The sequence below is a fragment of the Adiantum capillus-veneris genome, chromosome 21 (genome assembly GCF_014529385.1).
Source record: "Adiantum capillus-veneris isolate H3 chromosome 21, ASM1452938v2, whole genome shotgun sequence".
NCBI classification, from domain to species: Eukaryota; Viridiplantae; Streptophyta; class Polypodiopsida; order Polypodiales; family Pteridaceae; genus Adiantum; species Adiantum capillus-veneris.
Genome location: NC_140951.1, coordinates 74,059,310 through 74,203,488, shown reverse-complemented (window position 1 = coordinate 74,203,488; position 144,179 = coordinate 74,059,310). Strand labels below are relative to the sequence as shown.

Sequence of the window (144,179 nt, the reverse complement as noted above, 5' to 3'; positions counted from 1 at the left end):
CACATGGGTGTATAGGTGACATATAAGAACACAATTTTTGTTTAGGCACCTAGATTTGATCATTCCCTATAGTAGCCTTGTGCTTCCGATAGTCATTTAGGAATCCAACGCAACATTTTCTTACATTTCTTGGAGCGAGTAGGGCGTCTCTTACAAGAATCCTGTTTTTTAGCATAAAAATGGTCGCTAAAGAAGCTTTAGGGACCCATTTGTATGTTTTCTTTGTTATATCACAATGGTTCTTGTGTGTCTCAAGCTTTGTTTCAGCTACAAAAGTTGAAGCTTTGGAGGGTTGGGCTATAGTTACAGATGGTTCAACCTCTTGGACATGCAGTGTTTTGGGTTTTATTTCCTCAAGAGGTGCTATCTCAGGAACTATCACTTGAGTGGCAAGAGTTAGTTTCTATGTTGTGACAGTCCCAGTCCCCCAATCAATAATGCATTTGGTCACTATCATCCACGTGCGTCCTAGGTTTATATTGCCTTCCATAGTCCCAACAGGCATGACCAAAAAGTCTTGAGCTGCAATCCCATTGTCATAACTGACAGAAGTGTGCCAGGTCCCAGAAATCGTAGTTTTTTTCTTGTTGATACCCTTGACTTAGATAGTACTCCCAGCTAGAGATGCCTTTCCTAATTGACACCACACTCCATATGATAGCATATTATATCTAGCACCTGTGTCCAATAAGGTGTTATATAGCACTTTCACATAGGTGTTATTTAGCTCAATAGGGTATCGTAGAGGTGTTTCAGAGTCCAACCAATCATCCTCTATTTCAATGGGAAATGCATGTGTAACTCCAAGGTTGGCCTCTTGTTGTCGTCTTATATGTTGTTGTCGCTCCTTAGCCTAAGCTTGAGCTTGTATCTTTTTCAATTCTGCTTATGCCTTGCCTGCTTTTTTTTTTATGGATGGCATGTAGCTCCTCTTGGCTTAAAAGGATCATAGTATCTTTAAAATTTACTTCCATTGAGGAATCCAATGGTTTCAACTCCATCAAGAGTTTCACACAAATGGTACCTTGTGAAGTAATTTCGCATACTCTATATGGTCCTTTTCCGGCATATTTCAACGTTTTCTTATTGCTACACACTCTACACATAAGGACTTCATGCCCAGCCTTGATATCTTTGTTCTTTAGATGGTGGTCAAGCCATTTCTTTCTCCTATCTTTCTCCACAAGTGTATTTTGCACAGCCAATTGTCTTTCTTCATCTAACCTCTCAAGGATATATAAACGCTCAACTAAAGGGTTACTATCCCAACCTTCTTGTGAAGCTACGTGCAAACGCTCAACTAAAGGATATATAAACCTCTCAAGGATATATAAACGCTCAACTAAAGGGTTACTATCCCAACCTTCTTGTGAAGCTACCTGCAAACTAGGAATTACAAACTCCCATGGCATAACTGCTTCTTGGTCATATACCATTTTTGAATGGTGTACAATTAATAGCCACTTTGTAAGCAGTACGATAAACGGATAGAGTTGATGTCGGCTTCAAATCCCAATCTGTGTGATGAGCTTCCACTATTTTGGTCAAGATAGAAATTAAGGTCTTGTTAGTGCTCTTAGCTTGGCCATTTGCTTGTGAATAATAAGGTGTAGACTTATGGTGGGCTATCATGAAGTTTGTCGTGAGTTCCTTTATCACCCTATTTATAAAATGAGTACCATTGTCACTCACAATCTCAAAGGGACAACCAAATTGCGTAATAATTTTCTCAAAGAGACACTTGGCAGTTGACCTTGCATCAACCTTGCATGTCGCCTTGGCTTCTGCCCACTTTGTCACATAGTCAGTGACAACAATAATATATCGAGATTGAGTTTACGAGCTGCCGAACTAATGGGACCTATAAAGTCTAAACCCCATTTTTCAAACGGTTGAGTCACAAAGGTCATTCACAAAGGTCATCTAAGAAAGCTTCGCAATATTCTCTAAAAGCAGTGTTTATTAATCTTTGGAAGATAGCAGAGGCATTGGTTAAGCCAAAATCCATAACACAAAATGCGAACACTCCAAATTTTATTATAAAAGCAATTTCAACCTAGTCCTCTAATGCAATTGTGATTTGATTGTGGCCAGAGTACCCATCTAAAAAGCTATAAGCAAATGTAAGGTGTGCAAATGTAACAAAGCTTTGTATGGGTTGAAGCAATCTCGTCGTGCTTTGTATGAGAAGGCTGACACTCATTTGGTCAAACAAAGCTTTCATAACAGTCCAACAGAAAGCACATTGTATGTAAAGCGTGAGGGTGATGTACTTCTCATTGTGGTTCTATACGTAGATGACTTGCTGATCACTGGACCAAATGAGAGGCATATTGCTGAATTTAAGGCTGATTTGAATGCTACTTTCAAGATGAAAGATTTGGGGATTTTGCATCATTACTTGGGTATACAGTTTAAGCATTGTGATGGTGGTATTGCCTTGTATCAAAAACTTTACATAGAGACATTACTATGTAAGTTTGGACTTGAGGATTGCAAACCTATTGCCACTCCCATGGAAACAGGTTTAAAATTGAGTCTTCATGATGCTGGTGATCCTGAAGATGTCACTCTTTACCAAAATTCTATTGGATGCCTCATTTATGTATGCAACACAAGGTTGGATATTCAGTTTGCAGTTTCATAGGTCAAAGCATATTTATGCATAGCCCAGGGTCTAAGCATTGGCAGGCTGTCAAGAGGATTTTTCGCTACTTGAGTGGCACTCTACACACTGGCTTGTTTTATCCCAAGGGGGGATCATTGCCGCTAGACTTACATGCTTTTTTGGACTCAGATTGGATTGGTTGTTTTGACAGCAAGTGTCCACAAGTGGTTTTTGTTTCATGCTTGGTAGTTCATGTATATCATGGCTCAGCAAGAAGCAACCTACTGTGGCCACTTTGAGTTGTGAGACTGAGTACAGGGCAGTCTTCACAGCTACGATTGAGTGTGTATGGCTCAGACGCCTTATGGATGATTTGGGGGTTGGACAAGACATTGCCAACACCATCTACACTGACAGTCAAAGCGCATTGGCAGTTGCGAGGAACCTAGTTTTTCATGCCCGCACAAAGCACATTGTATGCATTACCACTTTGTCAGGGAGAGATCAGCTTGGCTTATGTGCCAACACAGGACAACCTTGCATATCTTTTCACAAGGGCATTGTCTCATGAGAAGTTTGAAGCTTTCTGTAAAGCTTTGGGCTTACTCCCCTTTGTGGATTGATCATGTCCTCAGAGCATGGCACTTCCCTTTACTCATGTGCCAGCTCTCGCTCACCGCATCACTTCAGGGGGTTGTGTTACCATATACATGTGGTAGTGATGTGTGTGAACACACTTAGGATCACTGGGGCATTTTTTTCCCTCCTTTTTCTCCCGTGCATTGTATATACACCCATTCATTCTAGGGCTATCTATCTTTCCATTGCACACTAAGTAATACACTCTCTATTGTGTGCCTTGAGCTTCCTTTGTCTTCTCCAAGCTATGTGTGTTTTTCTATAACCCTAATTCCAATTGGAATAGCTATGAAGAGTCAGGGGGTGTAGTGAATGGACTATTAGAAGCACACTCTCCAGGAGCATGGGATCTACGTTGGTCATGAATGGTGAATGTACTTCCCCACCCCCTTCATTTACATTGTTAGCTCCATGTTCGAAGCGAGTGGCTCTACTCAAAGTCTTTTTCAAGCGACATGCATGTCTTGGCTTGAACTATCGGGGTTAGGCATCGGGTAACCATACATGACGTCGTAGTCAGAAGAAGAGTCACTAGATGCAATATGTGGATTCTGAGTGGTACTACCTTGGGTTCCCGCTAAGGGCCTAGAGTCTAATGTGGAGGAATAATGAGTGCCCGTGTAAACGGAGGCACTCTCTATCTGATCGTCCTCTAGCACATGATCAGAGTGTAGGTGCATGTGACCTCAACACTTTAGAAGCATTGGTGAGTTCCCATGAAGATCGTTCACCTAGTTTTTTGGACGTTTGCAACCCAAATCTACTCTCAAATGTTTTTATTTTTTAGGTCCTTTTTCTAACCAAGCCACAAAATATGGCATGTGATAGCTCAAAACGAGGGTCTTGGTTAGAGGGATATTCCGTGCTTTACAACCCCCGATTTGGTTACTAAAAGCCCTCAAAATCCTAAAAATAGTATTTTCTTAGTCGGGAAGAAGGCTAAAATTAGTAAGTTCAAGGGGTAAGTGTGAAGGGAATGGTGGAGGACTTGAGGAACTTGTCCCACATGCCCTCCCCTCACTTGAGGTTCTAGTGTTTATATATATAGTAGTGTCTATACTATGTCATAAGACTAAGGAATGGGCCTGGGCCTGAGCTCGAGGAATGATCCCGATCCCGATCCCGTTCCTTTCTTTTAAAAGTAAGATTTTTTAAATTTTGTTTACGTTTTTGAATTTTCTTTTTGATCCTCAAAATTTTGAGCGGTTTTTTTCATTATTATTTTTATTTTTGAGAAAAAACTTTTCATAAAAAAACTTTGCTATGGATAATGCTGCGTGTGGGCACCGAGCTCACACATGCACACATCTGTCTCTAGCAGCTTTGTCTAATCTACCTACAGCTAATAGACCTAATTAACACTAATTATATATACTCACACACTGCCTAACACAATAAACTACACACTGACATAACATACAACCTTCACACTATCTACTGCTCACTGTCTATTGCACATTACAACACAGCAACACTAACTAACAGACTTGCTAACACCTGCACCTTACAGAACTTAGCAGATCTAATAAAAACCTATATATTTCAACACTAACAGATTCTAACAAATCCTGCTAAACATGCATATTACAACCACTAACAGATCTACACAAACTTAGACAAAAAGCTGAAAACAGATAAAAGAAAGGGTTCCAAAGGCAAGGCAATCCCTGGCAGTGGCACCAAAAATGTGCGCTTTGCAGCACGTGTCGGAGGCTGGTAACTTGCCAAAACACAGTGCGTGAGCCACAAATGGCTGCAAGCACACAACTAGACAGTCCTAGCAAGCTCAAAAGGGGCAATGGTGTGTCACTCACCACCCAATGCTTCCGTCATGAAGGATCATGTGCCGCAAAGAAGGAGCCACCGCTGCCGCCGCCGCCGCACTCAACCGCCTTGCTACCGCAAATTGCTCTCTCTCTCTCTCTCTCTCTCTCTCTCTCTCTCTCTCTCTCTCTCTCTCTCTCTCTCTCTCTCTCTCACTCACTCACTCACACACACACACACACACACACACACACCTGTGAGTACACGAAGGAGAAGAAGATAGATGTAGAGCAAGAGAACTTCTTAGCCTCCACCTCAAAGAATGAGGATTTTAGGTCAAAATAGACCTTTTATAAGAATCTAACCCATTCATACACGGGCGCCCACAGTGGCCAGTCATAGTAAAAATCATGTAAAAATGGGATAAGTGGTGCGTCTCTCATCGGCGATCACCTACACACCTATTGGACTGACAAGCCCGGTCCATGACTCAAATAAATGATAAGGCATTCGTCGAAGGTGATAGGATGTCCGTGAGGGTTAACAGCTTCTAATAATTACTTTTTTTTGCTTATATGCCTAAGGTAGAAAATTGGGCTTTTTGGCTAGAAAGGGATAGTTATTTCAAAAATGTGATGGGCTTTGGCATCTAGCCTCTTCATTAAGTACATAATGGTTTGGAAATAATCAAACTCTTTTGAGTTCAGGATTTACAACACCGGCTTAGGCAGGAAATACATGAGTAAGAAAAAAAAGGTTTTGCAAGCCCATTCAGATTAGCGTGATTGGGCTCCTCCCTTCAACACTGCCCCTTCCTAGCTTCTAGTCGTCCCTGACAAGACTTCAATCTTTTAGCAGGGGCTTTCTTTGCTTTTGTTCATCGACATACTGCTAGAATGCGAGCATCATCTGTTGCACTTGGTCTTCTTGTCGTGGCTTGTAGATTTTGATTAAGGGGTTTTCTCGTTCGTATAGGGTGTATGCCACAAACCTTAATCTGAGATATTTGTAGATGGTCATGAACATGGTGGGATCAATCTCATAGTATCCCATGTAGAACCTCCTCAAAGGTCCATAAATTGCCTTCATCTTGGGGGTGTCATTCAGATTGAATATCAAGCCTTTGTAGCCCTCCAAGAATGAAGTTTATTGTGAGTGGTCCGCATGGAATATCTATCTTTATGCTGTCCTTGTGGACTTGGTTCGCCTTCTCTGACTGAAGGCCTACATTAGTGGGTGGGGACTCCATGTGAATAAGATATGTAGGCACAGGGCTTAGTATCTTGGTTCCTTCTTGTTGCTGAGTTTCCTGTTGCAGCCCTTGCCTTGTCTGCTCTTCCTGCTTGTAGATACCATCCATCATTTCTATGACATTGTCACGATCAAAAGTTTCTTCTTTTGTAGTGGCCTCAGCAGTTTGTTGGCAGTCTAATCTTCTTTTTGTCCTTAGTTCTCTAGCCAAGGCACTTTCTTCAAATTATGAGTCTTCATTACTTTTGGCTCCTCCCCTTATATTCCTTCTTCTGATGGTCTCTTTGATGATTGGCCCGTTTGTTCTTTGATTTTGCCCCTCATCACGTCTGATAGGCTTTGGGCCTGCTCTTCTTTTCTGATCTTTTCTGTATCTCTTCTTCTCCTTCAATTTTCTGCTTCCTCTCATGTTCATCCTTAACTTTTTTCTCTCTTTGCTCCATCCTCCTGGCGGAATCCGATATTGGCTTCCTTTCTTGAGTAGTGGGGTCTAACTCCTAGAGCTCTATCTTTTTCTCGTCAGTCTCTGACCCAAATGTCTTAGAGCTGGTGGCCCCTTCATCTCTTACATATTCTAGTAGTGTCATTTTCTTGGCTCTCATGGTCCTTGTAGATTCAGATGGTGTTGCCACCTTCTTTGCTTTGGGTTGTCATACCCTTTCTTCCCATTCATTTGAATTTGGGGCATCCTCCAGTGAGTCCCATTCTCCAACTAAACATGCTACAATCTTTGTCAAAAAATTGGCTCCCCTAAGGTATGGGATGCCAGACGGTTTGGCCCGTTGCTTTTTCTCGGCTGTCACTACGAGCCGATCGAAGCCCCATTTGGCTACATGAACAGGCACATACATGTGTTGCGGTACTAACTTGTGTAAGGTTGAAGCTAAATTTTTGTCGGGCCTCGTGTATCTGATTTTCTTGTCAAAATGGAGGTGCTGGTGCAAAACCCTCATCAAGTGTTTTGTCCTTCTTTCCTTGATGTTGCTAAACGTGGGCAACTTCATGGTACTGAAGTCCTCGTCAACATAGCCCCATGATTTTTGCTATGGCATCTGGGGTGATTTTTACGATTACCTTCTCTCCATCTACTTTTGTAAGAGTTGCCCTCATCTTTTTTTCTCCACCTTCTGGAGAGTGGTGATTAGCTCATGAGCTTGTCTATAATCCACTCGTACTATTGTCTTGGATAGAAAATCTTTGACTCCTAGCCTTGAGATGGCTATTTCAACATTTTGCGGTGTGTATGCAATTGTGTTGAAATCTTTGGACATCTTTGGTGCCTCCCATCTCTTTCCTTGCTTGTCTTTCCATACACAGTTGAAAACCAAGAGGCTGTGCTACATTTGGATGGCCTCGTTGACAAAACAAGTCCTAGACCCTATGATGTGGTCCATGTCAACCTCATAGCTTTCCTTTTTTTGAGCTTATAGATGCTTCTGTGTTGCATTTTTTCTTGTGGCAAACAAATGACAAAAATCCAATTTTTAGCTGGATAATCGTCAAATGTTAGTCATTTGTGCAATTAGTACTCTGAAAGTTAGCTTGGTCAATATCTTAAGCTCAAAGTGTCCAATTTTTTCATATGAGATGTGTCATTAGGATCCCATTTAGATGTACTTCATCATGGCATGCTCCAGTCCCAAAAAATCTAACAAGAGACAGCAACCGCGGTAGGTGTCATATGAGCACATCTTTTGTATATTCACCTCTCCCTAATCCCATCCATGCTATGCATGATCAATTTGGACACCTGAATCTTCAAATTAGGCCTAAAAAGTGTCTGGGCCCCTTCCAACTTGGTCTTTCCAGAGTCAGGTTGGATTCTTTGACGTTTGACCTGCCTTGTGACTTCATTTTTGCATTCTACTCTTCAAATGGGTACTTTGGGTTGGCACCATGCTATAGCTTGTCAATTTCCCTGGCTCAAGTGCACTTTCAAGTCATGTGGCAGTAATTGTGGTACCTGTCAATTGTGCCCATTTTTAGCATGACTGGTACATTGTGATTCCTCTTGATGTGTAGAGTCTACTGCCACCTTGCGTGGTCAATTTGGATTACTAGTTTGGTCACCACTTAGTTTTTCCTCTTGTTGGGAGTCCTGTTTGTTACGCAAGCCCTAATTATGGTTTTCAATTGGCTTCAAACCTTCCTTGTAGCTTCTTATGGTCATGTATTTGCTTCTAGAGGGTTGAGGTGTAAACTATGTCTCCTGGGCTAATCGCTTTGCATGTTTTTAAAAAAACGCATTGAAACCGCACTTTCAATGATAAGTTGAACTTCGGCCAATCTTTTGCACTACTCCTTATTCAAATTGGTTCCTTATGGCTAGGTGAAGCTTATGGTCCAAAAATGTGAGGCTTTTGCACAAGTTTGGCCTAGTTTTGCAAATTTTTTTGGCTGTTAGACTCTAAAACCTGTAAATCTTTGAGTGGAAATTCCTTGCTAGTCCAATTTGTGCAAGAAAGGTGTCTATGGACTCCCTTGACCTGAGAAATTTCTGGTCCCAAAATTTGCCTGGTTTGAGCCCTATTGCAGCTATCGCGGTACCTATTATCTGAGGCCAATTTGCAGAAAAATCATATGGTTAGGTTCCTTATGCCAAGGAGATCCTGTTGTGGCCATGAACCTGTAGTTTGGTAACCTGGACTGTGTGTGAGGACAATATATGGGTTCTTGGGAATTTTTGTTGTTCCTACGAGATTTTAGGTATCCATTTGAGGTGGACATGGCCTTATTAGGATCCTCTGGAGATGGACAACCGGTTGGCATGCTCTGTTCCTATGTTGGTGCCAGGTGGCAACTATCGTGGTAGCTGTCACTATGACCTGCTGTTGACCTAGGTCATACCTTTGAAATCCCCATGCTTTGGGGTTATTTTGATACCCTGATCCTATCATTTGGACTTTTCTACCTTGTGCAATGCTCAACTTTCTACGTGAGGTGCCTAGACCCTGTTTTTGTGTTTTTGGTGACTCGTGGGTTAGTTTTTTGCATGCATGCACATGTTCTATAAGCATATAGAACTCATGGCTAGCTCCGCTCACCATGGGAATTCCTAATTTGTGTGTATGGGCTCTCTCAAGGATGCCTGTGCTCCCTCGCTCGCTCTCTCCCTCAAGGTCACTGTGCAGAAATGACTAGAAAATCCCCCTAAGTTAGTATATGTGTCTAGTGCTTCTGAGAACCCGTTTTCCTTTTTGATCCCATCATTCCCTATGCATACCTTAGATTTATGTCATACCTTCCATTTCCGCGTTTGGACTTTGTATGTCACAGATATGACATGTTTACCTTTCGAACCACCGTCGTATTTAGATCAAAATTTGACGTTTTCTATTTGCTTTCAAACTTTCTCTGCGAGTTCCTTCTGTTATGGCATTTTGTCGTTTGTGTTCAGATTCTCCAGTGCTTATTTGGAATCTTTTATTGAATTTTTAGAAAGAACTTCCAAAAAGGTACTTTAAAAACTACAATAGTTCACATAGCTTAGCAAAATCAAGCCAAATATTACCCAAAATTAGGTAAATTATTATCGGCTTAAGAAAAATAGCTTTTTGCTATGTACAAAGTGTTCAAGACATTATTGGTCTATTTTTGTGTTTTTTCTCAATTTTTGACCAAGATTGATTGTTTTATTAGAAACAAAATACGAAAAGCTTTTATGTATGAAGTATATACAAGAGTATGGGGTTATTTTGGCCCTGTCATGACCTTATCCCCCTTTACTTACTTTTCAGGCATTACTCAACATTTTTAGAAAAATCAAATCGCAATAAAGTACAACAAGGTTTAAACCATTGTAAAACAATGCCTGGTAATATATATAAAACCTTTTGCCTAAGTTTTGCCATGTTCTTTTTCATGTCTCCCCCTCTCATGTATGAGTCCTCCTGGACGAATTGAAAATTATGGGTTCAAGGTTGGTGGAGCCATATTTTTGGGTCCATGTAGCTTCTGTTGAAGTAGTGTAACACGTGCTTTCATAGGCATCTGGAAAAATTCGACAAGATCGATTGTGTTGATGACTTTCGTGGGCTGTTTTCGCCACCATACTTGGTGTTTCTGCAGTTGATTTTCATGCCTATGGATTTGATGTTTGCTTTGTGTTTTTGCCATTAGAATCTAGATCCAAAGCTGATTTTTTTGTGTGTGGCATAATTCTTTAGATATCTAGACTTGGTTGGTTTATTTGGTCTCGTAAAGAATTTCAATTTGCTACGCTGTGGAATCCAAATAAACTCTTGTGATTTTTGAGCTTGAACAAGCTTCTTTAGTACCCATATTTTTGTGATTGTCACAAGGGTGTTCCGTATGGGTATGTGAGATGATACCAAAGTCTTTGTCAGCTTTTGGGTATTGAGTGATTCTTTGGCATGTATTTTATCTTTCTTGATCGAGACTTGCTTTGTTTTGAAATTTGTTGCTTTGGTAACCATCTCTCTCTTTTGTTTGCCTTTTGGTTTGCCGGATTTTTGGTCGGTGATGGTGTGGATTGGGTTGATGCCATCCTGACTTGGTATGTTGGCTTTTGTGAAGATTCTTTGGGAATCCATTGCATGCTTCCTGTAGGCATGGAATTTTTGCCCTTGTCAGTAGTCTTTTCCATTGTTGGCCTTGGTTCTATGACTTTGGCCAATGGAACCGTTTGCCTTTCTGATTCATTTTGAATTTGTACCAGATTAGACTTTCAATCTATCTGAACAATGTACATCCTTTGCCATGGCTATCCTAGCAATAGCTTGTGTTGTTTTTGATGGTCTTCTACCACATAAAATCTATGTGGATAGACATATTGATTGATTTCGAACATACAAGGTCACCAACCCTATTGCTTTTAGCTGGTTTTCAGTATAGCTTTGCATCTCCTATGATATTGTTTGAAGCTCTACATCTTGACCAATCTGTTTATACAAGCTAAGGAAAATGATTATGGATAGATCCACCCCCTTGAGGTCTTTATATGACCATGAAAAACATCTCTATACTCCTTGAGGAGTTGGATGAGCAGCTCCACTTCCTCTGTGCTCAATAGTGGGAAGGGAAATCCATATTTTCCATCTCACTGCTCTTTCCTTCCTTAGTTTCTATCTCCATTGTCCATACTTCCTTCATGGTTCTTTTGAGTTCATTTCTTTTTACACTCAACCTTGGTCCATTTTGGTTCTCCGAACTCATCCATCCTTGGCTCTATTGGCTTCTTTTGTTTTTTTTTTTTCAGTCTTTTGAGCTTGCTTCCTCAACCCCCTAATACTCTCTTTTGTTTTTGTGTCTTGTGTTTTTGTGAACTGACCCGAGATTTTGTCTTTCACAAAATCTTCACTCTTCACAAGCATAAAGAATTGTGTTTTACCTTTTACTTTTGGCACCGGATTTCCTCCGGCCATGTTCAAGGTTCCTTTCTTTGTGTAATGTTGTTGCCACCTAGGTTTTTGATTTGGAAAATCATAAAACCTAACATCTGATATCGTTTCTTCTTGGTCGCTTAGGTTGTTAGAACATTTGTCATTTGCATCATTCTCATACTTGAAGTGCTGCGGAGAGTCGTAAAACAACTCTTCCTCTCCATCCTCATTCTGTTTTCCTATTTTGGGTTTATTTGAGGATCGATCCTTGGCCTGTTCCTCAACTACATTGACCATGTAATATGGGATCACATCATAGCCATCCTTGTCACAAAACTTTGTTGTGGGTCCGTCGGCACTACGCACACATCCAAAGTTGCCAAAATGTGTTTCGATCCTAAAGGTTCTAGGTCTTCTTCTAGAAAGGGCTTTAGGAGGTAGCCTTGTCTTTAGCTTCCACAATCTGAAGCTCCGCACTTCCATAGCTATTTGGATTTACCTAACCATGCTAGGAGTTCAGATCTCGCTAATGTGGCTGAATCAAACTCCTCAACTGGTGTTCTTGTTATGTCCTTGTAACTATGGTCTTCAAGAATTATCTTGATTGTTGTTTCCAGGTTTTTGAGATATATATGGTCATAGCCCAATCCTGGACCATTTTTAATTGTCTCGTGAATGGTCTCCAAGTATGTTGTCGTAGTTGTTCTCTTGCCAAAATCGACTATGGCAAATGTATGCTCATATTCAATTCTGCAAGAGGTGATAATTACTTTCTCTAGAAGCCCTAGGGGTTTCTCCATATACCCATCTGCAAGTTGCAATTTCATTTGTGTTGCTCTTAAAGCCAGTTTTCCCCATTTTTTCCATGTTTCTTTTGTAGCAATGGCTACCCTAGCTCCTCTGTAAAGAATTGCCATGGTGGTGACACCTTGAAATTCCATAGGAAGAGTCATGTTGCCATCTTCTCCTTCACAAGATTCTCCAACTTTGTTCAACGGTACTGACCTAGTAGTAAGATGAGGTTTTTTGAGTTCTCGAATTCCCTCTTGAATTTGTGATGAAGGATCCTTTACACCAAACTTTTCCAAACAACTCCCTACCATCATCCACATATTTGGTCATATTTGTAGTAGCTCAGCTAAAGTTATTGTGCATGTCATAGGTGTTGACAAAATGTCTATCAACCCTTTAGAGTCAATGGCTTTCTTGGAAGAGAGTCTCTGGAATGGGACTACCAGAAAATCTGATTCAGCCTCGTGCTCTCCCATATAGGATAGTAGTGTTTTTAGCGAATGGGGTTGGTTGTCTATAGATTAAATAGATCCCCCCAATACAATTGCACTTCTAGATTCATTTGAGATCCAACCTCAAAGTCCTCTATTGGTGGAAGAAACACTCCTCTCCCATCATTGGTCTGATTTACATGTTTGCTTAGCTCATTAACTTCGTTGGCCTCTCTAACTTGTTTCCACAGTTCGTCAAGACCATCTATTTCTTTGCACTCTTCTAGTATAGCTAGGTGAAATCCCTCGGAGGAGTTATCCATGGTATTCATCACTATCCTTGGTTCTTTCGTTGGGTCCTTGAGCTCTGGTTCGTGCTTGTGACTAGGATCAAGCTCTATTCGCTCCTGGTTTGGTGGGACTATTGGTGTTGGTGGGACAAGGATCACATCCTCAATTAAAGCTTGGACGGTTTGAATCGTTTGTTGGCACGTTCCAAGCCTGTGCTTTTCTAGTTTCACATATGGATATGTCATCCACCTTTGCCTTGAGTTTGGTTGTTGTTCAGCCGAGCTTAGTAGGCTTTAAGGAGGGAATCTAATGATTTGTTGACCTTTTCTACCAATATGGATCCTCCAGAACTAGCAATCTTGGGTTTTTCAACTATGCCTGGATCTGGTGTTACCTCCGAGGTCCCCTTTTCCTCGTTTGTTTCTCCTTCTAGTTTTCTCAGTTTTTCCTTTTTTGGTTTCAGCTCGTCGATAAAGGAAGTTTGTTCGCATTCCTTCCTAGCTTTCCTAGCTTTCCTTGCTTTCCATGTGTTTCACTTACTTTTTTATTCAATGCTAGGTACATTAGTTTTTGGTTCTTCAATGATGGGTTCATATACTATGTTTTGGGCTTCGGCTCTCGTGATCACTTGGATTGGTATCACAATTTTGTTTTTTGACCCACTACTAGATGGTATTGCCTCTACTATATTTAATGTTACTTTTGCTCCTTTTTTCGGGTTCTTAGGACAACCGGGGATCAAATGAGTGATTCCACACTCTAGGAAATATGCATTCACCCTAATGATTTCCTCGTGAAGACAATCTCTCATCAGGTGGTCTCCGCCACACTTATAACACGGTCCTTTGGGTTGTTGAGGTGCTCCTTGAGCAGTTCTCTGTTGATAAGCAGGCCTTGATCCTGCGTATCCTCCATTTGCTATGAATAGCAATGCGTGTTCGTCTAAGCTATATCTACCTTCTTCTTCAGCATGGACAATAGCTGATGGTCCAATTGATCAATCATGCTCCATGGTTCAGGCGCTTTTGGTTCTTCAGGTGGATAGTATCATGTTTTGATCATATATCCACTGAGCTCTTTGTAATATGCTGGGATTGGCACTAAGGCTTGTTCCTCAGGTTCTTATGTTGTTGACTCCTACAGGTCTTGTTCCCAGTAGCAGGGGTTGTTTTCCTAAGTCTGGTTGTGGTCTTTCAACTCCAACTGGCCTTGTAAGAATTCTTGTGGTGTATCTTGGTACTAGTGGGCTTTTGCTTGTGCTACTTGGGCTTGCAGGGCATATAGGCATTCTTTTACGTATCCCTTGTTGTAATATCACTCTTCAATCATGTGATTTGTCCACTTCTACTCTATTGCACACCATTTAGGTTGCTTAACCTACGGCTTAGCAAACGGATTGATCCTTTTGAACACCTCTTCAACGAGCTACTCTTGATTTATCAGGGATTCGGATTTTTTTACTGACTTGGTCGACTTGGATACACTACGCTGTGACAAGGAATTGTCGTCTAAATCCTTGTATTATCTTCCTTGTAAACAACACACAGGATTATCTACCAAGTAGAGAGCCTCTTTTGTCAACTCATTCAATGTAGGGCTCTTTTTCATGTGAAGGTCCTTTTGGAGATCTGCATTTCTCAATCCTTGGATAAAGATGAGCATTAGCCTTGACTGGGTTGGCAGTTCTTCTAATGGACAGAACTTCACCTATCTTTTTAGCCTTAAGGCTACTTTTCATATAGATTTTCCTTCTTTCTACTTGACTTTGTGTTGTGAGACGGTGTTGTGAGCTATCCCTCTTTGAATAAATTCCTCGATAAATTCGTCAAACACCTCTTCTATTGACTCAAAATCTCTACATTCTACAAAATCAAACGAGGTGGCGGCATCCTCTTCTAGGGCTAGTCCAAATCCTGCGAATTGCATTGGAAAGTCTAAGACTTCCTCAGCTCTAATGATGCACACAAATGTTTCCACCTGATCCCTAGGATCTCTATTCTCGAAATATTTCTTGTTAACCCATTTCTGGACTTGTGATGGCGTGATCCTAAGGTGATCCATCAATCTAAGCACTAGACATTAAAGAAGATGATCCTAAAGAACAAGAAAATGGATGACTATTACCCTATTGAACAAGGAATGTTAGCACTATGACCCCTATCATCAATAGGGACTTCAAGAATGGATCACTTAGACACCATTTCAACTACCCCATTAACGTGTCAACGTCAATGATGGTAGACTTTGAACATCAATATTAGTTATAAAATAAAGAAAAATGATACACAAAAAGACAAGAATGAAAACTCTTTTGTTTTAAAACTCTTTTGTTTTAAAACACATTCAAAGTTACAAGAGGCTTTAAAACATTGACAATAACTTCAAGGAGTGGAGGCCAATTTGCTTCCACAAAATAAAAAGTAGGGGAGTGTATGTTTGAACACCATTTCTTTCGTTCTCGTCTTGGCCATTTGTCATCATTGCATTCTTCTCCTCTCGTCCCATGGTTGCAACTTCCTTAGTTTAGCATTCTCTCCCAGACGCAAATACTCTTACATGGAAGCAATGACGACATTTCATTCATTAGGTTCAAATAGTGCTACCATCATTAGAAACGAAAAATTAAAAAGCAAGGAAATCACTTGCTTGCTTCCTCCTTTATTCCTTATGAATCATCCCCATTGCCTGCAAGAGAGAGGAGCTTGATTCTTGAGCTTCTCCACTACTAAAGCCTCCTGTTGTGGAGGAAATTCCTCTACTAAAGTCTCCTCTTATGGAGGAGCATCTTTCTTTGCCACACTACCTATCTCAACCTCTCACATCATCCACTTATGTATCCTTCTCAGTGGCTATCACATCCTTCATTTTTCTTCCTTGGCATGGCTAGGTTGTACAGATTTTTTGTGTTTTGCGCTAGTTGTGCCACGTGGCAAGCTGTACGAAATTTTGCGATTTGCACTAGCTTTTGGGAGCATATGCTTTTGGGGTTTAGTGCTTTTGAATCTGATGTTTTTAGGGCTCTTCTATTTGGCATCCCTTGATTAGTTTATAAGATCCCTTGGGGACTCACTTTGCAAAGCATCTAGATGCAGATAACCGCCCTATATGCAGTAGAGGGCGGTACTATTTCAATTACCTATCAACTTTACACAAAGCACTGTAAAGGAAAGAGAACACAGATGCATCCAGTGACTAGAATTTCATTGCGCACACAAGACCAACACCCTATAGGCCCCAAAAACTGGTGCCCCTTTTGGTATTTCTTTATTCAATTGAAAGTAGACAATCCGAACACTTAGATCAAACTCTCACAAAGCTGTCCAAACCTGGCGAAGGCTGAAAACGCAGGTTTCCAACCTAATTTCAGCAGCATAACGATGCCAGAACCCCTGTAGGTCAAAAGTACCTATTTAGAATGGATTCCCTCGCAATTTAGAAGCTTTCTGGTGAGCTGTTTAGTGTGCGCCCAAAACCCTGTACACACATCCCAAGGCTTTCTTCGGGCTACCCTTGTGTTTCCTGGGGCTACCCTCTTGTTTCCTTACACTTTAGGTGCAAAACTCTAAACCTGAAAAAAAAACACAGCAGGTTGTAATTCTTTGTTTTGGATCATTTTTGGTAGAATGAACAAGTCTACATGTGTCCCAAGGGCTCTTGCATGTAATGGGACAATTACCCTGAAAATTGGACAAGTTTTCACACAAGAAAACTCTCCAAATCCACAATCTTTTGCAATGGAAATGTGCGTACCTGTGGGAATAGAATTAGCTAATTTGATTCTTCCTTAGAAGGCTCTTGCCTTGGCAAACACGCATAAAGCCCCCAGGACCGTACATAGTCAACTGAGTAGCCCAACTAGAGGGGCATTACCATATGTGCAAAGTGGAGAGAGAGTGTGCAGGGGAGAGAGGGATGCACAAGATCAAATCATCATTCTACATGAGACAAAGGAGAAGACAAGCTTTCCATTAAAGTTGTGAACATGCACCCACTACTCACACACCCATACACCCACACACACACGGTCACTTATGAAGTTCAAATTAGCTTCCTCTCTCATTTTGGTGCCCCCTCTTGCTAAGGTGTCCTACAGGTGGCTCTACTACTGCCAAGTGTCCAGAATCTAGGGCAATGGGTGTCGACTCCATTCTACTCGGGGCACTCCTAGCACTTGTCATGTCTCATGATGTTGTCGGTGTTCCCATTGTCATGATGTTTCCTATGCTAATCTTGTCATTAATCCACTAACCTGCTAACTCTAGAGATTTCCATGCACCTTATGATAGCCCGCATTCCATCGTGTACGCCTTGCATTACAAGCTCTCTCTCTCTCTCTCTCTCTCTCTCTCTCTCTCTCTCTCTCTCTCTCTCTCTCTCTCTCTCTCTCTCTCTCTCTCTCGTTGTTGGTTTCATCTCAAAGATACCATTGTAAGTATCATTAAAAAATGAGTTCGATCTTCTCATGATTTTGTGTTGATTCTCTCTTTCTAGCTCTCCATATTGGGGATATGCTTGCTAGTATTTTTGCATGTCATGATGTTTGGTGATGCATGGTTTTTAGGACCCCTTCTGAAGATGCAATAAAGGCACAGTCAGTTGTTGGGGACATGAGGATACTCTAGTCCAAGGGATCTCGAAAGAGAAGAAAAATCTACTTCACAAGCACCAAAGAGTAAAAAGTGCCATGGACAGAAGATACGTGGGAACGAGCTCTTATGCATGCCTACAACCTATATCTTACAGAATAGCCCATTCTAGGTGTGAATTTCTAGTGATGAGGATGTTCGTGTGGACTCACAGCACAGCATACTCCGTTTTCACTTTTTTACCGATAGTAAATATTTTTTACCTACAGTAAATATTTTTCACTGACATGGTAAATACAAATCACTTTTTACCTACAGTAACTTTTTTTACCCATGGTAAATATTTTTGACTGCACCATAAGTATTTGGTAGGTAACAGTTCACTGTTACTAGAAGCAGTGATTGGGCATCAACAATGCAGTTACAGGAGGAGAAAAGGGGAAAATCTTATGGTAAAGGTGAGTCAACAGGGATAAAGACTTTTGAGTTGAAAAGAGACATGCTGATTTTTTCAAAGAACACATGTCAAAAGAAGCCATGGTTGAGGATTTTTTGAGAATTTGATATTCAGGAGGACCCAGCAGGTCCCCCCCTGACATGTGCACAACCTCCAGTTTCAACAGCCACCTCACCTGCTCTTAAATGCTGGTCAAGGCCTTATCCCCATGTGTCACAATCAGAAAAATCAGCATTTACCCTCCCCTCTCACATCACTCTAGAGAATATCTTGATGGTGACATATCAGGTGACCTCAATCTATTGACCACCCTAAGCAAAAAGTAACCCCAATCAGCGGATTTAAGCATGTTTATCCCTAATCCTAAACCCTCTCAGAAACCTATATAAGGAGGCCTTCTCTCACTGAAAACCAACACTTCACCCACTTCACCAAGCAACGAAGCTATGACGACATTGCTCACAACGAGGAGCTATGGATGGAGCTCTACTCTCTCTCCCTCTCTCTCTCTCCCTCTAGTATGCTACATTACTAGCCCTAAAACCTAAATAAGGAGTCTTCTCTCATGCTCCATGGCCACCATCCTCGCCATCATTCTCTAAGGTATTGATGTGTTGCTAGTAGGATCATACCTACTTGCTGGGTTGATTGTTTTTGACAAGGGATTATGCCATCCTTGGCTTGCTTCTCTATATCCTTGTTATGTATGATCAGATGCCGTTGTATTGTTAAGTTGATGTCTTGTGTATATATATGCTACATAAGGTCCCTAAGCTTCGTTTCTATGTGTTTTGCCATATGTTTTGATGCCATCATGATGCCAGAAGTCTCACTTGCCTATGTGCACTATGTGTGAGGTCCCTAAACCTCTTAATTTAGGGTGGTGCCCCCTTTGTTTTGTTCTTTGCTTGTTTGCATGAGGCGTGGTTTGTGGAGTGTGCACGAGTACAGAGGCCACCCGATTGCACTGCTCTTTTTCCCTCTATCATTTGGGTTTTGTCAAGTGACATAGACCACTCACATGTGCATGCATATCACCATGTTGAGTGTGCTTCTCCTACTTCATGTATCATAAATTGTTTTCACATTGGTTTAGCTAGATGATGTTTCATTTCTATCATATTGGCCATCTGTATATGCATCCTAGCCGCGTTCCAAGCTAGGTGGTCCACCTATTTTGTATCTCCCGTGATGAGGCCATTGTGCATAGTCTTGGTGTAGAGGCCATTGGGTTTGTTTTGCACTTTCGCCGCTCACTTGTATTGATGTACTCGATAAAATTCCACTCTTTCATCCATCAATTCCTCTTACAAAGTAGGATTTGGACTAGCTTCAGGATGAAGGCCCTTACATATTGATGTAAAAACATATTTTTTTTGGTGCAATTTTGCCTTTCAGTAGTACCATATTAGAGATCACAAATTTCTCAAAATTTCTAATTTTTTTCTCTTGTTGAAAATCTTCTTTGCCAACAAAGTCCACAAACGTTATGGGAGATGATACTAAATCTTTAGAGATTAGAGACTCCATCTCGTGTAATTCATCAACATAAGCAACAAGAAGGCTTTGTTAGTCTATGTACAAGAGATAGTGTCAGGGGATAAATTATTTGGGAGGTGAGGCGGGACAACATCGAGCTGCTAGTTGTGAGAGATGCAGGAGAGGAGAAGAGAGAGAGAGAGATGAATGGCAACAACAACCAAAATAAACACTAAGATCATTGAAACTGAGAAAAACTATACAACGTATGGTCAAATTGACCTCTAACAATCACCAAAGATTATAAAAAGCATTGGGTAAAGTTCTTAACATACGCTCTAGCATTGACAATCATTCGAAAACCAATGCTTGGCTTCTTATCAATCATAATCTTGGCTTCTAATCAACCATAATCTTGGAGTCTTCTCAATGCATGCTCAAGCCCTCATAGTTGCATACAGTCAAGCTCCTCAATGAACATAAAATGTCCTTGACTTTAAACATAGACAACCACCCTCTTGTTGTCAATCTTCCCTTCCTTTTCCAAATTCATTCCATAAAATTGTAACATAAACCCTTCAAGAGAGATTTCCCTTCCCCAAAAAATTTCCATTATGCAATGAATCCCCTAAAACTCACCAATGTAAATGAAATAACCCTTCTTCTTCACACTCAAGAGCAAGAAAAACTAGACTTTCTTCCCTCTCCTACTCCTGATTCCCTTCCTTTCCTTGCTCCTCCTTCTCCTTCTTTGCCACACAAGAGATAGCTAAAGAGTGAGAGCGAGATGGAGTGTTCCTCCTCTCCTTCTTGCTTTCAGTTCATCCACTTAAGAGATTAAGAGCGTGAGAGCGCTACTACTTGGAGCTTCCTCCCCTCTTCTTGGCCAACATACCCTAAAAAAGGATAGAAAACAAGAGAGATATTGCTCTCTTTTATCCCCATACAAAGCCCTTAAAAATAGCAGCTTAAACTTCTTCTATAAGGCAAGGTAGGGAGAGGGGCAAGGATGTCGCCATCGTTACACTCCTCATGAATTATTTTCACAAAAAAATGTTTAGGCCTAAGTGGGCGCAATCCCGTCCTCAAGGGGCCACCATGGGGCCTTTCAAGTGTGAATGCTCCCATCATGGGCTCCAACAAGGTGGAGTTGATGGAATCAAACGGACATCACTACCATCATGAGCGGCCAACACTCCCAGAGTGCACAACCTAGGGGACATACCTAAGGTGCTCCTCAAGCCTTGTGTTGCTAATGGGAGAGCACCATTACCTTATAATTACTCCACTTTCCTGAGTCCCACAATGGTATATGGGATTAGTTATTGCCACATGGCATTCTATGGTTGATCCACCAAAGAAATCCCCCAAAGGTCTCCAAAGGACATTTAAAAGAAGAACGATTTTGGCCTTAATTTGTCCTATTTGCAACCAAATTGAGCCCAGTAAAGCATATTGGGTTCCCAAACTCATTCCCACAACATTCACTTCTAGGAAGCAATCCTCAACTCTCTCCATCTTTGTGCTACATTTTTTCCATCCAATGATTCTAAAAACTGCAAAATCCATTCACTATTTGACTAAAATGCACATAACTAGATCAAATTGAGATGGATTTGAACACCCTAAAGCACATCTCCAAGCTTGTATTAGTGTCTATCAACTAAAATCCTGGCAAACTGAAATTTGACCACTCGGGCCGGCACCTCAAAGTCGGCCTAGAAAATGCAAACATGAGCCTTGAGAAATATTTAAATGCTCATAACTTCCCCGTCCAAATTCTAATCAATGAGCCATAAAAGGCGCACTTGGAGAGTGCATCAAGCACTACATATTCAACCCATAAACCTACACTTTGGCAACCTCCAAATACCCCAGATCATAGTTATAAAAAACAAACCCTATGGCCCAAAATTCACATTTAGCATGCATACACATCTACTCTTGCATGCATGCCCCATCACTACATAAATAAAGTATACCCTTAAGTAAGCATAAACTACATCCACGTGCTCTTTTTCCTAAAGTGGAAGTAGAGTGACAAAACATCCACCCCCTCCAAACCTGCACATCCTCCGACATATGTCAACCATCATCAGAAACTACAAGCATAAAATTTGTTTTCATCCAGCCATTGCCCCACTGTAAACGTGCTATCAACAATCTCCCAATTTGTAAGCTTCATGAAAGCATAAACCCCTCTAGGTTCATATAAAAATTTCAAAACTTCGTAGCCACGAGCATAAACACCCTACACCCAATGAATGCCCATGCATCATGGCATGTAGACATACCCTGCCCCGAGCCATAGATAGTAGAATAAACTCCTAGATCAAATGGCATATAAATTAACTGCCCAAGCACATGATCACCATAAAATCCATATGAACATACATCACCTGTCCAACAACAAACCCTCGTACAAGCTTGTTATTCCTAGATCAAACAATAAGCAACCATATTGTGCATCCAAAAGCATCCATGCATATTGAACCTGCTTTTTAAGATCCTTAGAATCTCATAGATAAAATGCCATTGAGATCACATAGCATTGATGAGGCCCACAACAAACTGCATCAAAACTTGCTAAGAAAACATCACAGTGGCATCCTCTTCTTCCAACCTCCATAAAGAAACGTCAATAATAGAATCTTTGTCTTTCCATGTGACATCAGCACCTGCAAGCATGCCGTCAACAAACATAGATTCATGTATCATTATGTGTCCATGGTACCCTGCATTTCATCAGTCATTGCAAATGTAAAAGACATACAAATGGTTTTATCTCTGATATCCTCTTCAATGAACTTGTCCCTTCTTTATGGCTTCACATGCTTCCATGGTACTTAAAGATCCATTATTACATTGTAAAGGCTTTTCTTGCACCCCTCATAAAATATAAACACTTACAAAATCATAATCAACCTCTAGAATGGATTTACAATCATTGGAGCCACAATCATCAAAAGCATCCTCATTAGTATACATGTTCTCCTCGATCATTGATACATCAATCATTGACTCATGAAAGACCTCTGAATCAAAAGCCACGCCTCCAATAGGCTGCATAGAATTACAAGATACTTGAGAACAATCCATGTAGAGGACACTAGCCTGCAAATCGACTACAACACAACCCTTACCTTCATCTACATTCTCATTGGAACCATTGATGGAGGAAACTACAATCTCTAAACATCACCATCAACTTCAGTTTGAACTTTAGATTCATTATCTACCTATATTAAATTGCCCAAAACATGATCTTCTAGGATAATGTCTACTACTGCTTTTTTCCCTCCTTTCCTTCTCCTAATTACCTTCCTTTCCCTCCTCCTCCCTCTCCTACTCCAAAATCTCAAGAGAGCACTAAATTCCCTTTCTTGCTTGAACAAGAGAGAGAATGAAGAGACACAAGAAAGCGAGAGAAAGCTCCTGACTTCATTGTCAAAAGAGAGGTTGACTTTTCCCAATTATGGGCTTTCCTCTTCTCCTTCTTTGCGACACAAGGGATAACTAGAGATTGAGATGGAGTGCTCCTCCTCTCCTTTGTGCTTTCACTTCGTCCACCCAAGAGATTGAGAGCAAGAGAGAAAGTTGCTACTTCGAGTTTCCTCCTCTCTTCTTTACCAACACACCCTAAAAAAAGAGATAGAAAGAGAGAGAGAGAGAGAGAGAGAGAGAGAGAGAGATGTATCTCTCTTTTATGCCCATGCAAAGCCCCCAAAAATAGTGGCTTAAACTTATTCTTCGAGGCAAGGTAGAGGGAGGGGTAACCATGTCACTGTCATTGCCCTCCTCCTGAATTATTTTCACAAAAAGAAACTTGAATCCATTTCCTACCCGGTTGGAGTGGGAACCATCCCCTCCTTCTCAAGCTCAAAGGGTGGCCCATGGGGCCTTTCAAGTGGTGTGAATGCTCCATCAAGGTGGAGTTGACAGCATCAAGTGGCTAGCAATGTCGTTGTAAGCGATCAAAACTACTACAGTGCATGACCTGGATGATGAACTTGCCCACCATGACCAAGGGAGCTCCAAGGTGATCCTCACACCTTGTGTTGCTAATGGGTGAGCACCATTGCTTTATATATACCCCACTTTCCAAGCTCTCACAATTGTATATGGGATTACTTCTTGAAACGTGGCATCCTGTGGTTAACCCACCAAAGAAATCCTCCAAAGTTTGCAAAGAACATTCAAATGATGAACTATTTAGCCTTAATTTGTCCTATCTACAACCAAATTGAGCCCAGTAAAGCATATCCAGTTCTCAAACTCATTCTCCACACCATAAAGTCACTTCCAAGCCATAAATCCTCAACTCTCCCCATCTTTGCTCTACATTTTCCCTTTCTATGATTTTTGGAAACCACAGAAGCCATTCAATAATCATCCTATCTACAACCAAATTGAGCCCAATAAAGCATATTGGGTTCTCGAACTCATTCTCCACACCATATAGTCACTTTTGAGCCACAAATACTCAACTCTCCCCATCTTTGCTCTTCCCATCCAGGAAACCACAAAAGCCATTCAATAATTGACTACTATGCACATAATTGGATAAAATTAAACTCGATTTGGACACCATAAAGCACATCTCAAATCATATTTAATGGATATCAACCAAAACCCTGACAAGCTGAAATCCAACCACCCAGGTTGGCATTCCAAAGTTAGTCTAGAAACTACAGACCCGGCCCCAAAAATCTTTTAAACGTTCATAACTTTCCCATTCTAAATTTGATAAGCAAACCATAAAGACAGGCATGGAGAGCACATCAAGCACTACATATTCAACCCATAAATTAGCACTTTAGCAACTTCAAAACATCTTGACTCACAGGCATAATGTGCACGTCTGTTGCACGTGTCAATGCGTGTAGGTGTGGATCAATGTTTTGACTTTTATTGTGCACACTCGTTTGCTAATTGCTCTTGCTCTTTACTATTTTTGTTTTTTGTGAGTATAAGGGTTTATATATATACATTCCCTAAGATTAGGAGATTGAGAGGTCAGGGAGGAAGGTTGAGAGGGAAGCAAGTGAATGATGGATGTCAGCAAACACTCCCCCCTTTCTTGGGTAGATCATACCTTTTGGAATGATGTCGTCACCTTTCAAAACCAATTGTTCCAAGTTGTTATGGGTGGAGGCTTTAAACAATAGTTTTTGACTACCCTATGCGTTTCATCTAGTTGCGAGGGTGGTAAGGTACTCTCCCATGATTTTATTCTCAATGTTGTTGTGGGTGGTGAACTTACAACAGGAGGTGCAAACTCTTCCTTGTTTGTATGGATATGTACAATGGTAGGTGGAGGTTGTGTCGAAGCTTCTATTTTTGTATAGGAACTACATGAAGAGCAAGAAGCTTCATTTGACTTCCCTATTCCTGAGCTAGGTGGAACAAATCATTCTTTCTTTGGTACCCAAACTAACTCTGGATCGGGTGTGTAGCATTCCGTGATTTTTTCCTTTCCACAATCTTCAATTCATTTTGGAGCCACAGGATTGGGCTCACATGGGTCAGGTGACAGGTAAGAAGCACAATTTATGTTTTGGCACCCAGATTTGATCATTTCCTTCATAGTAGCCTTGGGCTTCCAATAGTTTTTTAGGAATCCACCGCCACGTTTTCTTACATTTCTTGGAGCGAGTAGGACTTTTCTTACAAGGCTTCTGTTTTTTAGCACTAGCTATGGTCGCTAAAGAAGCTTTAGGGACCCACTTGTATGTTTTCTTCGTTATATTAGGATGAGTCTTGTCAGAAGCTAGCATTGCTTGTAACATATTTAAGGGTACGAGTGGTGGCATTTCATCCCCCTCAGGTGTTACCCAGGTCGTCCCCCTGTTTCTCCAAGTGTCTATGGTTACTACTAGGTGGACGCAATCCACATTGTCTGACTTAGTCATCCCAGGTAGTACGTCCATATAAGGAGAATCTTCCCCAACATCAGTGTCCGCTTTACGCGTGCAACAATACTGCAATGGGGCCGAGTGAACTGTGGTGTCAGACCTATGATCAATTATAAACCTGTTTCCTAGAGGATGTGCTCGACCAGTCACAAGATCCACTCGAATGACAGAATCTTGGAACTGTAAGTAGACATGGTTTTTAGACCAATCATGCACCATTTTTGCTTCCCTCATGAAAGGACGTCCTAAGATCATCTCAGATGCCATAGTGTACTTGGAGAGATCCATAACAATGAAGGTAATTCTTAGTTTATGTCCAAAGACCTTGATCTTGAGATCTTCTAGCATCCCAATAGGTTTAACAATAGACCCATTGGCCATCTTACTACTATGGTTGTGGTCCCAAGGTGAGGTCTTCCCATAGTTTCTCGGCAATTTTTAGTCACAATGCTAACCCCAGCGCCACCATCAAGGATTCCCTTCACAACTTATCCCTTGGTAGTGATTGGTATGGTTGCATTGGATTCATCGCTCTCAAAGTATTGTCCCAACTTGTTAACAAGTATTTCTACATGAAGGTTCTCATCTAGGTTGGGTTGTGGATCTAAGTGTTCCTCCTGTATTGGCATCTCCCTAGCTCCATCCATCTATGCAAATTGTGGTAGCCCGACCTTCAATTCTCTATCGAGGAAAGCTCGAAGAGCTGAGACTAGCTTAGGGTCTTTATATAGTTTGGACATGATAGTGGTTCTAACTTCTGAAGACATGAAATCCATCAATTTGGCAATGTTTAACGGCACCTTTTGGGCTTCAGCCCCTTGACATGGGGAAGATGGGATCTCCATTTCTTCAATAGGGTCAGGTAATCCCTCTATAAACATTCTTTCCATCAAGAAGTGAGTATGCCCACTTTCCATGACTTTAAGTCACTTTCTTATTGGATGACACTAGGTATGGCTAAGGGTCTATGGACTTGGTGAGGTTGTTGTTGCATAGGGAATGTTGTGTCTGTAATCTATATCTGCCTAGGTGCTGGTTCTAGATCCCTTTGGGTATCTTCTACCAAACTCCTTATTGCTTGACTCGCTCAATCTCCTCTATAGGGTTTGGATAAGTTCCTATCTTCTTCTTGGATCCTGGCCATTGTGGCTCATGAAGATCTCCCTTGTTGGTTTCTATCTTAGTGGTCGTTTTAATCTCCATGGTTTCACCTAAATCAGAATCCTCTTCAGCATTGTTCATATATACGGGGTCGTCACCAATCCCTATGTTGGTCTTTGAACTGGGGTCTGACTTCGCTGCTTTTTGTGATCTCTTCCTTCGTGTTTTCTTCTATTTATGAGATTGGGCAATTGATGCCGTGTCTCTTTCCTTAAGAATATAATTTTGTTTTTGGAGCATTGATCGTGTGAGTACGTTTACTGGTACCACATGTGTACTTTGTGATGGCTCTTTGGTAACCTCAATCAAGTTTAATGGCGTGATCTTCGGTGCATTTGGATTATTCGGACATTGGACAATCAAATGATCTATGCCACATTGATTACACATGAGTATTGGCATTGTAGACTTGCTCTCTTGATTGGTTTGCATTAGTGTGGCGTTCTTTTGTAGCCTAATAGGACACTCGGCCACACAATGTGGACCTCCACACTCATAGCATTGAAGAGGTGGTCTCTTGGTAGTGTAATTGATATTCTGGCATCTTGCAGCAAGAGCAGCTACTTGATGGACAGGTTTGACTTGTCCCCAATAGTCCTCCATGTAGTATTGTGGGCTTTCTTCAAGCACATCAATCCCATATGCAATATTAGGGTCTATATCTTCCTCACAGCCTTCCAAACAAGCAATAGATGATTCACAACCCACTTGATTCACAGAAGTGATTCTCGGATGTGGTGGTTGCGGTCCTAGCACTGAAGGTGGTAAGGGTGTTGTTTGAACAACATTTTGGGCCCTAGGGACCATGTGTTGTGACGTTTGTTCAAGGGGTGGGACCGGCATCAATGCAGGCACTCGAGGTGTGTCTGTCCATGATAAGGTTGGTCTATTGGCCATCACGTGCTTAAAAACTATGCAATCCTTATCTTGATGACCATACCTCCCACATGCATTGCAATTCCCATTGAATTTTACTATAAAAGTAGGGCACTCACTGGTACTATGCGGACCATAGCATACCGAGCACCATTGTTGCTCCCTTCTTGGATACATATGATTGTTTTGCGGAGCACGATTGTCTTTAAGACTCTCTTGAATGGCCTTGGTGAGATCTAATAAAGTCATCTCACATATCTTTGGCTCCTTAGCAATAGGCTTTAGGGTCATTGGATGATGCCACGATGCTTGTGAGCTAATAGATTTAGGCTCAACAGACACTTTTTCTCCTTGAATCATTAAATTATCCTCCAATTGGATCACATTGGTGGTGACCCCTTCCCAAGTGGTGATACCTCTAATGACTAGGCCATTGTAGATATCCTTATGTCGTAATCCCCTAATGAATCTATCAAGCAATTGATTATTATTGAAGTGCTCATTTGGATTACAAGGAGAATTCAAATGCTTCAAGCGACTAATAAAGTCTCTCACCCACTCTCCTTTCTCTCGTTGGGCTTTCTGGAGCTGAGAGGCTACACCCCAAAGCACTCCCTCTCGTATGTATTCTTTCAAGAATAGTCTCCTAAGAGTAGGGTAAATTGTTTTTTCTTCCACCCTTAGGGTTCTATACCAATCCCCTACCTTCCCACTCAAGGTTAGGCTTAAAGCATTACTCTTATGCATGTCATTGTGTTCTCCTAGAGAATCGCATATTTGTTCAAACACTTCGATATGCTTTCTCACATCCCTATCTCCACTAAATTTTTGTGTGAGCTTGGCTATTTGTACTGCTTTACTTCTAGGTTCTCTATGAGGCGTGTTACACATATTCTCAGCAATAGATCGACCGATAGCTTGAGCAAATGTTGCCAAGTCTACATGTGGAGTAGGTATTGGCATTGGTCTTGGCACGTAGGAAGCCCTTGGGTTCCACGTTTGGTACGGTGTTGTGCCATGTGGCGGCCCAAAGTTCATATGTGTGGCCCTAAGCATAGTAGACATCGGATGTGACATGCTAATGCTAGCCGGTATGGTCCCATGGAAATAAGAACTTGGGTGTTGTGGTTGTGGAGCATAGTTTGTTGAAACAATGGGAGGGCTAGGGACTACATGAGTACGAGGACCCATAGGTGTATACGATTGGTACACACTTGTAGGTACTGTTGCAGGCATTGAGCTACCATGTAGTGGTGCTTTACTAACAAATGAGGTCCATGGCGTGTTTCTTGGCATGCCCATCATTGGGGTAGCCATGGTGTCATCAAGGGAAAGATGAGCTAGACTTGGAAAAGTAAAGCTATCACTTGTGGGCTCAGATTGCACTAAGACCCCTGGCGAAACAACATATGGAGGATCCATCAGACTTACTGAGGGAGTCTCCATTTTTGATAAGGTTGGTTGTTTAGCCTTCCCTGTATCCAAGAATCTCATGAGACCCGTTGAAGGCATGTGGATCCCCTTGTTCTGTCTCTCTAGCTCAATAACCCTATGGATGACCTCACAAACTCTTTGTTGTTGATCCTCCACACTAGTAGCACCCATCGTGGATTGTAGGACACCCACGTGATAGGTGTGACACGTGTATAGGTCGGTTAGAGTTTCCATTTGTAGTTCATACTCCCAATTCTCATTTAAGAACGCTCCATCTAGGATTGAGGTGCTAGGGGTGTCTTTTGAACTAGATGCAATGTGGCTCTCTATGGGTTGACCCTTAATGGTCGCTAATTCACGAGCACTCAATTGTTCTCCTAGCAAAGATATTGACATAGGGGCTTTCGCTTTTAACTCTCTTCATTGCTCCACCTTGGTAAGCTCTCGATTTCCTTTTCCCTAACCGCAATGATATATCGCTCAACCTCTTGCACTTCGGCAAGGCTTCTACCATCAGGTAATATAACCTCGGAGGGAAATAACTCTGAAGAGTCAGGGGGTGTAGTGAATGGAGTATTCATGTGCACACTCTTTAAGAGCATAGGGTCTACGTTGGTCATGAATGGCAAATTTACTTCCCCACCCCCCTCATTTACATCGTTAGCTCCATGTTCGGAGCGAGTGGCTCTACTAAAGGTTTCCTTCAAGCGGCTAAGCACGCTCGTCCCAGACCGTGGGCCATGGCATGCATGTCTTGGCTTGAGCTGACAGGATTAGACATTGGGTAACCCTCCATGACATTGTAGTCAGAGGAAGAGTCATTAGACGCTATATGCGGGTCCTGAGTGGTACTACCTTGGGTTCCCGTCGAGGGCCGAGAGCCTAAGGTAGAGGAATAATGAGAACTCATGTAAGTCAAAATGCTCGCTAGTTGCTCGACCTCTAGCACACAACTAGAGCACAGATGCATGTGCCTTTGGCACCCTACAAGTGTCGATGAATACCCTCGAAGGTTAACCGCGTTATTTTTTGGGCGTTTTGCATCCCATTTTCACTCATTTTTTAATGTTTTTTTAAAATTTTAATATGTTTTAATGATCGGTTTTTGGATTGGAGCGTGTGATAGCTCAAAATGAGCATATCGCTCAAGGGGGTCATGGTGTGCTTTACAGCACAGCGTTTGGTTACTCGAAATCCGTTGGTCCTCAAAACGGTCGATTTTTACTTACGCGTGAGGCTAAATTAAATAATTTTAAAGGGTGACTAAGGCCCGAGCCTGAGCGTGGGCTTGGGCATGGGTCTGGGGAATGTTCTCGACCCTGGTCCTACCTTTAAATTTTTTTATTTTTTATTTCTTTTGGGGATAAGGTCGTCGCGGCCGTGCTGCGCGCACGACCACACACACACCTAACCTACCTATTTACAACTAATAGAGCTATTGTTACACACTAACACAGTACTATAGCAACTCATTAGCTAACATATCTACTTACTGTACTTTACACAGAACTAACATTATGGATCTACTACCTTAATTCTAACACCTTATCATCACAGAGAAAACACAGTACCTTTCAACACCTTATTAACAAAACAATACACTGCAGCAAAACAAACTCCTTCTCAACACACACACCTTCCTTCTCTACCTTTCCTACATTTCAAAATGCACCACAAAGCAGCATAGAGTGCTACTCGAGCTTAATGCAGGGCATTTCCTCAGTAGCGGTGCCAAAAATGTGCGCGTCTATCGCACGTGTCAATGTAAGGAACTTGCCGTACACTGTGTGCGAGCCACAAATGGTTGCAAGCACACAACCAGACTAATTTAGCAAGCTCAAGAGAGCAAGGGTGTGTCACTCACCGCCCTATGCTCGCCTTCGTGGAGGATTCTCGCCGCAAAAAAGAAGGAGCTACCGTCATGCCGTGCTCAACAGCTTTGCCGCCGCCGCCATGCCGTCGTCGCAATGCTCGATCGCACTCTCTCTCTCTCTCTCTCACACACACACACACACACACACACACACATACACACACAAGGAGATGAAGAAGAAGAAGATGGAGATGGAGCCAAAGCACTCTTCTATTACACAAATGAGAGAATGAGTGATTTTTAGGTTTAGGTGACTTTTATATGAGCTTGCCCCATTCACACTTGGGCGCCCATACTTAGCCAACTAACCCTTGAATGTTCCTGTTAGAGTGCACCTCTCATCGGCGATCAGTCTTACCCTTTTCCTATTGGACAGACAAGCCCGGTCCCTGACTCTACCAAATTTAAATAATACGGTGTCTGTCGTAGGTGATAGGGTGTCCATGAGCCGCGAGGGTTAACACATAAAAAGCACACATTGTTGTCCCAAAATTGACATTTGGCATACATACATATCTACTTGCATGCATTCGTGTCCCATTACTACATAAATAAAAAATACCCTTCAGTAAGCATAAATTGCATTCCTTTTCTCTTTTTCCCATCTTGGAAATAGAGTGATGTGACAAGGGTAGATGAGCAAGGCAAAGATTTGCGTGCACTTGCTAAGGCAAATGGAGCTCTACAAGTTCTTCTAGCAGATCATGAGAATCTCAAAGAGACACTAGAGATGAAAAATGTGCCCTTTATGTAGCTTGAGGATGCACTCTTATAAATATGAATTCTCTTAGATAATGAATGAGCAAAGTTGAGCATTACCATGTGGCAAAAGAGGAAAGCATCGACACAATGAAATGTGATGAATATGCCATAAATAATGTATGTACAACCAAGTCATGGGTTGAAATATGTAACGTGAATGTGGTCTCAACTTGCCTATGATGCAAGCTATGACTAAAACAAAAGATGAAATGTGATGTAAATAATGTATGTACGACCAAGTCATGGGTTGAAATATGCAATGTGAATGTGGTCTCAACTTGCCTATGATGCAAGCTATGACTAAAACAAGATGTAGTTAATGTAGACAGGGAAGAGTTGAATGAGAGTGAAACACGTTTCAAGAATATTTTCATTCATGAAAATAGTGTAGACATGGAAAAATTGAAGGAGCGTAGAACAAGTTTCAAGAATATTTTCATTCATGAAGTCCAAAACACCTCTATCTTTGCAATATCTCTTAAGGACTCCTTCAAAACTATGTTAGAATTATTGTCTATAGTACACATAGAGTGGGCATGTCAAGAAGTCCATGCCTCGAAGGAAAGACACATTGTATGCATTACAACTAATGAAACCAAATGTATTGATAATAGTTGGATATATATCAAAGGCACATGATGTTTTGTGTATGAAGATCGCACTCTCATGCAAAAAAAATGCTTCTTACAAAGCATATGAGGCTTGGAACAAGAGACTTATGGGGACATTCCTTGATATAAAATACCCATGCAATGTAGTGGTTGCAATTGATGCCAAAGGATCAATGGATTAAGAAAGTATAATGTACACTCTTTGATGTGGACACACAAATCAACAAAGATGTCAAGGAGGAGTAGCATGTATGATCGAAAAAATATGGGAACAATATATATACATTGTCGAATGACTAGTAGAAACGATACATGTGGCTAAAAATAACTACACCAAATGGCATGTCTACTTTTTGAGGCCGGTTGTTACATCACTCTCATCTTGAATCTAGCCTTAATGATTGCACAAAGAAAGACTAGCATTTTGTAATTTGGAGCAAGATATTACGCATTTCAAGGATGAAGGTGAGTTCATTACTAGGGTTGACATGAATGCATGCATGAGAACTTTGAAACTTGATACACAATATGTAGATATGTCGTATTGTTCAAGAAGAATGGAAGATGTAGCCATGTATTTACCAAGCTTTCCTACGAGGCTCGCCAAGTCAGTAGCTTTGTCCATGGAGGATGACGATGAAGCTCCCCTGATTGTGATACCACTATTATCGATCAAAATAGAGAGAGTTATGTTGATGTATGCCGAAGTTGGCTAGAGGCAATACAAGTGAAAGAGACTCTTCGTAAAAAAAACCTCTACATATACAGCTTTTGCATGAAAGAGTGGTTGTATGTTGACCACCAAATTAAACGAAAGGGTGCCTTTTTACCCATAATAACAAAATGGAGCTATCAATCCTAACAATATCGTACTATCAAAATTGCATCAAACAAGTAATACCTTGACAAAATTTTGCTTGCATCAAACTAGCTTATATACTCTCGTAAGCTAGTTGGAATCTTTGCTATCTTGAAAGCACGATCTTGTTTAAGCGCTTCCAAGTCTTGCCCTCACGTTCTAAGGTGGTCTTTATTGGACGAAAAGCACCATGGTAGCTTGTAGCTAATGCACATCGGTCCACTTATGGACAAGGGTGTCGATTGCATCCTTGTTGTATTCATGATCCCTAATAGAAAAACCAGCAGTTTGAAATCTTTTAGCGAGAAAATTATCCTCAAAGAACACAATGCAATTCACAAGAATATTAAGGTCCTAGAAAAATCCCTCACATTCCCTACGCTTTTGTGTTCTGGTCACCATAGCCAATCTCTATTTGTGCATGGATGTTTATCCCGGCTACAGCCATACTCTATGATGCACCCTTACGCTCCACTCGGACTCCGACAAATCCTTGTCAGTCACCCCCATTTATATCCTCAATTGCTCTTGCCTGAGCAAGAATGGAATTGGAAGTGAAGAGACGCATGCGTAGGTGAAGATATAGATGTAGGGGCGAAGACACACATGGTAGGCAAAGAAACGGGTTGTCGTCAAAGACTATGCTTAGATACTTCCATCAAAGGGCCATCTAAGGAGTTCCCTATATTGCTTGCCCCCCCCCCCCACAACAAAACACCATGCCTCGTTCCTCAAAGAGCCCTTGCCTTGCAATCTCCTCATGGATTATCTCAATCATCGCAATGTTGTGTGCATTAACTTACTTATCTTAAGCATAAACCCACACACACACACACACACACACACACACACACAGAGAGAGAGAGAGAGAGAGAGAGAGAGAGAGAGAGAGAGAGAGAGAGAGAGAGAGAGAGAGAGAGAGAGAGAGAGAGAGAGAGAGAGAGAGAGAGAGAGAGAGAGAGCAAATGTGCACCTTGTCATGCAAACATAGAGAGAACTTGTAGTTTAACAACTTTGACAAAGAGTGAAAGAATTAGTGCCTTAATTGTATCTTTCAAAGAGAGAGAGAGAGAGAGAGAGAGAGAGAGAGAAAGAAAGAGAGCAACACAAATGTGCACCTTGTCATGCAGACATAGAGAGAACTTGTAGTTTAACAACTTTGACAAAGATTGAAAGAATTAGTGCCTTAACTGTGTCTTTCAAAGAGAGAGAGAGAGAGAATGTGCATGGATTCTTCTGTCTTTTGTTTTTGAACATTGTGTCCAACATACTCACAGGAATGCACACAATGGCAAGGTGTCTATGTATGAGGGGACAAGGCTCTACTATGATGGAGCTTTTGTGTGCCTTTCCATCTCCTGTGAGGATTCAAAGGTCGTGGGTAGTGATTGAAGTTCTCTCAATGGTATCACAACCAATTTTGATCTTCCACTCCAAGAAGGGCACGATGGCTCCTTTGAGCACTTGATGCTACCTTTTAGCACCTTCGCTCGCATGAGAGATGCCCCTTGAGGGGGAGGCATGCTAGGCTTTTGCATGTATTGAATGGGGCTAGGGTGGCATCAAAAGTGGTCATCGTGGTGGCCTTGTCAGCTTTCATTTCTATAGCATCAACGAATTTGAGCTCTACAGACGGCAATGAGCTCTTTTCTCTCTTGTTCTAGACTTTGAAGTTTTGGTTCATATTATTAGGGGCCCTCGTGACCCTCGATACAAAGTGCTTATTCCAATAGCATCCCCGATGCTATTAAGTTTAAGAATAAATATATTTCATGATTTTGTGTGTTCTAATTGTTGATAACTTCAATGTTTGTGTTGTTTGCTAATAGGAAAAATCAAAATTTCCTTTAGTGAGTAATTAACAACATAAAGTTTGAGAGTTTACTTGACTCAAAGCAAGACTCATACACTCTAAAAAGACGATCACCATACTTGAAATCATAGACTACGGTAAAGGAGCCATAAAAAGACAGGTCCCTATTTAAGGACACATCAATCCCAAATGTTAAGGCAACTTTGCACCAATTTAGAGGCATCATCATGTGAGAGTTCATGTGGGTAGCGGGGTTGGGATGCGGGTCATGGCCATTTGATCTAGCGTTCAATCATTGTTGACCACGCCACCTCTAAATACACCCTTGGTGGTTTTTGGCACCCTTTTTTATTACACACAATTTTGAAATTTGCATTGTCCTTTGCCTACAGAGCTTCATTCGCATTGTTATCTTTACCATAGACTCCTACTGCACAACTCTTGCATTTATGCCCCTCCACACTTCAAATGGTTAAGTAGAGAGCTTGCAATTCCACGTCCACTTTTGACACCTCTAAATTGGCTCCTAGAAGCTACATGCAAATTGGAGCCTAGAAACAATTAAGTAGAGATAAGCGAGGCTTATTTTTGCTTATTTAAATAAATCCCAATGGCTTTTGATCGAGTTTTGATGAAACTCTTGCATCAAATCATGTTAGGGTTCAGGCCAACCGAGAGCTCCACCAACACTTTGTGTCTGCTCTTCTTCTCCCTCTCACTCCGCACGCACTGTGCACTCTTCAAGTGGTATCAAAGCCGAAGGTTGCAATGCTACTTCTTTCTCCACATTTTCCTCTTCCCCGCGAGCTTCACATCGGCAATGGATCAAAGCTTGGAGCTTCATGGCTATGGAGGCATTGTGAGCTTGGTATATAGAGTTCATGCACCTAGGTGGCAAGGGGTTGAACTCCACAAGCAACAAAGGGTGAGAGATTGAGCTTTATGTGAGCTCAGAGAGAGAGAGAGAGAGAGAGAGAGAGAGAGAGAGAGAGAGAGAGAGAGAGAGAAGCAGGTTGCTCAGTTTAGGACAGATTGATAGCCAGTCACTATTTTGCTTATAACTTGAGCTATAAAACTCCTATTAAAGAACTTTTGTCATCAAAACTGGGATTGCTTTGAGCTCTATGACTTTGTAGAAGAACTCGTCAGCTGGTTCGGAGTGCAGGTATGTCTAAAATCAAAAACACAAAAAGAGAAAGAGAGTGTGTAGAGAGAGAGAGAGAGAGAGAGAGAGAGAGAGAGAGAGAGAGAGAGAGAGAGAGAGAGAGAGAGAGAGAGATTCATCTTAACTTTAGCATTGAAGGCCTCGAATACATACAATCTCAAAGAAGAAGAGAAAGAAGATTTGATAGAAAGAAAGAGAGATTGTGTGCATAGTACCACATACACACACACACACACTCCGATTCTCATCATCGACAACCCATTTTTTTGGGTTGCGACATCAATGGCTTCTCCTCCGACATTGACATGCATGGGTGAGGGTGCCACTTCCATAGAGGAGTGACACCCGGCATTGGCATCGACTTCGGTGACATCGACTATAGGTTTTTACATGCTCTTTGGCACTACAGAGAACGAGATAGTGAGACAGTTTGTTGGCAATGAGAGGAAGGTTACAAATTACTATTAGTAGCATTTCTATACATTTTTTGAGAGTGGATATATGCGTTATGGGCATTGATATATGTTATTTGTGTTTTCAGAGATTGTTTTTCTCTGATCGCTCGTGCATCGGCATTGACAGCTTCTCACAGACAGCTCTCAGATACAATTTTACACACATATGGACAATCACAGGTTCTCTAGACACAACAAATATGCAAGGATCTTTGGCAATGACAGACATTACAGTTCCAGTGGGGTTTGGATGCATATAGTTTATGCGTGACTAACTCTTGAAAGTGTGTTTTACTCCCCACAGGGAGTTGATTCTGTGCTTTAGCTTGCATACTCATTGGTGCATGTTTCAGCGTGTGACCTACGGTTTTGAAGTGATAATTTTATATTTTGGATGTACGTCATGATGCAAATTCTACCATTGTATGTCGTTGTTGGAGATGATTTGGCATGTTTTGATAGTCTCGGCTGTTTCTAAAAGTTGATCCAAAAGAGCCCTTTATGAGACTGTGGTTAGTCGTGTCTGCATAGCTTTTTGTGAGGGTCATTGCATGAGGTTTTTTGAACCAAGCGCTGGGTGTCGGGTTACCCAGTGTGAGGTGGATTAGGTTGCTAGAGATCCCCATTTGTGGCCTCCCCATAGGACATGTATAGATGGTATAGGTGCTTTGACTCCAGGATCGCAGTCATTTGACAGTTTCTTTGAGTAATATCTGCTAGTTTATGTCCATTCAATATTCTTTGTTGGTTTACGCACTATTCTGGCTAGTTTTGCTTTAGATTTTGATATTTGTACTCAAAGGAGACTCTGTCAGATTTTTCTTGCATGTCTTCTAGTTTGCTTACCGCACTCTTTTGCATAATTGACACTGCAGTGATTTTGTTGAGTTTTTGGTTGAGATTTTTCTCTCTGAATAGCGGAGACTTGGCCAAAATTTTCACAAAATATTTTCCATACATTTATAGTCTCACTCTCTTGCATTTGCTCTTGTAATTCATGGCTATAAATTCTGAGACATAAGAGTATTATATCAAAAACAAAAAGTTCCATGGCATAAACTTCCCAATATGGAAGCAACGTATGCTTGATGTCTTGGTCAATAAGAGCCTTGCAATGCCATTGAAAGAGCTTAAAGAGGGTGTTTACATTGATGATGAGTGGGAGAAGCTTGATGCTCGTGCTATGGCAACCATTTACCTACACCTTGGCGAGTCCATTTTCTTCACAATTATCGACAAGACTTCTATAAAGGAATCATGGGATCATTATACTCAGCTTGGGATGGTAAGAGTGCATCAAACAAACAAAGTGTTTTTCATGAAGAAGTTTATACGCTTGAATATGAAAGAGGGTAGTACTGTCAATTCACATTTAAACGAGTACAGTAGTGTTTTCACGCAGTTGACTTCTAAAGGGCTAAATTTCGATGATGAAATGAAAGCCATTTTCTTGCTATGCTCTTTGCTTGCATCATGGGATACGTTTAACACTATCATTAGTAACTCAACCCCTCAAGGCAAGCTTGTTTTTTGTGATATTACTAGTGATTTTCTTACGAAAGAAATTCGACATCAATCTCTTGACACTGTTAGGCATGGTGATGTATATATGGCTAGTGGAAGTAGGCAGAAAAACCATCAACCGCAAAGAGGTTGTAGTCGTAGTCACGGTTGTTCTCATAATCGCAAGAATGCACGTAGCAAGAGCCGTGGACATGATACAAGAAACATCAAATGCTACCATTGTCATAAGAAGGGACACATGAAGAAGGATTGTTGTTTATTGCAAAAAGAGAAGTAAAGAGCTATTGTTGCAAGTCATGCACCTCCTAAGAGCAATGTTAAGATAGAGGAGCTCAATGTTGTTGAGTCTCCACATGTTGATGTTGTTCCTAACGTGCCGCAACCATTAGATGTACTAGCGTTCTCTTCTGATTTGTGTCCAGAGGTGTTGTTAGCTCTTTATGAATGCAATACATAGAATTGGAAATAAGACTCATGTGCCACTTTTCATGTTACTCCTCGCAAGGAGTGGTTCTCCAGTTATGCTTCTACACATGGTTTAGTTAAGCTAGGTGATTCTCATCAGCTTGAGATACGCGGCAGTGGAGATGTGAAGTTGTGTATGTGTAATGGTAATGAGTTCATGCTTCGAGGTGTTAGACACGTGCCAAAGCTAACTAAGAGCTTGGTTTCAACAGGACAACTTGATGATCTTGGATATATTGCAATGTTTGGCAATGGTTCCTTGATTATTAAAAAAGATAACTTGGTCATGCTCAAAGGCCAATTTAGCTTATTATTTTACTCATATGCCTCTTCTGTGAAAGAGAATTCTATCTATGTAGTCAAGTTGCCTTCTATTGAGTTGTGGCATAGCCAACTTGGCCATCTAAGTCAAAAGGGAATGAAGCAATTGTAGCGTTTCTGTGATATACTTGTGTTAAACTACTCTGGTTTTAGTTTTGTGAACATTGCATATATGGGAAACAAACTAGGCTTACCACTTTGCCATCGAATAGGAAGATAGGAAATCCTCTAGATTTGGTTCATAGTGATCTATGTGGACCTATGCCACTTAAATCTCGAAGGGAGAAGGGGGCGGGGGGGCATTATATTTCTTGACTTTCATAGATGACTCTACTTAAAAGGTGTGGGTCTACCTCTTGAAGAGGAAAAGCAAAGTCTTTAGTGTCTTCCAAAAGTTCCTAACTATGGTCGAGAACTAGTTAGGCAAGAAGTTGAAGGCTTTGCACACTGACAATGGGGGAGAGTACGTCTCCATTGAGTTTAAGGACTTCTCTAACAAATGAGGCAATAGAAGATAGTTTATTACATCATACACACCTACTCAGAATGGAGTTACTGAGCACATGAATATGACTATTCAAGAGAGAGTCACTTCCATGCTATCTATGGAAATTTACCTCAAGAGCTTTGGGGAGAGGCTTATGACAGCGGTGCATACAACCAACAGGTCGCCTAGTACACCGTTAAATTATCAAATATCGTTAGAGATGTGGATAGGCAAGAAGCCTAATTATGACAGATTATGTGTGTTTGGGTGTGAATTATTCTCACATGTTCCTACACGGCTTAGAAGAACTTGGATCCCAAGTCACACAAATGCATCTTCATTTACTATTTTGTATATGGAGAGATGGGTTATCTTCTCTAGCACTCCGAATCTCGAGGAGTTATTTGCAACTCACAAGTGATCTTTAATGAATAAAGGATGCACAGATAGCCTATGAAAGAGGTTAAGTATCCCAAAGTCAGATTTGAGGATGTAGCCTCAAGTCAAGTTAGGCAAACAACTTAGTCTACTAGCGATGTGCCTACCACTAGTAGTGCTTCAGAGAGAGCTAGTGATACTCTTGAGAGAGCAAAATCAAGCAGTTAGGTAGTGATCTCTCATGTCCTTGAGACCTTTCAACCACGACTAGACTATTTGTTGATCGCTCATTGCCGAAAGCCTACCTGCTATCAAGAAGCTATTAAGATGGAAGATAGCGTGAAGTGGGAGCAACCATTACAATCTGAGTATAGCTTGATTATGGCAAATAAAACTTGGAAATTGACAGAGCTATTAGAGATCAAACACGCTTTTCCTTGCAAATGGGTATTTAAGAAAAAGTACACAACAAAAGATCCCAAGCCTAAGTAGAAGGTTAGATTGGTTGCTAAGGGTTTCAACAAAAGAAAGGTGTGGACTTTGATGATATTTTCTCTAGAGTAGTCAAGATGACTACATTGTATCTTGTGCTTCAACTAGTAACCACTGAGGACATGGAACTTGTTCAAATGGACATGAAGATGGCTTTCCTTCATCGGGATCTTGATGAGGGTGTATACATGAAGCAGACATAAGGTTTCAAAGTCAAACCTCAAAAGCCTACAAGGGCAGAATTGGTGTGTAGATTGTGTAAGGTATTGTATGGACTAAAGCATGACACCGTGATGTAGTACATGAATTTTGATTGTAGGTATGCAGTCCCAAGGTTATGTAAGGAGAGAAAAATCATTGCTTGTACACCAACAGGCTGAACGATGGTTCCCTCCTAATCCTTATACTCTATGTTGATGACATGTTCATTGCTGAGAAGTCTAAAATGAGATTGTCATCTTGAAGAAGTCACATCATGCAATTTGCAATGAAGGATTTGGGAGATGCAAGTCACTTTCCTGGTATGCCAAAGGGATAGAAAACATGGAATATTGGAGTTGTCTCAAGAAAAGTATATCCACAAGGTCTTGCAATGTTTCAATATGCAGGGGAAAAAGCTACACCGAGTACCCCAATGTAGGCATATGAAAAAAATTAGCAAGAAGATGCTCCCAAATTTGATGCTGAGAAAGCAAAAATGGCCAAGGTGTCATATTCTCAGCAGTTGGCAACCTTATGTATGCCATGGTAGTCACAAGATCGGACATTGCTTTTGTTGTGGGAGTGGTTACTAGATTTATGGAAAATCCTGGCAGGAACCACTAGGAAGCAATGAAGCACATCTTGAGATATTTGAAGGTATGATAGATAAGTGCTTATGCTTTGGGAACAATGATGCATCCATTGTGGGTTACATGGATGTGGATTATGCAGGTTGTGGATAGTCAAAGATCTACGTTTGGCTATGATATTTGTTAGAGCAACCGTGTCATGGGGATCATGGCTCCAAAATGTACGCCATCTTCCATAATAGAGGCAGTGTGGCAATTTCTAATGTTAGCAAGGAAGATATATGGTTAGCTTACTTAGTGGGAGATATAGACATTACTCAAACTCTAGTGTTGCATTGTGATAGTCAAAGTGCGATTGCACTAGCGAAGAACCTTGGGTTTCTGTAATGGAAATGGACTATGAACATTGAGAATAAAGGAATTAAGAAAACTCTAGTGAGCATTTTTCTAAGACTACTTTGAGAAAATAGAGGGTGAACTTGATTACAGGTAGCAAAATAACCATTATACTTAATTAACTTGGCATGAACAATACTTTGAAATAGAGATAATTAGGGAGCTTGACAACAGCTGAGGACCGGATTTATCTGGAGCCGCGATCCCCCCTCCAAAAGGCTTTTGTATTATAATTTCTATGCAATACAAGCTTTGTGTTCCTTGAAACCTTGATGTTGCAATGAAGATAGAGAGCTTCATGCACCACAATTATGCCCGTAAATTAGCTAAATAAAAGCATTAACTTGTCCTCGGCCTCAGTCCCAAGACCTCAAACACCTTTGAAGGTGGAGAGAGCTAGCAGGGAATGAGGGTAGGGAAGATGAAGAAGAAGCATTTTTACAAGAAAGAAATAGTTCCTCACTTATCATTACTCTTGTTGCTTAGCATAGCATAATAGCATAGTAATGATGATAAAGAAGATGACAAGCTTAAGCATTGAAGCATGGCTCTTGGTTGGATTTGCATTCCATAGCCAAGAGTGTTGGTGTAGGCTCTCAACTTCTCAAGCTTGGATAAGGAGATGGAGTTCTTGCACTTTCACAAAGTGAGAATGAGAGCATGTTAGTGTTTGTGAGAGAGAGTATACCCCCCAAGCCACCCCCAACTTGCTTTGGTCGACCGCTCCTTGTAGCTATTGGTTTCAAGCCTAGCCAATCACATGAATAGTGTATATCAAGCAACCATGGTAGCATTTGGACAAGTCTCCTCCTTTCCCCTTTGAGAGAGAGGGCTTGAAAAATGCTTTAAATAATTAATTAAATAACTATATTCTCATTGGACCCCTTTAGAGGTCAACCAATAGGCTTTAGGCGCTTTACGAGGGCAATATAGGGAGGAACTTGACATGTGCCCTTGTTGCCTCTTTACACTTGGCTTGCCTTGAGTGTGTGTGTGTGTGTGTGTGTGTGTTCTCTCTCATGCCTCTACTTGGAGGACACCCCCCCCCCCCCCCCCCCTTGTGTAGGGATATGATTGACTTTTTGGAACACCTTAAGCCCCTCAAGCACCTTATTCATGAGACACCTTAAGCACCTTTGTCACGAAGCACCTCAAGCACCTTAGTCATCAAGCACGGCAAGCACTTTAATCATCAAGCATGACAAGCACCTCAAGCATCTTCGTCAGCGAGCACGACAAGTACCTCAAGCTTGGGCTGGGTTCGCACCTCAAGCATCTTAGTCAACGAGCACGACAAGTACCTCAAACTTGGGCTGGGTTCGCACCTCAAGCACAACCCTAGCTTGCCTAAGGTCCTAGGTCTAAGGACTTTTAACACCAACCTCTGGAGGTCTTCAATGAAGCTAACCCTAAGGTCTTTCAAGCTCCATTAGCTAGCATTGCTCTTTGACAGACCATCTCTCATTTGGACCCATTGACTTTGGTCTCATGCTGAGATAGATCCATAAGCACATGTCTATATTCTAACTCTTGTTCCTGTTTATTCTCCCACATTAACTGATCAATTTAATATGAGAAAATCATTTGGGTTAGTAAAATATTAGATTTTATGACATTACCTCTCTCTTGAATCATGGTTGTTCTCGACTATGAGGTAGAGGAGATAAAGCCTTAGTCATTAGTCTATGTTTCTTAGCGGGTAGAGGATCCCTTTTTACCCTACCACATCATTCCGAGATGGATGACTAATCCATTTGGGGCTTGGGAGACTTAGCTGCCGCAAGCATGTCTGCTCTTGAGTCCATTTCATTATCCCAAAGTAGAGTGACAAATTCTACTTGGTGTTTGAGAGACGTCGTCATCACAAACATGATTCTAAGCATGCCTACTACTTAAATTTGTGCAGAATAAAAAGAGAACTAGTCTTATAAGACAAAAACATTGATCACTTAAAAGAAACATTTACATTTGCTTACTCTAATGTAGCATTGTAAGCATAGAAAAGGTTCATACTATCCTTAAGTTGTGTTCCTTGCATCCACCTAGCATCTTCAAAAGGTTTTAAACTTAATAAGATATCGTCGGATAATCTTACCATGTCTTAGTACCTTGTCTTCATGTCAAAGAATTGATTCGGGTTGAAGCACCTCTTCTTGATCTTCGATCTCGGGCAGGTCCTCTCAATGATTTGTTCTTGTGGTGGCTCTCCTTTGTAAGGCTTAAGTAGGCTCACATAAAAAGCATTGTGAATGAGCCAATGGTTGGGCAACTCGAGTTGATAGTCCATCTCATTGATTGGCTTTAGGATTTGAAAAGGACCATAGTATCTTTTTGCTAATTTAGCATACTGCTTTTGGTGGCCCGTAGGATTTTTGCAGGTAGTCTGCCTCAATCGAGCCTTGGGAAATTTGAGTAGGACCCAATTATTTTCCTTGAAAGCTAAGGCTCTCCTGTGCTTGTTAGAAGCAGCCTTTTGCCTTTGTTGTGAGATGGATATAGCCTCCTTAATCTTTCGGAAAGATTCTTGTAGATCTCGGCTATACTCATTGGCAGTGAAGGTACCTTAAGTAGCAAGGGACTTTTTCAATAATTTCAAAAGGTGCCTTCCCTGTAGTAGTATGGGCAGTGTTATTGTACACATACTCTACAAGTGGTAGATAATTCTCCCATTGTGAGTGTTGATCTACTTCTGTAACATAAGTCTTTAGTAGATCGAGAATTGTAAGGTTAGCTATCTTACTTTGGCCATCCGTTTGTGGGTGACAGGCCGAAGGGAAATTCAACCTTGTATCTAGATTTTCAAAGAGACCTTTCCAAAAATTACTGGTCATTCTAGGATCTCTATCTGACATGATGGAATTGGCAATCCATTGTGTTTGAAAATTTGAGATATGAAGAGGGTTGCCATTTGGTGTGCCTTAATAGTCTTTTTGACAGGAATAAAGTATGCTTGCTTGCTAACCTGTCGGCTATTGTCCATGTTCTTGTTTCCCCATGGACAGACTTGGGTAATCCAAAGATAAAATCCTTGGATATACTCTCCCATGGCCAATTAGGGATTGACAATGACTAGAGTAATCCAAGTTACTTCCCTCTATCATACTTTGTCTTTTGGCATATCACACATTTGGATACATACTCTTGTAAGTCCAATATCACGGTAGATCAATAGAAGTACATTTGTACTCCTCGAAGAGTAGGTTGAATCCTTCAATGCTCCACATAGTGAGGAGCATGGGATTCATACATGACTTTCTCACGAAGGAAGTGCCTAACACATCGCCTGTTGCCATGGAGAAGATAACCATCCTATAAGGTGAATGCTTCCTCTTTCTTCCCTAAGGCAAGGGCTAACATTATGTCTTTAAAATCAGGGTCAATAGTGTACTCATCTATCATGGAAGATAGATCGTTGTGAGTTATTATAGAAATCGCATTTACCCTCAGTCGTCCTGATAGTGCATCAGTCACTTGATTATGCTTACCAGCAACGTGAGCAATATGAAAATTAAATTGTGAAAGAAAATTTGCCCACCTCATTTGCTTGTTGGAAAGCTTCGTTTGTGTCGTGAAGTAATTGAGACTTTGGTGGTCCATTCGCAAAATAAATGGAGTCCTTAATAGATAGTGCTTCCATGTGTCTAGGGTATGTAGAACATCTAAAAGTTCTTTTTCATACATGCCCAAGACCCGTTCATCAACATTGAGCCTTTGGCTCTCATATGCTATGGCATGCCCTTCTTGAAGCAAGACTGCTCCAAGGCAGTTACCACAAGCATCACATTGGACCTCAAATGGCTTTGAGGGATCCAAAAGCATAAGCACTTGTTGTGAGGTAAGCGTCTCTTTGAGCTTGTCAAAAGAATTTCACTCTTTAGCAGTCCATGAGTACTTAACATTCTTCTTTGTTAAGTCATGTAATGGTCATGCTATTTGAGATAATTTTGATATGAAGCGTCTATAGTGTTAGGAAATAAGACGTAGCTAAATAGATAATTGAGTAGATTACTTAATGGAGAGAGACAGATTTACATACACGAGATTATAGAGTAGAGAGAGAGAGAGAGAGAGAGAGAGAGAGAGAGAGAGAGTACACACGATATACGTGGTTCACCCAATGTGGGCTACGTCCACGAGAAAGCAGCCACTCAATGGCTTTAGTACTTCAAAACAAGAAGTAATTTACAAAGGGAGTATACCCTTAATGGAGCTCCCGCCTTGCTTCACTCTCACCACCTCACACTCACCTTGTTGCATCAACTTCACACTATGAAATGTGTGTAGAAATGGCCTCCTTTTATAGGCCAAAAGGGCTGCCCTCTCTTATGAGAGACAGCCATGTGTAGCCGCCCTTGTGCGAATAAGTCCAAATCGGACCCTCCAATCCGCCCATGTGTGGCCGCCCTTGAGAAGACAAGTCCGCTTTTGAATTCGGCCACCGGCCACCGGCCATTGACTTCCGACCACCGGCCATCGGCCATTGACTACCGGCCACCGGCCAACCGACCGGTTGTTTTCCGACCACTTTTCGGCCGCCGTCCGGCCATAATATTCCGACGAAAAAAAAAAGTCTCGGGGGCCTCCGCCCTCGAGGCCTCTAAAGTTGCCCCTGATTCTTGTCCGTGAAAATTTTGGTTTCCGGTGAGTGATTTTCCTTCACGCACGATGGCTTCTCCTCATAATGGGGGCCTTACAAATGTGCGCTTTTACCACAGAAAATTACAAGGGTAAATCAGGCTCCATACTTAACATATAGTATGCACACATACCAATAAAGCTTTGTAGCTCATGCAAATTCCTTGGATTAGGCCATGCTTTTATTACCTCCAACTTTGATGGATCCGTATCGATACCATCTCTAGAGATAAGATGACCTAAGTATTGAATCTCTTGAAGGAAAATTTCACTCTTCTTTTGATTGATAAAAAGCTTAGTCTCCCTCAAAGCTTGAAAAATTACATGAAGATGTTCCTTGTGCTCCTCCGAGGGCTTGGAGTAGATGATGATATCATCAAAGAACACTCCACTAAATTTGCAATGGGCTCTAAAACTTTCATCCATTAAATGATTGAATGTTGCTGGAGCATTTGTCAAACCAAAGGGTATGACAAGATATTCATAAAGATCAAAGTTGTATGAAATACGGTCTTTACGATATTTTTATTCACTATCCTTATTTGATGATAGCCACTTTTAAGGTCAATCCTACTGAGGTAGGTTGAACGTTGTAGCTTATAAACAAATCTTCTACCCGTGGTACGAGAAATCTGTTTTTGATAGTGATACGATTTAGTGCTTGATAGTCCACACACATGCGGTATGTGCCATCTTTCTTTTGCAAAGGATTGGAGAACAAAAGGGAGAGGAGCTAGGCCTCACCATCCCCTTGTCTACCAGCTCATTGCCTCATAATCTCCTCTTGTTGAGCTTGAGAAACTCTATAAGGAGGTTTATTAGGCGGTGAGCTCTTGGGTAGAAGCTCTATCATATGGTTATCATCCCCTCATTTTGGAGGTAACTCCATAGGGATGTCATCGATAAATACATCTTGGAATCCATATAAAAAATTAGACAAGTCTAATTCTTCTTGATTCCTACCACTTCATTGTGTTAAAACATTAGCATCATTTAAAGACTCTTTGACAAAAATCATGTACGAGGAAACTGAGCTTTTCATTGACTTATCAAAAGTAGGTGAATTTACAAGTGGTATAGTATGGCCGGACTCATTAGCATCTATATACATACTCTTTTCCCTGTAGTAGGTGAAGTAGATTCTCCTTTCGGGGAACTTCATGTTGGTTGCCATGCGGTTGAACCATGGTGCCCCTAGGATAATATCTTCATTTTGGAGAGGAGAGATGAAAAAGTCTTCTTTGTTGACGTAGCTTTGGACATGAAGCCTCAACTTCCCAATCAAGGCAGTAAGGGAGGCTTGTTGTCCCTTGAAAGCCCCATTGGCAGTTACAATATCTCCCATCTTGAAAGCTTGTATGTCCAGCTTTGTGGCCAACTTCGTTGATGTGAAGTTGTGAGTAGAGCCAGGATCAAATAGGATGAAGGCATCATGTTCCCTCACCTTCCCCCAAGCATATGAAAGGGATGATCCTTTGCAATGAGCATTCTCTTTTGGAGCTTCAACCATGGAAGCTCTAGGAGTTTCATTGCGGGCATTTCTTTTGGGGCAAGAACGATAGCCATGTCCTTGCTCCCCACACTTAAAGCATTTGTGATCTTTACGAAAAGTCTCTAGCTCTTCATGAGAGAGTTTGTCTTTACCTTTGTAAACTCCTTTCTCATTGTTGTTGTTGGAATTACCTTGGGAAGAACTTTGAGCATTGCTCTCCCCTTTGCATCATTTCGATCTTTGTTTTCTATGGGCTTGGTATTCCTTTTAGTCCCTTGTTGGAAATTGATACGAGATGCAACCATAGTGTGGTGGATGACTTCGATGATAGAAGTGGGCCGTTGGGAGTTGACATACTCGGCCATTTCTTCGAGCGCACAAAATTGTTGCTTTTGCTCGGCAAAGTCTATCTTTTGAAAGATTGTAGCTTTGAGATGTAAATCCCAAAACTTGTCTACATATTTGTGGATAGACTCGTATGAGAGTAGCTTCAGGCTCCATTCAGTAAGCACTTTGTCCTTGGCATCGCTTGCAAGGAATTGCTTCATTATGGAAACTCGTAGAGTTTTCCATGTCCTTGGGGCTTTGCCATTCCTGACTAGCCCACAATTGATGAGAAGATTTTTGAAAGTGCATTGCTACATGGCGTAGCTTGGAGGACTCTGTGAAACCCTCATCTCCAAAGGCCGCATTGAACTGCTGAATGAAGGCCAAAGGTGCCATCATAGGTGAGAAAAGAGATACTCTTTCCTCCCTCTTTGAACTCCTAAAGCTTTTGGGACCTTTTTCAAGCAGGGTAGGATTTGCGATCTCCTCTCCTCTTGTATTCTCTAGGAGAATAACTATTGCTTTTGTCAAAAGAGGAGGAAGGTGAAGAAGAAGGAGAAGAGGGTGACCACTTTCTTGCCTTTTTCTTCCTTTGTTTCCTCTCTTCCCATTCGGAGCGGACGAGGAGAAGGACTATAGGATGATCTTTTCCTCTTGGGAGGAGTTGGGGATTGTTGAGACCGCCGTCTTCGTGGAGCCACATCTTCAGAGGAATTCGAAAATTCACTTCTTTCTTGTTCATTGGATTTCTCCTCTTCTCTTATCGGAGAGAGCCTTCTTTGGAAATCTCAACAAGAGGCTTCCTAAGCTTTCTCTCTTCTTGGAGAGGAAGGGGAATCCCATAAGCACGAAGTTGTTGGGTAAGTTCAGCTTGTAAGGCAGGGTTGCCCATAGCTTGTTGCAACCTAGTAACAAGATAGCTTACGAACATTGGGGCATCATAGGTAGCACCTTCATGTGCAAAATCAAAGTTGTCAATATTCATTCTCCTCTCTTATTACTGTCAACCATGCTAATTAAACTTATGTGTATGCTACTTTGTGCTTTGGTACCCTCAAAAACCTTAGTTGCTACTCTTCTTTACCTTTGAAAATTAGCTCTCAAGCAGCCACACCCGTGGCTTAGAGGCTGTTGATTGCAAAGAGTACTGGAGAGGGTCTAACATTGCCCGATTGATTATGGTCCTTGTTGAGCTTGCTAGTAGTTCAATAATGGTTAAACCAAAGGCAATCCCCAAGAGAATCCATTATTAAGTCTATAGTTCCCAATGGTGTACCTCGAACTAAGTCCTTTTCAACCAGGATAATAGATCTCTGTCCCACTTACCCTCTTGCAATGAACATGTCCAACCTTTCATGACAACTTAAGGACCTCTCTTCTTAAGCAAGAAAAGAGAAACCAATAGCTATGATACCATTGTAATGAAAATGGACTATGAACATTGAGAATAGCGAAATTAAGAAAAGAGAAACCAATAGCTATGATACCAATGTAATGAAAATGGACTATGAACATTGAGAATAGTGGAATTAAGAAAACTGTAGTGAGCATTTTTATGAGACTACTTTGAGAAAATAGAGGATGAACTTGATTAGAGGTAGCAACATAATGATTATACTTAATCAACTTGGCATGAACAATACTTTACAAGAGAGAGAATTAGAGAACTTGACAACATACAAGGACAGGATTTATGTGGAGCCGGCTACCCTCCAAAAAGCTTTTGTATCATAGTTTTTCCCATAAAGAGAGACTTGATACAATACAAGCTTTGTGTTCCTTAAAACCTTGATGGTGCAATGAAGATAGAGAGCTTCATGCACCACAATTATGCCCGTAACTTAGCTAAATGAAAGCATTAACTTGTCCTTGGCCTTAGTCCCAAGACCTCAAACACCTTCGAAGGTGGAGACAGCTAGTAGGGAATGAGGGTAGGAAAGAGGAAGAAGAAACATTCTCACTTATCATCACTCTTGTTGCTTAGCATAGCATAATAGCATAGTAATGAAGATGAAGAAGATGACAAGCTTAAACATTGAAGCATGGCTCTTCGTTGGATTTGCATTCCATAGCCAAGAGTGTTGGTGTAGGCTCTCAGCTTCTCAAGCTTGGAGAAGGAGATGGAGTTCTTGCACTTTCACAAAGTGAGAATGAGAGCATGTGAGTGTGTGTATGTGTGAGAGTATACCCCCCAAGCACACCGCTAGCTTGCTTTGGTCGACCCCTCCTTGTAGCTCACCCTTGCATTTGATTGGACCCCTGCAAGCCTAACCAATCACATGCATAGTGCATATCAAGCAACCATGGTAGCATTTGGACAAGTGTCCTCCTTTCCCCTTTGAGAGAGAGGGCTTGAATATTGCTTTAAACAATTAATTAAATAACTAAATTCTCATTGGACTCCTTTATAGGTCAACAATAGGCTTTAGGAACCTTGAGGGCAACATGGGGACGAGCCTGACATGTGTCCTTGTTGCCTCTTTAGACTTGGCTTGCCTTGAGTGTGTGTGTGTGTGTGTGTGTGTGTGTGTGTTCTCTCTCATGCCTCTACTTGTAGGGCTCGCCCCCCCTTATGTAGGGATATGATTTGACTTTTTGGAACACCTTAAGTCCCTCAAGCACCTTAGTCATGAAGCACCTTAAGCACCTTAGTCATGAAGCACCTTAGTCATCAAAAGCGCGACAAGCACCTTAGTCAGCAAGCATGACAAGCACCTCAATCTTGGGCCGGGTTCCCACCTCAAGCACAACCCTATCTTGCCTAAGGTCCTAGGTCTAAGTAACACTAGCCTTTGGAGGTCTTTAATGAAGCTAACCCTAAGGTCTTTCAAGCTCTATTAGCTAGCAATGCTATTTGACATACCATCTCTCATTTGGACCCATTGACTTTGGTCCCGTTGTGCTGAGATAGATCAATAAACACATTCTATATTCTAACTCTTGTTCTCGTTTATTCTCCCACATTAAATGATCAAATTTAATATGAGAAAATTATTTGGGTTAGTTAGATATTAGATTTTATGACAATTTCATCCCAAGTCGAAACACATGAAAATCCGTTATCACGTGATACGAAACATATTGGCTAGGAAGCTCATTGAGGTACAAGGTTCATACAGATGACAACCCAGCATATGCTCTCATAAAGAGCGTACCCTTCGAGCGGTTTGCATTGCATGAAGACGATGGGTGTAGTGTGAAGCCATAGGTTTGCTTCGCGGTTGTACATATGTACATACACATGCCACTTGGGTTATGTTGGCCTTCAAGTGGGAGATTATTAGAGTTCATGCCAACTAATCCTACATCCATCACATTGATTGTACTAACATAATCTATTCTTTTGATCATATAGAGCAATAAGGGGTGCTGAGGCAATTCCAATCCTCACTAAAAGCTTCACCAATACATTGTGTTTGCTACTGAAGATACAAATTTTATCGATGACCATGGATTAGTAGATTTCTAGGACTTTAAGAGTCTTGTGTAAGACCATTACTAGATTTCTGATAACCATGGATTAGTAGGACCTTATGATAAAGATGAAAATAAAATGAATTGTTGGTACTGCTTGCTTGCAAGTAGTGATATAAGCATGGTGCCTATCAAATCTTCTACACATGTTTAGGTTTTCTTTTAAACTTTTGTAGGTTTCATAATAAAAATAGCTTGCGTAAAAAAAAGCATTGTTGACCTTTCTCTCTCTCTCTCACTGCATTGCCGCTCAAAACAGGTCTCTCTCTCTCTCTCTCTCTCTCTCTCTCTCCCTCCCCCAGGCAGAGCCACCGTGTGCGCGTTTTAGTGACGGCCTTGTTTTAAAGAGACGCCTTGAATAGGGCTCCTTCCTTCCAACTTCCTGCTACAGACAAGACAACCTTCACATCCGAAGGTCTTGGAGGTTTGGACTAAGTTAAGTAATAGTGTGCGACACTATCTAGTGGCGAAAGGAAATTTTACCGTCAAGCAGCGTCGCCATTTTGCCCAGAGCGATCGAGGCGATGGCACTGCGCACCGTAGCGCGCTTGCGTAGCACATGGTATTCCCTCTTCTTACCATACATTGTACATGTCTGTGAATCTGCTTTTACCTCTGCTCCTCTTGCTTGTCAGTGGCCTGCAGCTGCGAACCTTAGCTCAAATAACGCAGGTTTTCACAGCTTTTCTTCGTTAGACCTCGCATTTTCGTCTCTAGCGCTGCTTCAAACGTCTGACGACGTATGTTTTGGGCCCCTCCAGGACTCGAGAAAGGTTTTTGCTTGCAGCTATTCAGCTGACGCTTCCACAAATGAAGGTCAGCTATTTTGCGTCCCCCCCTATCAGAATGTGCTTGCACCGGCTCACTCACGTGACAAGCCTGCTTACTCACATAACTGTCATGCGGTTTGTGCAATCACTCTTTTGTACCATGGCAGGCTTTCATGACGAAGAAAAATTGGGAAATCCTGCAATTATACCTGACAACAAAGCTGCTGGAGAAGAAACGGAAGATGCACTGCAAACAGAGCAAAGCAAAGAAACACAGTTTAGAGCCTCCATCAAGGTGCAATTCGCATGGTCCAGACATGCATGGAATTCTAAGAATCAAGTTACTTTGATTGCATTGCTGATGAGTATGTAGGTATTGCTATACCAGGAGTTCTTGCTAAAGTTCTTGTATTGCTGTTGAGTGAGACACTGTCTCTCATGTCATGCATGCACTTTGCTGGCAAAGTGGCTCCTTAGTCCCTTATGCATCTCTTGTAGACACTTCTGGTTGCTTTGGCATCGTTTGTTCAATGTGGATCTTGTCAGCTCTTTCTTCAGTCATGGAGAAGGGGAACTGCCAAGACGATGACGTTTGACTGAGCCAAGAAAAAGTTCAAACGTTTAGAAAAATAAACAATGAAGAAAAAAAAATCGCTCATTTGAATGATGGAACAGTCGAGAACAGCCTCATAAGCACAGAAAGTGGATTTTCTGGTAAAAAAGGGTTGACTATGGGTCTGAAGAATTGTCTCAGCTGCCATGGCAGGCTCTAGCATGTACATAATTCTTGTTCTCTGCTGATGAGTCTGCTCTTATAGTATTTCTTGTTTTATTTTTTGTATAGGTTGGAGCTCCCTACCTTCGCTTTATCGTAGGAAGAAGGTATGAATGATATTTGTAGTAGCTGCCGTGATTCTATACAGTATTCTCACTAGAGTGAATTGTAAATTTATTATGCTTTGATTGCAGAGGGATGGCAGTGAAGAACATCGAGAAAGCAACAAACACGCGAATTGTTGTTCCACCTGCGAAGGACATAACGAACATTGCCAATTTGGGTGAGGAGAGTTAAGCTTAGTGTTAGCTTAAGGTGTTGTACATTGCAAGGCCTGTTTGTCTCATCTTCCAGTAGGTATAAATTTGCAGTAGATATAAATTTGCATTATATGTTGCATGTGTAGAACCCGCCACTGGTTTTGCTTCTGTATGTGGTTCTAAGTGGAAATCAAAATTCTTATGGTAGTGTGCTAGTCACTTCTATATCCCTTGATACATGGAGAAACATAAATTTAGTCAGAATAAAGTTCATGTTACTCAATCTTTTGGAAAAACCAACTACTTGGTGGCATGTGCACACGGCTTTGTGTGCCACGTGGACATGCTTCATGGACTTCCAAAGCCAACATTCCACCTATCCCTAAATAGGAGTGTCTAGAATCCTAGGAGGATTAGTATCGGCAATTTTGTGAGCCTGTTCGCAGGACCTGCATATCCGGACGAGTCCATTAGAGTAGGGTTTCCAATTTTGAAATCCTCTCGGATAAATGGATTGTACAAGCGATGTTGTTACACTATGGTGGGCATCGGGCATGACGTGCATGTGGTTTTAGGTTAGAGGAATCCAACAAGCCATTCTTCACGTCAATCGGATTCCCGAATGGGCAAATGTGCTATAGTTTCACCCCAAAACTTTGTCTTGGGCAAGTTTATTAATGTCATTTTTTTATAAACTTTGATAAAGGTTTTGTCCTACCTAAGTCCTAAAAAGGTTCTTAACCAATTACCTCACCTTTAAAGGGATCAAAATAGCTAGCGTTTCTATCAATTGTAGATAGCGCCAGATCAACCCTAGCGTTTCTTGCAGATCAGCCCTGGTGTGTTAGCTGCAGATCAGCCTTAGCGCTACCCCTTGGCGATGGTTCAGCCCAGCGTTTTCAGATTACAGCCCTTTCCCTCACTGGATCTGTCACCGCTAGCCTCTCGGTTGCAGCCTGGTACTTCGGCAATCCATTGAGCCTCTTCTTGGCCATTCCCTTGCTGGATCGAGTGCTCCTATTGCTGCTTATCATTAGCTCTATCATCATCTGCGTTTTTAGCCTTGCTTTACGTGATGGATTGACTGCATTTTTGCAGCCAGCATTTAGCCCTTGTTTCTGTTAGAGTTTTGGCATCTCAAGTGAACTGCCCAATGTGATTCCATTATTTAGTTTGGCTTTTAGGTATTTATTTTACTTATTTGTCAAAGTCTAGGTAGGGCAATTTACTGAGGTTGCTATATAAGCAACCCTCAGTCCCCATTGTATTTATATCAGTTATTTCATTACCAAGGTTGGTTGGTTAAGGAGACTCTCTCTCTCTCTCTCTCTCTCTCTCTCTCTCTCTCTCTCTCTCGCTTTTTCCCCTTGGTCTCTACGCTTCAGAATCGTTGACTATGACTGGTATTAGAGCTACGCGCTCCTTGACCTTGGGCGAGCAAGGCGGATCGTTGTGAAGAGAATCGTGGAGAAGGAGGTGTCATTGCCTTGGTACCGAGTCAGCTAACTGAGTACTGGTACTGCCATCCTTGTCAAGCGTGCCTTGGCCTCTGTCCTTTAGCAAACTCGTCCATTTGCTTTTGGCTTCACAATCTCGAGCCAAACAATTTTCTGGTTTCCTTGAGAATTGTGTCAATCCATTAGGCCACTAACTGGATGGTTGATTTGCTATCCATAGCAATTTGTTGGTTTTGGTCCAAAATTGGTCGTTGTAGAAGAAGAAAGGTCCACATGCATGCACTTAGATCCATGAGCTTGATGGGGAAGCCGAAACCTTCAATGGTCTTGCCCTCCACGCCTTTGGGGGGGCATTGCTGTAACAGACTTGGACACTCCAAGTCAAGAATCAATCACGACAGCACCAAATAACCACTTCAAAATAATTCACAGATCACAATAGACTTGCACTGGCCTGGCAGAGTTCCGTGCCTAGAGATATTGGCCCCAAAGACTTGGCGCCCCTTTTGGTATTTCTTTATGTATTAATCAATGTTCAAAGTACAAGAGAGCGGTTAGGGTTTCACTCTCAGACTCTGCGTCCAGATGCTCTATAGAGCGAGCCCTCACCGCTTATTTAAAGTTTACAAGGGATGCCCAAAAGCAGAGCCCCAAAAGCTTCCAATCCAAAAGCAAAGTGTTCTCTCTCTATCTCACACAAACCCTCTCTTGAGTTTGTAAAATAAAGCAAGCAGTTCTCTCTCTCTCTCTCAAGCTCCAAATTGCGCAGCCAAAAGCTGGCAATTTCCGTCGTTGGGCTGAAAATCATCGCAAAAATCCAGTGCTTTTTTCCGTAAGGTGCCACGTCAGCATGCCAGTGCATTATCCGGAAATTATCCTCTGCTGCTAGGGTTAGGGTTAGGGTTTTTGGCAGATTTTAGGGTTTGCAGGTTTTAGGGTTAGGGTTTGCAAAATTAGGGTTTTCAGCAGCAGTCAGGCCTAGGGTTTCCCGCATGCTCTCGGACTGACACGTCATCACTTTGTGACAAACCCCCCTCTTGAAAGCATTGTAATCGCCCTCGATTATGCCTGCAAAAGAGACAGAGGCCATAAACCGTCTTAGTAGACACTGACTGTTAGTACCTACGTACTAGGAACACACATCTAGCACATGTACCTATCGACAGTCACATCACAGGACATCACAGGACATCACTAGACATCACATGACATTCAACATTCATTCGGATCTTAGACCATGATTTATCGGCAATGTAGCTAGCAATCGCATCTAGATCCAATCGGGACCTCATTGATGTCTGATTGACTAACCCTATTGCAACCATTTCTATTCGAGATCAATCAGACCAAAATGCTGCAGTCATTTCGTCTATCAGTTCCTGCACTTAAGAGAAGTCAAGAACAAATCAGTATCATAATTAGGAATTCCATTTCATAAAGTCATACAGCAGAATACTGTCAGCTTTCAGTATCCCTGAAGCTCAAAGAGACATCAGTGACTCTAGTATCTAAATCAAGGCATCTGTTGACAAAGGAGCGGAGTGACTCCCCTCTTGTGCATCCCACGGCACCAGATTTCTGGCCAAGCTGAATTCTGGGTTCCATTTGGAGTAGACTATGCTAAACCAAAAGCATTGAGGTAAAGTTTCACAATCTTAGGAGTATCTGCAAGGTCCTCCTCTACCCACTTCGCAACCAATGTAGGATAGTTCTTGAACTTAAAGAACAGCCTTCGGACTTTAATTTTATTCTTCGTATCCTTATGTGCCAAAATCTGTTCAGGAACAAGGATCTCCTCGTTTTCTTCCACTTCGGGTTGCTCATCAGGCTCCCCATCATCAGGCACATCACCCCTAAAAGGTTTCAAGAGACATACATGAAATGCATTGTGAATCCTCCAAGTATCAAGCAGTTTCAGTCGAAAGGAGACATCATTTATCTTTTCAGTGATCTGGAAAGGTCCGTAGTATCGCATACTGAGCTTTGGAAAAAGCCTCTCCTTTCCCTTTTTCTTTCTTAGGCGTGCCTTCTCAAAACGTAAGAGCACCCAATCATCCTCCTTCAATTTCAAGTCGCGACGATGGCGATCCGTTGCCTTTTTCTGTCGTTCTTGAGACTTCTGCAAAGTCTCGCGAACCTTGGCAAAGGCCGTATCTAAGTCTCGCGTATATTCATCCACTTCAAAAATCTTATCTTTCGTGCTTAGGAAGGGTGGAACCTTCGTAGCACCTTCAACAATCTCAAATGGCGCCTTCCCCGTTGAAGAGTGTATCGTGTTATTGTAGGCAAATTCCACCAAAGGTAGGTACTTTTCCCATTGAGTCTTCTGATTTGAGATATAAGACTTCCATAAATCTAAAACCACTGAATTTGCAATCTCAGATTGCCCATCAATCTGCGGGTGGAACGATGACGAGAACTGCAACCGCGTGCCAATGTTCTCCCAAATTGCCTTCCAAACAAACTCGTAAATCTGGGGTCTCTGTCGGAGACAATCGTCTCAGGCATGCCATGTGATTTGAAGATCTGGGCCACAAACAGTCTCGCTAAGTGATCCGGCTTGACTGTTTTCTTCACTGGAATGAAATGAGCCCGTTTGCTAAATCTGTCAATAACAGTCCAAATACCATCGTGTCCACTCTGTGTTCTCGGGAGATGAAAAATGAAATCCATTGCGGGTGGGTATGGGTAAAGGCTGTAACAATCCCTGTGCTTTATGCCTGTCAAACTTGACCTTCTAGCATACTAAGCAATTGCGCACAAACTCTTCCACATCCTTTTTGAGTCTCGGCCAAAAGAAGTATCTCTCTACCCCTTTCATGGTGGTAGCAATGCCGTGGTGACCCGTAAAGGGTGGGCAGTGGCATTCAGTCATAACCTTTTCCCTCAACGGCTGTGTAACGCACAACATGGTTTTGCTCATCGAGTAGCCTTCTTGAATGGAGTATCCTGCTACTGTCTCCCCATCCCGTATCCGTGTGAAAACATCTGCAAAATCTGTATCTGTGGCATACTGGTCGACCATATCTGCGGAAATAGCCAGAACCAACGGCTTCCGAGACAAAGCATCTGCCACCACATTCTTTTGTCCCTGCACATGGACAATCTGGAAGTGAAACTGTGACAAGATGTTCGCCCACATCATCTGCTTTTCCGAAAGCTGCTTCTGTGACAAGAAGTAGCGCAAACTCTGACGGTCTGTAAAGACAGTAAAATCCGCTCCGAGTAGGTAATGCCGCCACTGAGTAAGAGCATGGATAACCGCCAAAAGCTCTCTCTCATAAATCTGTGCTGGTATCTCCGGCCTTGAGAACAATCAGCTCTCATAAGCAATGACATGGCCTTCTTGCATTAAGACCGCACCCAGACTACGACCACAAGCATCACAATATACTTCAAATGACTTCTGCAAGTCCGGCAAAGTCAAAACTGGTCCTGTAGTCAATTTCTCTTTCAATGTCTGAAAGGCAGTCACCTCTCGTGGAACCCCACGAGAAAGGAACTCCTTTCTGTGTCAAGATATGCAAAGGGGAAGCAACCTCTGCAAGCTTCCGAATGAACCGCCTGTAGTACGAACTCAGTCCCAAGAAGCTTGTAACTTCATGGACATTCTTCAAATCGGCCCAATCACGGATAATGTCTATCTTGGCCGGATCCATTTGCACTCCTGTTGCCGGGACAATGTGTCCCAAAAAGTGTATCTCTGGTAGGAATTCTTTCCATTAATCACTAACTTGTGATCTCGTAATGCCTATAGACCTGAAGCAGATGATCTCTGTGTTCTGTCTCATTCTTGGAGAAAACAATGATGTCGTCAAAGAAATAGTCTGAACTCTCGAAAATTCCTGTCCATCATCCGGTTAAGTGTCGCAAGAGCATTGGTTAAGCCAAAAGGCCATCACCAAAAACTCAAATAACCCAAAAGTCGTCCAAAAAGATGTCTTGTAGACGTCGCCCGGCGCGATCCTGATCTGATGATATCCACTCTTTAGATCAATCCTGCTAAAGCACGAGGATCCCTGTAACCTGTCGAGTATATCATCGATCCTAGGAATCGGAAATCTGTTCTTGATTGTGATTTTGTTGAGAGCTCTATAATCGATGCACATTCTCCAAGATCCGTCTTTCTTCAAAACCAACAACACTGGAGAGCAATACGGTGAAGTACTAGGCTGAACAAGACCCTTTTCCAAGAGGTCTTTCACTTGGTTCATAATCTCTTCATTCTGTGCTCGGCTCACACAATAAGGTGGCCGGTTCGGTGGCGTGCTTCCAGGTATCAGATCAATGGTATGATCTTCAGGCCCTCTAAAAAGCAATCGGCATGAGTGTGGAGAAAAATCTTGGCGTTCTTTTGTTCAGGTCAAAATATATTCGACGTTTATCCATCGTTCAGTTCTCTCCCAAAAGAATGAGTAAAGAAACTGAAGTTCATCAAGTACAATCTCTGAGCCCTTCATTTGTCAAAGTCGCTTTCTCGGCCCGGTAGTCAACCGCGGCGTAGTTCTTGTGGTACCAAGGGATATCGAGTAGAACGTCACTCGCGTGTTTAGGCTCGCGTGCCGTGAACACCCCTGTCATTGCAAACGAAGTTTGCCAATGCTCGGTGTAATGGCAACATCCCGTATCCGGGTGCCAGTCGAACTACCTCCGCCTGTGGCGTCAGTCTGTCGGGCGTAATTCCAAATTGAGCCGCCAATTTCAAGTGAAAAGAAGTTGGCCTTGGCTCCTTCAAAAGAGCTTCCTGATCCTTCACTTTGCCCTAAAAGCAGCAAAGTTTGTACTTTCATTCATTTGATTCGGTGCAGGTTCCACGCCATGTGGTACTAGTTCTGCTTTTTATCTGCCTTTTTTGCCACGTCTCTCAGTTGCTTTTGAACTTTCTGGCCTTTCTTCATCTTGTTCATTCGGTGCCTTGTTAGGACACTGCGCGGAGATATGTCCATGTTCCCCGCATCCAAAGCACTTCCCCTCCCTGATGTAGCGAGCTCTCTCCTTAGGAGTAAGCTTGGGTCGTGCATCCTTCTTTTCTAGGTTGCTCTTTCTCTTTCTACTTTCATCGCTGAAGTCTGTTCGGCTCATTGTGTCTTGACCTCATCGGTGGGGTAGGTCAAACTGTCAGAGTGAATGGCAAAGCCCCGTTTCGCATGACAGATCAACTCCTGAATAGAAGATGACTTCTGTTCCAAGCGGTGATCTCGGATCTCTGTAGGTAGACCCAAGGTAAACCGCTCAATCTGTTCTCTGAACGAGATCTTCTTGAATGAAGAGACGGGTAGAAAAGAGCTCCAGAATCTCTCGCAATAAGCATCCACTGTATCCCTCTGGTCATTCGAAGATGGTTCCAAGCAGCTTGTATATCGCGTTCATACTGTTGCGTCAGCCAAGAAGAAATAAAAAGCTTCTTAAATTTTAGCCATTTAACTGGCGCAGTCTTGTTTAAAAGAAGCGTGGACCACCAAGTTCGAGCATTCCCCGTAAAGTAAGAGGCAGCTCTTCGAATCTTGGAGTGCTCTGAGTAGCGTCCTCCCGCGGAAGCGATGTCAAACTGCTGTATAAAAGACAAAGCCTTCGAAGCATCTGAGTATCCTGAAAAAGTGTCAAATTTGATCGACTGTCCACCTTCCTTAAACTCTCGAACTTTCTTGCTTTTATTTTCCATAAAGTCATACTGGTTGGCTTTATAAAAATTCTTCTTGTTCGCATAAAAGTTTCCGTCATCGGAGTCTGAACTGTCTGTAGACGAGTCCTCTGTAGAACTGTCAGTCACTGGGCGAGATTTAGGCTTCTTTGCCTTTTTCTTGCCCTTTCCGAAGCCTTGTTTCTTGCTTCGCTTTTTGCCTTTTTTGTCATCTTCGCTCGAATCTGAAGAGCTAGAAGAACTGTCAGAAGAAGAAGAAGAAGAAGAACTGGGTACTCCTTCAAAGTGAACATGCTTCTTCTGTTTCTTTGCTTTGTCAAATGTCGTCTGACGACCCACAACCCGAGAAGTCAGTGCCTTTCTTATGCTTTTTGCCGTGCTTTTTGGCTTTCTTCTGCGCGTCAAAAAGGTGAGCAATCCGTGCATCAACCACCTCTCTTAATTCCTTCTCTGAATATGGCTTGTGATCAGAAGGTTTCTTGAGAGCGGGTTTCGGGGGTGGTGTAGTGGTTTTCTGCCCCACTGCGCATGCACTTCTTGAAAAGAAGTCTCGCCCATATATTTTACCAATTTCGGATCCTTTGCAAAACTGAGCATCATCTTTGTTGCATCGCCGATCAATTGACGACGCTTCATCTCTCTTTGCTCCGCCTGAGTAGGCCGAGGTGGGCCATACTCTCTGCCGAAATCTTCGTTGTGATCTCTGCCCGCATCTCCAGATGATCCTTGCGTGAAGCCATAAGTGCCGCAGAAAAAAAAAATGGGGATCGGATTTCTTGTAGAAGAGAAATCGGCCGTGCTCTGATACCACTGGAACAGACTTGGACACTCCCAAGTCAAGAATCAATCACGACAGTACCAAATAACCACTTCAAAACAATTCACAGATCACAATAGACTTGCACTGGCACAGCGGTGTTCCGTGCCTAAACATATTGGCCCCAAAGACTGGCGCCCCTTTCGGTATTTCTTTATGTATTAATCAATGTTCAAAGTACAAGAGAGCGGTTAGGGTTTCACTCTCAGACTTTGCGTCCAGATGCTCTGCAGAGTGAGCCCTCACCGCTTATTTAAAGTTTACAAGGGATGCCCAAGAGCAGAGGCCCAAAAGCCTCCAATCCAAAAGCAAAGTGTTCTCTCTCTATCTCACACAAACCCTCTCTTGAGTTTGGGAAATAAAGCAAGCAGTTCTCTCTCTCTCAAGCTCCAAATTGAGTAGCCAAAAGCTGGCAATTTGCGTCGCTGGGCTGATCAAGTGCTTTTTTCCGTACGGTGCCACGTCAGCATGCTAGCGCATTATCTGGAAATTATCCTCTGCTGCTAGGGTTAGGGTTAGGGTTTAGGACAGGTTTTAGAGTTAGGGTTAGGGTTTTTGGCAGATTTTAGGGTTTGCAGGTTTTAGGGTTAGGGTTTGCAGAATTAGGGTTTTCAGCAGCAGTCAGGCCTAGGGTTTCCCGCATGCTCTCGGGCAGACACGTCATCACTTTGTGACAATTGCACCCTCTTTGAAGACTCTTTAGATACCAAGCACTTCAGTTCACTACGAATTTCTAATGTGGAGGGTGCCAACTTTGTTATCGGCATCTCGAGATGAAGCAAAAAACGCTGATTTTCCATGTTGACTTGCATAGCGTACACCTTCCACTACAAGCGTTCCAAAACGTTGTGACAAGCGTCTCGCCAAATTGCCGTTGCCTAGGCGTTCAGAACGCAGCGCCATGGAGCCGTCAAGTGCTACTGGCGACTGCGTATCAAAACGCTTGGTCGAGCTACGCAGTTAGGAGAACTAGCGTTTCAAAGCGTTGGGTCCACTGCTAGAATGGCTCTCCCTACTGACTGCGTTTTGAAACATTGCACCGACGATGGAGAACGCTACACCGAGATGAGGAACTGCTCATGAGGTCCGACCACAATTGTTATAAATGTGACACGACGCTTTGTTTGGCTCGGGAGTTTGAAGCCAAAGGCAAAAGCAAGAACTCACAGATAGACAAGATCAAAGCCAAGCTGTATAAAGATTACGATAGTAAAGATTTGATATAGGAGATTGACATGGCACATGTGGCGGCGGCCACAATGGCCTCGACGTCAGATTTCTAGTCAAATGACAGTTGTCGGCACTAGCTTCAACCAAAGAGAGGCTTGTGAGTGGTACAGAGGGGCAAACAGTGCTCCATATAATTAATTTGGACCCATGTGTTGGAGTTCAGGTTATTGGTGTTTGAACCGGTAGGTCAAGGCACATGCATATGACATGGAATCAATCAGACGTATCTAAAACACCACGGATGAGTGCACCAATCCATTGTTATTGGTCAGATTATGGACGTGTGTTTCAAAGTTCATTACTTGGAAAGTATTTTTGAACGTCATGTGTTCACAGTTCCCGAATGGAGATTCTTGGACGTGGCGTGGTCTGCAGTTCAATTTTCTACAAGGCAACCGATGCTCAAGATGGCATCTTCTAAGGAACAAAGCTGAGGGTAGCAAATCCGAGGTGTATCCAGTGGAAAGGATCCTCTGCTGGTGTGGGGTGTTCATGGTTGCTTCTTCATCGACTTGGTCTCACTATTTATGTCCACTATGAGCTGCAGAGAGGGTGTTAGAGTTTTGGCATCTCAAGTGAATTGCCCAATGTGTTTCCATTATTTAGTTTGGCTACTTATTTGTCAAAGTCTGGGTAGGGCAATTTACTGAGGTTGCTATATAAGCAACCCTCAGCCCCCATTGTGTTTATATCAATTATTTCATTGCCAAGGTTGGTTGGTTCAGGAGAGACTCTCTCTCTCTCTCTCTCTCTCTCTCTCTCTCTCTCACTCACTCTTTTTCCCCTTGGTCTCTACGCTTCTGCATCGTCGACTTTGACAGTTTCCTCTAAAATCCGGAGCGCAAATCAGCCCCAAATTTACCCCTTCGTGGCCATCAGGAACCCCTCATCAAGAAGATCCAAAAGGTGCATCAAATCAGTCTCGGAGCTGCTTCATTTTGAAGAGTTACCGTGGCAACATTCCCCATTCGAGTCAGTAGAGTTTGCATTGAGGTATTACATGTGTGTACATTCCATTTACACAATCAAAAGCAAATACCACATCAGCAACGGTGTGGGGGTTCCTTGAGAGGATTGGATGGAACCCCTCTCTCTCTCTCTACACATCTCTACCTCTCTCTCATATTCTCTCTTTAAAAGGAACCATCATTCATGCTAGGTATAAGTAGCACACATTCAAGCAAGGAAACAAGTAAATATTAGTGGAAGTGTAAAGTCTAGATCTTATCACCATTTCAATCCCGGTGCACCTGACATTGATATCAGAGCTATGTGATTTTGTACTATCTAATCTTCATGTTTTTTTTCTCTCTAGTGTTTGAGTGTGTGTTGTAGCTTTTTGCCCAAGGACGCTTCTCTCACTCAGGGAACTACAGGACCTGCTATTGCACGTAGGACCGTCTGCTTTGAGCGTAGGAAATGTAAACATTGTATAATGGGGGTTACACTTGTGGTGCGCGTGCGAGAGGATAGTTGACTTGGTGTGCGCCCCGACCACCTCGACATAAAGAAATCCTAGCATGGATATTTGCATACATAACTTCTTCGACATGGCAGATCCCATCATGAAGACATGCATTTGAAATTCGACATGGCAGATCCCATCATTGAAGACATGCATTTGAAACATGAAGATGTTGATTGCGAGTATCAAGATTTGTTAGTGGCCTATGACAACAAAGGAAGTGTAACAGGATGGCACCACATGCCAACGAAAAGAAGAGATTGAACAGACTTTTAGCACTTCAAAATAACTGAACTGAAAGAGATGCATGGCACACGAGACACGGAGTGGCGGAGTTCCACCCCAAAAGAGCATTGGCCTCAAATGTTGGTGCCCCTTCGCGATATTTGTTAACTTAGTACAATGGCGGCACATCAGTTGTGTGGTTGCCACCGATTGATGGTCATCGATTGCTAAGATGCAAATGGTGTGGAGCCGATGTGCTACCAAAGATGTGTACAGATGGATGACGATGTAATGCCTATGATGGAATTCTCCAAGCTGATGGGAGAGATGGTTGTCAAACAATGCCAAGACTCCAAAGCTAATAGGTTGATCTGGATGGTGTCTTCCTGTCACAAACTTTTGATGTGTCAAGCCACTAAAGATCTTGGGCTCCCCGACCCTTACCCTAGCCAACTTTCACATCTCGATCGAGGGACCTAGGTTCTAAATCCTAGAAGAAGTACCAACAGAAGAAGTTCTCTCCAACGTGGGCGAAATTATTAAAAGTTTTACCAACTTATGATACCCCTTGCGATGGGGCCTAAAAGTAAAGAGGATACACACACCCATTCACACCATGGCGTAAACTGATGACGTGGTTGCTATATGGATGATCAGAAAATCACTCTGACATGCTGACGTGGCACTGTACGGACTTCTATGAATTGTGTTGGCTGCTAACGGTATTCCTTGAATTTGCGGTGGCTTGCCTCTGGAGACCGGATTCTTTTAGGATCATGGCAAAGTGCCTTTAAATATGTACCAAGGGCTCACTCTCTAGCACACTCCCAAGTGGAGCGGGGTTTCTAGGCATTGTGAGCCTACATTTGCAACCACATCCGTTGTAGAGACGAGGATTGATCTAGAGTTTCTATCATACGATAATCTAGTCGAAGCCCCAAGAGGAGCCTCTATCTCTGTGGAGTTGCGTTTTCCGTTTTCATGAGACATCATACAGAGGACTTGCCATGGTTTGTGGGCATTTCAAATCTCATATCTATCTTCATCTCTCATTCGGCGTTGCTCTCGCCAATCTTCTTGCGTAGGGGCAACCCAGGCTGGTCGGAAACCTTCGTGGGCGTTAGCTCTACGAGCATCCGCGGTTTGGTTCCCACTATTTGAGTTGGGTTAGCAGAGGCTAGGCGGTAACCAACAATGGAATCGTTGATCCAGGATTGGTTGCAGGTAGATATATCACCACCATCCCTGTCTTTTGCACATTTCCACAGCACCCGGTGGATCCTCTGTCTCAAGAGTAGCCGTGGAGGACATCATCTAGAAGTCCATTCATTGGAGATCATCTTATGGTCTGCATGGAGCTTGGTACCCGAACCTCACCTTAAGCAGGAGGGGCTATCACGTGCACATCGCTCTGTGTGCCACATGGACATGCTTCATCAACTTCCAGAGCAAATTTTCCAGCTATCCCTAGATAGGAGTTTCTAGAATCCTAGGAGGATTAGTACCGACAATTTTGTGAGCTTGTTCGCAGGACCTGTATGTTTGGAAGAGTCCATTAGAAGTCTATTCATTCGAGATCATCTTATGGTGCATGGAGCTTGGTACCCGAACCTCATCTTAAGTAGGAGGGGATGTCACGTGCATTTCTCTCTGTGTGCCACATGGACATGCTTCATCGACTTCCAGAGCCAATTTTCCACCTATCCCTAGATAGGAGTTTCTAGAATCCTAGGAGGATTAGTATTGACAATTTTGTGAGCCTGTTCGCAAGACCTGCATGTTTGGAAGAGTCCATTAGATTAGGTTTTCTAGTTTTGGAACCCTCTTGCATAAATGGATTGTACAAGCGTTTTGCCAGATGTTGTTACACTACGGTGGGCATCTGGCATGACATGCATGTAGTTTTAGGTTAGAGGAATGCAACGAGCCATTCCTCGCGTCAATCGGATTCTTGGGTGGGCAGATGTGCGACAATTTCACCTTGAAACTTCGTCCTGGTCCATCACCTCCGGAGGGTGATAGAAACTCAGTTCGTTGGTTTTGTAGAGTACGTTCAAAGCATGAATGACCTCTATATAAACCTGCACCTACTCTTGGGAACTGACGACGTGAGTAGGGATGTCATAGCTGTTGTCCAAGCTATGCATGATAAAGGTGATAATCTTATTCTTCCTGTTTGGACAAGCAGCAAAGTTGAGATCACATATTGTCAAGTTTGGTTCTTTGCTCTTCGTAGGTTTGTAGTAGTATTCATTTTTCGATTTCGTATTTAGCTTACCTGAGGACTTAAGAATGTGTTCCGTTAGAAGTTGTTGTGTGAAGTTTGATTTCTAGGATTAAGTTTTTAAGATGTCTTATCCTTTTTTTGCTTAAAGTTGAGTACTTGTTTCAAGCCAAGTAAGTTGCGTCAACTTATTTTACACATGCCTTTTCTAAAAACATTTTTAAGTTAATAATGTTTTGTTTTATCTAGTTTTGTTTCGTAGCAAACAAAGTGATTTAGTTAGTTTGTTTGTTTGTTTTTGTTTTTCTTTTCTTTTCTTGTGTCCCTTGCTTTTATAGTTTTATGAGTGCTTTATTCCCTCTTATAATTCGTGAGTTCAGACTATTCTGAACTTATGAAGGCATATAAGTTTATTTATAAGTCATTTTTATAAACTTTGACAAAGGTTTTACCCTACCTATGTTCTAAAAGGTTCTTAACCAGCTACCTCACCTATAAAGGGAGCAAAATAGCTAGCATTACCATCAATTGTAGATAGTGTCAGATTAGCCCTAGCGTTTCCTGCAGATCAGCCCTGGCGTTTTTGTTTCCAAGCCGTAGATCAGCCTGAGTGCCATGTCACAAACTGGCGACGTGGCGGACACACACACACAAAGTGCTTACGTGGCAGCCTTCCGGGATATGCGCCGACATGCTGACGTGGCAAGTGTACGGAATCCCGCCATATGCGCTGACTGCTGACCTGGCAACGTACAGATAGTACGGACCCGCATTATGCGTTGGCATGCTGATGTGGCAGTGTACGGAACTTCCGTAAATTGCGCTGACTGTTTTTGACAGCTTTTGAAGATCAGTGGCTTTTGGAGAAGATTGCTTTTGAGTTTGAGTTTTTGGGACTCTGCTTTTGGCATCCCATGTAATCTTTATAAGTGGCCTTACGGGCTCACTTCTCAGAGCATTTAGACGCAGAGACTGAGAGTGAGCACCCGCGGCCTCAGTTGTACTTTGCACACAGATTAATATAAAAATAAATACCGAAAGGGGCGCCAGTCTTTGGGGCCAATACCTCTTGGGAAGGAACTACGTCAGGCCGTGTCGTCTCTCTTTTGTTCTGTCAGTTAATTTGAAGCGAATCTCTGTTGTGTCGCGGCAGAATCTTGACATGGGGTGTCCAAGTTTGTTACATTGGTATCAGAGCACGACTGATTTCTCTTCTACTGGGAAATCTGATCTCTTATTTTGCGACACTTATGGATTCCGAAAAGAATCATTCGACTTCTTGTGCATTTGCTGATGCGGGAGAAGATCATGCAGAAGATTCAAACGAATTAGCAGAGGAAAAGTACGGGCCACCTTGGCCTACACAGTATGAAGTTTTGGAGATGCAACGTCGACAACAGGTTGACGAGTGCACAAAGCAGATGCTTCAGTTTGCTAAAGATCCCCAGTTTGCAATTTTTTTGACTTACCAGTCCATGGCTGAAGTGCATACTCAGTGGCAGAAAGCCACCGAACCACCAATGAAACTGGCAATCACGAAACCTCCTACTTCGAGGATGTTTACAGAAGAAGAACTTCAAGAGGTGGTTCAAACCCAGGTTAGTCAGCTTTTGGACAAGAAAAATCAATCGAAAAAGCAATTGATGAAGCGCAAGAAGGGGAAAGCAGAAGAAGCGTGTGCGTTTTGAAGGACTACCCAGCTCTTCTTCCTCTTCTTTGACAATTCTTCTAGCTAGTCGGACTCGAGCGAGGAGGACAGAAAGGGCAAGAAGCGAAGCAAAAAACAAAGCTTCGGAAAGGGCAAGAAAAAGGCAAAGAAACTCAGATTCCGCCCAGTTTCTGATAGCTCTACGGAGGAGTCATCCTCTGACAATTCGGAGTTTGACGACCACATGGTTTATGTGAAGAAGCAACACTTTTATTGAGCCAACCAATACGACTTCCTCGAAGACAAGAGCTAGAAGACAAAGGAATTTAAAGAAGGTGGACAATCGATAAAATTTGAATTCTTTTCTAGATTTTGAGATGCTCCGAGGGCTTTGGCCTTCATCCAGCAGTTTGACATAGCCTTCTCTGGAGGGCATTACTCAGAGCAAGATTAGGAGGGTTGCATCTTTTCTTAAAGAAAATGCTCGAACATGGTGGTCCACTCTTCTTCTGAGGAAAGAAGCTCCAGATAAGTGGTTGAAATTTAAAAGGCACTTTATTTCTTCTTGGCTGACCCGGGTGTACGAACGAGATATACGAACCGCTTGGAACCATCTTCGGATGATCAAGGGAGATTCTTTGGACGCTTATTGCGAGAGGTTTTGGGACTCTTTTCTACCAACCTCTTTATCTAAGAAGGTCTCTTTTAAGGAAATTGAGCGGTTTTGCTGCGGACTCCCTACAGAGATCCAAGAGTATTGCTTGGAACAAAAGTCAAATTCTATCCAAGAATTAATGGGTCATGCGAAACGGGGTTTCTCGATACATTCAGGAAATTTGACTTACCCCATTGATGAAACCTTGACTCAAAGAACCTGACAGACCTCCAACAATGAAAGTAGAAAGAAAAAGGGTTTCCAAGAAAAGAAGGATAAGGATACACGACCCCGCCCGAGTCTTCGCAAGAGGGCTCACTATATCAAAGAGGGGAAGCATTTTGGTTGCGGGGAACAAGGGCACATCTCCGCACATTGCCCCAAAAAGGCACAACAAGGACAAACTGAAGATAGGCCAGAGAGTTCGAGAGCCGTTGAGGAACGTGGAAAAAAGGCAAGATGAAATGAGGATTGGTACCAGATTGCATGGGTATTGACCCAAGCGTGATAGATGAAAGTACAGAACTTTGCCAAGCTTGGGGCAAAGTGAAAGATCAAGAAGCCCTGATTTTCTTTGATGGAGGAGCCAAGGCCAACTTCATTTCTCCTGAATTGGCGCCGCGGCTCGAGATAATAGATTACACCCGACAGGATGGGACCACAAGCAGAGGCAGTTCTAGCGGCAACCGGATGGGACATAGCCATTACACCTGTCATTGGCAAACTTTGGTTGCATCGTCAGGGGTATTTAGGGCACGAGGAATTCTACATCATGCCTTTGGAAGGGTGTAATGTCCTCCTAGGAGTCCCTTGGTACCATAAGAACAATACCGTGGTCGACTATCGGGCAAAGAAAGCAACCTTAACGAATGAAAAGGGCCGAAAAATTGTACTTGATGTAAAACTTAAGGGCGAGTCCGTCCCTTGTATCGGCTTCGGCTATTTCCAAATTAATGAAATCCAGTCTCTCTGTTTACTCGATCTACTTGAAAGAGTTAAAATGATGAACACAGCAGGATGTCTGAACTTGATAAAGAACGCCAAGATTTTCTCCACACACATGCTGATTGCTTCTTTGAGGGCCTGCCAGGCGAGTTACCCCCATCTTGTCCCGAGGATCATACCATTGATATGATTCCTGGAAGCACACCACCAAACTGGCCACCTTACCACGTCAGCCGAGCCCAAAATGAAGAGATCATGAACCAAGCGAAAGACCTTCTTGAAAAGGGTCTTATCCAGCCGAGTACTTCACCCTACTGCTCTCTGGTGTTGTTGGTTTTAAAGACAGAGGGATCTTGGAGAATGTGCATTGATTACAAAGCTCTCAATAAAATCACTATCAAAAACAGATTTTCGATTCCAAGGATCGATGATATTCTTGACCGACTTCAGGGATCCTCTTGTTTCAGCAGGATTGATTTGAAAAGCGGATATCATTAGATCAGAATCGCTCTGGGAGATGTCTACAAGACAACTTTTCAGACAAGTTTCGGTTTGTATGAATTTTTGGTGATGCCTTTTGGCCTTACCAATGCTCGAGCGACTTTCAACCGAATGATGGATAGGATTTTTCGAGAGTATCGATCTTTTGTCGGCACTTTCTTTGATGACATTATAGTCTTCTCCAAGGATGAAGCAGAACATAAACACCATCTGCTACAGGTCTTTCAAACATTGCGGGATCACAAATTAGTTATCAATGCCAAAAAGAGTGAAATTTTTCTTGCGGGAGATACACTTTTGGGACACATCGTCTCAGCAGCAGGAGTATAGATGGACCCGGCCAAGATTGACACTATGTGTGATTGGCCAGATTTGAAGATTGTTCATGAAGTTAGAAGTTTCTTGGGCTTGTGTTCTTACTACCGCCGGTTCATTCGAAAGTTAGCAAAGGTAGCTTCCCCTTTGCACATTTTGACACATAAAGGAGTCCCTTTCTTGTGGGGATCGACAGAGGTGACTGCCTTTCAGACACAAGAAAAACTGTCTACTGGATCAGTGTTGAGTTTGCCGGACTTGCAAAAGTCATTTGAAGTATATTGTGATGCTTGTGGTCGTAGTCTGGGAGCGGTCTTAATGCAAGAAGGCCATGTCATTGCGTATGAAAGCCAATTGTTTTCAAGGCTAGAATTGATAGCACACATTTATGAGAAAGAGCTTTTAGGAGTGATCCATGCTCTTACTCAGTGGCGACATTACCTACTTGGAGCCGATTTCACAGTCTTTACTGATCGTTAGAGTTTACGCTACTTCTTGTCACAAAAGTAGCTTTCAGAAAAGTGGATGCGGTGGGCTGACATCTTGTCACAGTTTCACTTCCAGATTGTCCAGGTTTAGGGACATAAAAACTTGGTGGCAGATGCTTTGTCTCGGAACCCCCTAGTCTTGGCAATTTCCGCGGTTCATCATAGAAGCTTCGAGGAGATGGTTGATCAGTATGCCACATGTTTGGATTTTTCCGATGTATTCACTCCAATACAGAATAAGGAGGTAGTAGCGGGATATTTCATACGGGATGGCTACTTGATGAAGAAAACGATGTTGTGCATCACACAAGCGTTGAGGGAAAAGGTTTTGACTGAGTGCGATTATCCACCTTTTACGGGTCATCGCGACATCGACACCACCTTGAAAGGTGTGGAGCGTTATTCTTTTGGCTGAGACTCAAGAAAGATGCGGACGACTTTGTTTGCAGTTGTTTAGTATGCTAGAAGGTCAAGTTTGACAGGCATAAGGCACAGGGATTGTTATAGCCTTTACCCATTCCCACCTGCCCCTGGGAAAGTATTGCAATGGGTTTCATTTTTGATCTCCCAAAGACACAGTGGGCATGATGGATTGTCATCGACATATTTAGCAAGCAAGCTCACTTCATTCCAGTGAAGAAAACAGTCAAGCCGGATCATTTAGCGAGATGGTTCATTGCACAGATTTTTCGACTACATGGCATGCCTGAGACAATAGTCTCCGACAGAGATCCCCAATTCACGAGTTTGTTTTGAAGGCCTATTTGGGAGAACATTGGCACACGGTTGCAGTTCTCATCATCATTGCACCCGCAGACAAATGAAAAGGAAAGGAGCGGTTTTTTCCAAAGCTTAGCATGAGGTATTATGGCCCTTTCCAGATAAAAGAAAAGATAAATGACGTCTCCTTTAGACTCAAGCTGCCTGATATACTTGGAAGATTCACAATGCCTTTTTTGTTAGTCTATTGAAGCCTTTTAAAGGCGATGTGGCAGTTGATGGGGAGCTTGATGAGCAACCCGAATTGCAGGAAAGCAAGAGATACTTGTTCCAGAACAGATTTGGGCACACAAAGACAAAAAGATAAAAGGTAAAGTGATTAGGCGGTTCTTGGTTAAATTCAAGAACTATCCTGCATTGGATGCGAAGTGGATGGAGGAGGATGACCTAGCAGGTACTCCTCAGATTTTGGAACTTTACCTTGAAATATCGGTTTAGCATAGTCTACTGCGATAAACCCCGAATCCAGTGAGGGTGAATCTAGTGCAGCGAGTTTGCACAAGAGGGGAGTCACTCCGCTCCTTTGTCAACGGATTACCCCGATTTTGAATAGTCACTGATGTCCCCTTTGGGTTTCAAGGATACTAATGGGCTGACCAGTATTCTGCTGTATGACTGACAGAAATTCCCGAAAATGTAAAAGATTGATTTGTACTTGACTTGTTTGAGTGTAGGAACTAAAAGACGAAATGATTGCAGCATTTCGGTCTCATAAATCTCTATAGACATGATTGCAATAAGGATTAGTTAATAGGGCATCCGTGAGGTCCGGAATGGATCTATATGCGATTACTAAATATGTTGTTGATGGTCATGGTCTGAGATTTGAAATGAATTTGTCTGTGATGTCAAGTGATGTCCTGTGATGTGATTGTTGTTTTGTACAAGTGCTAGATGTGTCGTGTCTAGTGCGTCGCTACTAATAGTCAGTGTCTACTAAGACAGTTTATGGCCTCTGTTTGTTTTGAAGGTGATGGAGGGCGATTACAAATTCGTTTAAGAGGGGGGTATGAAACCGGCCCGTAGGGCGGTAGGCGTTGGCTTTCACCCGAAATTCTTACTTTAGACACACACACACACAGAGCAATTTGCAAAGAGAACTTGCGACGGGAATTAACACTTGAATACACACACGGCTCAGAAGCTAGAATGCTCCGAGCTGACGCCGACAACCTGTAGGCCCCAAAATTGGCGCCCGTTTCGGTATTTCTTTATTCTCTAACAGAGGGAATAAAACCTGTGATCTCCTACAAGCTGCCCCGCACAATCTAGGCTAAGAAACACCTGTTCTGGCCCGATTTCGGCAGCATAATTGTACTAGGACGCTTCACAGTCAGTATGGTGACTTTCCCGACGCATACGGACACTTTGCAAAACCTGGCGAGAATTTGCATCACGCTGAATTCTCTGTTTTCTGCCCCGAAAATGCGCCAGTTCACCTGTACAACGGTCCCCTCGCGTCCCTGAACCTCCTGGGGGTATTAGGGTCCGTTCAGGGCCGAAACCCTAAGCCTGCAAAAATACACAGCAGGCTGTAATTCCCTGTTTTGGGCTCCGTTTCGTGTGCCGGTCGCATCTGTAGCAAGACCTCGAGCTCCCGCACGTGTAGGGCTACTTGCCCTTTGAATCGGACGAGATTTCTGACGTGAAACATCTCCGAATTCACTTGTACCTGCGGGGGGATTAGCCGCTAGCTAATCCAGTACGTGTGCAAGAGGCTCTTGCCTCGGCAATCGCGCATGAACCCACATAACTGTACATTGGTCAAATGAAAATCCCACTAGTGGGGCATAACATACTGCTCGTAGGGGAGAGAGAGAGTAGTGCGTAGCGTGCTGGGCATCACTCCCGGCACCGCACTGTACATAAGAGGGAAAGGAAGCACTCCATAGCTCTTAACCTGTGACAAAAGCTGAAATGAAGTCTCTCCCAGCATAAAATTCAGCGCCACTTCTTCTGCAAGAGGAAAGTCCATGAGAAAATGACACTTGGCTCATTTACAAGCATTTTCTTGTTTCGGGTTTGCCGCTTAAAAATACTCAACCGACGCGTCAGTTGACTCCGCGGCAGAGTTATAAAATGTTCCCCTAGTCATACCGAAGGTAATGACGCGACCACATTCTCGGCCCAAAATAGCAGTTTCCTAAATTTTAGGAGATGCTTCCGTTGGGCTCCCACTGGTCTTCTGACCATCTATCCTCATTGGGACCGCATCCAAAAATGCAATTTGGCCCAACTATCGGATACTTTCGGTTGGTAGTCACACCTTGACTTTAGGCCTTTATTGAGTTCACTTCCTAGTATCCACCAACTTGCTAAGTGCGACGGGGGGACCTATATGATCTTGCTCTGAGCCTAGATATCCTCTTACCATACGAATTCCAGTGCCGACCACTACCCATCTGCGGGTGAAACTACCGTTCACATTGGCCATGCAATGTCGGACCTTTTGCTACTTCAAGAAGAGGGTCTCAAAAATAAAACAAAACCCCTTGGAAAGAAACCAACAACTAAAGTTAGCAGTTGCCACGTCCTCGTGACATAGTTAACAGTTGCCACGTCCCCGTGACATACCCCCCTCTTGAAATCGTAAACGTCCTCGATTGCATATACCATAAATACACGCCACTGATGATCTTGCGCTATCAACACTCTTTTATCATCGCATGTATCCGCAAGAAAGGTCATAACATATAGATACAAATGACTTAATGAGGCCTTCATACTTTTGTCATTTCCATCTATTACATTGAATTCATATGTACATTTGGTGTACTAGCTCTATCATTACCCCTCCTTTGCACACGTTGGGTTGGGGCATAAGTAGGCTGTAACCCAAAGGCTTCAAGGTAAAGCTGCAATACATTTGGTGACTCTGACAGTTCATGCTCTTCCATCCACTTTGCATCCATAGGCGGATAGTTCTTGAACTTCACCAAATAGCGTCTTGCAACTTGTCCTTTAACTTTTCTGTCCTTATGTGCCAAAACTTGCTCAGGTACCAGGATCTCATCAAGTTCTTCAACCTCTTGTTGATCCTCATCTGGCATATCTTCTGGCACATCACCCACGAATGGTCTTAGAAGACTCACGTGAAACGCATTATGAATCTTCCACGCATCAGGCAATTTCAGCCTGTAAGCCACATCGCTGATCTTGTCAAGCACTTGAAAAGGCCCATAGTAGCGCATGCTGAGCTTAGGAAAAATAGCCGTTCCTTGCCCTTCATCTTCTTTAACCTTGCCTTTTCGAACCTTAACAGAACCCAATCACCATGTGATTATAGCAATTCACGACGGTGATGATCGGCAGCCTTTTTTTGCTTTGCCCGAGTCTTCTCCAAGGCAACTTTAATTTTCTTATAATCTCATCCATGTTCTCAACATATCGATCTGCCTCAAAGATCTTGTCCTTTGTATGCAAAATGGGAGGAACCTTTTTTGCCGCCTTCAACAATCTCAAAAGGTGCTTTGCCAGTAGACGAATGCACCGTGTTATTGTACGCATACTCAAGCATAGGCAAATACTGTTCCCACTTGCCCTTATTATCTGACACATAGCATTTCAACAGATCTAAGACAATAGAATTAGCCTCTTCTGACTGTCCATCAGTTTGTGGATGAAACGAAGACGAGAACTTGAGCGTAGTGCCCATGTTCTCAAACAATCCTCTCCAGAACAAACTGGTCATGCGAGGATCACAATCACTGATAATCGATTGTGGCATACCATGGTACTTAAACACATTGTACATGAACAAGCGTGCCATCTGATCAGATTTTATCTTCTTCCTGACAGGGATAAAATGGGCCTGCTTGCTGAACCTGCAGATAATGGTCCATATACCATCATTCCTTGTTGGCGTTCTTGGAAGATCAAAGATAAAGTCCATAGCAATGCTTTCCCATGGCTTATCCGGAATCGGCAGTGGTTGTAACAACCCTGGTGCCTTTTGCTTGTCAAACTTGACCTTTTGGCAAACTATGCATGCTCATCAGCCACAACATTCTTCTTACCTTCCACATGCATAATCTGGAAGTGGAACATGGAAAGAATGTTTGCCCATCGCATATGTTTTTCGGATAACTTTGATTGTGTCAAGAAGTATCGCAAGGTCTGATGATCTGTTTGGACAACAAAATCAGCACCTAAGAGGTAGTGCTTCCAGCTAGAAAGCGCATGAATCATGGCCAAGAGCTCTTTCTCATAGACTTGCATAGTTCTCTCTGGCCCTTGCAAAATTTGGCTTTCATAAGCTACTACCTGTCCATCTTGCATTAGCACTGCTCCGATGCTACTGCCACACGCGTCACACTGGACCACAAATGACTTCTTGAGATCTGGCAAAACAATAACTGGATCTGAAGTCAACTTTTTCTTTAAGAGACTAAAAGCTGAAATCTCTTTTTGGGTCCATCTGAAAGTGACCTCTTTCTTTTGCAAAGCGTGAAGAGGCGATGCTATCTCTGCAAAATTTCTGATAAACCTTCTATTGTAGGAACACAATCCCAAGAAGCTTCTGACATCGTGCACAGTCTTCAAGTCTGGCCATGTCTTGATAGCTTCGACCTTTGCGGGATCCATTCTAACACCATCCTTTGAGACTATGTGGCCAAGAAAGTGGATCTCTTCCAGGAAGAATTCACTTTTCTTAGGATTGACAAGTAACCTGTAACTGCGCAGCTCTTCGAACACAATGGTCAAGTGACGCCTATGCTCCTCTTCATTCTTCGAATACACTATCATGTCATCGAAGAACGTCCCAACAAACTGTTGATGCGAACGGAAAATCCGGTCCATCATTCTGTTGAACGTGGCAGGAGCATTTGTTAGCCCAAACGGCATCACTAGAAACTCATAAAGACCAAATGTCGTTCTAAACGCAGTCTTGTGCACATCCTCTGGCCTTATACGAATCTGATGGTACCCACTCTTAAGGTCTATCCTGTTGAAAATTGCAGCACCCTCTAAATGATCGAGAATATCATCAATTCTGGGAATAGGAAATCTATTCTTATGGTATTCTTATTCAACGCACGATAATCAATACACATGCGCCATGAGCCATCCTTCTTCTGCACTAGGAGCACTGGGGAGCAAAAGGGTGAAGAACTAGGCTGAATCAGCCCCTTCTCTTTCTGTTGCGCCGCACTAACCCTGTAGGGAGGTCTATTTGGTGGGCTACACCCTGGCACCAAATCTATCCGATGGTCCTCAGCTCTCTCTGGCGGCAATTGCGACGGTAATGAATTAGAAAAATAGTCATTAAACTTTTCCAAAAATGCTGACCTTTCTTTATCTAACACATATAAATTTGACTGATCACTATCTGAGACATCACGTGCAGAAATCAAATACAACAGAAAGACGATTCTTTATTACAGAAGTGATAGCGGAAGCAGATACAATAGGGACTGACTCTCCTTTAAGCTTTACATCCAATATGTGAGTTTTGCCCCTATCTGTACAGTGATCTTTTTGTTGTAGGCATCCAAGACTCCATGCACTCGGAACATCCACGGGATCCCCAACAAGGCGTCACAACCTTCCAGCGGCATGATGTAGAACTCTTCAGTGTCCACATACGACTGAATATGCAGACGCAATTTTCCAATGATGGGAGTAACACACTCTGAGTGGCCAGGACATGCCAACCCTGCCTCTGCTGTGTACCCCATCTCTTCAGCTCTGATGCCCAGCTTCATAGCTAACTCTGGTGAGATAAAGTTGGCTTTGGCACCTGGATCAAAGAAGATGAGTGCCGTCTGATCCCTAACTTTACCCCATGCCCTGCATAACTCACTGGCATCTGTGCTGGCCCTGTCACCCACCATGTCTGGCACTAAACCTGCTGTGGGTTTAGGCTTCTTGCCTTTCTGGTCTTCTTTATCCTCTGAGTCAGCTGGTCTTTGCCTTTGTGGACAATTGATAGAGAAGTGACCAGGCTGCTCGCATATAAAGCATTTGTTTTCAGCCATTAGGACCTTCTTTTCCTCGAGCGACTTGTGCACAAAAGGCTTTCTTTTCTGTTTCTTTGCTTGCGCTCCAGAAGTCCCGGCTGAATCCTTGTCTTTGGTGGCCTTTTCTGACCCCTGTGACGCATCAGGAGCCGTTTTCACAAAGGGCTTTTTTGCTGAATTTTTCTTTTGCTGCCCTCCTTTGTCGCTGCTCGGAAATCCACTGTCCTCTCCTTTCAACAAGGCAAGACCAGTGTTCGCAACTTCCATAAGCTGAGTGAGGGTAGCCACTCTGTTCTTTGTATAGTAATCGCGAAGCCCTTTAGGCAGCCCACAACAGTACTTCTCTATCTACTCTGTCAATGGCACAAATCTGTAGGAGGTCACTGAGAGTAACGCTTTACAAAACCTCCTATTGTACTCCAGCAAGCTCTTGCACGAAGCTGAAGTAAGCTGGTGCCAATCTGTCATGACGTCGGCTTCAAATTCATTTGACAGCCAAGCAGATGTAAACATTTGCTTGAAGTAAACCCAAGTGGCGGGTGCCTGTCCTTGCATTAACAATGTCGTCCACCATGTAAGCGCATTGTCCTTTAGGAAAGTGGCAGCTTTCCTGACCTTCGAGGCCTCTGTAAAATTCCCTCCCGCATAAGCTGTATCAAACTGCTAGAGGAAGGTAAGAGCCTTTGTCTTATCTCGAAACCACTGAAGGTACTGAACTTTACAGCTGCACCACCTTCTTTGTAAGCCTTCGGCTTCTCTAGTGCCCCCAAGTTGTCATATAGAATGGTCTGCAACATGGGCACTGTAGTAGGCATGATCGGCACATCTTGGCCATTCACATTTTGCGTCAGAGGTGCAATATCTGGTTGCTGTCCAGAAAAACCAGCCATGCTAAAATGACCCTGTGGCACCCCAAACTGGCCAGGGCCAGTTTGGCAGTTTGGCATGATGCCTTGCATACCCCCGAACACTGTTCCTGGCATGTACGGCTGACTTCCAGGCGCATAACCAACCATACTTTGGAACCCTGATCAACCCCCGAAATACCCAGGATGTACCGTGGGTGGTGGAAAAACTGAGTGTATAGCCTAGTATCCAACTCCGTGTCCATTCAAGACAGCATGCTGGCTCTGAAAGGTGGCGGGCTGAACTGGCATAACCTGTGGAATAGGCGTTCTAGCCACCTGTTCAAGCACAGGAGGAACCTGTTTTGAAGCCCTTGACTCTGCAACGTGCGAGTGCTCCCTTTCCTCTTGAGCCGCATGAAGTTCCTGGGCTTGAGCATCAACAAGCTCCGTACGCGGCGTAGGTTGCCTATTTTGCTGTTGCACTGCTGGCGCTTGCAAGAACTCCATAAACCTTGGATTCTGCACCAGCTGCGAAAAGACATTCACCGTGGCAACTAACTGAGTCTTGAACGCATCATCCTCAAGTTGCCCAATCATAAAGCCCTGTACTATTGGAGGGACATTCACATTGACAGGAGGTACACACTGACGTGGCCGTGAGCTCTCACCAACCTCGAAAACCATAGGGATGTCCTGCCCGTCCTTTGAAGAAGAACCGTCTTCCATAATGCCCTTCCTTTTGTCGGCCATAGTGTATCCCCGCATTCCTGCACTCTGTCTCTTTACCCAAAACAACCGAGGCTCACTCTTTGAGGAAAAAGTGATTGATGTCCCAGCAACGGAACCATGAAACCGGCCCGTAGTGCGGTGGGCGTTGGCTTTCACCGGCGCCTGTTTCGGTATTTCTTTATTCTTTAACAGAGGGAATAAAACCTGTGATCTCCTACAAGCTGCCCCACACAATCTAGGCTAAGAAACGCCCGTTCTGGCCCGATTTCGGCAGCATAATTGTACTAGGATGCTTCACAGTCAGTATGGTGACTTTCCCGACGCATACGGACACTTTGCAAAACCTGGCGAGAATTTGCATCACGCTGAATTCTCTGTTTTCTGCCCCGAAAATGCGCCAGTTCACCTGTACAACGGTCCCCTCGCGTCCCTGAACCTCCTGGGGGTATTAGGGTCCGTTTAGGGCCAAAACCCTAAGCCTGCAAAAATACACAGCAGGCTGTAATTCCCTGTTTTGGGCTCCGTTTCGTGTGCCGGTCGCATCTGTAGCAAGACCTCGAGCTCCCGCACGTGTAGGGCTACTTGCCCTTTGAATCGGACGAGATTTCTGACGTGAAACGTCTCCGAATTCATCTGTACCTGCGGGGGGATTAGCCGCTAGCTAATCCAGTACGTGTGCAAGAGGCTCTTGCCTCGGCAATCGCGCATGAACCCACATAACTGTACATTGGTCAAATGAAAATCCCACTAGTGGGGCATAACATACTGCTCGTAGGGGAGAGAGAGAGTAGTGCGTAGCGTGCTGGGCATCACTCCCGGCACCGCACTGTACATAAGAGGGAAAGGAAGCACTCCATAGCTCTTAACCTGTGACAAAAGCTGAAATGAAGTCTCTCCCAGCATAAAATTCAGCGCCACTTCTTCTGCAAGAGGAAAGTCCATGAGAAAATGACACTTGGCGCATTTACAAGCATTTTCCTGTTTCGGGTTCGCCGCTTAAAAATACTCAACCGACGCGTCAGTTGACTTCGCGGCAAAGTTATAAAATGTTCCCCTAGTCATACCGAAGGTAATGACGCGAACACATTCTCGGCCCAAATAGCAGTTCCCTAAATTTAAGGAGATGCTTTCGTTGGGCTCCCATTGGTCTTCTGACCATCTATCCTCATTGGGACCGTATCCAAAAATGCAATGTGGCCCAACTATCGGATACTTTCAGTTGGTAGTCACACCTTGACTCTAGGCCTTTATTGAGTTCACTTCCTAGTATCCACCAACTTGCCAAGTGCGACGGGGGGACCTATATGATCTTGCTCTGAGCCTAGACATCCTCTTACCATACGAATTCCAGTGCCGACCACTACCCATCTGCAGGTGAAACTACCGTTCACATTGGACATGCAATGTCCGACCGTTTGCTACTTCAAGAAGAGGGTCTCAAAAATAAAACAAAACCCCTTGGAAAGAGACCAACAACTAAAGTTAGCAGTTGCCACGTCCTCGTGACATAGTTAATAGTTGCCACGTCCCCGTGACAGGGGTATGTCATAAACTGGTGACGTGGCGCGCGCGCAAGCACACACAAAGTGTTGATGTGGCAGCCTTTCGGGATATGCACCGACAGGCTGACATGGCAGGTGTACGGAATCCCGCCATATGCGTCGACTGTTGACGTGGCAACATACGGACATTACTGACCCGCATTATGCGTCGACATGCTGACATGGTAGCGTACGGATCTCCGCCAAAAGCGCTGACTATTTTTGGCAGCTTTTGAAGACCAGTAGTGTCACGTGCACATCTACCCTATGTGAATGTGGACAAGCTACTTCATGACAAGGGTTCAGTTGGCCTAGCTTAGGAAGTGTTTTGGCACTTTTGTGAGTCTGTTCGCAGATCGTGCATGTCCAAGCACTTAGAGTAGATGCATATCCTCTGGTTGCATACAGCATGATCGTCAGATTACCATTAGAACCCATCAGGAGCATTTTTACAGTGCACAGACCTATTTTCCCTATTTTAGCCAATTTTCACTTATTATTAATAAGTGACTTTGTTGGGAAACTGGGTAGGGCAATTTAGCCAAGCCAATATATAAGAAAACCTAGCGCTAGCACTTTCTGGCAGAAGAGGCAGCAGGGACCAAGTGTCCAACAGAGCACCTTCTCAGCAAGACTCCCCGGCAGGCAACCTAGCGTTTTCAGCCAAGGACCAATGTTTTTCAGATTGCAGATCAGCCCAGCGTTTGCATTTGCAGATCAGCCTAGCGATAGCAGGACACAGTAGGATCCATAGCGTTTTTGCATCAGACATCAGACCAGCCCTAGCGTTTTTGGATCAGCAGGACAACCTAGCGTTTTGCAGATTCCCGGCGACGAGCCCCTTTTCTGCATCAATGTTTTCAGTTTTCAGCATATAGACTCTGTACCGCAGCCCCAAACCTCGCAGATCTCACCTTCCCGCAGCAGATCCTCGCCGCACGGTCAGATCAGCCCGCGCTTGCAGATTCAGCCCGCTATTCGTAGATTTCGGCATCTGCGTTTTTAGCGCGTCGTCATCGCATCGTCGTCATCGCCGTCGTCACCGACATAGAGTCAGAATTCAGGAGATTTATGCAATCAATAGTAGACCGCTCTCGCCATAGAGAGTGGGGCTTTTGGAGAAGATTGCTTTTGAGTTTGAGTTTTTGGGGCTTTGCTTTTGGCATCCCATGTAATCTTTATAAGTGGCCTTAGGGGCTCACTTCTCAGAGCATCTGGACGCAGAGACCGTTTTGGCATCCCATGTAATCTTTTTAAGTGGCCTTAGGGGCTCACTTCTTAGAGCATCTGGACGTAGAGACCGAGAGTGAGCACCCGCGGGCTTAGTTATACTTTGCACACAGATTAATACAAAAATAAATACCGAAAGGGGCGCCAGTCTTTGGGGCCAAGGCCCAATACCTCTTGGCACGGAACTACGCCGGGCCGTGTCGTCTCTCTTGTTCTGTCAGTTAATTTGAAGTGAATCTCTGCTGTATCGCGACAGAATCTTGACTTGGGGGTGTCCAAGTTTGTTACACGCCACCCCTTCGCGACGGTTCAGCCCAATGTTTTCAGATTTCAGCCCTTTCCCTCGTCGGAACCTGTTAAAGTTTTGGCATCTCAAGTGAACTGCCCAATGTGATCCCATTATTTAGTTTGGCTTTTAGGTATTTATTTTACTTATTTGTCAAAGTCTTGGGTAGGGCAATTTATTGGGATTGCTATATAAGCAACCCCTTGCCTCCATTGTGTACACATTCAGTTATTCATTGCCAAGGTTGATTGGTTCAGGAGACCCTCTCTCTCTCTCTCTCTCTCTCTCTCTCTCTCTCTCTCTCTCTCTCTCTCTCGCTCACTCCCCTTGGTCTCTACGCTTCCACATCGTCGACTTTGACATGGTATCAGAGCGTCTTGGTGAAGCTCCGTGCGTGTGAAGCCCTTGGCGTGGAGGAGCGGTCATGAAGAGGAGAAGAACCTTACCTCGATGCGTTTCCCCCCTCGCACCCCACTGTCGCTGCCCTTCTCTACCCATAGCGTTCTAAAACGTTGGGCGTTTCTGCCCCTGCCGGCGCCGGTCTCCCCTACATTGCCCCTGCAAGCGTTTCAAAACACTGACTGCCGACAGCCTCCTCCCCTTGGCGCAAACTCCCTTGCCAACGTGCGTTTTGAATCGCTGCCAGGCAGCGAGTGCTAGGCTCCTCCCCTCCTTGCACGCGGTGTTTTGAAACGCCTCTACGATAGTGTCCTGCCCCACTTTCCCTTGGTTCCAACGTCTTGAAAGGATGCTGTCGACGACGCCTTGCCCCCTCTGCTCCTACGCGTTTTGAGACGCCAGCAACTCCTACTCCCTCCAAGCCCACCGGTTCTGAAGGCATCGTGGCCAATGTTTTGAAACCCTAGGCCAGTGGCCGCTTGGCGGTACTTTCCTTACTTGGAGTACCCGACCTCCCCTTTCAATATAGCCAGCGTTTTTAAACCATGGTGGCTAGTGTCGGTGAATTAGAGGGAGTAAGAAAGCAGCCTTGCAAAGGAAAGCGAGTGTGGAGCTTGGAGTTTGGAGCGGCTTGAGAGGTGTGGAGCCACTTGGAGCCCAAGAGAGGGTGTTAAAGTTTTGGCATTGCGTCGGTGGCCTGTGAAAGGTGGATTGAGGTGTGGCTTGGGAGATGAAGAGGCGGGAAATTGGAGTTGAAATGGCAGATTATGGAGTAGTTTGGCATAAGCTGTGGAGCGGATTGACATTGGCTTGGACGGAACTCGTAGCCCTTGCTATGCACAGTTTGTTGTGGAGCTTTGTTTGTTTAAGGCCTACCTCAGGTCAAACGTGCGAAGCGGCTATCGGCAACAGAGTTTCAGATTTCAGAGAGGGATAGCAGATTGTGCGGAGCCCATTGCGTGTGGAGTTCCCTTTGCGATGGAATTGAATTGTCTTGGATCTTTTTCGACTTGGTTTGTACGGCCATTTTTTGGAGTGCGAGAAGGTACCCGATTACCAGATCTTGCAACTTCAATATGTCCCTACCTCGCTCGAGGCCCGACGACATCGACCAAAGACAACCGAAAGTTATGGATAACGGATCGTCAATTATCCATTTAGCGGCCTATGCAAGGGCACAATTCTCAAGGAACCCGACAAATTGTTTGGCTCAAGTTTGTGAAGTCAAAAGCAAATGGAGGAGTTCGCTAGAGGATAGCGGCAAAGGTCAGTTGGACAAGGATGTAAATACTAGTACTTAGTGAGCTGCCTTGGTACCCACGAGGTATGATCAGAGTAGTCATAATTGTGATTTGACGCTTTGTTTGGCTCGAGAGTTTGAAGCCAAAGGCAAAAGCAGGAACTCACAGATAGACAAGGACAAAGGCAAGGTGGACAGAGATTATGGTAATAAAGATTTGGCAGAGGAGATCGGCATGGCACTTGTGGCGATGGCCACAGTGGCCTCGATGTCAGATTTCTAGTCAAATGACATGTGTCACTACTAGCTTCAGCCAGAGAGAGGCTTGTGATTGGCAGAGAGGGGCAAGCAATGCTCCCTATAATTAATTTGGACCCTTGTGTTGGAGTTCAAGTTATTGGTGTTTGGACCTGTAGGTCGGAGTTCAATGCACATGCATCTGGCAGGGAACCAATCAGACGTCTAAAAACACTATGGATGGGCGCGCCAATTCATTGTTGTTGGTCGGATTATGGACAGGATGTGTTCCAACAGTCCATTATCTTGGAGTTTTATATTTTGGACGTGATGTGTTCATAGTTCACGAATGGGGATTATTGGACGTAGTATGGTCTATCGTTCAAAGTTTCTACAAAGGCCACCGATGCTCAAGGTGGCATTACTTTCAGGTACAAAGTTGAGCAGAGCAACACTGAGGTGTATCCAGTTGGTGGCCACTACTGGGGTGTCCATGGTAGCTTCTTCATGGACTTGGTCTCACTATTCATGTCCACTATGAGCTGCAGAGAGGGTGTTAAAGTTTTGGCATCTCAAGTGAACTGCCCAATGTAATTCCATTATTTAGTTTGGCTTTTAGGTATTTATTTTACTTATTTGTCAAAGTCTTGGGTAGGGCAATCTACTGGGATTGCTATATAAGCAACCCCTTGCCTCCATTTTATACACATTCAGCTATTCATTGCCAAGATTGATTGGTTCATGAGACTCTCTCTCTCTCTCTCTCTCTCTCTCTCTCTCTCTCTCTCTCTGCCCTGCCCCATCGCTGCCCCCTCGCCCTGCCCGCTGCCCTCTTGCGCCCCCCTTGCCTTGCTCGCGCGCCGTTGTGCCCACCTGCAGCCCCGCTGTGCCCGCCTGCTCCTGCCCGTGCGTCGCTTTGCCCGCCTGCATCCCCGCGAGTTGCTGAGCCCTTGCAACCCCTGTGCTGCCGCCTCCCCTCGCGCTGCCTCTGCAAGCCCACCCCCCCCTCTCCACATGCTACGCGTAGGATGTCCCTCCCCCTTCCTCTACGCGTAGGGTTCCCTCCCCAAATTTTTAACGCGTAGGATGTCCCCCCCCTTCTTCTACGCGTAGGAAGTATTTTTTTATTTTTTATTTTTTATCTTTTTAATACCATACTGTACCCCCCGTCCCCCCTCCCCCATTCTCTTTACCATACTTTACCCCCCCCCCTCTCTCTCCCTCTCTCCCATTTGTAACTATCGCCGCCCCTCCTTGGCCATACCGTCTCACGCTCCCCCACTCGTCGCGCCCGCCGCTAGTGTGGGTGCACACGTACATCTAGTGACTCCCTTGCGGACGGCTCCCCCACTCGCCCAGCTGCCGCGCCCGCTGCTAGTGTGGGTGCACACGTACATCTAACCCCCTTGCGGATGGCGATCAAGCATGAGGAAGATGAACGATAAAGCTGACCCCCTAGAGGATGCCATTCAAAAATGCAAAGAGGAAATGACGGAGATCATTACCAAGATGAACCGCACTCTCTGGGGTACAATAAACATGCTTGAAGGACGCGTGCTGATCCAAGAGAGCAAGATAAGCACGCTGGAAGACCGAGTGACGACCCAGGAGGAAGAGATCGCGTCACTCAAGAAAGATCTCGCCGAAGCACGATCAAGAAACACACTGGAAGAGGGCGAACTGCAACCCTCAGTAATCGAAGAAATCAACACGATCAAGGAGCAAGTACGGGCCATCAAAGAGGGAGAAGAGCAGCACAAGGGAATGACGACTTCTTGGGTGGATGTTCTTACCAAAACTCAACAGAAGGCAGACGAAGTTGAGAAATCGATCGAGGTGGCCAAGAAAGGGAAAGGCAAGGAGATAACGCCCACGTCCACACCCAACAACATCATTAATCAGACACTAGAGGAGGAGTAGAGGAGAAGGGTGCGCGCTTTACATGTGAGAATTTGCGGTCTTAAAGACAAAGGCAATGTGGACGAAGAAGTAAAAGAACTCACAGCCTTGATGGGGATTCATGAGCCGACGCACACAAGGGCATGGAGAGTGGGCAACATAAAGAAAAATGGAAGCAGTGGAGAAACCTCAAAAGAAAGAGCACTCATCCTCCGTTTTCCCTCCATGGAACCGAAGAAGTCCTTCTTGAAGAAAAGACCAACTCTTAAAGAGACTGGCATCTTTCTCGGGGATGATCTCACCCTCTCGTAGATCGCTCATATGCAGGAAGTAATGTCGGAGATTAGAGCGGCAAGGGGAACAGGCAAGATCGCTTTTTACCAAGACGGAAAAGTGGTAATACTAGAGCGACGCTCCACATGACGGTGCGAGACTTATGGGACCACACTCAAAGTAGCTGCCTGGAACTGCAATGGATCTATGCGTCTTGATGTGGGAGCTTTTGAGGATAGCTTTACTGGAAGAGACCCCAGAGGGAATGCAACGTCAACTGGATGCTTTGCATACGTTTGCCCACGAAAGTGGTTTGTTTGTCAACGTGGGTAAAACCAAGGTTATGGTGTTTAATACCACCCCACAGTGGATCAGGAGATCAGCACCTACATTCACATACGGCCAGGAGACTGTGGAGTACACAGACGCTTACACTTACCTTGGAGTGGTTTTTAGCGGACTTGCATTCTCACTCAGAAGAGCGGCTGAGACCAGACTTACTAGAGCCCACGCAGCATTGGGTAGATTGGAGAGGATGTGTTCGCAGGTTCAGTTTCAGGAGCCCCGGACGAAGCTCTGGCTCTTTGACACCTTGGTGGCTTCAGCATTGCTCTATGGAACCGAGATATGGGGACCTTCACTGGATCACCACGGGAGGCCGGGTCGCATAGATGGATGGGGGAACATGGAGAAACCTCTCGTCTCTATAATCTCGCGGCTCATTAGAGCCAAGGCATCAGTACCACGAGCCATTATCCGAGTAGAGCTAGCGGCCCCCCCACTAGTGGCGGAGGCGCTCACCAGATCAGTCTCCTTCATAAACCGCACATGGGAACTTCCTAGAAACAAATATGCTCGCATAGCACTTGAATCCTCTCGACAGTTAGCCATACAAGGACAACATGCTGGTATGGGGAGATGACATCATGGTTTCAGGCACATGGGTTCAACATAGACAGGCTGCCACCATTCCATTACTCATTGGATGCACCATCTCTCACTCTTACACAGTCCGAGGTCACCAAGCTCATCCGCCAAGACCTGACCCAGCTAGACACCAGGAGGACATGGATACAACCAGCACAGGAATTGGGCACGAAGATGGCTTTCTACAGAGACCACCTTCTCCAGCTTACGGAAGATGGTTTTGTGACGAGACCCAGATACATGGATACCCACTTGTCTCATGGGATACGATGTGCTATTGGCCAGTTACGCACATCTTCTCACCAGTTGCGGATTGAGACTGGGAGATACAACGGAGTACAAGCAGAGGACAGGACATGCCCCTTGTGTAACATGGAACCTGAGACAGAGCTACACTATACATGCCGCTGCCCCGTCTACTACGAGATACGAGGCCGCTTCCATTGCTTGTTTAGAGAGGGTTTTGGACCACTCTCAAGAGTCATGGGATACGAAGATCAGAGATGTCTGGGTTTGTTCTTGCTCGAGCTGCGCAGACACAGAGATAGCCTGATGAATGGCGAGGCTAGCCAGTCTCAAAGACGGATCACAGACTTCTTCAGAGCAGACACGGGACAGCCGCAAGAGCCACTCCCACAGCAGAGCTCCCCCTCGTCTCACACCAGAGGCACACTGATTGACCGAGCGATTGAACTGGGGAAATCCAGGCGCCCGTGACTGCGAAGAACTACACAGCATCGACGGAGGCTACGACAGAAAAGTCGGAGCACGCTGGCCAGGCATGCCCGGCGCTCGGTCAGACTACTAACCATGGAGGAAATTGATGAGATTCACGAACGACCGATGCTAGATCTCTTGTGATTCAGCTATCCCAACAAGCCACCCATTTTTGGCTTAGTTTTTTGCTTGGCTCACATCGACCAACTTAGGACCCCAAAGTATATATCTTTGTTTTGTACTGCTGTTAGGTTATTTTGTTACTCTGACTTTGTATCAGATCCACCACTTTGTAACTTTCGGGTCTCATAGGTCACTATGGCCTTTTGAAGACGTTAATATAACATTTCATTTCATTTCATCTCTCTCTCTCTCTCTCTCTCTCTCGTGCTCACTCCCCTTAGTCTCTACGCTTCCGCATCGTCGATTTTGACAGAACCGGCCCGGATATGCCACCGCTAGCCTCTCCATTGCAGCCCGGTACTTCGGCAACCCATTGGGCCTCTTCTCGGCCATCCCTCGCCGCATCGAGTGCTCCCATTGCCACCCATCATCGGCTCTATCATCATCTGAGTTTTCAGCCCTGCTTTACGCAACGGATTGGCTGCGTTTTTGCAGCCAGCTCTCAGCCCTTATTTCCCCTCACATATGGAGTGCAAATCAGCCCCAGATCTACCCCTTGGTGGCAATCAACAACCCCTCATCGAGATTGATCCAAAGGTGCATCAAATGAGCCTCGGAGGTGCTTCATTTTGAAGAGTTACCGCGGGGACATTCCCCATTCGAGTCAGTAGATTTTGCATTGAGGTATTACATGTGTTTACATTCCATTTACGCAAGAGGGTTCTAAAATTGGAAAACCTAATCTAACGGATTCGTTCGGACATGGAGGTTCAACGAATTGGCTCACAAAATTACCACTAGTAATCCTCCTAGGATTCTAGACACTCCTGTCTTTCCTTTTCTTCTGCGCTCGGTTGCTGCTCTGTAACTCTTTGGCTTATCTTCTGGTGGTCCTTTGGTTCATCTTCTTTTCAAGAGTTCTGTCTAGCTCTTTCTGCGAGTACATGTTCCGCTTGTTTGCACTCTTGTGTCCTTTCAACTTTCCTCCTGACATGAGAGGAGAATCAATGACCTCATGCCATCTCGAGTAAATCTCATCAATCGGGTGATTCTTCAGGTGTTTCGCAAATCTCGGGTGTCTGTAGTACTTGATCAATCTTTTCACACATATGTCAACCCATAGTTGACGTTTGTACTCCCTTCTGGGAAACTTTGTTGCCAAGAATTTGTCCAAATCTTCATTCTTTTCTTCAGTTCCCACTTTTCTTTGCCTACCCAGAGAGAAGTGTTATCTCTGTCAGACTGTCTGCGAGAACCCCATGTGTAATTTTGGGTTCTTTATGGCTTATGCCCCGTAGGACAGAACGATGAAGACGGGAGCGAGAAATCAATAGCAACACACGAATAGAAACTTCAAAATCACTAAACTTTTAATAGAGAAAGAGAGAGAGAGTTGACACGGCCCGACGGAGTTCCGTGCTCAGAGGTATTGGCCCCAAAGTCTGGCGCCCCTTTTGGTATTTCTTTATCATTAATCATTTCAAAGTACAACTCCCGGGGGACCTCTGCTCTCAGACTCTGCGTCGAGATGCTCTGCAAAGTGAGGCCCCAGGGCTTTTATAAACTCAAAGGGATGCTCAAAAGCAGAGCCCCAAAAGCATTCAGTTCAAAAGCACTAAACCCAAAAGCATATGCTCTCAAAAGCTAGTGCTGGGACTCCCAAAAGTAGCCAGCGTAATTTCCGGAGATCGTACAGCCTGCCATGTCAGCACAGCAGCGCAATTTCTGGAAACCTGTACAGTCTTGCCATGTCAACAGAGGGTGCACAACGCGGGGGTTGTCCGTACGGCCTGACACGTCAGCAACCTTCACGCAATTCCCTTTTTAATTTTCCTTGTGTTCCCAGGGCCCCATCGTACGGGACCCAATAAGTTGTTCCCCCAATAAGTTTTTCTTATAACTTTAAATCTTGTAAGTCTCCAGGTGGACATGCCACGTCATCATTTTGTGACAGCCCGCCTACGTGGGCCATGTCATCAATTTTGTGACATTTTGTTTACCTATTTGATTTATTGCCAGGTCAATTCTGTTGTTTTTAAATAGAGATCCAAGTTGGCCTTTCACTTAATTTAATACCTTGTTTTGTAGATAGGTATGTGTCTCTTGATTGTGCTTTTTGTGCAAGTATTTGAGCCCTTCTTATAGATTTGTGCTAGTGTTTAGGCCCTTCTTATAAGTATTAAGTTCAGACAGGTTTTTGCAGAGAAGTTATGATTCATCTAGCATAAGAGAGAGCATCTTAGTTGAACTGTTGCTGGCAAAGACAATGAATCAGACCCCCCTCCACTTCCTTCCCTGACGGGCCCGTCTTCCCCCTCTGTCTTTACTGATTCCCCATGTCCCCATCTAACGTTGTATTGAGCACTTCCTAGTTTGGCAATTTTGGTAATCTTTTTTCTGTCTCTATGTTTTGCAGTTGTGAAAAGTGGGTCACAAAAGTCTGTGGATCAAGCATTAGCGAAGATTAAAGATGTACTTCACAGGGTAAGATTTTTGGCTCTTACCTCAAATCTTCTAGATAAAAGCATGTCCCCCCCCCCCCCCCCCCCCACCCGGGCGTGCGCGCCGTCGCCACCCCCGAATGCCCAAAAACAAAAGAAGAAGGAAAAAAAACCCCACCCAAATTCTCTTCCTCCTGCTCTTCCCTCTTTCATTGCAGGCGCATAAAGGAAGAACCAGAACTGCATTTTGAATGATGCTTCTGATCAGCTACGAGGAGTTTTACATGGCATGCTAGGTTGGTTAGGTTGGGTTCATTCTCTAGAGTCAGTACGCAAGGTTTTACGTAGCATGTTGAGGCAGTACATGATTATGCTAACTGAAATACCTCATTTCAAATACTAGAAAACAACTACTCAATAACTGAACTGAAAAGAGAGTGAAAGAGAGGGGAAGACTAGAAGTAGGATGAGGCAGTTTTGACGGCCTCTGGCCATACTCCTTCTCGACTTTAACAAGGGTTATGATAGAGCAGATTGGGAATTTGAAGAGACGACCATGAAGCGTATGAGATTTCCCATTTGGTTGGATTGCTGGGCTTGTAGTCCTTTACATCTCTGCATCCAGTGCTGTTACCATTGGTGTCTTCCATCAGCCTTTTGCACTTTCGCATTTCTGTTCAGTTACTTCCTATCACCTTTCTTTGCGGCCGCTCTCTCTGCCTTTTTGTGACGACAAATTGCTAGAGTTTGTGTTTCTAAGTTGACGCCGAGGTTCCTAGGCATGCTATATTGAAGGATGTAAAAATTTGTAATTGGAACAGATCTCGCCATCGATAGAGATTAATGTTCAGTCCAAAAAACCCGTACAAACTTGCATATAGATATTGAAAACCATTTAGGTTCGTGGCCATCTAATCAAGTAAAATAGGAATGTAATGCACATTGTGGCCATTTTAAGACATTGGAAAGGTCAAATGCAGCAGGGATGGACTGAAGGGGCTTTTTCCTTTGCTAACTTCTATTTCATGAATTTATGGAGTTCTTGTAATTGCTAACTTGTCCATTGTTGAAGTTTGATTCGTGTGGCTAGGAAGACACCGGGTCTCTGCCTGTGAGAGTTCTTAGGGTAGAGAGAGTGAAAGTAGAGTTGCTAGTCTAGAAAGAGGGGATTTGATGTATTTGATGATAGTGGGATTTAGAATTTATGATAGAAATGATGCTTGCAAGAGTTTATAAGTGCTCATATACCAAAAGTAGAGCTGATGATAGAGTAACCATAGATCTCAACGTACATAGGTGAGTGTCACAAAGTGATTACGTGGCGGACAGCAGAAACCCTAATTTCTGCCAGAAACCCTAAAATTCCTGCAAACCCTAATTTTTGCCAAAAACCCTAAATTCCGGAAATCGCGGAGGCGGATTATTAAAAAAAAATAAAAATAATTTTTTTTTTGGAAAATGATGAGCGACTCCAATTTTGCTTTTGCTTTTTAAAAAAAAAAAAAAAAGAGAAAAGACTCTCAAGAGAGAGAGAGAACTGATGCTTTTGATTTTAAAAGCTTTTGGGGCTCTGCTTTTGGGCATCCCTTGTAACCTTTAAATTAGTGGTGAGGGCCTCACTTCTCAGAGCATCTGGACGTAGAGTCTGAGAGTGAAACCCTAACCGCTCTCTTGTACTTTGATGATTGATTAATACAAAAAGAAATACCGAAAGGGGCGCCAGTCTTTGGGGCCAATATCTCTAGGCACGGAACTCCGCCGGGCCAGTGCAAATCTATTGTGATTTGTGAATTGTTTTGAAGTGGTTATTTGGTGCTGTCGCGGTTGATTCTTGACTTGGAGTGTCCAAGTTTGTTACAGTGGTATCAAAGCACAGCCGATTTCTCTTCTACGGGAAATCCGATCCCCGAATTTTTTTTTCCGCGGCACCTATGGCTTCAGGCAATGATCAGGCGACTCCCTCTGCATCTGGAGATGCGGGCTGGGATCACAACGAAGATTGAGACAGAGAGTATGGCCCGCCTTGGCCTACTTAGGCGGAGCGGCGAGAGATAGAGCGTCGCCAGTTGATCAGCGAGGCAACAATGATGATGCTCAATTTTGCCAAGGACCCGAAGATGGCAAAATATATGAACCAGACCTCTTTGGAAGAGGTACAGATGGAGTGGCAGAGAACCACAACACCACTCCCGAAACCCGCTCTCAAGAAACCTTCTGCCTCTAAGAAATATACGGAGAAGGAACTGGAGAACGTGGTTAATGCACGGATTGCTCAGCTTTTCGACGTGCAAAAGAAAGGCAAAAAGCACGGCAAAAAGCAGAACAAAGGTACTGACTTCCCGGGATATTTGGGTCGTCAGTCGACATTCGACAAAGCAAAGAAACGGAAGAAGCGTGTTCGATTTGAAGGAGTACCCAGTTCTTCTTCTTCTTCTTCTGACAAGTCTTCTAGCTCCTCGGATTAGAGCGAAGAAGACAGAAAAAAGCAAAAAGCGAAGCAAGACACAAAGCTTCGGAACGGGCAAGAAAAAGGCAAAGAAGGCTACATCTCGCCCAGAGACTGACAGTTCTACTGAGGACTCGTCTACAGACAGCTCAGATTCCGATGACGGAAAGTTTTATGCGAACAAGAAGAATTTTTACAAAGCCAACCAGTATGACTTTCTCGAAGATAAAAGCAAGAAAGTCCGAGAGTTTAAGGAAGGTGGCCACTCGATCAAGTTTGATACTTTTCAGGATACTCAGATGCTTCGAAGGCTTTGTCTTTTATACAGCAGTTTGACATCGCTTTCGCGGGAGGACGCTATTCAGAGCACTCCAAGATTCGGAGAGCTGCCTCTTACTTTGAGGGGAATGCTCGTACTTGGTGGTCCACGCTTCTATTAAGCAAGACTGTGCCAGTTACATGGCTGAAATTCAAGAGGCTTTTTATTTCTTCTTGGTTGACTCAAGAGTTTGAGCGAGATATACGAGCTGCTTGGAACCATCTCCGGATGACCAAGAGCGATACAATGAATTCTTATTGTGAAAGATTCTGGAGCTCTTTTCTACCCGCCTCTTCATTCAGAGAACAGATTGAGCGGTTTACCTTGGGTCTACCTACAGAGATCCGAGATCACTGCTTGGAACAGAAGTCAGCTTCTATTCAGGAGTTGATGAGTCATGCGAAGCGGGGCTTTGCCATTCACTTTGGCAGTTTGACCTACCCCACAGATGAGGCCATGACACAACGAGCCGAACAGACTTCTGGGAATGAAAGTAGAATGAAAAAGAGCAACCCAGAGAAAAAAAAAGGATGCACGACCCAAGCTTACTCCTGAGGAGAGAGCTCGCTTCATCAGAGAGGGGAAGTGCTTTGGATGCGGGGAACATGGACATATTTCCGCGAAGTGCCCTGATAAGGCACAGAAAGAACAGAATGATAAAGACGACGACAGGTCTGAGAGTTCAAGAGCAGCTGAGGAATGTGGCAGAAAAGGCAGATAGAAAAGCAGAACTGGTACCACATGGCGTGGGACTTGCACCGAATCAAATGAATGAAAGTACAAACTTTGCCGTTTTTTTTTGGGGCAAAGTGAAGGATCAGGAAGCTCTTTTGAAGGAGCCAAGGCCAACTTCTTTTCACTTGGAATTGGCGGCTCGATTTGGAACTGCGCCCGACAGACTGACGCCACAGGCGGAGGTAGTTCGACTGGCACTCGGATGGGATGTTGCCATTACACCGAGCATTGGCAAACTTCGTTTGCAATGACAGGGGTGTTCAGGGCACGTGAGTGACGTTCTACTCGGGATCCCTTGGTACCACAAGAACTACGCCGTGGTTGACTACCGGGCCGAGAAAGCGACTTTGATAAATGAAGGGCTTAGAGATTGTACTTGATGAACTTCAGTTTTCTTACTCATTCTTTTGGGAGAACTGAACGATGGATAAAGGTTGAATATGTTTTGACCTGAAGAAAAGAACGCCAAGATTTTTTTCTCCACGCTCATGCCGATTGCTTTTGAGAGGGCCTGAAGATCATACCATTGATCTGATATCTGGAAGCACGCCACCGAATCGGCCACCTTATCATGTGAGCCGAGTACAGAATGAAAAGATTATGAACTCAGTGAAAGACCTCTTGGAAAAGGGTCTTGTCCAGCCTAGTACTTCACCGTATTGCTCTCCAGTGTTGTTGGTTTTGAAGAAAGACGGATCTTGGAGAATGTGCATCGATTATAGCACTCTCAACGAAATCACCATCAAGAACAGATTTCCGATTCCTAGGATCGATGATATACTCGACAGGTTACAGGGATCCTCGTGCTTTAGCAGGATTGACTTGAAGAGTGGATACCATCAGATCAGGATAGCACCAGGAGATGTCTACAAGACAGCTTTTCGGACGACTTTTGGGTTATTTGAGTTTTTGGTGATGCCTTTTGGCTTAACCAATGCTCCTGCGACATTTAACCGGATGATGGATAGGATTTTTCGAGAGTACAGGCTATTTGTTGGCACTTTCTTTGACGACATCATTGTTTTCTCCAAGAATGAGGCAGAACACAGAGATCATCTTTTTCAGGTCTTCCAGGCATTACGAGATCACAAGTTAGTGATTAATGCAAAGAAAAGTGAATTTTTCCTACCAGAGATACACTTTTTGGGACACATTGTGTCAGCAGTAGGAGTGCGAATGGACCCGGCCAAGATAGAGACTATCCGTGATTGGCCCGATTTGAGGAATGTCCATGAAGTTAGAAGCTTCTTGGGACTGTGTTCGTACTACAGGCGGTTCATACGAAACTTTGCAGAGGTTGCTTCCCCTTTGCATACCTTGACACAGCAAGGAGTACCTTTTTCGTGGGGACCCACAGAGGTGACTGCCTTTCAGACATTGAAAGAGAAATTGACTACGGGACCTATTTTGACTTTGCCGGACTTGCAGAAGTCATTCGAAGTATATTGTGATGCTTGTGGTCGTAGTCTGGGTGCGGTCTTGATGCAAGAAGGCCATGTCATAGCTTACGAGAGCCGTTTGTTCTCTAGGCCGGAGATGACAGCACAGATTTATGAGAAAGAGCTTTTGGCGGTTATCCATGCTCTTACTCAGTGGCGGCATTTCCTACTCGGAGCGGATTTTACTGTCTTTACAGACCATCAGAGTTTGCGCTACTTCTTGTCACAGAAGCAGCTTTCGGAAAAGCAGATGCGGTGGGTGAACATCTTGTCACACTTTCACTTCCAGATTGTCTATGTGCAGGGACAGAAGAATGTGGTGGCAGATGCTTTGTCTCGGAAACCATTGGTTCTGGCTATTTCCGCGATACATCATAGGAGCTTCGAGGATATGGTCGATCAGTATGCCACAGATACAAGTTTTGCAGATATTTTCACACGGATACGGGATGGGGAGACAGTAGCTGGATACTCCCTTCGGGAAGGCTACTTGATGAAAAAGACTATGTTGTGCGTTACACAGCCGTTGAGGGAAAAGGTTATGACTGATTGCCACTGTCCACCTTTTACGGGTCACCGCGGCATTGCTACCACCATGAAGGGGTAGAGAGAGATTTCTTTTGGCGGAGACTGAAGAAGGATGTGGAAGAGTTTGTGCGTAGTTGCTTGGTATGCCAGAAGGTCAAGTTTGACAGGCATAAAGCACAGGGATTGTTACAGCCTTTACCCATACCCACCCGCCCCTAGGAAAGTATTGAAATGGATTTCATTTTTTTTGATCTCCCGAGAATACAGAATGATCACGATGATTTTCCGATTACATGGCACGCCTGAGACGATTGTCTCCGACAGAGACCCCAGATTTATGAGTTTGTTTTGGAAGGCAATTTGGGAGAACATTGGCACGCGGTTGCAGTTCTCGTCATCGTTCCACTTGCAGACTGACGGGCAATCTGAGATTGCCAATTCAGTGATTTTAGATTTATTGAAGTCTTGTATCTCACATCAGAAGACTCAATGGGAAAAGAACTTACCTTTGGTGGAATTTGCCTACAATAACACGATACACTCTTCGACGGGGAAGACGCCATGAGAGATTGTTGAAACTGCTGCGAAGGTTCCATCCTTCCTGAGCACGAAAGATTAGAAATTTGAAGCGGATGAATATTCGCGAGATTTGGATACGGCTTTTGCCAAGGTTCGCGAGACTTTACAGAAGTCTCAAGAACGACAGAAAAAGACAGCGGATCGCCATCGTCGCGACTGGAAACTGAAGGAGGATGATTGGGTGCTCTTACTTTTGAGAAGGCACGCCTAAGAAAGAAAAAGGGAAAGGAGAGGCTTTTTCCAAAGCTTAGTATGTGATACTACGGACCTTTCCAGATTACTGACAAGATAAATGATGTCTCCTTCCGATTGAAACTGCCAGATACTTGGAGGATTCATAATGCATTGCATGTGAGTCTCTTGAACCCTGTTAAGGGTGATGTGCCTGATGATGGGGAGCCTGATGAGCAACCCAAAGTGGAAGAAAACGAGGAGATCCTTGTTCCTGAACAGATTTTGGCACATAATGATACGAAGAAGGGTAAAGTCCGAAGGCGGTTCTTGGTTAAGTTCAAGAATTTTCCTGCATTTGATGCGAAGTGGATGGAGGAGGAGGACCTAGCAGATACTCCTCGGATTGTGAAACTTTACCTCGATGTTTTGGTTTAGCATAGTCTACTCCAAACGGAACCCAGAATTCAGCTTGGCCGGAGATCTGGTGCAGTGGGATGCACAAGAGGGGAGTCACTCCACTCCTTTGTCAACAGATGCCTCGATTTTGATACTAAAGTCACTGATGTCTCTTTGAGCTTCAGGGATACTAAGAGCTGACAGTATTCTGCTGGATGACTTTATGAAATGGAATTCCTGATTATGATACTGATTTGTTCTTGACTTCTTGTGAGTGCAGGAACTGATGCCGAAATGACTGCAGCATTTTGGTCTGATTGATCTCGAATAGACATGGTTGCAATAGGGGTTAGTCAATCGGACATCGATGAGGTCCCGATTGGACCTAGATGTGATTGCTAGCTACATTGCCGATAAATCATGGTCTAAGATCCGAATGAATGTTGAATGTCATGTGATGTCCTGTGATGTCTGGTGATGTCCTGTGATGTCGTGTGATGTGACTGTCGATTTTGTACATGTGCTAGATGTGCGTTCCTAGTACGTAGGTACTAACAGTCAGTGTCTGCTAAGACGGTTTATGGCTTTTGTCGGTTTTGCAGGCGTAATCGCGGTCGATTACAATGCTTTCAAGAGGGGGGTATGTCACAAAGTGATTACGTGGCGGACAGCAGAAACCCTAATTTCTGCCAGAAACCCTAAAATTCCTGCAAACCCTAATTTTTGCCAAAAACCCTAAATTCCGGAAATCGCGGAGGCGGATTATTAAAAAAAAATAAAAAAATATTTTTTTTTTTGGAAAATGATGAGCGACGCGAATTTTGCTTTTGCTTTTTTTTTATAAAAAAAAAGAGAAAAGACTCTCAAGAGAGAGAGAGAACTGATGCTTTTGATTTTAAAAGCTTTTGGGGCTCTGCTTTTGGGCATCCCTTGTAACCTTTAAATTAGTGGTGAGGGCCTCACTTCTCAGAGCATCTGGACGCAGAGTCTGAGAGTGAAACCCTAACCGCTCTCTTGTACTTTGATGATTGATTAATACAAAAAGAAATACCGAAAGGGGCGCCAGTCTTTGGGGCCAATATCTCTAGGCACGGAACTCCGCCGGGCCAGTGCAAATCTATTGTGATCTGTGAATTGTTTTGAAGTGGTTATTTGGTGCTGTCGCGGTTGATTCTTGACTTAGAGTGTCCAAGTTTGTTACAGTGAGAGGGAGAGATAACACACGAAAAACGAATATGAGGCACCTAGATGTAGTGCAAACCCCATTTATATGGACAACCACTTACAAACGACCCTTCTCTGCACCCGTTTCATACTGTTGCTTTTGTTTTGCTGCTCTGCGGTATTTCTCATTGTCCCGTTGGCTTTGAAAAGGGGCTCGGTCAGGATTCCCTTGAATTACTCCTTCTTTGCCTTTTGTGTTCGAAGTGGTGTGTACTGCCTTCCAATTGCTGTCGCCAAAGATGTGACCTCGTGCATTGCGTAAACTTGCGGTTTCGTTGCAGTGGAATCTCCTTGGCTTCCTCTCACAGCAGGGCGCTTGGTTCTTGTGAGGCAATCGTCAACTGAGGGTGCCAGCAGGTGCTTTTAGAGGCACCAGAGGCCTGTAGGAATAGCATAAGAAGGAGGCGCCTTGCTTTTTCTGGAGAAAGGGGGCTGAAAATAGGGAAAATCATTGGCTGCTCAGAATAGGGAAGAGGGGGTGCGGTTTATGCCAGATTTGGCCATCCAGATGGGGCGGCTGTTTTTGACCTATTTAAGGCATGTGGCTGCCCACTTGTTAAGTGGAGGGCAGGCCACCTTTCAAAAGGGTATGAACCTGTTTAAAAACTCAGTAAAAACCTATGAGCTGAAAACAATGCTTACACCAACACACCCTAGGCGTCCTTGGATGCAATGTCATGCATAGATATAGATGTAGACTCCTTTTGTGGGAAAGCATCTGCTTTCCCGGAAAGCACTCAAAAAGAAACCTGCTTTTTAAAAAGCATCTACATATCTTCAAAGCTTCTCAGAATCCATCTTCATTTATGTGCTTGCATCTTGCGAGTAACTCTTACTCAGTTTGGATTCCCCCCTCGGACCGTGGAATATTTCCTAATCGATGCTCCTGTCACTGTCACCCATCTTGTGACGCATCAAGAATGTGCATCACCAGGTCTCTCCCCTTGAACTTACGGAACAACTCCTGTTGGATGCTTTATGCCACCCATCATATGACGCCTTAGAGATGTCCGTTCTTGATGGCTTTCTTAGTTCTTATTGATCTATAGCTCCTAACTCAATAGTTCTCAAGTGCACAATTTAAATAGTTCTAATTTCATTAAATAGAAATTACTTAGAAAAATAAGAAAATAGCCAATTTAGCAACATCCCTCTAGCTTCTAGACAGTTGTCCTCAATTGTAGTGCCTGTACATAACCATCCGAAATCTCGGAATAAGGTGCTCATCCCTGCTCGGTCATCCATTGAGCATCGGATTCCAAAGTGGAGTAGTTCTTGAACTTTACCAAATACTTCCATGTAATCTTTCTTGTATAAGTGGCTGCTCCTGAGGATGAATGATCTGCTCCAGTTGGAGTATCTCTTATGTTTCCTCAACCTTAGGGGGTTCCTCAACAATAGGATGACTCGGAGGCGTCCCACATATGACGAAGTAAACTAACATGGAAAACACTATGGATCCTCCAATGAGGCGGTAGCTCTAATCAGAACGACATCATTCACTTGGTCAATAATCTTAAACGGCCCATAGTAACGGTTGGAAAGTTTAACCACCTTGCCCTTATGAGTTGCTTGCTTCTTCAGTCTCGCCTTCTCAAACTTGAGTAAGACCAATTGATTGATTGTCAAGTCTAAATTCCTTCTGCGCTTGTTTGCAACTTTCTTATGTTTTTCTTGAGAGCGTAATATTGCTCTGTTGACTTGCCCATAGGCAGTGTCCAAATCTGTGACGAACTCATCCTTTGCTGCAAATAACTTACTTTTAGTTAAAAGGGTTGGTGGAAGCACAAGCTTACCATAAAGAATTTCAAAAGGAGCTTTCCTTGTAGAGGAATGTACGATATCGTTCTACACGTACTTGACAAGAGGCAAATACTTTTCCCACAGTCTGTCTGACACGTAGGATTTTTGCTTGCATGGTCTAGTTGTATGGGAAGCCTCTGCCTGCCCTGGCACAGATCCAGTGCAGCCCTTTGTAGATGACAAAGTAGTAGCTTGAGCTATCCCTTACAGAATAGAATAGTGGCTTTTCTCTTATTAGACATTTTCCATCCTCTGACGGCTCAACATGAAGGGAGATTCATTGAGAATTGGTGTAAAATTGAGCATTCACATGCTTTTAGTTATGCAAGCTGAGCATGCAGGTTTGGCATTTGCAATAAGTGAATGGTGTAAATGATTATACATCGGTAATGAGGCTAGGTCCGCTCTGGTCCAGTGAATGGCATTAAGAAATCCTCGCAAAAGAAATTTGTTCTTGTCATTGTCAGGTGACCTTTGGAGAGCGGTTGTTTTACTTTTTCAGTTGCTGCCGTAGGGAACACGTCATTTTATGTTTTCTTGTCAGGTTTATATCCTCTATTTTGTGACCTGTTTTGATGATGGTAAAATTCTTACTAGACTCACCATCATCTCATGTGCCTGATAGGGTCAGCCAGTGCGGATAGCAGAAAATAGCTTATAATATCATATACAATGGTCTCTGGAAATATAACTTTGTTTTGTGGACAGTAACTACACATACAATTTAGTTTATCGTCAATCAAGTAGTGGTTTATTTATATGTTCTTGTAAGTCCTGAAAAGATTTCAATGCTATTTTACTCTCGTTTGCAGGCAGAAAGAATTCCGGACCTGCAGTATAGTCATTTCATATCTCTGCCACTCGCTTCACATGAAGGTCTTGTGGAGCAATTGAGGCGCTTCAGAAAGAATGTTTTGAATGAGGAAGAACAAGCAAACAGTTATGTGAGCTGGTTTCCCGAAACTGCTGAGAAGGAAATCTCTATTGCAAATGCAGTCAAAACCACAGACAAAGCATCTAAAATAAAATCCAGTCGAATATTGGATCCTGACCTGGAAGCTTTTTTCAGTGATGAGGAGTCGTCTGATGATGAAAATGAACTCCGTGAAAGTCCACGTAAGAGGGTAATTCATGTGTTCCAGTTGTATTTTCAAGGTCATCCAAATGTTGAGCAAGGTTCCATTTATGAATTTGTTCAAGGAAAGGGTGCTGAAAAGAATGATCTCCTAATATGTATGTCCCAAGACTGCTTAGAGAGTGCAATCAGCTCCTTTCCACCTTGTGGTAGTTGACAATAGAAATTGTTTTATAAAGGTTTCCATGTTATTTTCAGAAGTTCTCTTTAGTATTCACTTAACAGCGCTAGAAGTGAGGGTAAGACTCCCAGAAATCTGTGCTTTGAGATGTGTCCAAAGACTTAAATCCAACCGAAGATGGAAATTTGAAAACTTAGTCCTTAGCATGATCCTTAATCATTTCATATCTGTTGTGTCGAATTATCCTGAGAGCATGACATCGACTTGCTAGTAGTTTTTGTGGCTTTTACTTGTGATGAGTGAAGAAGTACAAAATTTGAATGGCGGGTCAGTAGTCATGCTTTAAGCCTTTGAGACCCATAAAAAAATGTCATTTCTAAGGTGTTTGTCAAATGTAATACATGTGTTTTTCCTTTTTGGCTTATGCAAGAACTCATTAACATGGTGAAAATTGCTTATCACAAAAAGTTGGATGGATTTTGCAGTTGCTAAAATAAGCAACTATCTTTTCATAAAGCCGGAAACTGTTCATATCACTGTCGTGATGTTGAAACTTTTCACTGATGAAAGTGTCAAAGCTGCAGCTGATGTTCTGGAGGTATGAGTTTGGTAATTTTGCACTTATGAAGTTGTGATGACAGAGATCATGGTGATCAAATTTCAGTACGTACAAGCCCTTAAGGTTTGAATTTATGTGTTACCAACCATTCTGGTCACACACACTGGTTTGAGATCACTGCATGTGCAAATTAAATCTGAGACAACTCATAATTGTCGAGGGGCATACATAGAGTCTGATTCTTTTCTTTAGTTCCATATTTTTGCTCATCATGCTTTGGAAGTCATGTCTCTGCTTGTGGATGCAGTCTAATGGCAGTGGTTTTTGTAGGGACTCCAATCTAAAGTGCTGGAAATTCTGGATGGAAAGGAACCTAAAGTATTCCTAAGAGGAGTAGTAAGTATTAAAATAATAGGAGGCTTTTATCTTGATCTGCTCTTTTGAAATTTTTTTAACTTCACGCAGTTTCACCATACTGAAATAATGTGTGTTATTACAAAATGTTAATGACAAAACTTGTAGGAGGATGTATGTGGTACTCATCTAGCAACCGTCGTCATCTGCTTATAGGAATTGAGGAACTTATATTAAGATGGTGGTTAGGAAGTATGTCATTTCATGTCCCTTATGGTCCTTAATCTGTCTATGTTGAACCTCTTATAGGATGTACATGATGCACCCTTAACTATTTTTTGCCATGCGCTTTGAATAGGAATTGGTTGATTAAATGTATGTACCTTCACAACTACTCTCAAGAAGGTTTGGAGTGAAAAGTCTCATAGTACTCTACTACAAATGAAGTGCCTCTCATGACACAGACAAGATTGGATTGAGCTCTATCATGAGACCTCAGAAAGTCTTGGATTGGGGGTCATATACTGCCCTATGCTACTTCTTTTGGGAGGGCATGAAAGTACACAGATTAATAAAGAAATGAGGAGGACAATAGTGATGATGATGACAGGGAGGCTGGAACACAACAGTACTACCATAGTCAGCGCTGTCTCAGGAAACCATGCTGTGTTGGAGGAATCCTGCTTATGGGGGAATTCAATTCATGGACACAGGGCAGACAAAGGATCTAGAGATAGAGATGTGATTTTGAGGATCTAGAGATGATATCGCATCCGTGGTTGATGACACAGGGACCAAGAGGGTCTTGGTGGACAGGGTAGGAGTCAGCATTGGATATGGAGGGCACCTACTATAGCTTGGATCGCTTCACTATCTTGTTATATTTTCGCTTCCAAGTTCCGCCACTAGGGGGGACAATCTCACAAAAAAGTGATGACGTGGCATGTTTGATGAGTTTGGCCAAGACGACAATTGGGGGGTTAGCATTTAAAACCTAACCTCGATAACTTGCAGATTTTGGCGAGTGGCCCAAAAGGGGTTACGGTGAAAAACCTAACCCTACCCAACTGACAAAACCCGACCGAGGGGCCTAAAACCCTTAAAGTAAAGCTGCACCCCAATTTGCGAAAAGAGTGATGATGTGGCAATGCTATATGGATTTTCGCGTTTTGAGTTGATTGTTGACGTGGCACAACGTATGGATTTCTGCATTTTATGAAGCAACCCTCTAAGGCACCAGCTTTTGGGGAAGGAGCTTTTGGACTCGTAGCTTTTCATAGCAAAGGTTTTCATTGTATGCTTTTGGCAAAGGGCCTTCAAATAAGTTGTTAGGGCCTTACTCTCGGTAGATTAGCTTGGGACAATTGTGAGAGAGAGAGGACCCTTGGACATTGTGTACTCTTGCAAAGCAATAATAAAGAAATACCGGAAGGGGTGCTAGTCTTTGGGGCCAGTGCATCTTGGCTCGGAACTCCAATTGCCGTGTCGACTCTCCTCTTCTCTCTCCCCCTCTATTCAAGTTTATTCAGTTGTTTGGACTTTTCTCACGTGTGTTGCAAGCTGCCTTACAATTTTGATGAGGACACCTCGTACTCTGATAGTTACGACTTAGATGAGTCAATGTATGGGAAGAAGAGAAGATATCGGTACTGTTTGAACCAATATGACCATCTCGAGAAGAAGGGCAGAAAGACTAAGGATTTTAAGGAGGGTGAGCAAGCACTCAAGTTTGATACGTTTTTAGGCTATAAGGATACCCACCGAGCTCTTGCATTCATACAACAGTTCGACATCGTCTTTTTGGGAGGTCATTTTTGAGAACACTTCAAAGTGTGAAGAGTGTCGTCTTATTTGAAAGAGAATGTCCAAACATGGTGGTCTCCTCCCTACTATTGTCAGGGTGAAAGTGGCTGAAATTCAACGCGTCTTCGCTTGTGCATGGCTTACGGAATACGAAGAGGATGTTATCACAACTTGGAATCATCAGAGGATGACCAAAGAAGACACCTTGGTCGCCTATTGCTATAGTTTTTGGGATACTTTTCTATGAGTCTCTTCTTGTAAGAAAATCACCTTCAAGCAACAAGTTGAGCGGTTTTGCACATGAACAAGGCACACCTGTGGAGAAGAGAGATCACTGGGGTAGAAAGAGACAGGACATCTGAGAACGAGAGAGAGAGAGAAAGAGAGAGAGAGAGATCTGGGAAAGGCTCTCCATGCTGATAACAATCTGCTCGTGCAAGTGACCAAGGATGGTCCGACATAGAACTGACATGCCCGATGGATAGACCCAAGGACACACAACTGCGACTGCTACTAACACTGCCAATTGCTCCTGCACACGAGACCATTATCACGATCTTGTCATGGGCTGTCCTAGCCTCCTGTGGAGCTGAGGCTCTGGCGTCTGGCATGAAAGTTGACCTGAAGGGAGAAGGAACCGGACGGGGCTGCCCTATCGTGTGGCTGCCCCATGACAAAAATGGATTTGCTCCTCTCGTATGCTTTCACTATGATGGAGGTGCTTTGCATCTGCATGTTCATAGCGCCTCCAAGCATCTGCCTCGGAAAGGAGAAAGAACCTGTTGCCCATTGCACAAGGCAAAAACACCAAGGCTACTAGTCCAAGGAGGCTGTCGGCTGCATGAAATACACAAGGGAGGGAGCTGCCCCAAAAACATTGGGCTGCCTCCCTCCTGCCCTCTGGCGCTAGCCTCAAGGGATTGCCCAAGGGAGGGCGCCCCACCCTGGTAGTGAACTGCATGCCCAATAGAGTGTCCCCCCCCCGCTCCCTATATAGGGAAAATATGTGACTGCCCGACCCAGCCCTCAACTCTCCACGACCTGGCATAAAATCCCAGAAATAGGAAAATAGGGTAAGAGAGTGGCTATTGGCCACTAGGACCCTGGGAAGTCACTAGACTGCAAGGGGGAAGAGTACCTTATGCACAAGGAGCCTGCATGGCTATGGAACTGAACCAAATCCCGAGTAAACATGGCTAGGTACAACCCGACATGAGAAACCTACCTCACACTGGTCGGACACAGCCACAAAACATCCCTCACTCCCTAACACCTATCCTTGGGAGAAACTTGGACCGACTGGTGGAATCCGACTGACGTGCAAACCAGCGAAGAATGGAGCCAACCTGCAGATCGCAGCCGAGGGACCTAAACCCTAAGAGAAGCAGCAACAAAAGAAGCTCCAACCAACTTATGGTCCCCGTCCGATGGGGCCTAAAGTAAAGCAGACCAACACACACACACACACACACACACACACACACACACACACACACACACACACACACACACACACACACACACACACACACACACACACACACACACACACACAAAGCGTAGAAGCTGATGGCGTGGCAACTTGCACGGAATTTTTGAATTTTGCGCTCACCATGTTGACATGACACAGTAGATTTCGCGTTTTGCGTTGACAAGTATTGACGTGGCAGTGTACGGAATTCCCTGTTTTGTGTTGGCAGCTTTTGGGCAAGATGCTTTTGAGTTTGAAGCTTTTCATGTAACTGCTTTTCATAGGCCAAGGGCCTTTAAATATGTGCAGAGGGCTGAGTCTGGTGAAGGTGCAGAGCGTGAGTATCGGCATTGTACCTAGTTCAAGTAATATAAAGAAATACCAAAAGGGGCGCCAAGGTTTGGGGCTAGTGCTCTCTCGAGGTGGAACTCCGCCACTCCCTTTCTTGTGTCGTACATCTCTTTCTGTTCAGTTGTTATTTGAAATGCTTAAAGTTGTCCAGTTTGTTCTTTTTCGTTGGCATGTGGTGCCTACCTCGTGACACCAAGGTTTGGGGCCAGTGCTCTCTTGGGGTGGAACTCCGCCACTCCTCGTCTCGTGTGTCGTGCATTTCTTTCAGTTCAGTTGTTATCTGTTCTTTTTCGTTGGCACGTGGTGCCCGTCCCCGTTACATAAGAACAATCACTTAAGTCATTGAATAAGTGACTTTGACATGCCAATTATAAAAAGTAGGTAGGGCAAATGGCAAAAGAATCTATAAAAGAGTCACTTGGCCTTTAGTTTTTGGAATTAGAACCCATTATCCACAGGGGCATCAATTGCCCATAGTACTCCAGCATCCGTAGCGTTTCTCAACACCATCAACATCACCTTCAGTACTCAGTGCTCACTATTCAGCCCAGCGTTTTCAGTATTCAGCACCAGCGTTTTCAGCCCATAGCCTCATTGCCATCAGCAACCTAGTGTTTTTGCATGAGTATTCAGCCCTAGCGTTTTTGCATCATATCAACATCAACATGAAGTAGCATTTAGCCATTGTATCGGCATTTGTGCAAGTAGTCGCTCTAGCAATAGAGCAAGGGGGCCCTTGAGGGTGGTTGGGACCCAAAATGCGGTGCCATGTGTGTGTGTGTGTGTGTGTGTGTGTGTGTGTGTGTGTGTGTTTAGTTCTCTCAAGTGAAGTAAAGTAACCTTGTGTTTGTGCGAAGTACTAGATCCGAGTTAAAATCCTTAAACCTCCGTTGCCTAACATTGCCTTCATGTATACATGCCAATGACCATCATTACTAGACAACACATTATCTAGAATGCATCACATGATACAATTACACAATCAGATTTCTATCCACTCATCTCATCCTCATTAGAACTCTTGATATTTTGGTGTGGCAATGTTAGCTATCACACCCAGATCACGTTGATCTCTCAGTGTTGTCTCGATGCACTAAGAGTATATACCCAATTTACCTCATCTAAATTGGAACTCTTGATGCACCAGATTCATGTGCTTGACAAATGCTACGCAAAGGACTCGAAATTAGTCATAAAAGATAGAGACCTAAACTTGGCCCATCTGAACGGTGCTTAGAGCGTACTTTGCTCGAATAGAGTTAAGTTCCAATTACAACCAAACAATCCCCAGATTGCAGCTTGCAACGTTCATAGGGTTCCATGTACAACTAAGCGATGCCCAGACCGAAGCTTGCCCCATTTAGAGGTTCAAAGTACAACTAAACGATCCCTAGACCGCGTAGTCTATGGCCATTCAAAGGCTTCCATTTAAAACTAAACGATCCCTTGACCGTTGTATGTATTGTTTCGAGGTCCATCAAACAATATTGAAACCAATATTACAGCCCTGGCGCATCTGCCCTCGCGCGTCTCCGAGGAGAGGATCTTGTGATACTCCTCGATTTTGAGAAGGCCTATGACAGAGTTGACCAGGACTTCCTCGAAAGCACTCTATGCAAGATGGGTTTCTTAGATGCTTGGATTAAAGGCGTGTTAGCTCTCTACAGGTGTTCGTACAGTCAGGCGTCGTTGGCAAGGGGAAGAGGGGAATGCTTCATCCTCACGTGTTCGGTCAGACAAGGTTGCCCTCTAGCCCCCTTCCTCGATGTGTTATGTCGAGGCGATGAGCAGATTTTTGACCTCTCAGATACCCAAGGATTCCAAGACTATGAGAACAGGAAAGCATTATAAGCTTTCAGCTAGATATTGTAGTCCGTTCTTGATCACAAAGAAAAGTGGCCAAGTTGCCTACAAACTGGCTCTTCCTTCGGATGTTAGTGTACATACATTATTTCATGTCAACCGCCTTAAAGAAAAACTAGGCGAAGCCGACGTTGTTGTGCCTATCGAGGAAAATGTATCGCAAGATATGCAAACTGAGTATATTTCCCGAGAACTAGAGGCAAGTTTAGATCATCGTACCCGTCATTTGCGCCGAAAGGCTTATGACGAGTACTTAATTAAATGGAAAGGTCAATTTGAAAGGTTTGCTACTTGGGAATCAGTTAGAGCTTTGAAAGCTCAGTATCCCCACTTTATTGATGAGGACATCAATGGTTCATAAGGGGGGAAGTATGTTATGTCCCGCTTATAGGAGAGGGGACCTATCTTAGACGCCATCGGGATGGGCGTCCAATGTTCGGCCGACTGTAGTGTGAACTTGGCCAGTGTAGCCGGTCATTATTATAAAAGGGAGGCCAAGGCCTCATTTGCAGTTATCGACCCCCACTTGCAGAATGCCAGTGGTTAGCCTGTAAGGCTAGGAGTACTCTAGGTCACCTAGAGGAGGTGAGGCTGGGTGGTATGGGATGCTCGGTCTTACAGGCATAGTTACCTGGGAATGCCACCCCATGGGCAGGGAACGTCGGAACGGTGTTTCGAGAGAGGGGGGGGGGGGGGGGGGTACATGGTCCGGAATGGCCAGACGTTCCGCAGAGGCTTTTGATACCGGAATGGCTGGGAATGTGCAGATTTTCAGATTTTGGTGATTTGTCTTGTGAGCCTTCCCCTTGTTAAACGTCCCTTCCCCCACCCCTCACCTTTACAATGCACACAAGCTTTCAAGGGCCAAAGCTAAAGCTTTACCCTCTCGAGTCTCGATTCTCAAGCTCTAGCCTCTTTCAAGCTTTCAAGCCTAGACTCTAGAGTCTACAAGGCTAAAAGCTCTCCCCCCCTCTCTCAAGCTCTCTCCCTTTCTCTCAACTTTCAAGCTCTCTCTCTCTCCCCCCTTCCCTCTCTCCCCCTCTAAGCTCTCAAGTCTACACGACACATGTTTGCCATAGTATAGGTTTAGAAGAAGGTTTTGAAACTAAGGCTAAATGGTCTTCAAATCAAGTGTTTTGTGAGTGTTAGAGTCAAAGGACTCTAATACTTCTATTCAATCACACAAAGCTTAAAATTGCATTATTTGGGTGTTTTTATGCCTCCCGTTCCGGACCTCTCCCCGTTCCACGAGGATCCAATCACCGTTCCCGTTCCGTGTTCCGGGTAACTATGCTTACAGGTGCACACCTATGTCCTTGGACGTTGGCCCCAACATGAAGGAGCTGCCGGATGGTGGCTATGGTCGGGTGGTTTGTCCGACGCGTGTCTGTAGGCGGTCCGTGTTACCGGGAGATCCACTCTGCTCCTTCGTTTCGTAAGCTATGGGCTATAGTGAGAGGAGAGAGAAAGAGCGCTGGGCTGAAAGCGAAGAGAGTGAGAGAAAATGCTGTGGGCTGAGGTCGTAGGTGGATGCCTGAAGAGACTCGGATACCAGTTTGAAGGAGAGAGATGCCCTGTGTGTACAGGCGATGGAGGTTCGATACACTCAGACGAGCAAGAGCGTGAGAGAGAGAATTCGACACAAGTACTTTCGTGTGCTAATCGGCACACCTTTCAACACAATGTTTTATTGTTTTTAGGCATGACATCATGCGAGTCACTCAGCTTGGCATTCCTTTTCTGCTCTCTTGATAGCTTCTCTTCTAAGAAGCAAGAGCCGAGCTGGACCGGAGGAGGATACCAAAACCTGAGCTGAGTCACGCATGAAATGCGGCGGGATCTGTGGCGCAAATGGCGGTGGGATTTGTGGGCTGCTGATTTGGCAGCCGTACGGACGCGGTGGCGTGAGAGTTGGACATCGGTGCTTTTTTGGTATGGCTATGAAAGTAGTTTGACTGTGCCAATTATTGTTAGTAGTTGCTTATAGGGGCGACTTGTAAAAGTTGGGCCAAATTGCCTTTAAATACGAGGGCTTGGGGGAGGCTTTGCAGTCTTGCGAGTTGTGCAGTTGCAGAGAGGCTCTCACCGGCAGTTGTTACTGTGAAGAATCAATCAGTAAAGTACCACGAGGGGCACCTTCCTCAGGGGCCAGTTCATGCGAGGGTGGAACTTCGCCCCACTGTGTCTTGTCTTCAGTGTTCAGTTCTCTTTCAAGAAAAAGTATTGTGTTGTTTTAGTTCAGTTCATGGTGGTGTTGTTCAGGTTTATAATCTTGTCAGTGACTTTGTTGGCTACAATAGTTTCCTCTATGGAGTGTCCGATCCATTTTTGCAGCAGCTGAACGTGGACGCAGCACCACCTCATGATTGTAAGGAAGAGTATACGAGTATGCGGAAGAGGAAGTAGAAGGCGAATCGGCACATGAAGAGAAAGGTGATGGAAGCGGTCCTAGAGGGGAGCGTGAGGCACAACAAGAAGGGATCGAATTCTCAAGGTATTTGAACATAAAGGCACCACCACCTCATGATGGTAAGGAAGAGTACGAGTATGCGGAAGAGGAAGAGGAAGAGAAAGTCGAAGTTGAAGAAGATGGAGGAGTCCCACATTGAAGAGGAAGGTGATGGGGGCGGTCCTATAGGGGAGCCTGAGGCACAACTTGATCCTCCAGAGGCTCAGGACAGAGCGAGGCATGAGGAAGTCCTCTTTCTCATGGAGCACTTTCTTTAAATTCACAAGATCCTCCGTATGTGAAACATATGAAGTCTCAACCAATGAATATAGTTTTTCGGCAATGGAAAGGATCGATCGACCAAAGTCAAAGATCAAGGTGAAGGTAAAAGCAAAGACTTTCAACAACAATAAGGGATCCAATTCTCAAGTTAGTCAAAGACAGATTTAACGGGAGATTCAGAAACAAGTGCATCAGCATTTGATGAACATGGGGCATTGGCCAGCTGTGCAATATGAGATGCCACCTTTTCTGGCTTTTTGCGCAGGAATCCAGCTTTTCAGAAATGGCCTTTAAGGGTGCTTTTGCATTGTTTGGTGTAGTTTTGGGTGGTTTCCTACGGAAAAATGTAGCGTGTTACAATTACGTATGGTTTTAGTTTTGTTTGGCGTTTTTGTTTTTCAAAAACTCTTAAGAATTGTAGTTATCTGTAATCATCATCTCCAATTCTTAGAACCAGAAATCCATTCTTAACTGAGATTTTGTTTAGTAGGATAGTCCACTCACATGCAGTATGAACCATCCTGTTTTTGCATTAGACAGCCTGGTGCTTGAGTTCTTGACAGCAGTGTGGATACGAGGGGACCACAAGTGGGAGTTGATCAGTAGCCTCAGCCTATGGTTTGTAGGGAGAGCCTGATGCTTCAAGCTCTTCCTGTTTTTGCACTAGACTGTCGGGTGCTTGAGTTCTTGACAGCAGTGTGGACACACAAGAGGGGGACCACAAGTGGGAGTTGATCAGTAGCCTCAGCCTATGGTTTGTAGGGAGAGCCTAATGCTTTAAGTTCTTCGAGGGGAGACCAGCATTGACAATTCATTCTTTCTGGCTTGAGCTGATTCACACTCTTAGAGGTTGTTATGATAGCATACTGTGCAGGTCAAACAGGGAGAGCCTGATGCTTCAAGCTCTTCCTGTTTTTGCACTAGACTGTCGGGGTGCTTGAGTCTGATGCTTCAAGCTCTTCCTGTTTTTGCACTAGACTGTCGGGGTGCTTGAGTCTGATGCTTCACACTCTTAGAGGTTGTTATGATAGCATACTGTGCAGGTCAAACAGGGCTGCGGGACAATGCCAGGCATTTATTTAGAGGTGGCGGTTCAGATCCTCCCTCACGGTAGACCATGGCATCCACTCACATTTCAAGCCATGGGTGTGGCTCTTTCCCCCTCCCATTTTATGATTTAGCCGTTGTACACACGTTGTTGATCATGGGAGAGTGTCCCCTTTTTCCTTTGTTTAGTGTATGCTCTATAGAGATACAGAAGATATATCTTGCTGGGCAGATTAAAAAACTAATAGGAGGATCGCAGAAAAAAAGAAAGAAATTAGATGGAGGCTCTGACGTGCCAGCTGTATGAAAGGGAGCTGGAGATGGAGGAGCATCACATTTGTATAGGCATGGTGTACTATGATATTTGAGGGAGGTACCACTGCTTGTTTTGGGAGGGTTTTGGGCCACGACAATGAGTCATGCAGTTTGAGGACCATAGGTGTTTGGGGTTCTTCCTCTTGGAGCTCCATCAATACTAGACAGCCATTCTGTGAGGAGAGACAGCCATACTAGACTAGTCAGCTGGGCTCATCCAGGCATAGCTTAATTACTAATCATCATCACACACCAGATACATGGGGCATGGGACATAGGGTGGGGACATTCTGCTACCATTCACAACATCCGCTACATGTTTCGGCCTTATTTGAACTTGTTCTTGTCAGGTGCAGCAAAAGTGTTTTAAGGATTTAGCTCGGATCTAGTACTCCGCACAAACACAAGGGTTACTTTACTTCACCTGAAAGAACTGAAGTGAATCAAATGAAAGAGAGAGACGCAAAGAGAGACGACACGACATGTGGGGTCCCACCCAAGTACTTGCTTTATTACTTGCATAAATGCTGATACAATGATCTAGATGCTAATGGGTACTTGATGCTACTGATGCTAGGTACTGCGGGAGATGCTGAGGGGTATTGCGGTAGATGCTTGGTACTTGAGAGGCCAAGTGCTGGGTATTGCGGATACTTGGTGCTTGGTACTGTGGGGTACTTTGGTACTATTGGTGCTTGGTATTGTGGGTACTCTGGCCACCGAAGGTACTTGGGTGCTAAGGACACGGAGGTCTTGATGATCCCTACGTTGAGCGAGGCCGAAACCAAGCCAAAATGCAAGGGTGCTAGATGCTGGGGTACTGCGTCGACGACGAGGGGTACTTGTGCTGCGGTGCTGTTGAGGTACTAATGGGTACTATTGGGGATACTTGGTACTGTGATGAGGAGGAGGTTGGAGGCTGATCTGCTATCGTGGAGGACGGCGATGGCTGAAAAACTGAAAACGCTGGTCCTGCTGGCTGATCTGAAAATGCCACTGATCCGCAAGGGCTGATTGCTGAATTCAGGGTGCTTAGGGCTGAAAAACGCTAGTGGGTGAGGCTGAGGGAAAACGCCAAGGGTGGCTGAAAACGCTGATGGCTGTTGGGTACTGTTGATACTGCTTCGTCTTCTGCCTCTTTTGCCTTCTCCAGCACCCAAAGGGCTTCTTTTATAGGTCTTTTAGCCATTTGTCCTACTTACTCTCAATAAATGTCATGTCAAAGTTACTTATTAATAAATGACTTAAGTGACTCTTCATATGCCTATATGCTTAAGTGACTTAGTTGTGCAAGTGAGGGTATGCAACTATGACCGGCATGGGCATGCACGTCCTTCTAGAGGCTCACAAAGTGCCAGGCTAGGTCCTAAACTAAGCTATGACTGACGCTAGAGTGTAGTAGAAGCTCGTCGACGTGGCACAAGTGCAATGCGCACGCGACAGTTCCTTTGTTTTACGTACAGAAGTTGATAATTTTTATATTTTTATTAGGTCTCATAGGCCAATCGAGCCTTTTGCTTATGCGAACGTAACTTTCTTCTTCTTTCTTCTTTCTTCTTCTCTTTTGAAAGTTCTGTCCCCTTAAGAGGGGAGTGTTGCTCGAGTCTTTCATCCAGTTAATTTAGGATTCAAGTTTTCTATTTAAAGTTGCTTTTATCATTGAAAGTGCTCAGCTCTTTTTCATCATAACACAGCTGAGGTAAAGCTTGTATAACTAAGGAGCCTTTTCACTGCATGTGCTTGTAAGTAATAAACAAATACAGGGAGAACGAGCCCAGGTTTTGGACAATCTTCTCTGAGGGGGACTCAAGCCTTGTGTTGTTTGTGGTTCTTGCTTGCAAATTGTCTGTTGTTCCATTGCCCTTCTGCTGTACGAGGGCCACTCTGAGCAAGTAATGAGAGCATGAGCTAGGTTGTGACCTTGACGTTATGCAGGAGAATGCCATGTTCATCTCATGGCTTTTGGACTTTCAGTCGTGAGATAGAAGGCAGCAGTCTAAGAAATTAGCTGTGGAAATGATAACAAACTGCAAAAGAATACAACAGGAGATAAAGAAATACAACATCTTTTTTCTTTTTTAAAGCCGTTCGAAGCTTCGCTTCGACTAGTTTGACAGGATTGCGCCCTCTCACCCACACCCACACCCACACCCACACCCACATGTCTCGATGCGCTTAGAGCCCCACCTTTACCACAAGGACAACTCCCCTTGACAGAAATGCAACATCTTACTTTATAACTTCGCAAAGGTGAAGTACCGGTGAGAAAACTCTTTACTACACGAGCAAGGTTGAAGTATTTGGGAGAAGCATTTGACTGAAGAAAATTGGGAGAGTAATACGAAGGAAGGTTTTAGAATTTAAGGACACTCAACCCTCACCTTTCCAACTGACAGGGGCCCAGATACCTTGTAGATGTAGCATGGGGGAAAAACAAACAATACTCTTCTTGCTATGAAGACGCAGTAAAAATTGAACAATTTTTAATTTCCCGTTTCACATCGGATCTCTTCGCACTGTCCATCATTGAGAACGTTTCATAGTTAAGTAATGTGGTACACTTCTTGCTTTTGTATGATGCAGGATTGTCTGCGTGGAAATCCTGCAGAGGCTCGTGTTCTGGCCATGAAGGTGATAGAGCCTGATAATAACAATTATCTTCAGCGGGCATGTCGTATCCTCTATGAGAAATTATGCATCGTGACACTTAACCAGTGGTTTATTTCTCCAATTTATGCGAGGCTTCAGAGAATACTAAGTTGTCAAGCTCTTTGAGGTTAAGAAGCACAATCACATATTTAAGCTTATAAAAAATTAAACACTAGGTGCGACGGTTTGCTTTGACTTGATAATCACTTAAAGGAGTTATGAAGCAGAAATCTGTGTCCTGTTTTTACTGCCTTACAAGTCTTGCTGGAGGATTATGGAAGGACTTTCTATAGAATTGTTTATAGGACTATGAAACTGTGCTTACCAGCTTGATAGGTTGATTCCCTTTTGCTTTCTGGATATTGCATAATTCATGTTGCTCAAGGTGAGAGTCTGAGTTGGGAGGTGTTACCACTACTGGCCTTCACAAATCCCTCAGGGCTATTAATGCTGTTTACCATAACAATAAGCAGATTTCATTAGAGATGCATTTTCAGAGGCCGGTCTTGTAGCTGTTGCAGACATGAAGCAAGAACTGACGGTATTGACAACCTCTTTTGTTTTTCATAAATTCTCTTGTGGTAAAATTTAGTCTCATTTCCACAGCCCTTGTGGTGTTTCGGTGTTTTTGAAGACATCCATGACAGCTTCCTTGTGTTTAGCATGTTTATTCCAGAGTGGAGAAGAGGGACGGATATCTTTCTTTAAAACTTTCTTTTGTTTTATGCCTTACGGCATCGATGATATGTGTGGAATGTGATATATATATTTACATATACATACATACACCCCCCCCCCCCCCCCCCTGGCCCCCCCCCCCCCCCCCCACACACACACACGTGCACTGAAACACCAGTCTTTTTCTCCCTTGTTGGTGCTTTGAAATTCTGGCTCTGAAGTTCCTGGAGTTATAAGAATGGCATGGATGTAATTGTGTGCAGCTACATGCGACGTTGATGAGTACATCACGTGGACGGAGGTAAGCTGTTTTGTTTGCAACTTTTTGAAGCAATGTGGTACAAATTTGGCAGCAGCTGTACTAATTAGATTCTTGACAACAAAATAGGTTGGGTAATAAACCATTTGATGCAAGGAAAATATTGGCAAAATATCGACTGCAAGATTGGGGAGAACACACTATGAATGAGGTGCATTTGTCTCAAAGGTTTTTATATGCCAAGGGTGGTTATTACCGTTGCTGTGGTTTCTTCCAACTGGCCTCAGCTGTCCCTCAAGTTTCTGCATAAGTGGAGGGCTCCTGGTGATCGACGCTTTTGTCTCTCAGATCATTCAATGTAGCAGAAGGTTCTGTTTTCCATGGGACTCAATTTTGTACAGCAAGGATCTCTCTCTCTTTCTCTCTCTCCCCCCCCCCCCCCCCCCCCCCCCCCCCCCCCCCCCGAAAAAAAAAAGAGCCACATGTAGGTGTCACGACCACCATGACGGACGAGTTTGGGAATGCAAGGGTAGCTCAAGGAGATGGTGATTTCCATGACCCACCCCAGGTGGAGTCGTGAGAATTTTGGAGCAAGAGTGCTGACAATGTGAGTATACCAAGAAACATAGCGGTCTCTTCCTTCATGAAACTCGCATTGGACAGTGGAGAGCTGTGGTTATTCTCTAGTTGATGAACATGTGTTATGCATCCCCAAATCTGTAAGTACTGCTTGGATCCCTCTATACATCTTCACATCAATAGTCTTTGTCGAAGACGGCACTACTTTGCTTAATTTGCGCGAGTGAGGTTCCCTTCAAATCTTTAGTGTTAGAGCAAACAATGTCTGTGCGATGGATGACATTATTCTGATTTTTTGTATTTTTTCTGATATTTGGAACATGCTAGCTAGGCAATCTAGTGATTCCTCAAAGAGAAAGGGAAGGTTCAAATGGGTTAGTGGGTGTACTTTGAATATGGGTGCCGATTTAGTGATTGCCCAGTGAGAGGGAAAAGACCTTGTTATAAGAGGATGTGTATGTGGTTCATCTTTCGCGTAAGCAATGCTGTGGACATCTCTCGTATTAGGGTGGCTCCCGGATATGGTTGGTCTCTGTTTATGGTGAGTTGTTCCTTATGGCCGGTTTGCCATGAGGTTATGATGCAATTTTTTCCAGTCTTAGTAATGTAATACTCTCGCATAATGTGAGAACCGGAAAAAAAAGAAAAAGACAATTGCACGCAAAAACATCTGTCCTAGGATTTGCACGAGCTCTCACAGAAGATGGGGGTGAGGCGAGGAGCGGCCTCCATCACATGAGTGCTTCCGAGGGAGGGGGGTCTGGTTGGACACCCCCGACTCTCTTTGTTCGTCTCTCTCCACCCTACTTTTTTGTAAGTAAGGCGCCTAGGGGACCGCTCGGGAAACTCCTTTTCATTGCTGATAGAGGTGCAGAAATAGGGCTTCAAACGAAGTCTGCTTTGAGGGTAGCTGTCGAGATGTGGCGAGCCGGAGAGTTCAGGGACTTCTGCGTTTGGGGAAGGCCCTTGGTGTCAGTGTTCACTGTCTCGAACCCGTTTCTTTGACATGAAAACACGATGTCCCAACCACCAAATGAAAGGGACTTGGCAAGAATGAAATTGCTTGACTTGGCTTTATCATTCTATAACCGAAACCAGACATGTTGTGTGTAGTATCTCCTAAAGGCTATGTCTCTCATTTTTGTATATGAGAGACATAGCCTTTAGGATACAATTTCGGACTTTTGATATAGGTAACGAGACAATTTTTACGACCTTCTCTTTTCCTTTCCGTGTGGTTTGCCCTGGCATACATTACAAGGAAGAAGGGCTTCAGAGTTGTGGGCCAGATCCGACGGTGGAGTTTTGGCTTGAGTTGTAATGGTTGGGATGCATGCGCATGTGTTGCCATTTCTTTCGTGCACACACCAACCAAACTCCATGTCTAAGTTCAATTTGATGATCTCCCTCCCCCCCCCCCCGAAAATAAAGGAAAAAAGACCAAGCAGCACATAGGGGCGGCTTTCTTTCGTATATGCAATGTCTTACAGTGCTTGGACTTCTTTTGCTACCCTGTGTGGTCTGCCGTGGCATATCATCCATGCCATTACGTTAGGGATCGGGTTGCATGTGCCCTTTGATTTGCATGGCCATATAAGGATAAGTAGAATGAGAAAAATGACAGTCAACATAGTGTAACATTGCAATCATGTTAAGAGGGGCAATAAAGTTTTGTTGAATGTTATCTGCGTGAGAAACGTTGGTTGCATTGTTCAATGGATGAACTTTATCCTTTTCCGTAGAGGTTCATGCCTTGATTAGATCAAGTCATTACGTAAAGCCGTAGTGTGTGAGTAAGCTATGCTTGTAGTGGTCCAAAGTGATGATCAACTAGAGGGACCTTATTTTTGGCATATTAAGAAGTTGTTTATGTCTACTTTTGATATTCAGCTAGATGCAATTGTTGAAGGCTGTCACTCTCCAACAACAATACTATGCAAAATGAGCTCGAGTCATGACATTAAAAGATCACAATTTTCATAGAGATCTTTTCATGGTTCACAGCCAATATAGTCGTGTTCAATTTTAATTATTAAACCGGAACCCATGAAGTCTCAGTTGGGTTTCAAAAGGCTACAAATGTTCTTTTTTGGGGTGGGGGGATACTAATTAATGACTACCATCAAGGAACATAAAGACTGGTATCAAAGGTTTATTGACTATTACAATCATACAACCACCCATTTGGCCAAGGCTCATAATTAAGCTGGTGGTTTGCATAGTGGAGGTGAGATCAAAAGAGAATTAGGAATTAGAAGGAAGTAAGGGTAGAGACCAAGGTGGGAATTGGTCAAAGAGACTACACCCAGTAAGAAAGAAGAGTTAACACAAAAACTTGTAGCACTAAAGGAAAATTGTTGTTTTAGCTACAACGAGGCTTGACACACAAGGTGAGTGCCCAGAGATAGCATTACGTAGAAGGGAAAATCCTATTATTAGACATACACTCTTCAATGCTACCCTCTTTGTTCCTCACCCATTCGGTAGAGGTCAAGGAGGTGATTGTTGATAATTCGGGTAGCTCTCACACCTTTGTTGTGATAGAGTTTCCATGGTGGGACCACATGAGCTGGTTTGGTTTCATTGCACCATTTGGGTTGTACAATCATGATTATATTTATCATGGGGCCGGTTTAGGGTACACTCCCCACAAGGAGTGTATTTTCTCTTGCATGTACATGTGCCCATCATTCTAGGAGTAGCCTTGATTTTTATTAGCATCCTCAATACAACTTCATGTGTTGTGTGTACTTAAGCTTCCTCTTCTTCGTCTCGATCTATGTGTGTATTCCTACAATCTTGTTTCCAACATCACACGCAACACCACCACGACCCTCTTGGCTTACTTTATCACATTGAGGTCATATTTAGTAAGCATTTGCAGGGTAAAAAAACATTAAGACGCCTTATAGAGCTCAATATGCATAAGGAAGGGAATGGGGTATAGGAGGGCCTTTTTATTTGTCATCGGATTAAAAATGAGATTAAAGATTGAGAAAATGGGGGACTGTTATGTGGGTTAAAATGGTAGGGGTGGCAAGTCCTAGAATTACTGGTCAAACTTATAGGCTGAGAGATGGAGCGGTCTTTACTTCATTCATAAAATGAGAATAAAAAAATTGAATCTTTTTTTTATAAAGTTGGGATAAAAACGCACACTTTCTCTCTCTAGAGTTTGTTGACTCCCCCGTTCCCCCCTTAAAAGGGGGTCTTTCAAAAAAACATGCTCACATTCTCTCTCCTCTACTATATCTATCCTCTCTCCTCTCATCTTCAAGCCCACTTTTCCCTCCAAATACCTCTCGCAACAGAGGTTGAAACCTCTGTTCTCCATTGACCACTCAACCACACTTTTACATAAAGCTGTAGATCTGCAGCATTGGCTGCTTCTAGATTGTCTTCATCAACACCTTCCTTAGTCCTTCTTCACCAACGAGGTGTGAAGGTGAAGTTGATCACTCAGTCTAACTTTCACATATCTACATAAAGTTGTAGGCCTAAAGCTCTGGCTACTTCTAGAGTATCTTCATTGACACCTTTCTTCCTCATCTAGATCCAAAATGGTCTCCCCTCACTCATCCACATCATATTGAAGATTTGGCACAGGAGCATTGTTTCGTAAGACCATTAGACTTCCTTCAACGTATATGTTGGTAAGAACACTGAGCTTCATCCATATTTTCAATGTTCACGTCACTTTGCTCACTCACCATATTGGTTTTTGTTTCCATCTTGCATATAGAGATTTGTAGCGGTGCCATTGTTTGTCTTGGTATACATCTCAGCATTTCTAGATATGTCGCACTAAGAATAACCGTGTATATAAACTAATCTTGATTTTTTTCACAAGGGTGTGTTGCATCCTTGCATAGCTTCTTCAGGTGCTCATCAACGTGGGAGTTTTATTGACTCAATAAAATACAACAACGTGCAAAATGATAACGGTTCTTGGCTTGCTGTTGTGACTACAAATGATTTATGTGGGTGACAATGCAGCCAAGTTTAGTGGTGGACACAAGGTGTCAAGGAGACATATGGCTTCTCAAGCACATCATTAGGAGGAGGAAATCATGGATATCAAGAAAACTCAAGATGGCAAGCACCTAACAAAGGTACAATATGTGTATATAGCTTTTCAGTTGAAGCTTGGAAGTCAATGGAATCTTTTACAGGCAGCTTTGAAGTTATCCATGTGGACCTCGGCAAGTTTTTATATGTGGAGTGTTTAACTTGAGAGCTTTCCTCACCACATGAGATATTCTTCTATAGCCATGCCTATGTCACACCAAGTGGTCTATCATTGGTGAAAATTGGTATGCAGATACTATTTTGGTTTTTCGACAAGTATTTTTCTCATGCATGATAGATTCTCCTTGTAATGAGGGTTTTATAAATGTGCTTTTTTCTAATAAGAATTACAAGGGTAAATCAAGGTCCATACTTAATACATTTCCATGTCCATCTTTAAGGGGACAAACTGTCACATCATAGGTATATCTATTGAATCATAAATGTAGGTCATATATTTCTTAAGTTGGCTCAAAGTTTCTTTTTAAATTCCATTTTTAGGTATGTAGTAGAGTTGAAGCTTCTACAATGTCTCAAGAAAGATTGATGAAATTCAATAGTCATTGAAGCTCAGCAATAAATTGCAATTTAATACATAAACTTCTATTTTTAGAAAAAAACCTATTTTGGGTCCTTTGAAATCAAACATGAGTCTTATCATTTTTTTCACATATTAAAACTATATGTCCACGAATATTTTATATTGTACACAAAAGTTATGGTCAAATTATTAAAATCTACCATAAGCTATGTGGTTTAAGTCACTGACCTAATCCAAAGCACTTTTTGTACATATGTCGTAAGGTCACCATTAACTTGGCCCAAGGAACTTTTATACATACATCCTAAGACTAGTGTTAATACACCCCACCATTATAGCCTTTGGTTAAAGATTGATTAAATTTTAAGTACTTCCTTAATCTTCCAAATAAAGTGTCCCTCTTATATCCCATTCTCTTCCTAATTTCTATAAAGGTTGATTGTACTTTTAGCAACTACATGTTTCATGTCCACATTTTATATTTAGATGTCCTTTATCTAAAAATACAAATAATGATCTTTTCCTTTGTTTTATGGCGACTTGTGACCATCCTTTCACTAGTCACTATTGATATCTAGTTATGTACAAGAACGTGTCAACTACAAGAGTTCTTAGCTATCCTGAGCCTCGACACAAATTTCTATGGAGCTTTGAAAATGGGGGAAACTTTAATATTTCAAGTACACACAATTAAGCAATGGAATGAGAACATAAAGTACTTCAAAAAAATGACAAAGAGCAATGCCACATATGCCATTGTAAGATGGTAAAGGCTGTATTGTATTAATCAAGCACATGATCCTGGTGACTTAACATATGAGTTTTCTACATAACTTCTTCGTACATGGGAAATAGAGGTAGGCTTTCAAGTCTCCCTTGCACCACCGTGATGAAGGGGTCCTCCCATCTTTTGCTCCACCTTTTTGGCCCCTCCCATCTTGCCTTTCATTTGCGGCATGTTTCTTTATTGTAACTTCAACAAACATCTTCAACGGATTCTTGGTTGTTGAGGTTTGGTTCCACACTTGAATGTCTATCTTTACTTGGTTGGTTCTTGGTCTGCAATTGAGCCATTACGTGATTGATTATATTTCCCTAGGGTTTGAGTATTCAAATATTGCAAGCATAAAATTCCACGTTATTAAAGTTTGCGATACACCTTTTGCAAATCAAACATGAACACGAAGATGAATATAAATGCAATGTGAGCCTCTTAAATCCATAGTTGAATTTGATTGCAATATGAACATTCAACCTCTTTCAAGAGAAAGTATTTGAACATTGTTGAATTTAAGCCAATCCATACTTCTGGCCTACATTGCTAAAATGCATCGGAGTCAAGTTTTCCAAGCCATTGATTAAAAAAAATAGAAATGACCTCTTGTTGAATATATAGAATCTACTAAAAGAAGATGATTAATAAAAATGCTTCTAATTATTTTTTTTTAAAGCTCCAATACATCATTCATGGGAAAAACATACATACTTTGCAAAAAATAAAGCTTACCTAAGGATCTTTTGCCAACACTGAAAATGTGTGACCCTTGAAAAGCCTTACATACACACCTTGCATTCCACTGCATTGGCACCATGTACAATAGATCTTTACTCCATTGTAATCCTCTTGTAGCTATGAGCAAGCACACTCCTGCTAGAAATTACTTGCGTAGTGTATAAATCTGTGTGTGTGTGTGTGTGTGTGTGTGTGTGTGTGTGTGTGTGTGTGTGTGTGTGTGTGTGTGTGTGTGTGTGTGTGTGTGTGTGTGTGTGTGAGAGAGAGAGAGAGAGAGAGAGAGAGAGAGAGAGAGTAAGAAAAGAGATGTTGCACCAAGTGAATCTCAAAAGCGATAGGGAGCTAGTCAGAGTAGGAAAGTAGATATTGCACATCAAGAAAGAGGTTTTGAAATTTAAAAGAAAGATTCAAGCTTGGGAAGAGAGCAAAAGTGAGCTAGGGAACCTTGATCAAGGAAGGAGATGTTGGAGATATGGAGAAAGAGGTTGAAGGTTTGGAAGGAGATGTTAGAGCTATGGACAAAGAGGTTGCAGATCTGGAAGGAGATGTTGGATCTATGGAGAAAGAGGTTGGTGGTCTAAAAGAAGATTTTGGAGTTTTGGAGAAAGATGTTGCAAATCTAGAAGAAGATGTTGTAGCTATGGAGAAAGAGGTTGCAGATCTAGAAAAAGATGATGTAGCTATGGAGGAAGAGGTTGCAAATCTATAGGGGATGTTACATAGCTAAAATGATGTGTGGTAGGCTACTTTACAAATAGGTACCCTAGCATGAGAATAGGGGAGAGAGAGAGAGAGAGAGAGAGAGAGAGAGAGAGAGAGAGAGAGAGATGTTAGGCATTTTAGAGAGAGAAAGGGGATAAAGATTTCAGATTTACACTTTTCAGCAGCAGCCGAGGGGAGAGAAAGAGAGGTTGGGACACTGAGATATTGAGAATTATTGTACATATTTCAATTTTGCATTGTGATAGTCAAACGGACATCTAGCTAGCATAAAATTTAATCTCATGTAAAGATAAAGAACATAAATGTGAGGCATTACTTCATTTGTGAGGTTCTTGGGGACAAGTGCATCAAGCTTATGAAGATGCACACATATTGCAAGCCACCAAATTCACTAACAAAAGGTCTCCTCTTTTAGAAGTTTCTTCACGGTTGAGTGCTCAAGGGCACTGGGTAGAGATCACAACTCTACATTTCCTGTCTATATGTACTTGGGGACAAGTGCATCAAGCTTATGAAGTTGCACACAAATTAGAATCCACCAAATTCACTAACAAAGGTCTACCCATTGAGAAGTTTCGGCATGGTTGTGTGCTAAAGGGCAATGGGTAGAGATCACAACTCTATACTTTGTCTATATGTACATTGCTTGCATAAAGGCACATTGTCTTGTAAGTGGGAGGTTTTTGGGTATAAAGGCCAAGGGCTTGCCAAGTTGCCCATTTCCAACCACCCACTAGCCATTGGCCTTACTCATTCTTATCCTTGTCAAGGAATAAGAGAGTGTTGTTGTAAGGATCATGTTGCTCCAAAGATAATTATGAAAACTAAAAGCAATGCACCTGTACACACACACACACACACACACACACACACACACACACAAAATCATGTGGTGGAGATCTACAATAATAAAACATGTAGCTCCTTATTACTATGTGAAAACAATAAGTACAAATGGTTAGTGATAATAAGTGGGCAATTGGATATGGGATGTCTAGCTAGGGCATATTGACCCTCTACTCAGCAACCTCCCACTTAGAGGCCAATGTGCCGTTAAACAAGCTATAGATATAGATAAGTCATGTAGAGTATGGATCTCTACTAGATGCCCATAAACACTAGACAATGTACAAACTTCTCAATGTGTGGTTAATATATTAGCACACCTATCATTTGTGAGAATCTTGACAAGCTCTATACACTGGTCCTTAAGCACCTCACAAATAATGTGATACCTTGCATCAATGTGCTTTGCCTTTGCATGGAACATTTGATTTTGTGCTAGTTGGATAGCATTCTGACTATTGCAATGCAAAATTGAAAACTATGCATTGATGCTCAAATATCCCACTAGTCGATTAAGGCATATATCTTCCTTCATGGCATCTAACGTAGTTACATACTTTTATTTTGTGATAGACTGAAACATACTATCTTGAAAACAATAACTTTATGAAATTGCACCACCAGTGAATGTAAATACATAACCTGACACACTCCTTCTTTTGTCCACCATCCCTACATAATTTGCATCCTTATAGCCAACTACACACACCTTGGCCTCCAAAGCAAATGCACAACTCTTTCATACCATTCTAAAATCTCATCACACCTTTCACTACCTCCTAATTCTTTTTACCAAGATTCACTAAAAATCTACTAAGGACTCAAATTGCAAATGCAATGTTTGGATTAGTCGTAATTGTGTCGTACATCAAACAAACAAATATAGATGCGTAAGGAGCTTTGCCATCAAAATTTTCCTAATCAGATTGGGACAATCCTCTTGGCTCAATTTCACATATGGTGGCAACGAATTAGATAGCGGCTTCTCCCCCTCCATTTTGAAATGCTTCAATACATGACAAACATACTTTCTATGACAAGTAAAGAATCTTCTTTGATCCGTCGTGCATAATGGCATCCAAGAATATAGTTTGCTTCACCTAAATACTTCATGTTAAAGTTCTTTTGTAACTTCAACTTCAATACACATACCTAAAGATTATCTTCCTAGTGATGAGCATATCATCAACATAGAGTATCAAGAATAAAAGACTAACATTTGTAGCTTTCTTGATGCAGAGGCAATGATCAATTTCTCTCCACCTATACCTTCATTGTCGTGGTGCTTGATTCAACCCTAAAGGCTTTGCTTAAGCTTACACACTAGTGTAAGGCCAAGGGCAACGCAGGGAGTCATGGACCTAGGCCAAGGGCACGGACAACTTACATGTGAACGGGATCCGTACTATGCTAGGGCTAAGAGCCAGAAAGCTTATATGTAGGGTGGTAGGGAGGTGGATCTCTCAAGCTAGTCTCCTTGTATCAAAGCCTAGGTTATTTTTTGGAGAGGGAAAAAGGCATGGTCCTCAAGCACTTTTGCATGCTCATGCAATTGGTGGGGAAGACGAAGTCCATGTGCAGGCACTCTTGGAGCGAGGGAAGGTCAAAGGTTGACCTGCACAAAAGAGGATGAGCTCGGGCTTGTTGGGATCGTAGTGCCAAGAGTAGTGATTTTTGTTGCTTGGGCCTTGCTTGCCATGCACCACAACTCTCTCTCTCTCTCTCTCTCTCTCTCTCTCTCTCTCTCTCTCTCTCTCTCTCTCTCTCTCTCTCTCTCTCTCTCTCTCTCTCTCTCTCTCGTTTTCTCCCTCGGGGACTTGCTGCATGTTGCCTGCCATAGCTTGGAGGCCGCCTTTTCAAACTCAAGCATCCAAAGCCATGGACTTTGAGCCTTAAGGCAATTTTAAAAAAAAGATTCAAGGGAGGGTGCCCACAATCGGCCCCCCCATCCCCTTGTTGGCGGCCTACATGGAGGTTTTTTCCCCCCCTACGATAGCTCCGGGTGGGCATAAAGTTTTCCAAAATTTCAAAATTACACTAAATCAATTGACTATCGATGTTCACATCACAAAGCTTTTGGAGTTTGAGGTTTTTTGACATTAGTCTTGGATTTTCTCATCTCTTACAAGGCTTATTGAAGGGCAGATTTTTGGCATTGGTTTCGAGATTCAACAATCAACCGAAGCGGACAAGTTTTTGACGCAAATTTCTATACTATTAAAGTGATTTTTCAAGATGGCTACGGCTTTTTTTTCAGTATCGACATCAATTTGGGGCGGTTTCCCGATTGGCATGGCCAAGAAATCTACTGCTAGCGGGTGTTTTTTGCATCCATCCAGTGAATTTAATACAAGGTATTATCTTTTCTCTTGCTAGCACAACACCTAGCCGCCATGCATTCGGACATTAACACGACTCGCACATTTGATTTTGAGCACTCTATGCCAAATCCTCCTGATATTACCCCACGGTCGGATACTATCATGGTGGGTTCCCGTGCGGCACTAGGGCAAGATGATAGCTATGAGCTATCATCGTTGATGATGGTCGGCAATAAAGGCTAGTTATGGATGGCCTATGGCTTGTATTGTAAGGGAGCAAGGCTACATACAAGGGTGCTCATGCAGACAACTACACATGCGGTTGGGTTGCAAAGTTAAAGCCTATTATGCACGATACCATGAAAAAGAAAGTATAGGCAAGGCCTGCGGCTTGCAAAGGTAGAGGTATGTGGCAGGGCCTACCATTTATTGAAGCCGAAAGACATCTTTCTTTCTAGTTGCAGTTTTGGATCTGCTAGGTCATGGTTCCTAGGCAAGGTATGTGAACTCGATGCAATAAAAAATGGTCATGCTCAAGGGTAAATGCCAGGAGCATTGGGCAGCCCAGGCATGCTTTGCTTTTGCAATTATGGTAGATGTTTTTAAGCTTATAATCCAATATATTAATCAACAAGATTGACAATCGACATGGTTAATTTTCTTTTGCATGTCTTGAGTATGACAATGCCATAAGATGCAATCACGAGAGCAAGGCTCTGTATAAAGATACTCAAGAAACTGGCTTGTGCATTACATTGGCTAGTATCTATTTCATGTATCCTCTTTGTGTTGTAAAGCAGAGGGAAAAAGCAAGGCTTTTAGGAGCACAACTCCCTACCTATATTTATGCATTGGGGAGTGGTTACTCCAAAGCAATTATAGCTTGCTAGAGTGCATGAAAAATACGTATAGAAAGTACATTAAAAGAACATCCATGCCGTAGGATGATCCAACCTTTGCAAGATTGTCTACAATGCCAACTTGACAAGCAAACGTTGCTTCGATGATCAGGCAGACTTTGATAATTCAATGATATTTGATAGCTAAGCTTCACACGCTATCTCTTTCAATATTGGACAATCTCATGATTCTCAATAAGATGTAAGATTCGGCAAGGTCGATTCTCTATGGAAACTTGACAAGGTCAATTCTCTTCTGCTTTGATATGAGTGCATGTTAGCTACTAAGAGCAATTACACTCATTCATTCTCATCTCCTTGATGAACTTATGCGAAGCAAGGCTTCAATTTGAGGCATTTTTCCTAGTAACTTCCAAAGTTTGGAATATGCTCATAGCATACGAACTTGGAAAAATTTGGCAGCATGTCTATGCGTTTTTTATTGTAGGTCGGTATGAACCAAGCCTTGAGGGCATACAAGGTACATCCGACACCTCTAAATTTCTTGCCATGTATGACTACGAGCCACATTCAATGCAAAGGCAATTGCTGTGTGTTGTGCAAAGTGCTTTGATAGTTTTACTTTGAAGCAAGGCTTCTAATTTGTGCCATAGTAAAATCCATTGACTTAAGATCAAGGATAATGGCACACAAGTTTGGAAATAAGAGGATATAAGCTCACAATTAGGGTTTGCAAATGAAGAACTGAGATGTATCCATGCAATTACACATTGTGAAAGGCACATATGGCTCTGCTAACATTGTGGAGACCGTCATTGTAGCCAAGGGCTTATCACACTATTTTTACGATATACATGCATGGCATGCCATTATTGTGGACTCATTCCACTAAAGTATGGTTTACGCTTCCGTTGTAATATCTCTCTATTTAGAAAGAATTGAGGCTGGTATATTTGCTTGTGATTGTTGTATATCACTACGACGATGAGAAATTTTTGTGTACAAGGTGCTGACAATACAAATGATACTTTTTGTGAACGAAAAGTAGGCATGGCCTTGCTATCGAGAAATTATTTCACAGGATGACATGAATATATTAAGAGAGCCTTCCAGTAGGTAATCTCTTCTTGCAAACCCAAGAAAATTTCATGACTACTTTCTTTGGGGTGTTTGGAATCATTCTCTTCTATTTAAGGAGAGGTATGATCATTTTGAGTTTCATTTTTGAATAAGATTCTAACTTGAGAAGAGATGTCGCTTCGTTCTAGTAGCGATTATGTCTCTGATAGTGATATTTTTAGGGATATGGCTCAACTAATACACAATCACTTCATTGTTGTTGGAAGTCATATTTTGATCTCATAACACTTGTTCTTTCAAGGAAAGAAATCTGCAATATTCAAAGGGGTAGTGGACAAGTTCAACTTCCAAATTTGATTTATATAACTATTGGACATGATAGACTGTCTTGATCATTATGGGCTACTAGTTTGAGCAGTTTCCATGTAGAATCTAACCAAGGGGTTTGAAAATGTAGATTTAACCAAGGGGTTTGGATTGCAAAGGCAACACCCATGGTTACTAATGCTCTATTGTGTTCCTAGGCCTTTGCAGGTGGAAAATTTGCTTATGTGTATTTGACTACGGGTAAGTGAACACTGTTCAACCTCAATGTACACATTTGATTTGAATTTATTTCATTTTTTCATATGTTTTGGTTTATTTTTCTAAGTAGGATGAATAAGCTTCTATGTTTTCATCGATTTTGCTCATTAGAGACATGACAAGGTCATGTAAGAGAAAAGTAATTTGGGATGTAGTGTCCAAAATACATGTTTGTTTATGTCATTATGGACCTACATGTAGGGTTTGGTTTGGCACATGATGTCACATTGGATACGTCACATTGGATACACCATGGTCTAGGAACTCAAGGAGTTCAGTTTAGCCAGTGTGGAGTAAGGATAACAAGGGTCCCTCTCACTCATGTCACAGAGTGGTTATAGTTACCTCCACACACAATTATATCTTGTACTTGTGGGATGTTCTTTTTTGGAAATCCTTCTTTGAGACATATTCCACATGTGGAGAATATGAGTCTTTGGGATTGACACTGGCACTCGTTATTTCAATTATGTGTTACAACAAAGTCCCCGGGTGCTAGTCAAATCTGTTTATTAGATCATTCTGAGCACATTGTATCAGGAACAATTTTAGTGGCCAAAAATTGTCGGATACTTAGTAAGACTTGTTAAGGTTACAAGTATTGTTAATCAAATTTAACGGATGGTTGTTTATATACATAGCAAAGTTATGTTGTGTTAATGAACTAGTTCAATTGGTACCTAAATGTGATGGATTTTCACATTCTATTATGGCCCAAATAGGTTAGCACAGTTTTCATGTGGAAAGTATTTAGTTATTCTTTGGTGAGGTGAGCATACCATCAGCCATAAGCATTGGCAAGTACGGTTATGGATATGCAGGTTTGGATCTACTTTTACTAAATGCATGCACACTAGGTGTTATGGTCCCTAGGCATGCACATTCATCACATTAGTAGCTTCTAAAGCATTTCACACTCTATGTGCACTATCTCTATGAGATTAATTGTAGATCTGTCAATCACCAATAGAGGTCATGGCTTGGTTTGTCAATCACCGATAGAGTTCATGGCTTGGTTTGGGTGCTTGTAGATCAACTCACTAAAGTTAACCAAGATGTTGTTCCTAACATTGTTGATTAATTAGCATTGTTGCAAAGGATTGTGATCCCGGTGTACCAATCATTTTGGTGGAATGTATGTAAATGGTGGGGAAACACATCTCAGTGATGTCAATCATCCAGAGAGGATAGGCAGATTACAAGTGTTAATCTTGTGCTAAAGGATATGCTAAGCATGTACATTAGCACCAAGAAATCCAATTGGAAATTTTATTTCTTTACTTAGAGTTTTCTTACCATTAGGCAAAGCATGTTGGGAGGTTAAGTTTAGTCTCTTCATGTTTACATTAGGCTCTCAACCTTGATCAACAATTATGATGGGGTTGTTTACTGATAAAGATTGATAACAAGTCAAGGACTTATATTTTGCTGATCAGTTATGTCAGTCAATTACTTCCATGGAAAGTGAAAAGAGATACTCCTTGGGTACATCTTAGTTGTGAAAATTGGTTTAGCATGCTCAAGTCAAGAACTTATATTTTGCTGATCAGTTATGTCAGCTAACTACTTCCATGGAAAGTGAAAAGAGGTACTCCTTGGGTACATCTTAGCTGTGAAAAGTGGTTTAGCATGCTCAAGTCAAGGAATTATATTTTGCTGATCAGTTATGTCAGCCAATTACTTCCATGGAAAGTGAAAAGAGGTACTCCTTGGGTACATCTTAGTTGTGAAAACTGGTTTAGCATGCTCAAGTCAAGGACTTATATTTTGCTGATCAGTTATGTCAGCCAATTACTTTCATGGAAAGTGAAAAGAGGTACTCCTTGGGTACATCTTAGTTGTGAAAACTGGTTTAGCATGCTCAAGTGAGTTCTAAAATGGAGTCTGTATGCTATGTTGGTTATGGGCCAATTACACAAGACCGTGCAAAGGGACAACAATGTGAAAAATCAAGATGCTCTTTTGATTTCATTGAACCTCCTACTAAACCGTGCTCCAGTCAAAAGGAAAATTGGATCCATGAGGGATGCCACTCCCAAAAACATTAGTGTTCTTCATGACGCTATCACCACTTTTGTTATCCAAGACAAAAACGCTTCTCCAATGGGGGAGTAATATAAGGCCAAGGGAAACCCAGGGGGTCACGGACCTAGGCCAAGGACCTGGACAACTTAGATGTGGACTGGGGATCCATACTAGGCTAGGGATAAGGGCCACATAGCCTATATATAGGGTGGTAGGTAGGTGAATCTCTCAAGCCAGTCTCCTAGGTCCTTTCACCGGGTTCTCTTTGCGAGTCTCAACAAAATCCTTTGAATGTGGTCGCAAAGATCACTAAGTATGCACGATGTCTTAACATCCCAAGTTTGATTATTCTTTAACAAATCCATCTTTGATTTCATAGAACTCTCCACTTAGGCTTGGCGTCCCATAACATGATAGCAAAAGAGCTCACCACAATCCATCAATATAATGTATAGGCTCAACACAAACAACCCAAGTGACCTAGAAACTCTTATTGACCTTCTTAATGTGGTAGGCTATGCATGAGAGATTAGCTATGCATTTAAGCACCACTCAAATTCTACCACTGATGTTTGCATGGTTAAAGATACTAGGAACATGACTATGTACCCTTTCTTCTTCCTATGGTGCATGGATAGCCTCTTCTCTTCGTTCATGAATAGGTGGCATAGCATCTTGAAGCGTGACCTTCCTCACCTCAACCTCTTTGGGAGGATTTCTATACATTTCTTCTAATATCACATCATTGCTATAGATAAACTTATGAGTTGGAACCCACAAGCATTGACCCATTTCACCACTTTCTCCATAGTCAATGAAAATGCACTTTGTTGAATTTGGATATAGGTTGTTCTATGCTCCTTGGGTACATTAACAAATGCTTCACAACCAAAGACTCGTAAATGATCATATGATGGCTTTTGACCACTTTAAGCTCCTTCTAGATTGCCACCATCAAGTGTCTTATTCGGTCTTATTCAGTGATCAGTCTTAAGAACTATAGCTCAAAATCCACATGACAGCTTAGTAAGAGATACCATGCTACAAACTCTTTCTTGAATCATGTGTAATCCATTCTATAGCAACAAAAATACATTTTTGGCAGGCGTATGAAGAGCAGTAAGCACTCTCCTATTTGAATGGTTTTATTCAAATGAAATCCATCTTTGCATGATACTAAAGACATCATTCTTATGACATAATGGATATTCCCGAACCATGCAAATTGCATCGCCTATAAACATGGTATCACCATTTGACTAATTTTGTTCAAATGAAATTTATCTTTGCATGATACTAAAGGCATCATCATTATTCTTTAATGGATACTCAAAAACCATACAAGTTGCATAATCTATAAACACGGTATCAACACCTAGTGATTTGGCAAACATAGGTCCACACACATTGGATGCAGTAGATCTACGTACTCAAGCTTCTTCTTACTTGATAGACTAAAATGAGCTGATCTAGCATACTTTTCATACATACAATGCCCATAGATTTAAAAATATGAAACGTTGAATGCAGGCAGGTAAGACAAACAAAATATATCGTTCATTCATTTTCTGGCTCATATCGCCTAGTTGGCCATGCAGTAAAGAGGTAATTGGCTTCTAAGCTTGGTTATATTCACAACGTGATCATGGAGTGTAGAGACATGCAAAGGGTAAATAATACCACACTTACCTCCCCAGGCCAAGCCCAAGTATCTTCTCTCCAAGTGTTAAAGTCTATGCATCTCAAGTGAATGCCCAATTTGCCCCATTATTTATTATTTCTTTTAGGTATTTGTTTTACTTATTTGACATGATTTTGGGTAGGGAAATTTACTAGGGAGGGTACTTAAGGACCCCAAGTTAGTATAAATAAGGCACCACTTCCCACATTGTATGATCATCTAATTCATTGCCAAGTTGGTTGGTTATGAGCAACCCTCTCTCTTTCTCTCTCTCATGCATTTTCTCCCTAATTTTATGCTTTTGCATCATCAACTTTGACATAGAGCTTCACGCTCTCTGATTAAAGGAGGAGAAGCGTGTGAAGAAGAGGAGTGGAAATTTTTGAAGCTAGTGAGGAGCAAGGTGTTTTTCCTCTTGGTGCTTAGCATTTCAAAATGCAAGCAGCAAGGAGGGCTCCATTAGATTGTAGCATTTTGAAACACTTACAACATCAACTTCCTTGTTTTTTGGTGGCATTTTGAGATGTAACTAAATAGGTAGCATTGATAGTGAATTGGAATTGCGTTCTCAAACACAATTGAACAGGCAAGGAGTGACCAATGCGAGCATTTTGAGACCACAAGAATTGGTTGAGTAGTCCTCGCATGGATGCAACAACTAACTTAAACAAAAAAGAACACGATGGTTAAAGGACGGCTATCTTCAAAAAACAAGAAATTACATGCACAAAGACATTTTTTTAATTCTAATCATTTTTATACAATCTAGTTAGAATGAGGGACGGACCGGGTTTTAATTCACAAGAAAAAAATGCTAAGGTAACTCAAGAATGCAAGATCCCTTTATGCATTATCAAAGGAAGTCATCATCAAGAACAAGTTTGAATACCTTAAGCTCAAAAGAAAGAAGCTTAAGGTAGCTAAATGAGAGTGATAAAGTACAACCAATTGAGCGAGCTAAATGAGAGTGTACAAATCTTAAGAAACCTTGTTTTTAGACATGTAGATATAGGTAAGAAGGTTCAATAAAGGTTATAGAATCAACATAAATCTCAAAGAGAATGCCTTAACCAAAAGTTCAAACCAAAGTTACGATAAAAAGAGCAATTTTCATTACTATTGAAAGACTATATCCAACAATCCAAAGGATGCAATAACAAAAGTAGCTCGCATGCCCAAAAAACCCCCATTATTACTGTGAGAATTCATCAAGCGAGCTGCCACAAAAAATTGCTTCTTTTTAATTATGCCAAAACTAGGAAGAGATAATCAAAACAAAGCTATGTTTGCTATGTTTTTTGTATGCAACCATAGGAACACTTGATGCTTTCCCTCCTTGCATATTAAAACGTTGCAAGACCTTGTGAATATACTCTTCTTGCAAAAGTTCAAGTATACCACGTTTGCGATCTCTCTTAATACGCATACCAAGAAAGTGATGTGCATCACTCAAATCTTTCATAGCAAACTACTTGCTTAAGGAATCCTTGAGAAGTGCAATCTCATCTTTTGACTTCCCAGCTATGAACATATCATCCATGTACAAAATCAGAATGATGGGGGAACCATCATTCAACCTCTTTGTGTACAAAGAATGATCCTCTTGGCTCCATACGTAACCCTGGGACAAAATGTAGTTTTTTGATGTACAATTGCCGTGAGCCTTGCTTTAATCCATACAAAGTTTTCTTAAGTCTACACACAAGTTATGCCCGTGTTGGCTTCTCAGGCTTTATCGCAAAACCCTCTGGCTGTTTCAGTAAACATCCTTTTCAAGATCCCCATGAGAAATGATGTCTTTACATTCATTTGGACAAATTCCAACTCCTCGACGGCTACTAGACCAAGCACAAGATGCAATGTAGTCATCTTTACCACTTGAGAAAAATTTCATCAAAATTCATGCCTTTCATTTTCTTGAACCCTTTTGCAACCAATCTAGCCTTATACTTGGGCTCAGGATCATCTGTGATATACTTCTTCTTGTACACCCTTTTGCATGGCAATGCCTATTTACATGCAGGTAACTCTATCAATTTCCAAGTTTCATTGGATAAAATCAAGTTATACTCAGATTGCATAGCCTCTTCCCACTTCATGCTATCATCCATTTTAATGGCCTCATTGTAGCAAGTGTGTTCACCGCAATTAGTGACTAGCAAGTAGTCTAATCCTGGCTCAAAATGGTCAGGTGCACGAGATGTACGAGTAGATCTTCAAAGTGCTTGATTGTTGGATTCTGATCTCTCTGGAGCAACATGTGTGTGTGTGTGTGTGTGTGTGTGTGTACTAGTGAAAGGTGCATCACTAGCACGTCCAACATTTTGTGTAACAGTTGGTGAGGTAACATCCTCAAACCGTACTCTGTGATACTCAATGTCTTTCATTGGCTTTTTAGGCATTTTAGACTCATTGAATATTACCTGTGAGCTACGTATAACCTTTTTAGATTCAAGGTGCCAGAGATGATATCCCATCTCTTCGTCTACACGAGATCCAATGAAGATGCACTTGTATGATTTGGGGTCCAACTTTTGTCTAAGTGCTTCTGGCACATGTGAGAATGCCTCACACCCAAATACATGTAACCTGTCATAATTGGGCTCTTTGCCTGTCCACATCTCTTGCAAAACCTTGTACTTTAGTGGTGTACTAGGTGACCGATTGATCAAGTAAGCAGCCGTTGTAACAGCTTCTCCCCAAAATTCTTGAGGTAAGTTGGCCGTAGACAACATAGAAGTGACCCATTCCTGAATGGTTCTATTCATTCTCTCAGCCACACCTTTTTGGGCGGGTGTGTAAGGAGTGGTAAATTGTCTTGTAATGCCTCTTTTACTGCAAAAGTCCTTGAAGTTGGAGGAGATGTACTCACCTCCATTGTCACTACACAAAGCTTTAAGGTCTACCCGATTGGTTCTCTACGGACTTCTGAAAGACACTAAAGACATCGTTATTTTGCTTCAAGAGATAAACCCACACTTTTCTAGTAGAGTCGTCTATGAATGTTAGCAAGCATAACGCTCCCACTAGAGACTTGACTGGCATAGGTCCCCACAAGTCACTATGAATGAGATCTAGAGGTCTCCCGGACTCCTTGTCCAAAGGCGTTGATGTCAACATATTCTGTTTGCCTTAGATACAATGCTCACATAAAGAGAAGTTAGAGTAATCTAACACAGGGATATAACCAAAAATCTGCAAGACTTTCATTCCCTTTTGACTCATATGTCCTAGCCGGCTATGCCACAACTATATAGACGGCAGCTCGCCTGCACAAATAGAATGCTCTTTTAGAAAAGAGACATAAAGTGAGTACAATGAGACAAACTTCTGGCCTTTAAGCATGACCAAATTACCCTTCTTGATGATCCAAGAACCATGAGCAAATATGGTAGCGTAACCCATCTAGTTGTCCAACTGATGTAGCATTTAATGATCTAGTAACTTGTGTGTAGCGGAAAATAGCATAGACATAGTGAGCATTTCATTAGAATAGATTCCTAATGAGCATAGCAAGAGTGCTTGGATGGAGAGAGCAACAAAAGGCATAACACATAGTTAGATAGGCATGAACAATACTTCACAAAGAGAGAGAAATTAAGCTATTAACAACAGTTGCGGACCTGATTTACATGGAGCCAGGGTCCCCCCTCCAAAAGGCTTTGTATTATAGGTTTCCCCCATCAAGGAGACATTTTACAATAGAATACTTTGTGTTCCTTCAATAACTTGCTGGTGCAATGAAGATGGAAGCTTCAAGCACCAAGCTCACACTTGTAAAACATAACATCAATTCCCTCACGGTCTCAGACCCAAGACCTCACACACCTTCAAAGATGGTAAGAGCTAGCGGGGTATGAGAGTAGGTCGAGAGGAAGAAGGAGTATTCTTACAAGAAATAAGTATGTATCCTCACATAATCACTCATAATAGCTTATCACAGCTTAGTAATTAGCATGGTAGAGGAGCTGAGCATGCATTGGACTTTGCTCTTGGTTGATTTGCATCACAAAGCCAAGAGTTATTGGTGTAGGCCTCCCTTCTCACAAGCTTGGACTAGATGATGAGATTTCCATTAGAGCTTGAGAAGGAGATAGTCTTCTTTACTCCACACATGAGATTATGTGAGTGTGTGTATGATAATGCCTTGCCAAAATCAGCCTCCTCTCTCTCTTGGTCGACCCCTCTTGCTTTTTATTCATGATGGCATCCTATTGGACCCTGCAAAGCTTAGCCAATGATAATTAAGAAGTTGCATAAGTGATAGCCTTGTGACATGTGTCCCCCTTTTCCCTTTTGTGAGAGCTTTAGGTATTCAATTAATGCAATTAAACTCTCATTGGACCCCTTAGTCTTCTAGCCAATAGGAATCAGGCAAGCCATTGGGCTGCTAAATGCTCATTGGACCCCTTGCGAGACTGTTCAATAGTCTTCTAGAGAGCTTAATTTCTATTGGTTCTTTTATCAAGTGTTTTTAAATGAATTAAACAAAATGTACTCTAGCCTAATTCTCATTGGTCCACCTTTATGGCCATCCAATAGGATTTGAATGCACCTTGGGGGAAACTGGGCTAGGAGCTGACATGTGTCCCCTATTCCCTTTGTGTAAAGGGAGCTTGCTAGTGTGTGTGTGTGTGTGTGTGTGTGTGTGTGTGTGTGTGTGTGTGTGTGTGTGTGTGTGTTTCTCTCTCATCCCCTACTAAAAGGGCTCGCCCCCTCCAAGATAGGGATGTGGGAAGACTTTTGAGTCTTCCCACAAGCATCCAATTTACTTAGAGTTTGACCATTGAACATAACCTTTGAATTTTGGAACCTTAGCATTTTGGAAGTCTTAATGGGCTGAACCTTAGGGTCTTTGAAGCCCATTGTTGCACATTGCTCTTTTGCAGATGGCCCCCTCTTTGGATCCCTACTGTGAGCGTTCTGCCAGCTTAACCAATATTCTAGCTTTTTCTCCCCTGGTACTTCCCCATATTAAATGACCAGTTTAACATGAAAGAATCATTTAGGAGGATTAGATATTAGTTATTATGACATTACCTCTCTCTTGAAATTGTAGTCGTCCTCGACTATGCGCTAGAGAAGATAAAGCCTATTCATTAGTCCTTTTTATAGCGGATGCTGCTTATCAGCAGCAGTAGCCTTTTGCCTTCGCTGTGAGATAGAGATAGCATCCTTAATCTTTTGGAAAGATTCTTGTAGGTCTTGGCTATACTCATCTGCGGCAAAGATCTTCCCGTATACCTTAAGTAGCAAGGGACTTTTGGATCTTCCCTCAATTACCTCGAAAGGTGCTTTTCCCGTGGAGGTATGTACAGTATTATTGTAGCCATTCTCCACTAAGGGTAAGTACTTCTCCCATTGGGATCTTTGATCTACTTTTGTTACGTAGGCTTTTAGTAGATCAAGAATTGTTAGGCTAGCTATTTCACTTTGGCCATCCGTTTGTGGGTGATAGGTCGAAGAGAAGTTTAGTCTTGTCCTTGAATTCTCAAAGAGACCCTTCCAGAAATTACTGGTCATTCTAGGATCTCTATCTGACACTATGGACATCGGCAAGCCATGGTACTTGAACATTTTTTATATGAAGAGGGTTGCCATTTGATGGGCTTTGATAGTCTTTTTGACAGGTATAAAATGAGCTTGTTTGTTGAACTTGTCTACTATCATCCATATTCTCGTATTCCCATGGATAGACTTGGGCAATCCAAAGATAAAATCCATGGATATGCTCTCCCATGGTGAATTAGGGATTGGCAAAGGTTGAAGCAATCCAGGTTGCTTCCCTCTATCAAATTTCGCCTTTTGGCATAACACACATTTAGAAACATACTCTTGTACGTTTGCTTTCATGGCAGGCCAATAGAAATATGTTTCTATCCCTTTTAGGGTAGACTGAATCCCTCTATGCCCCGCATAATGAGGAGCATGGGATTCATATATTACTTTCTCATGTAGTGAGCTAGTAACTCATAGTCTATTGCCATAGATAAGATAACCATCTTGTAAGGTAAATGGTTCCTCTTTCTTCCTTAGCGCAAGGGCTGAAATCACATCTATAAAATCGGGATCAATAGCGTACTCATCTATCATAGAAGATAGATCATTGTAAGTTGCTATGGAAATCACATTCACTCTCGGCCGTCTTGAGAGTGCATCGGCTACTTGATTATGCTTGCCAGCAATGTGAGCAATATGAAAATGAAATTGCGAATGGAAAATTGCCCACCTCATTTGTTTGTCGAAGAGCTTGGTCTGCGTCATGAAGTACTTAAGGCTTTGGTGATCCATCCGTAGAATGAAAGAAGTCCCCAATAAATAGTGCTTCCACGAGTCTAAGGCATATAGAACTGCGAGGAGTTCATTTTCATATATGCCTACATCTTGTTCAACAGGGTCGAGCCTTTGACTTTCATTGGCTATGGCGTGCCCTTCTTGGAGAAAAACAGCTCCAAGGCAATCACCACAAGCGTCACATTGGACATCAAATCGCTTTGAGAGATCGGCGGCAGTGTAAGCACACGTTGAGAGATAAGCTTTTTTTTAAGCTTTTCGAAAGCATTGTTCTCCTTGGCAGACCATGTATACCTAACATTTTTCTTTGTTAGGTCATGTAATGGTCTTGCAAATTGTGAGAACTTTTCTATGAAGCATCTATAGTATGTAGACATACCTATAAATCTTCTTAGTTCATGTAGATTCCTTGGATTATGACATCCTTTTATTATTTCTAGCTTTGATGGATTCATTTGGATGCCATCTTGAGAGATAATGTGACCTAAATATTGAATCTCTTGTAAGAAAAACCCACTTTTCTTTCGATTAATATAGAGTGTATTCTCTTGTAAGACTTGAAATATTACCTGGACATGTTTCTTGTGTTCGTCTAATGAATTAGAGTAGATGATGATATCATCAAAGAACACTCCAGTAAAGGTTCTGTGAGGCCTGAATAGCTTCTCCATCAAGCGGTTAAATGTGGCTGGTGCATTGGTCAAGCCAAAAGGCATGACAATGTATTCGTAAAGACCAAACATAGTGTGAAATCTGCTCTTTACAATATCTTGATCAACTATCCTTATTTGATGGTAGCTACTTTTTAGGTCAATCCTGTTGAAGTAGGTCGACCCTTGCAGCTTATCAAATAGGTCTTCTACCGGTGGAACAGGAAACCTATTCTTGATAGTGATCCTATTTAGTGCTCTTTAGTCGACACACATACGATATGTGCCATCTTTCTTTTGCACTAATACCACGGGTGAAAAAAATGGAGATGAGCTAGGCCTAACCATGCCCTTCTCAACTAACTCATGCACTTGCCACATAATCTCCTCTTGTTGAGCTTGAGAAACTCTATCAGGGGATTTATTAGGGAGTGAACTTCCTGGAAGAAGTTCAATCACATTGTCATCATTGCCTCGTTTAGGAGGCAATTCACAAGGGATGTCGTCAATAAAAACTAAAATCCCTTGAGAAAATTGGATAACTCTAATTCGTTGTGATTGTTTATATTTTCTTTTGCTAAAGCATTAGCTTCATTTTGAGAATCTTTAACAAAAATTATGTACATGGAAATTGAGTTCTTTATTGACTTATTGAAAGCTTGCGTATGTACAACGGGTATGGTGTTACCCAACTTCTTAGCATCTATGTACATATCTTTTTCCCTGAACCTATAATAGATTTGCCTTTTTTAACATTGGCAGCCATGCGATCAAACCATGGTGACCCTAGGATTACATCCTCATGCTTGAGAGGAGAGATAAAGAAGTCCTCTTTTTCCACGTAGCTTTGGACATGGAGCCTCAATTTCCCAATTAAGGGAGTGATTGAAGCTTCTTGCCCCTTGAAAGCACCATCGGCGGGTAGGACATCTCCCATCTCATAGGCTTGGATGCCTAGCTTGGTGGCCAACTCTGTTGGGTATGAAATTGTGAGTAGAACCATGGTCAAAGAGAATAAAAGCATCATGTCCTCTTACCTTTCCCCAAGCATGGCATAGAGGAGATCCTTTGTGGTGAGCATCCTCTTCTTGGATTTTGACCAAGGTAGCTCTAGGAGGATCATTTCGTGTATTCTTGTGGGGGCAAGCACAATAGAATGCCCTTGCTCCCCACGCTTGAAACATCAGTTATCTTTACGATAACGCTCAAGCTCTTCAGGAGAGAGTTTATTTTTACCTTTATAAACTCCCTTCTCCTTAGCTTTGTTGTTGTTGGCATTGCCTTTAGTAGACTTTTGGACATTGTCCTTCCCCTTGGGCTCGTTATTACGGTCCTTGTTCTCCGTGGGCTAAGATTTCTCTTAGCCCCTTGTTGGAAATTGATTCGTGAAGCCACCATGGTATGGTGTATGACCACAGATATGGTGCATGGCCTTTGGGAGTTAACATACTCCGCCATATCTTCAGTTGACCCGCACAAAATTGTTGTTTTTGCTCTATAAACTCCATCTTTCTAAAGATAGTGGCTTTGACATGTAAGTCCCAAAACTTGTCTACATGTTTGTGGATAGATTCGTAGGGAGAGAGCTTCAGCTTCACCATTCGATGAGTACTTTAAACTGCTTCATGATGGAAGCTCTTAAAGCTTTCCATGTTCGTGGAGCTTCATCGTTTGCCTCTAGACTAGACCACCATTGCCTGGCGGACTTTTAAAAATGCATAGCTACATGGCTTAGCTTAGAGGACTCCGTGAAGCCCTCATCTCCAAAGGCCGCATCGAATTGTTGAATGAAGGCCAAGACTTTGTCTGTAGCACCAAAGTTGCCATTGTAGGTAAGGAAAGAGATGTTCTTTCCTCCCTCTTTGAAATTTTAGAGCTTGGACAACCTCTTCCATGCGGCATAGGATGTCCTATGGCCTCTACTTTTTGGTGGTTCAAAAACTGCACCATCACTTTCTTCAGAGGAGGATGGAGAAGAGGTTGACCTCTCTCTCACCTTTTTCTTCCCTTGTTCCTCCTTGTCTATGAGAAAGAAGTATGTCTCCTCACATAATCACTCATAATAGCTTAGCATAGATTAGTAATTAGCATGGTAGAGGATATGAGCATGCATTGGATCTTGGCTCTTGGTTGGATTTGCATCACAAAGCCAAGAGTTGTTGGTATAGGCCTCCCTTCTCGCAAGCTTGGAGTAGATGATGAGCTTTACATTAAAGCTTGAGAAGGAGATAGTCTTCTTTACTCCACACATGAGATTGTGTGAGTGTGTGTGTGATAATGCCTTGCCAAAATCAGCCCCCTCTCCCTTTTGGTCGACCCCTCTTGCTTTTTACTCATATTGGCATCCTATTGGACCCTGCAATTTTAGCTAATGCTAATTAAGAAGCATAAGTGATAGCCTTGTGACATGTGTCCCCCTTTCCCCTTTTGTGAGAGCTTTAGGTATTTAATTAATGCAATTAAACTCTCATTGGACCCCTTAGTCTTCTGGCCAATAGGAATCAAGCAAGCCATTGGGCTACTAAATGCTCATTGGACCCCTTGCGAGACTGTCCAATAGTAAAAAGCTTAATTTCTATTGGTTCTTTTATCAAGTGTTTTTAAATGAATTAAACTTAATGTACTCTAGCCTAATTCTCATTGGTCCACCTTTATGGCCTTCCAATAGGATTTGAATGCACCTTGGGGGCAACTGGGCTAGGGAGCTGACATGTGTCCCCTATTCCCTTTGTGTAAAGGGAGCTTGCTTGTGTGTGTGTGTGTTTCTCTCTCATCCCCTACTAAAAGGGCTCGCCCCCTCCAAGTTAGGGATGTGGGAAGACTTTTGAGTCTTCCCACAAGCATCCAATTTACCTAGAGTTTGAGCATTGAACATAACCTTTGAATTTTGGAACCTTAGCATTTTGGAGGTCTTAATGGGCTGAACCTTAGGGTCTTTGAAGCCCATTGTTGCACATTGCTCTTTTGCAGATGGCCCCCCCTTTGGATCCCTATTTTTCCTCCTTTGGATTCCTACTGTGATCGGTCTGGCAACTTAACCCATATTCTAGCTTTTTCTCCCCTGGTGATTCCCCATATTAAATGATCAGTTTAACATGAGAAAATCATTTAGGAGGATTAGATATTAGTTATTATGACAACTGACATCAAACTCTTTGTCAATTTGGGTACATGTCTGACATTGTGCAGCATAAACTCAATGCCATTATGCATTGAAACTTGACGCTGCCCACAACGCATATATCAAGCTCATAAGAATTGCCTAGCTTCACCGTGCCATGTGTAGTAGTGTATGTAGAAAACCACTCCTTGTGAGGAGTCACATGGAAGCTAGCACCTGAGTCCATAATCCAATTCTGTGCATAACACTCATCATGAGCTAACAATGCATCAGGACTCAAATACGATGTGAAAATCAATACATCATTTGGCACATTATAAACTGTCTCAATGGCTGGATACTCAACCACATTAAGCTCTTCAATTTTCACTTTGCTTTTAGGTTTGTCAGACTTCTCTTTCTCCTTGCCCTTATCACGCTGCATTGTGTGGCAATCTTTCTTCGAGTGCCCCTTTTTATGGCAGTAGTAACACTCCACATTTCACATGTCTTTTCCGTGACTCTTGCTACGACCTTGCATGTGATCCTGTGAACGACTGCGGCTATGACCACGCTACTTTTTCTTGTCATGATTGCCACTAGCCACATATGCATCACCATGTCCACTCGTGTCAAGCGAATCTCCTCAATGAGCAATGCACCAACAACACTACTGAAATCTAGCTTGCCATTGGGTGCAAAATTATTTATGGCTGTGTTGAAAGTATCCCATGATGATGGTAGTGTACATAGCAAGAAAATGGCCTTCATTTGATCATCGAAATCAAGACCTTTTGAAGTAAGCTATGAAAACACGTTGTTGAACTCGTTCAAATGAGAACTAACATTGCTGCCTTCTTTCATGTTCATGCACATCAATTTCTTCATCAAGAAAATCTTGTTCAAGGTGTTGTTGCCATCCCAAGCCTGACATAGAGCATCCCACGAATCTTTGGCATTGGTCTTATCCATTATGGTAAAGTAAATGGACTCACCAAGGTGCAGGCGAATGGTCGCCATAGCACTGTCATTAAAGTCATCCCACACATCATTAGTGTACGCATTCTCTCTTCTTGCATGCAAGGGTGCTATCAGGCATTTGTTGATCAAAAGATCTTGTATACCTTGCCGTCAAACGACAAAGTTTGAGCCATCAAACTTTTTGATGTAGTACTCTTCTCTTTTGGAAGCACTACTCACAGCCATGATTAAGAGAATGTAGCCAAAAACTTTATGGCAAGCCTGGGATAATTTTGGCAGAGCTTCCCCTAGAATAGGAGCAAAAACTCAAACCAAAATGTAGGACAATCACTGTGTAAGAACAACTAGAAGTTCCAAGAAACGCATAGAACAAACTTGCGAGAAAAATCCGGTAGAGTCTCCTTCGTATGAGGAGTCAAAACTCAACTCAAATACGCATAAACTACTCAAAAAAGAATCATTGGGCATATTTTGCACAAAATCACTATTGTGTAACTTCCAACTTGGCGTCAAAAGCACAAAAACCGTCCAAATACATGTCCTATGGTGAGGGTAACGTAAAGGGAAACTCCAACTACTTGTATCACCGAAGGTATCTCAACATTCGAGAATACCCTAGCTCAAAAAAACCTCACGCTATTGACCCTCCAAAGGCTAATGCCGACACAATAGGACTAGCCACAGTCTCAGAAAGGGCTCTTCCAATTCGAGTTTCAAAAATGGCCGGGAAAAACTGCCAACATAGCCAAAAATGGCTCCACACATAGTACAATAGGCAATGTCCACAACTCAATGTACATGAGTAATTCGCGCTCTAAGAACTGCTACATGCAGTAAAAGTGATCTGTTTGGGGATATGTGCTCTCAAAAGAGCTCAGTAGCACCAGGTGTGCTCACTCAAAAATGCATATGTCAATGTATCTGTCCGCAGAGAAACTGCTATCAAACGATTGTCAAATCG

General features: G+C 42.9%; 1 protein-coding gene across 2 annotated transcripts; it reads left to right on the top strand.

The window, feature by feature from the left end:
• Positions 1-51,763: 51,763 nt before the first annotated feature.
• On the top strand, positions 51,764-116,164 carry LOC147431159 (uncharacterized). 2 transcript variants are annotated; one of them, XM_086493811.1, is made up of 15 exons: positions 51,764-51,908; positions 51,982-52,018; positions 52,108-52,162; positions 52,284-52,411; positions 52,961-52,998; positions 53,086-53,174; positions 90,368-90,435; positions 100,848-101,151; positions 101,777-101,889; positions 102,181-102,246; positions 114,369-114,459; positions 114,908-114,975; positions 115,376-115,413; positions 115,501-115,582; positions 115,659-116,164. In XM_086493811.1, the coding sequence occupies exons 1-15, from the start codon at positions 51,871-51,873 to the stop codon at positions 115,731-115,733; spliced, it is 1,290 nt and encodes a 429-aa protein (XP_086349937.1). In that variant the 5' UTR covers positions 51,764-51,870; the 3' UTR covers positions 115,734-116,164. The 2 variants fall into 2 exon arrangements, with proteins under 2 accessions (XP_086349937.1, XP_086349936.1); XM_086493810.1 differs by having other exon boundaries at positions 51,771-51,908; positions 115,501-115,806.
• The last annotated feature ends 28,015 nt before the right edge of the window (positions 116,165-144,179 follow it).

What these genes read in the sequence shown, in the direction of transcription:
- LOC147431159 (XM_086493810.1), top strand. Translation starts at nt 51,871, where the DNA reads ATGGCACTGCGCACCGTAGCGCGCTTGCGTAGCACATG. An exon ending in GCGCGCTTGCGTAGCACATG is followed by an intron (nt 51,909 to 51,981) that starts GTATTCCCTCTT and finishes CTTGCTTGTCAG; the next exon opens with TGGCCTGCAGCTGCGAACCT. An exon ending in CGCTTTATCGTAGGAAGAAG is followed by an intron (nt 52,999 to 53,085) that starts GTATGAATGATA and finishes CTTTGATTGCAG; the next exon opens with AGGGATGGCAGTGAAGAACA.